General features: G+C 46.2%; 1 protein-coding gene across 1 annotated transcript; it reads left to right on the top strand.

Annotated features, from left to right (window-relative positions):
* The first annotated feature begins 14024 nt into the window (after positions 1-14024).
* LOC8051502 (organic cation transporter protein) lies at positions 14025-97448 on the top strand. The gene is made up of 9 exons (XM_029969382.2): positions 14025-14378; positions 65406-65509; positions 66921-67075; positions 69771-69939; positions 71578-71725; positions 72892-72977; positions 84622-84836; positions 96609-96793; positions 97305-97448. The coding sequence occupies exons 1-9, from the start codon at positions 14025-14027 to the stop codon at positions 97446-97448; spliced, it is 1560 nt and encodes a 519-aa protein (XP_029825242.2).
* Positions 97449-144179: the final 46731 nt, after the last annotated feature.

A 144179-nucleotide genomic window follows, 5' to 3' on the forward strand; every position in this document is an offset into this window, starting at 1 on the left:
TGTTCCTCTTTTGCAGAGATTATTTTCATCATTCTTGCCCAGCTCGCTTGCACCTTTGCATTCAATTGCATTATCATCATGACGTTGATTTTCTTGATAATTTCTGATGACTCATAAGGAACACATCAAAATCAAACCAGGAATGCAATATTCGTTTCCAAAAGGGATATGGAGCAATTGACCCTTAATAGTAAATAAATGAATAATCTTAAAGATAAATAAACGTGGCCGAACCAGTGAATATAAAACAGCTTTGTTCAATCATTTCGAAAGAACTAAATGCCACCAGTTTTTATTGGCAGTTGCCGGCAATGAGAGGGCTTCCCAATCGGATAAATAACTCATGCGGTTTTATATATATTTTTCATAAACTTTCGACGCGGGATCTAGCAACAAAAACAAATTAGCTAACAACAATTTGGTTAGTACATAGTCGTACACTCTAAATGTACTAATGAATGCCCTTATAAACTATTTGAAGAAGTGTGCTTGAGAAACACTTACTGATGTATATTATAAGTATACGTTGTTAGTATGATTTCAGTTTGGTTACAGTATGGCCTGATTGCAGTTCAAGTGCATCTTTTGTATTTACGAGTATACATTCGTGCCGCACCCTTTCTACTGCATGTACACAAAATACATGTTCAGTACGCCTTTCGTCAAAAAAAACAACAACAACTCACTGTCCCTGTCAAATATTAAATATATATTATATCCATATAAGGATACATATGGGAAAAGATCACATGTAAGGAGCTGCATCTACCCTTATACGTCTAATAATAGGGAAGGTACGTCATATTGTTAGGAAGGTGAAGACGACGATGGGGCAGTGGCGCGCACGACCATCTCGCGCCAGGCCCCACGTGCCGGCTCGGCCTCCATAAATCGTATATGTGTTCTATCATCGTGTACTGTCCTGTCCTTTCTGCTGCCGACAGCATCATTCTAACAGTATGGTAAAGGTACCGGGGTCATACTCATCTCCTTCATTGAACATCGGCGCCGCTATGATCCTCTGAACCCGCCTCGTTGAGGCAGTCATCCGCAGCAGCAGACCAAACACCAGCCCATGGCTCCGTCGCCCAGCCCCCGCCCAGACGCCATGACAAGCCGAATCAGACAAAGCCGCATCAGACAAAGCCGAGAGACGATCTCCCGCCCCACTCCCCAGCCCCCCGACGTTCCGACGCTTCTCAGTGACGTGAGACCCCCAGCCCGGACCGTGCCGTCGTGTGGCTGGTGCAGAGGTCTGTGACGCTGCGGAAGAGGCCGAAATTCAACGTTTCCATCTTCATCCTCACCCTCGCTGTCGGCAGCTGTCCTTTGGTATTCTGTGTGCGTGGCGTTGTAAGTGTGATTCATGTGTTCATTTATTCACCGGCCGGGTCGGCCGTTTTCGTCGGAGGGAGTACTGTTAGGAAGGTGAAGACGACGATGGGGCAGTGGCGCGCACTACCATCTCGCGCCAGGCCCCACGTGCCGGCTCGGCCTCCATAAATCGTATATGTGTTCTATCATCGTGTACTGTCCTGTTCTTTCTGCTGCCGACAGCATCATCCTAACAATATAACGGACTACATACAGCCAAATATAGCAATAATTGGCATCAAGCACGAATATATCTGTTGCCATACCTAACAAGAAATGGCGTCATCTTGCCATATAGGGCGCTATTTGCTCCTTTTTGTGCAATATACTGCCTTATACAAAGTGCTATTTTTAATTCAAAACATTTTTTTTTCTTTTTTAATGGCGCCTTTTGTGTTACGTGAATACCGTCTTCAGTATATGTTTATTGAGCTTGGTGGACATTCGACCAGCGAACATCCGTCCCAGCCTGGTGAGTAATTGTCTAAAACTCATTATTTACTATTTAATTTGTAAATATAGACAGAGTGTTCCAATTAGAAACTTGCTGACCGTCATTGTAAACTACTAAATCAGTAATTTTCAGAACGACTTTGAGCGCGTGAGAAGCGCAGAAGTGCGCTAAAGTTACCACTCGTTCAGCGGTACAAAGCTACCGGTGCGATAAGGTACCCGCGCGATTTTTACCCCTTTTACAGCCACAGGCTTGAACCTGCTGAGTGAGTGGTAACATCAGCGCACTCCTGCTCTTCTCATCCGCTCAGTTTTTCTGAAAATTTCTGATTTGGTTGTTTTAAATGACGCTCAGAAAATTTCTAACTGGAGCAATGTCTTTTTTCACTAAATAAAATTGTTTATCGAATTTAGTTAATTGCTCATTATATATGACGGTTTTTCGTCACTCGAACGTCCGCCGACCTCAAGAAACATCTGGTGAAGACGGCATTCACGTAACAATAAAAACGCCTTAAAAAACTTTGTTTCCAATAAAGAGTAACGGTTCGTATATTTTCTTTTATGAATATATATGGCCATATATGAAACATATCTGGCCCATATATTACATTTTTGTGCCCCTTGGAAGAGGCCGCCGTTGCTGACCGACTGGTGACGTCTCCAGCCCACAGCGCGGCGTCCCCTTGTACGCCCTCACAGACTTTGCCCACTTGGCGTTTCAAGCTGCAGCTTCCTCGTTTACCTTCAGCGTGTCGAACATGCGGTCCGTGACAATTTCTACTACGGCATCGCTCGTTTTGTCCAAGTCTTCCACACTGGTCGATGAAGCGATGAGAGTGTTCATTGTGAAGAGATGTTGGAATCTGTTAATTTTGACTGCGACCCGCTGGCGACCACCTCCAGCGACGGCGAGTCACCAACGAATTTTCCGCGGTCGCCGTCGTCGGCGACAGCCTTGCAGGCGTATGTAGAGTAGAAGGTCGAAGGGGCGGGGGCAAGCACGAGAATAGCGTTGGGGTTGCCGAGTTGCGTGAGCGGTTTTTAGTTGTAGCGCGGCGAGCGGAGATTGGGAAATCATGGGGTCGCCTAGAATGAGAGAGCGTTCATGATCACGTGGTTTATGGGGCACCATGGTGTGACTATATAACTTGGGCTCTGTTGCCCCCCCCCCCCCCCCTTCCTAATGCTAAAATTCCAAACTCCAAACATACGAACTTTTCGTCATGTTTCAAGGCTGTTCAGCCCTTCTCCCAGAGCGCAATCACTCGCGGGGAGATGACAAGAGAACTCCGATGACGACAGTCACATTGGCCACTGTACGATTGTCGTCACGGTTCAGACCAGCGTTCAAACATGACTCTCCGCAGGTCAACCAATTGCACCCTAATTCGTCAAGCCGTCTTAAACCCTTTAATATATAGCAGAATGTAAAACCCGCCCCCTCCGATCACGGCCTGACCAGTGGCATCAATGCCCGATAGTTTACGTCATCTCATCTTGCTGTTGCACCACTGTTACGCAAACACAAGGTCACTTCGGCTACAATTGCAGTCTTCGTTCACAACGCACAACGCTGTAATCGCGATATTGCTGCAATGTTGCTACACGCGTAAATAAAAAAAAAAAAAAAAAAAGCAGGTCGATGGTTTCTTGGCATTCGGCATCAGGAAACACACCGAACACAGTACAGGAGACATGCAGGCACCTGGCAGCAAACCCTGCCTGCCTTGGACGCAGTTTCCGCGACTTCCATAACGTGGTCAACGTCGTCACGTCGTTCCGAAATCCGGAGACGGCCATCTTAGCCCAGTCTACGTAGCGCTGCTGGCACTGCTCCGGAACTTCGCTGTTTTTAACGGCTTCGTTTGCTCAACTGACAAAGTTAGTGGCAAAAAACTTCAATGCAACCGAGATGTTCTGCCCGTTTTGACAAGAAGACAGATTTACAGGTGGCATTCGCTGCCGCTGAAGCTTAGTCAATTGAACAACGTTTATTAAACAACGTGGGCGACGTGCTGGAAAAAAAAAACCGAAAGAAGGTAAGGCGAAAGGGCCGACTTTTTCGCCCGTCTGCCTGAAGAACGAGGAAAAACGTGTCGGTTACATTGACGAGAGAGTTCAGAGCTCTCCTTTTTTAGCTTAGGTGATCTAAACGGACTCAACCCCCCCCCCCCCCCCCACCCAATCTCCCCCAATAAATATTTTTTTATATATATTTTTGTCAGGTGATTTATTATGGTGCCAGAAGCCTAGCCAATCAATATTTTGTTATATCGTCACGTATATTTTTAATAATGTAAAACAAAAACGCTACTGCTCGAGACTGATATTAAACCTCGACTGGGGAGGAAGAAATATAGAGTAGGAGAATGTTACCGGAAGTCACGTGGCTGGACAACTTCTTTTTTGTTTTTTCTACTAACGTATTTGCAGCATTCTAAAGCCACGAAAAATGGCTATGATATTTCTTTTCTGTTTTTAATATTGAGTGTGTGCCTTCAATGACCCACGACTTTGATTATATTTCGTGGTGGTGTCTAAACCATAGAAACGTCACGTGACCAGGGAGAAGAGAGTGAGCCCAACTCAAACTGGCCAGTTCTCGACCGGCGATTTTAGGGCGGAGAGAAAACGAATTTGGAGCCACAAATTGTTTTCTGGTAGTTGGGCTCTCATAATTCATGTCGAAATAAAGACCTTGGTGAGCATAAATAAACTGTCAGTGTCCCTTTGAGTGGCGACCTTGTTTGGTTCACTATTAGTTTATGCCTCTTCCGCCCCTGTTATCTCGTAGTGGACTTTTGCTTTATTACGTGTTTTTCGACCTGTTTTTCTTTTTCTTTATTGTTTGCCAGTGCTCACTGCCAATGCACTTTCATATACACCTTTTACATTCTCTTCGTCTACGCTGTTTTTTTTTACTAAGTTTAAACGTTGTAAGAAATGTGATTTGACGACTGAGCTTTGCAGAGTCAATTTTCGGGACCCGCAAAAGCAAACTCTTTGGCCCGAAGGCGTGGTCGCGCTGCCTCCAGGCCGCGCGCTTCACTGTTGAGACGTTTCATTTATCTAAGAATAAAATAAACCACCGTCTCGCTTGACTCCCTTTGCGTGTGTCAGAAATAAGAGCGAATCTTCGGTAAATGGCGCAGGTCACACACCGTCCTCTTTTTTCCTGGAAGTCCGATCACATATTTTCTGTTTACCAGGTCATCATCATGATCAGGCTCCTATAAATATTATCAGAACTTTAAAAAGAAATTGTATTTGGGAAATTTTAGCTTGATCTTTTAGTGTGCGAACTTTTCTGGGGTGGGAAGTAACTGTGCTCGGAAGTAGACCATTTTCAATCTTTAATATAAAAAAGCCGCACCTTTTCGCCACAGCACGTGAAGAAGTGTTCGCGATAGCTGTTGTTTCTTTTAGTAGACCAGACGTTTAGGCATGGACAATGTTTATTTACTTAGTCTCTCACAACACAGTCGTGTTGTCCCTGAATTATCTAAGAACTGCACATACAAGTCAAGGTACCTTCCTAATGCAAAAGACTCAACGGAGACCGGTATCGTTCAACTATTGATGTACCTATCGGTGAAATCGCGGCACGTTTTGCTCGCCCGATTCAGGCGCCGACCCCACGGCACCACCGAGGTCGCGGCAACGCCCGCCATCTCTTGGCTAAGAAAAAAACTACTCTAGTTAGATATGCTCACGTGATCTCCCGACGTTACGGGGTGTTCTGTATAGCACAGTTGTAAAGCATAGATCGCTCCCTAGAGTATGTCTGCGAACCTTGTGTCTCTAACCTGGAACACACAAAGAGAGGTTACATAAATCCAACACCAGCATAACGCCCATCTAATATCAAAACCAACCGGACCAGAAATGATTTCAAAGTCCTTCCTATCCAAATGCATCCGAACTAGAGTCGGCCATCGCAACACATCATAAATATGTCTAGATTGCAATATTTACGTCAGAGACATATGCTAGGGTCTAACCTTGACCTATTTCACGTCTTCTTTATAACCTACGAAAAACGCCATTTCTAAAATGGTGGTGCATTTTATTGGTTGACCTAATAAAGATATGACGATTGGGTCGTTTGTAGGCTCATCTCTGATAGCGCTCGAGGAAAGGCTGTTTTGGTGTAAGCTCTACGAGTGTCCTCCCCGGGTACAAACGTTGCATCATTTAGGGCTGCTGTTAAACCGGCTATTGCCCCCACGAGTCGAGTATCTTTTCCCCGCTTTACGGCTTAGCAAAAACTTTCTTGGAGGCCTCATCGCTCTGGTGCCAATATCTCCAGGTACGTGGATTTATTTCGGTAAGAAACTGTTTGATGTTCAGAGGTTTGTATAAGAATGTTTCATGAATACTGGGTGCACTGAAAGAAAGAAATTTTGCCGGTGTTGTTCGTTTTTACTGCAAACATAAACTAAGCAACACCGCACGCTCAGTTTGCACCCAAATGTAGCGCTACCGCTTCAGAGAAGATGGCGAGGTTTTAAGCATAAATAGACGTTATGTTATTTAAAGCTTATTAGCTGCTTTTTAAAACATGCAGCGGAAAAGTGGTCTCAGTTTCCGGTAGCTGACGCCATTTATCTCTATGTCTTCACGAGCTTAGTCGACCGCCTTTAAAAAAAAATCCTATACCGTTTATAACTTTTTAATCAAAGAACGACAAGCTCCTAAACTTTGCTATTCAGACTGCTAGAGCTATATTTGAGCCGACACAAACCTTCGGTGAACGTAGTTTATTTTTGTCATGAAAAAACTATAATGCTCTTTTCAATTTGGGAACTATACGTATTAGTTGTTTTTGCTCATAAAGCTAGACCTCAGATTTCTGTTACTCCCACGGCATCTGAACCAAATATTAATAAAAATAAACAACAGTGTTCTTTACTTAGTTTACATAGTATTTGTACATATTTGTAGAGGACAACATTTTGAATCGACGCATTTTCTACGAAAATTCGCTCGAACAACCGTCCCGCAGTGTTAGCCAACGGCCTTGAAAGGTCCTGGACACGAGATATGTTCTACTCTTAATAAGCGCCATCCGAATGAAACATTCTTTCATATTGGAGCAGATGTCTGCTTTCAAACTTTTTAATTGCAGGACAGAACGTCCGTCATTTTCTATCATCCTTGCCACAACCTCCGCGCGCTCTTTCTGTCGCGTTGCTAGCCCGTCTTCTTCTCCGCTACACTATCCTTCTCCTGTCCTTTAAAGCTTCAGTGAGGCTTAACTAAGTCCATCGTACAAAGATAGCCGGTAGCGGTGGACCACAAGGGTCCTCGATCGATTGTTGCGACGTATACGATAGACCACATCACTGAGACGTTTGATGACGGTGAAAGGCCCTTGCCAGGGGCGTTCTAGTTTCGGGGACAGCCATTTTTTTCGAATCGGGTTGTACAGCCACAATTAGTCACCTGGCGAGAACGGGCGTGTGGTGACATGCGTGTCGTATTGTGTCTTCGTGCGAGTCAGACCGCTTGCTAAACGCTGCTGAGCAAATGCGTGCATCCGTCCGAGGTTTGTTCTCAATTCACTTACGTAAGACACAGGGTCTGTGGCCGGTTCCGGTGCTCGTGAGATGGCTACCTGACAGGGCATGCGAAGGTCATGACCGAAGAGCATTGTGGCAGGCCTGTAGCCAGTAACCTCATGAACAGCCGTGCGGTATACGTGCAAAAATAAAGGTACAATGCTATCCCAATCATCTTGACGATCATTCACGAACATGGATAGATGTTGTAGAATGGTGAGATTTATCCTCTCCACTAAGCCGTTTGACTGCGGGTGGAAAGGCGTCGTTCTTGTCTTTGTGATGTTGAAAATTTCGCAAACTTCTTTGAACACTCGAGATTCGAAGTTCCTTCCTTGGTCGGAGTGGATGCTCAGGGGGATTCCATACCGGGTAATCAAGTTCTTCACCAGAGCGTCGGCGATATCGGAGGTGGTTTGGTTTGGGATAGGAATGACCTCCGGCTACTTGGTGAAATAGTCAACAATGACTAGAATGAACCTGTTACGAAACTTAGATCGAGGGAACGGCCCCAGTATATCGATGCCAACGCGTTCAAAAGGTGCCCCCCTCACATGTTCTTGGAGTGGTGCTCGTTGTTTTACGTGAAGCCCTTTACGCGAGGCACACATTTCACATTGACGGCACCATTCCTTCACGTCACTATGGCACTGTAGCCCGTAGAAGCATTGCCGAATCTTTTTTACCGTGCGGTTCACGCCGGAGTGCCCTCCGTCTGGGCTAGTGTGCAGCTGATGAAATACTTGGGAGCAAAATCTTCGTGGCAGCAGGCAGCACTAGTTACCAGATAACAGACTTACCTGCAGCCAGGGATGGGCAAAATACATGCAAATATGTATCGAAATATGAATACAAAATACTTTGTCAAAAATGTATTTAATTACAAATCTAATTACATTTCCAAAACAACATTTAATTACAAGATACAAATACAACCAAATGTATTTGGTCTCCTCCAAATACTTTTCCAAATACATTCCTCAAAATTTGCGTCAGCAACTTCAGGGCACCTGCGACGGGTTTCTGGGTATCTCATTTTAATTTTGCATCGCACACTCGGGAGTTAGTGTGCGAGGCTCTAGTAACGTAATAGAAATATAATCACAAAAAAAATGTAATCAGCTTGGACGTAATAGGTGAAAAAAGTACAGAGCTTCAAGCAGCTTTATTTGTCGATTACATTTTGGTATAGACCAACAAAGAACCGAGACGACCAAGACGCGCAGCACTTGCTAGAGAATTTTTTATTGTTGCAACTCGGACCAGTTACGAAAATATGGACGACCCGCGCATTTAAAATGTTCCAGGCAAAAATATGGATGGAAATTAGGCTGGAAAGCATCACAAGTTGTCACAGGCACTTGTTTAGCCAGTCTGCCTGTGAACGTCGATTTCGTCACTATTCTTGGCCTGGACTAGCACCGTAATCACAAAGTCACTAAACGCTTGTGCTTAATTGAGAGACACTGCATTTGGTAGAGAACGTAGTTTTCTTCCTGCTGTGGACAGTGCCTTTAAAATAAGACCGGAGGAGAAAAAGAAAAAAGCCCCATGGCCCAATAAAGGATGGAGACTGTATCTTACAACCACATGCATAAAAACAAGATGTATTTTCGCCCACAAAATTGGATTTAATTACAATTGTATTTGAAATACCCACGTTTTAGTATTTAAATACACGCGCCAAATACATTACCCAATTTGTAGTTAAATACAATTGCAAAATACACAAAGTATTTAAATACGTATTTCAAATACTTGTATTTGAAATACAGCCCATCCCTGCCTGCAGCGGACTCCCAGCGTCGATAAAGAACACTGTCCTACAGAAACAAGGACCCCCATTGCGCCAAGTAACTCTTGAGGGCCGGAGACAACCTTAGCACTTCACTAGTAGGGGGCTTGCTATTCTGTCTCTATCATCTGACGAATGGGCCGATGTCCGGGTCGTCAAGTTGAGCATCAGAAAGGCTTTCCGATGTCCACTGTTGAATGTCGCAGGGGAGGTTGTTCAGTACGTTGAGCGAGTCGAAGCTGCGTTTTGCAATTATCAAGCACTGCTTGCACTTTGCACTGCATGGACGATGGGAGAGACCATCGGCATTGGTGTGAAGTGAACCGGCACGATGCTGGATGTCGAAGTAGTATTGATGCAGGCGTTCCAGCCAGCGGGCGACCTGACCATCAGGGGTCTTGAAAGCCAGCATCCATGTCAATGACGCGTGGTCGGTACGAATAATAAACTTCCGACCCAGTAGATAATGGTGAAAATGAGGGATGGTATTATGATGGCCAGCAATTCGCGTCGGGTGGTACAGTAATTGCGTTTGGGCTTCGTAAAGACCTTGCTGTAATAGGCAATGACGCTTTCTTGTCCGTCCTGTTCTTGCGACAACACAGCACCAGCAGCTGAAGCGCTGGCGTCGGTGTCGAGTATCAAGCGTGCGGTGTCCTTTGGATACCCAAGTGTTGGCGGAGACGTCAGTGCAGTTTTGAGTGTCTCAAACGTAAGCTGACATTCAGAAGACCAAACGAACCTCGCCTTTCTTTCAGTCAGGGCACACAGAGGCTTGGCAATGTGAGTGAAACTGGGGATAGATCTTCGATAGTACGATGCACACCCTATGAAGCTTTGCACGTCTGCGGTTGATCTTGGGGCTGGCCATTCAGCTAGAGCAGAGAGCTTCCGAGGATCAGTAAAAACCCCATCGGCCTAAATGATGTGGCCGAGGTATTCTACTTGTCTCGTAAACAACGAACATTTTTCGGAGTGAACTTCAGGTTCGCGTTTTGCAGCCGTGAGAAATCCAAGTTGAGATTCGCCAGATGGTCTAAGAATGTCTTGCTAAAGACGATGATGTCGTCAAGGTATACAAGACAGATGGTACCTATGAGGTCGGTCAATACGGATGCCATAGGTCTCTGAAATGTAGCCGGAGCATTGCAGAGTCCAAATGGCATCAGTCTGAACTGATAGGAGCCGTTACCTGCGGTAAAAGCGGTCTTTTCGCGATCTTTTGGGTGCGCTGGGACCTGCCAATATCCGCTTTTGAAGACGAGTGTGGAGAACCACGTGCACCCGGCGGGAGCGTCCAAGATGTCGTCAGTTCGAGGAAGAGGAAAAGAGTCTTTCTTAGTGGCGTCGTTAAGTCGTCTATAGTCTACGCAAAATCGTGTTGAACCGTCCTTTTTTGCGACTAGTGTGATTGGTGAGGACCAGGGGGAACATGCTCATTCAGTCACGCCCTGTTGTAGCATTGTCTTCCCCATGTCACTAACGTGTGACCTCTGTGCAAGGGGAATACGTCGAGGGGATTGTCGAACGGGGGAAGCTTGTCCTGTCACAATTCGATGTGTTCCCGCCGATGTCAGCCCGTATTTGCGACTCCCATGCAGAAAGGTTTTCTGAACCTTTTAAGTAGCTGGAAAAACCTCTCAGCGTCCGCTTTATCCAGGTCAGCAGACGTGCCTTCACAGAGTGGTAATACGTGCGCGACTAACTTGATAGAGTAAGCGTGCAAATACAGATACGGGGACGTTCCAATTATTGGCAGTCCACTCTCGCAGAGAACCGTCACCGTGGCCGCACCTAAGGGAAACGAGTCGGTGTCCAGATGTAGTAATCCAGCGTAGAAATCTAGCACGCGCTCGTGTGCTTTGAAGAAATCGACACCAAGGATGCGCCCTTTCTCGACAGCCGCGACGACACCAGCCAAAGTAGCGTGAAGGCTTTACACGGTGAAAGGCACAATTTTGGAGCCGAGTACAGTCGCCATATTCCCTGTTGCGGTGTGCAGAGTGCAGCTTTCAGAGTTTTCTGGAACAACTCCGTTCGCTGTCGTCAAAACTTCCGGCCTAATTACAGAGGTTGTAGCTCCGGTATCAACAAGTGCGCGCACTGGCGGTGCCAATACACGAGTTGACGTGATTCTTCGCGGAGTTGTTGGGAGTCGACTGCCAGGCCCATAGTACACGCACTGTGCCCGCGTGTGACCCTGGCGATGGCAAATCCAGCAAACGGGAGCTGGAGGTGTTTGCGTCCTTATTGCCCGAGTTTGGCAATGCGTTGTGGGTCGTTGAAACGTAGACCGAGACGCCTGCAGAGCAGCTTCTACTTTTAATGCACAGGTGTGTGCTGCCCGCAGTGACTTGGGACATGCTAGGCGAACGGCATATCTTGCACCTCAACAGATGAGATGGCGTCGATGAATGCCATAGTTGCCACAGCCTCAACTGTGTCCTCGGGGCAAGCGGGGAACGCAAGGTGTGCAAGGCGCTCGATGTCATCGGCCACGTGAGAGATCGTGTCGGTTGCAGCCTGACGGCGGTTGCGAAGTTGCTCATGATAAAGGAAGCGGAGAGGGCCTTCCCCATATGGTTCGTTGAGTGCTGCGACCAAAGCCTCGTAGGAATGGCGGGTATCAGACGTTAAGTGATGCAGCACTGTCCTTGCATCCGCCCATCTTGGCGCATCCTTGACCACCCATCTAACAAGGCACTGCCTTGTTAGATGGGCGGCCAAGGCTTGCGCCTTTTGAGCCGTAAACCAATTGTTAGCATCACCGATGATGTCGAACTGTGATATGTAAGGTGCCCAAAGAGCTCTACCGTCGAATGTTGATGGTCTGAGTCGCAGACTTGAAGGTCCCGTAAGATTCCGGACCAGGGGGTAAGTCGTGTGGTGCTTCTCGGGTCCAAGGGAGCGGGACTCCAGGCGCTGCAGACGTTCGGTGAGGGAGGCGGTCAGTTCCTGGATGAATCATGCGATGCCTTGATGAAGGTGGTTCTCGCGTCGAGCGTAGGATGCTTCGGTTGCTCGAGGTGGTGTGTGATCAGAGTCATGAGTTGGGAAGCTGCCGGCTCTGAGGCGGCCAGACTTCCGGTGCCAGTACTTGCGGTGGGGTCCCCTTCGGGAGTGGGGCGAGCTGTCATTGTCCGGGGAAATAGTTGACCGGAATGAAGCTCCACTTCTGACACCAGTGAAGCAGATGTCTGCTTTCAAACTTCTTAATTGCAGGAAGGTGCGTCCGTTATCTTCCATCATCCTTGCCTCAACCGCCGCGCCCTCTTTCTGTCGCGTTGCTAGCTCGTCTTCTTCTTCTCCGCTACTGTATATTTCAAAACTATAAAGAGCTATTTTGCGTCTGCCTTAAGTTTTTTTTTATTTGAACGTTCTAGTTACCTTACAAAATATTAGTTTTCACTAAATGGTTTTGCACCAACACCGAAAGCATTCGACTGCATTAAACAGAATAGGTGGCTTATAAAAAGTACCCCGGAAAATTAGTGCATTCTTTAACCCCAATGTATTTCTCATCAACATTTATACTTTATACAAGACGCAGGGACATATCACATTGGTTGAAACCCCTGTCTTTTTTTTCGTTTCATTTGTGATGTCATCATTTAAGTAGAACGCCGTTATGATCGATTATTTTTACACTGTAGTTCAAATAATTTTCTGAATGTAACAATATTTAAAGTACTTTATTATATACTGAGGCAATGTCAACTAACATAACACGTTATTTTTTTACTTCTGCACCATTTTCAGCAACTTTATCAATACTCTGATTCCTTGAGGCTGTGCCTTTTTATTCGAGTATTTTTGTATCATAACATAGGGACTGCTAGAAACTAAAGTCTCGTTCTTGTTTCTTACTTTCTTATTTCTCAGTAGTTATTAGGCTAATTCCCTTGATAGCCTCAGCCTTTCCCTAATAATCGCATTCTAGGTGTGACGCATATTGACTTTCTAAAACCATCTTTTAGATTTTAGGTTGCTTTTGATGACTGTAATATCACTGTTTGCGCGTAATTACTAGGACGGCTACTCATTAGGATAATAAATAAATATAAATATTAAAATATTGAATTAATTCCGCAAGGCATGAATCATATGCCAACATGTCTAAATGCACCGTTATGCATACTTTTTGGGTTAAAGGTTTATTATATTTACCTTTAAACGTTAATTGTTACACTTCTCGTGTGACATTGTGAGATATAGAACCTTTATTCCTCAGTCATTGAAGACATAACCAGAATAGGCACAATTAAAAGGTAAAATATACAACTTGAAAACATCACTACCACTTGTTGCATAAGTAAAATAAAACTTGTCTCAACACGCGGTCTCAATATATTGTGCGCAGAACTTGTTCTTGAAGTACAAACACTTTACAAGCAGAACGGGCACCATACACAGAAAAAATGTATATATTCTTCAAAAACCACCACTGAGAGGGATATATTTCTTGCACATATCACCGCGCATGCCGCTCAGAAGTTCAATATATTATTTTAGCTTTACGAGGGTGTCGTGTGTATTATCTTGCGCCAGTGCACTCAATGCTATTGCTAAATAGTTTTTGTTTTGTTTTTTCAAAAAAGCTTATTAAATTATTTTGTGTTGCATGGTTTTTATAACGCTAAATAGATGTCAAAAATTAAGTATGTGAAAGTTTCAAGTTTCTTGCATCTGGGTAGCGTAATAAATATCTCCGGCATCAAATCACACCGAGGTATAAATGTCTTTCCGAATCCAATATTATTGACGGTATCTTGAAATCGAGTCAAAACTTTATTAATAAAATGTCGCAATGACATCTTACAGGCACCTGAACCCTCATCATGCTGGACATTGTGGACGTCATCGGGAAGTTCGGCACATACCACGCACTCATCGTGCTTCTCATCATGTTGCGAGCTGTGCCCACCGGGTGGACTAATATGATTACGCCGCTGATAGCTCCAAAGATGGACCACTGGTGCGCTCGTCCGCCGGAACTTTTGCTTGCAAACTTCAGCGACCACGAGTGGAAGACCCTGGCCGTGCCGTTGACTGAGGACGGCTCCTTCGCCAAGTGTGAGATGTATCTCGTGACGATTGGAAAAGCACTAATCGACGTGGACAGGAATGTTACAGTTGCGTGCCAAAGCTGGGAATACAATACGTCCGTGTACGAAAAAACTATCGTAAACCAGGTAAGATTTCTCTCAAAAGGGTTTTGTATTTTAATTTACACTTTCCAAAAAGGTACACCCTCCGTAGATTATCCGAGACCGTCACACACGTAATCGAAGCCCCATCTAAAGTAGCGCCTGTTCGCGTGGGACACAAGCACTGCCCGAGATGTTTAACTCACCTACAGTTGGTGACAGGTTAATAGTTCAGGGAAGCTCGCTCCACCTCTTTTTCACTTTAGAAGAGCTACCGCTGGGAAGGAGGTCACGTCCTATCCAGAGTTCGCTCTGCAAAAGTGGAAAGAGGTGGGAAGAGCTTCCTTGAACTCTTAATTGGTAACCGGCTCTACGCCCCTGCAAGTGTAATCCCCGCTTAACCCCGAACCGCGCCGAGGTGAGGCGGAGCTACTCTCCAGCCAGGATATTCGGTGCTCGTCGTACAATGATGCCAAGCGACTCTTGCTGAAGCATGCACCATACACCAATGAGAGCAAAAAAACAACAAAAAAACATTTCTAAAGCATGCAGGCGTTGTCTTCGACAGCGAAAGATAAAAGACAATCTAATAAATTGCCTAAAACAGCTACAAATAATTTTGTTTTAAATATCTAATATTTTAAAGCACTTATCAGAATGCGGCAAGGCGCCCCATGGCCACTGAATCAACGATGGCTGTTCTAGCTCTAGCTCTGGCTTCCACGACGTACTGGAACAGAGCCGTCGAGATTTATAAAGTCAGCTTCAACCCGGAGACATGCCCCCTCCTGCAATATTTGATGCTACTGTTTTCTGTGGACATCTCCTCATGCGTTCCGAAGGTCCGTCTCTAACGGTGGTCGTTGGTGATGCAGCAGACGTCGCCATATTGTCCTTAAGCATGCCGGACACGTTACGCGGCGCCAGCATCGCTCAAAACGGCAGCGCAGGAACTTTTCTTGCAAACGTGTATACACTGTTTTTTTCGCGGCGGCTGCAATGTATAATTCTGACGTAGCTGAGTCGGGCCAAAAGCGCAAATCCCTTTATTTTCCGATTGGAACGCGCTACAATTGAGGGGGTCGTGCAAATAGTTATAATTTTGTCTTTCCTATACTTGTTTGTATTTCTGATTTAACTATTTACTTTAATTTCTTTCGTCCAGCCCAACTGCGCAATAGTTTAACATGGTAGCATCACAAGAAAACGGTCTATCGTGTAATCCTAACCTGTTGAATGTCTAAACGATCGCAAATGACCGTAAAACGTGAAGAAAAAGAAGATATTGAAGCCCTCAACGAGCAGGTGAACAGAAATACCGTATACACAGCCATAAATGACCGCAAGAAGTATATGGTGGAGAAGGGACGCTTTGAAAGCACGTTTTGAAAAGGGCTGCCGTTTGCAATCTCCCCCGTATTACAAGGATGCCACGCTACGTAATTACGTTCCTGTTCTTTACTCGTCTAGGGTCCGATTACGGTCAAGGTGAAGGTGAGAGCGTTCTCGGCTACTGATTAGACGTGGCGCCACACTTTGCGTGTGACCAACCAAGGAAACATTTTGACCCGTTCGTAAATTCACAATCGGGCCAAATATTGATGAGGACGTCTCGCCAATATACCAATAGCGAAAGAGATCAAACGGACTCTGATGTGCTTGTTTCAGCAATCCTACATCCACCGGTTGATGTCAGCTCATGTACGGCAGCAGAAACTCTAGGCTTGTTATTTGCAAAGAAAGCGCGGTTTGTGTCTCAAACGTGAAATAGCAGACAATCACAATTTCAGCATGTATCCAACCTCGCTCTGCTGCAGCGTGTAATTTCTCTACTCTGTTTCACCTTATACTGTACCGCGGGAAAAGCTACAAGCGCGAGCTCCTTGCTCAGGGCACATCTCGGCGGCACAAGCTCTCGTGCGTTAAGAGTAGCTCCCAACGCTATGAGCTCGCGCTTCTAGCCTTGTCTGCGGTACAACATAAAGTGAAACGGAGTATAGCAGACATAGAGATCATACATACTAACTCTAGAGGAAAAGGTCCGCCTTTTTCCCATGCATTCTCGCTGTCGCAAGCGGCGGAGTATGCAGGCAGACCCTCGGGGTCCCACATGGTTACCAACTGCCTTCGATTTCACAAATATATCATCAGAGCAGTTTCATGAACTTTAACAATCCACGAACTTACCGGTGGAAAGATATTCGCGTTCCTTTCGAAGCTTTCTTTTTGCATAGCACGCAGATGTACGGCCTCCCGTCAACACTAAACTAAACCAGATAACCGGCTTCGGTTATCGGGTTTAGTTTCGTATTTCCGGGCGCGGGTGGCCACGCCCGGAAATACGAAACCGCGCAACTATCAGATTTTCGAGATTTCGACAGAAGGGAAGTTAATGCAGCGTAATGAGTATGCTGCTTTTTATACACCTTAGAATAGCACAGAATTTAGTTTGCAACGCTAAATTATCACTCTTTATATTGCTGAGAGTTTTCAGTCTTCGCGATTACCATTGCGACTGTCGTCTTTCAGCTGGCAACATTGGTTTCTTTCTCTCGTGTTCTGTCGCTCTCTTTCGCGATCTTTCACTCGGATCCCAGGATGTCGGCGCGCGGGATTTGCCACTCCTCCTCATCCACCTTTACCCCCCAGGGCCCGTTTGCTCGAAGCCGGTTAACTTTAACCGCGGTTAAAAGTTAACCGCCCTTTCCTACTAGGTACCTACAAGTACCTAGTCAAGTTTGACGAGGGCTGGATGAGCGATTACTCCGTGTTTTATTATGGGGTGGTAGCTGGTGTCACTTTCTGGCTGTAGCGAATATACGTGGCTCCCTGGGCCCGTTTGCTCGAAGCTGGTTAACTTTAACAGCGGTTAAAAGTTAACCGCCCTTCCCTACCAGGTACCTAGACGTACCTAGTCAAGTTTGACGAGGGCTGGATGAGCGATAGCTCCGCGTTTTATCATGGCGTGGTAGCTGGTGTCACCTACTGGCTGTAGCGAATATAAATGGATTTTGTAGAAAGGTTCCCGAAATCGGGGGACTCGCAGCATACATTTGAGCTCCTCAAGAAACAATTTTTATTGCTCGTGGTACAGGTAATCGGTAAGGCAAAATTAAATTAACCCTTGTTTGGAAAATTTCTAAATATTTGGCTGTCTGAAGTAAAGACAAGCCTCGTTTAAATTTCCTTCCAAGTTCGAAAGTGGACGACGAAGTTCAGTCCTAGAAGCGTTGAGAAACAAGTGAGTAGTGAAAGGCGGGCGTTACGCCGGCAGTATGGTTGGCCAGCATGTAAGAACTGTATATAACACCGTCATAAATTGAAAAACCTCTAATTCGGTTCCAGTGAAAATTGACCTATTATTAAATTACCCTAACATCGAGGAGAGCACTGGAAGTGTAATTCAACGATCCGCGCGCTGGCCTTCCACTCATAGAATATTCGAAGTAAATAATCATATTAAATATTTGACGAACGCGCGTGCACGGCAAAATTTGTTGTAGGCTTTTCGCTTTAGAATACTTACTACTGCAGAAGCCAGCACGCGCAGCGCGTGTAACTACACTCTACTCTGTTTCACCTCATGATGTACCGCAGGAAAAGCTAAAAGCGCGAGCGCCTTACTCTAGGGCACATCTCGGCGGCACAAGCTCGCTTGCGTTGAGAGCAGCTCCTAATGCTATGAGCTCGCGCTTCTAGCCTTCTCTGCAGTACAACATAAGGTGAAACGGAGTATCGTAGCATGCACCACGGTGCTTGGGAAATTTAGCAAAAGGACGCTGTCTGCTTTTGTGTGCTATCAGTACCCGACCGATTGAGTCAAGACAATCCACTTTTCAAAGTCGTTGCCATGCCGACAACTATTGCGTTCATTTAGGCTTAGGAATTGCCAGAATCGAAAGACTAACTGAAAAATGCGGCCAGGTGATTGCTCATGCTTCGCGTTTTAGTGAGGTAAGGCAAATCGAAAGCCTCCTGCACCATTCACTGTTGACAAACGCGCCCAATATTGCAGCTACAACGACGTATTAGTTCCAAAGCGAGCGGCGCTCACTCACCGGGTCCAGGGGCGGATCCAGACCTCCATTTTAGGGGGGGCGGTTCCTCGGTGTAAAACGGCGGGGAGGGGGGGGGGGGGCGTGTTTATATTTTTTGTGGAGTTATCGTTTTTTTTAAACTCTGAAAACATAATATAGATCTTGAGAGCTTTTGTATCGGTTTACCTGTCGGGGATGAACTCTTTGAACCTTTCGGGTGACCACGCTAGAGGTATCTAGAAAATTGTGGTGGCACTATCCTTTCTGAACACCATAACGCAAGGAATTTTGTAATAGGAAACGGTATTACTTCATTCGCGTGGCAGCGCGCTAGAAATAGAAAAAGAAGTGTAACTACTTGGGATGAATGTTTGGTGCTATGGCGGCTGTGACAATTGCAGACAGTGTAACTTGATGGCTCAGATATCCCCGGCGGGGCTACAAGTTTTGGGCTTTTTCTGCTTGAATATTTATATAATCTCGTTACACCCGCAGAGCATGTACGGAGAGCCAACCTTTGCCAACTATACAGAGAAAGCTCATGCAGCTAATGACAATGCGAAAAACGTTTTGATCTAAAACTCGGCTGTTCTTTGAGATTAAGCTTGGCATACTAGTGAGAACTTTATATTCAGTGCCAAAATGCAGAACGTGGTTTTAGAACATACTTTTTATTGTCGCGGAGCGAGTACGTTGCAAACAAGCGACAAAAATTGCCCGGCGGCTTCGACGCTGCTCGCGGCGTCAAAACATTGTTGACGCAGCGAGCGAAACGAACGCTGCCAGGCGTCGGTTGTTCGCCGTATATTTGGAATGTCCAGAGTGCAGCACATGCGGCATTGCCAACCCAAACTTGTGTTTTCACGTGTTCTGGATGCAACTCGAGAGAACGAAAGCGAATAATTGTTGAATATTTTTGAAAGCATGTTGCAGTTCGGAGACTATAACTTTTAAACTTAGACAAGACCTGAAACCAGCAGTGGATCCTTCCAAATTATATTCAATTGCACTTCGTCTAGATATTTTCTGTATGAAAGGAACACTTACTTGTTTCTGGGTAGTTAGCTCATTCGTCAGGGTCGATTGGACAGGTGCAGAGATATGATGGGGCAGAGCGGTTGTCCGGTCGGCGAATCTCAACTGGGCTAAAGGCCGATTACGACTGCAGCATGGATGTTTGGGAGTCGGTGTTCACTCGAACGGGCACAGGCACTCTCTATTTAATTTATGTATAGTCGCATCTTTGAAAGGGCTCGTTTGCGCCAAGTCCCTAGGTAGGGAATTCGAAGCCGCAGTTGGAAACCAGCAAGCCCCGCCTCTGTTCCGTTCGATACACACATATTCGCTCCTGCAAAGCCGCGCGAAAGCTCTGCCGTCAATCCACAGAAGCCGCGTTTAACTCGAAAAGTAAAGACGGCGCCAAGGAGAGACAAGGGGTAGCGGTCGCCTTTCCTGAAACATGTCCCGCCACCCTAAGGTGAAACGGCATTGTATACAATTAAATGCCTACGGCGTCGGCTTGAGGACCCCGTGTAAGCAGCCTCCAGCCTTTAGAGTGCTCGTACCGTTTATCTTTTTTTTATTAGCTTCCCGCCACGAGAAGTCGTACCGCAGGCAGTATGGAGCCCATTAGAGGAAACATCTCCCCCTTCTGGCGCTCGTGGGCTTCTTTCTGTATTCCGCGCTGCGGCGCTGATCCTCAGTGAGGGATGGAGGCGAGGACGAAAGCGGGCTTATGTTTAAGCCAAGGTCGTGGGGAAGTCCGGAACGTCTTCAGAAGCTCAGACACAGACTACACTGTACCCAGAGCATTTGCTTCCTCTCTCAGTTGAGTAGAAAAGCAATTGGTCACCTGGTTGTACAAGCTGCATCCCCCCCCCCCCCCCCCCCCTGGAACGTCTCCTCCTGGTACGTCCTCTCCGAACTTTCCTTGGCAATGAGCACACCGTGCCAATACGATACCTTCAGTGAGCCCGTGGGCGACAGCATCTCAAAGCAAGCCAAAAAAGACATGCCAAAAGACAAGCCCAGGATAGCTAGGTTCGACATTGTACATGTACCTTTTTTTAGTACACGGAAGTGACGTCATCACGTCTGATTAATTGGAAACAAAAGTGACGTAATTTCCCTAGAAAAATGTGGGCGGAGTCGGCTACCGGACGTGACAACAAAATGACCTTTCGTTTTGTACCGAGTACGTTTCAAAAGTTACTTGCTCGGAACTAGGTGTCATTGGCAGCATGTTTTCGGCGGCGAGGTGTCGCCGTCTCGTCAATTCGACTTTTTCTTTAAGGCCACGGTCCCACTGAATGTGGCAGTTTAGGTACTTTTTGGCAGGTCATTACTCATCTCCTTTTAAATACTGTTTTGTGGTATTGATGTCATTCGAAAGGCAATGCAATCCTCTTTCATTTGATATTATGTGTGTGTTGGTGTTTACTGTTCATGCGCGTTTGTAGCGTTGCGAATATGATGGCGCGGACCCTCACTTGCTCCGCTAGTTCATGTTTTATGAACGATCCATTAAAGATAACACGGTTCCTATATAGCAGTTTTGTTAAGATGATGTCGGAGCAGAATGTAACGATACACTTTTTTGGTATTTGCACAACTTTGTTTTTTTCATCCCTCCAAATATTGCCTTAAAATTGACATTTTTCAGCACGAATATTTTTTTAATGACCAGAGCTAGGACAATGCAATTAGCTACAGATGTAGTGCTTATAATTGGTAATATGCAAAAAAGAATTTAATGTTGTGTAAAATTTTTTTGTTTAGATATTTTATATCAAACGTAGCCCTTTTTTGTGCTTCGAGTCATGGTACTTCAAATGCCGCTGAGGAAATAATTAAACTATGATAAAATATTTTATCACATTTAGAGCTACAAAGGTTGCCCAAGAGGTGGACGATGGCTTTTTTTCATTTTCGAAGTCATAACGCTCCAGGAGCCCTTCAAACTTACCTGTTTTTGACGCATATCTTTTTTGGACATCAAACAGATTTATTGGCATCTAATAACATTTATCGTTTGGAATAGATATACAATGCGATGTATTAGATTCTCAGAATGATAATGCTTTGATTTTTTAATAGGTGTAGTGCTTAGCTAATTTTTAAAACAATTAAGAACTGTTTGGGCGTTTTGTTGCGCTACCTGGCGGATGGCAGACAAACTGCTGATTTCTAATGTTCAAAGAATTTCCGAGGGCGGCGTTGGCGTCTGTATCATCATCAATCTCCGTGTCTTTTTACCTTCACATTTAAAAAATATATTGGAAGATTTACTATCGATAAATGAATGGTTTAAGTACTGGGTCAGGTTAATAAATCTAAGACAAATAATTACACAAGCGTAGCGTGATATAGTGTGTTCATTATTCCATATGATTTAAATCAATAAAAAATAAAGACGAAGAGGAAAAGAATACACCCACTGATCTCTATGACAATTGCTGGATCGCGCTTCCCCGCTTGTTCGCTGCAGCGCAAGTGAAGCCACCGGACTTCACTCGCTTGGGATACGATTTGCCGTTTTTGCTAGCCTTTGCTGCGGTTTTCCAGCGTGCTGTGGACACGTTTTCTACTCGTTCGTCGTCATTCGCCGAAGAAGTGTTTTGAAGACTCTGTGTATTGTTGAGACTTGCCGTTGTGAACACGTGGAAAATTTTACGAAAGTGCAGTGTCGCAGGAAAAAGGCACAACGCGTCGAAAGGAAGGGCTGGCGGCGTGTTCAAAGCTTCCTTGGCACGCCGAAGTGCCGTGTCTCTGTGCCTTCGCACGCTTGGATACCGACCAAGAACCGACGCCGTGTGCATGTGTCTAGCGAGTGCAATGTGCGTGAAGCTGTTCGTGCCTCTGGATCAGCGTCTTTTCCCCTCGCGGTTTAGGAACGAGCTTAATCCAGCGTCCACTAGCGACGGAAGATGGGGGAAAGGTACGTCTTTTTTTCGTCCTTAGACGATTTACACAATACCGTGCACAACAGCACCTCATCACTGATCAGTGCTGGCTTATTATCAACCTACTTAATTGCACTTGACGTTTGAGCGCGGCTCGCCTAATTGTAATTGGTCAGCAGATTGCACACTACCATATCGGCCGCGCTTCAAAGATTTTCATTCTCGCCGTCTTGTACTTTTGCTTTCGAAAACCCCCCTGGCTTTACAACGTTGCCCTATTCGTGCTCCCACGGAATCTATTAGAGTAGATTTGGGACATGGCCATGGTTAATATATAGTACATAAGAACACGTACAGATCTCTCCCTTTTATTGATAGCAACTCACCGGAACAGCTGGACGATCCAGAACTCCGTGGCCGATATATATAAATGATCTAAAGGCTTCTACGCGCGACACACGTTCAGAACTTCGGCGCGGCGTCAATTCTTGACCGGTATCCAAGCGAGCGAAGGCACAAAGATGCATCACTCGGCGTGCCAAGGAAGCTTTGATCACGCCGCGACACCGGCGACACTTGTTTTCGACGAGTTGTACCTTTTGATACGGCTTCACGCACATTGCACTCGAAAAACACATCCACACGGCGTCGATTCTTGGTCGGTATCCAAGCGTGCGAAGGCACAGAGACACGGCACTTCGGCGTGCCAAGGAAGCTTTGAACACGCCGCCAGCCCTTCCTTTCGACGCGTTGTGCCTTTTTCCTGCGACACTGCACTTTCGTAAAATTTTCCACGTGTTCACGACGGCAAGTCTCAACAATACACAGAGTCTTCAAAAAACTTCTTCGGCGAATGACGACGAACGAGTAGAAAACGTGTCCACAGCACGCTGGAAAACCGCAGCAAAGGCTAGCAAAAACGGCAAATCGTATCCCAAGCGAGTGAAGTCCGGTGGCTTCACTTGCGGGAGCGGCAAGCGCGATCCAGCAATTGTCATTGAGATCAGTGAATACACCCGAGTTCACTTCATGCCTAGAGTCACTAAATGAGCTCTAAGGTGTCGGCACTCCGTTCCCCAAAATTGTTTTGGGCACCGCCATTTTGGGTCTTGTTTAGGGCAAACGCTACTGCCGATCGTCATGATCCAAAAGTAAGACCTCCTCAGCGTTAGATGCGGTGCAAGGAAGCTGATGCAATATGCAATGCTCTGTCGCGGGTTGTCTAAACATTTCTGAGGGACGGAAAAGCGTTTCCTGTGATTTTAGATAAAGCTTCAGATAACTGGCAACCATGATTTTAGGCCACACTATGGCCAAGTGTCGTTACTCTGAACCGTAGCTAATTTACTGGCACAAGCGGGGACAATGAGGAAGAGGCAGGTGTCAAAAGGTAGTGGCTTGTAGAATCCACGGGGCTTACGTCTTGGCCCCTCCAGGTATTACAAGCCTCTTGAACAAGAGCATGAATAGTGTCATTAAATAAGCTACGCTTCAGAGTAGCGACACTTGGCCATGTTGTGGCTTAAAATCATGGTTGCCAGTTATTTGAAGCTTTATCTGAAATCACAAGAAACGCTTTTCCGTCCTCCACTTTAAACAGTTTGCGACAAAGCAAAGCAACATTACGTGAGCTTCCTAACACCGAATATAATGCTGAGGATGTCGCACTTTTGAATCATGACGATCGGCAGTTGCGCCTACTCTGCTCAAGCACGAAAATGGCGGCGTTCACAACACTGTCGGGGAAGAGACTGCCTAGTGCCACTAAATAAGCTACGCTTCAGCTCATTTAGTGCAGCTCATTTAGTAGCTCTAAGACTGCCGATACTGTAAGCGCAGCTCATTTATTGGCTCTACTTCCCTCGAATCTCCTTTCCCCTGATTGAAACTGAAACTAAATATGAATAATACACTAATATTATACCTTATTTAGTTATAACCAACTACGCATAATGAGAGGAGGAAGCGGCCGGGTAGGAAAAACACGGGTTTTATGTGCAAGCGTTCTTACCGTCTCGAAAGAAAGAACGCGCGAGCTTGCGCTGGTTTAAAAAAAATACGATCCAAGAGAAAAGAGGCGGCATGCTGTGTTCTTTGTGATTGTGCGTCGATTTGCAAATTGTTGCGGGTATGTTTATACAGCCGGAAGTCAGTCTGCCTCAGTGGGCGTCTGGTGTCTCAGCCGTAGATGAACAATTTAGCCAGTGCGGTACAACCGCAAACCTGGGGTCTTTAACGTCCACCACACAGTAGTGATACACGACCGCACGCCGGTACGATGCTCTTCCCGATCAAAACGGGCAGGGGCGGGGTGGGTTCTGCAGTGCGAGCTTTCGTTCCACGTGCTCCGAGCTGGCGAGCGATATACTCCGTTTCACTTTATGTTGTACCTAAGAGAAGGCTAGAAGCGCGAGCTCATAGCGTTGGTAGCTGCTCTTAACATACGAGAGCTTGTGTCGCAGAGATGTGCCGTAGAGCAAGGAGCTCGCGCTTGTACCTTTTACTGCGGTACATCATAAAGTGAAACAGATATAGACCATGCACTCGGCCACCGTTCCCCCCCCCCCCCCCTTTGTGCGTCTAATTTATATACAGGTAGAAGTATTTGAAGATCGACGATGGGCGTCGAACGTCTCGAGGTAATGTAACGTAATAACATTACATAAACGATAAACATATTGAATACTGAACGACTCAATTTTTTATTTCTTGGATTGTAATAAAGCGGTAGACTATTGTACTTACTGTTGATGAAGAGCAATATGAGGTGACGAGGTAATGATTAAATGATGAGGCTCTATAAGGACGATGATATTAGTGGTTGTCGAACCACAACGTACATTGCTAGACTTGTTTCAAGTATCGTGTACCCAAAGACCTTTCTTCACCCGCAATAGAAATGATAGAATCAATGACGATGCTGCTTTACAACTGTATGTGGAACAGGAAAACTGCACTGTGTAAAAGTGTGGCTTATTCGTTAATATGAAAGACGGATTTCTAGCAGCACTCCCTGATTGACTGCTTGGAACAAATGGCTTCGTTGACGTAAAGTGTCCCCGTTCCAAAATATTCTTGAAGCCTGCTGAAACCGCAAAGGAGTATGAGGCGAAAAATAAGAAAAATGAGCCTGGTGTGAAAGGTCAAAATCACCACTATAGCTTCTACTACCAAATACAAGGGCAGTTACGCAATACACAAATAGAGTTTTGTGATTTCTTTATATTTACACTGAAGGGGATTGATATCCAACGTATTCAGAGGGATGACACCTTCTGGTCAATTAATAAAGAGCCTTTTCCACTGAGCCCGACTTCCGCTGAAATTCCTCAGGTAGACGAGTTGTCCGACCGAATAAACTGCCATTATTCCCGATGTGGGAATCTCTCGATCTTCGTTCGTAGGCCATAGTATCATGAGATCGAGGGGTGTGGCTTTTCGTCCACCGAACATTGCTTTGGAGGGTGTTTTTACCGTGTAAGATGAGACCGTCGCGTGTTGCTGGAACAAAAACCTGGCGATTCTTCACTGAAGTGTTTCTTCCGTAAGCTTCAAGAGGGCTTTCTTCGTTTCGCACACCATCTGTTCTGCTTGCCCGTTAGTTGGAGGATGGTATGGTACACTAAGGTAATGCCTGATGCCGGTTTTCTTTCTTTTTTTTTTCAAAAACTTGTTTATTTTATTTGAAGCAAGATTTCGAGCGTTATTAGAGAAAAGTATTTTCGGTAGGGTAAAAGTAGGAAAAACAGAGCGTAGAACGTCAATGACGCGTTTGGTCGTCGTGGCAGGCATCGTGTAAAGGTACGTTTATACTTCAACGTAACGTCGACGGGCGCAGCGTAGCGCAGCGTAGCGCAGCGTAGCGCAGCGTAGCGCAGCGTAGCGCAACGCACACTGATACTCATTGGTCGCATATATCAAGTTCTTGGTCGCCGGCCTATGAAAGGCTTGCGTTCTGCGCTACGCTGCGTTCACTGTTCTCAACGTCGGAGTATAAACAGCCCTTAAACTTCCAACCACTTAGAGTACGCATTGACAATGACTCCGCAGATGCGGATACGTTTCGCCACCCACTGACCGAATAATGGATCGTTTTCAATTACTATTTATGATGGCGCTGGACTCGAGGAAGACTTCGAGTCTTTCCACAAAGTTAGTCCAGGTGCCAGCACTTTTGTTAAAAGCTGTAAGTGTTCGAAAAGTCGACAACGTTGGTAGCCACGTGCTGTGCTTGATACTGGACGCTTACCATTCGCTGAGAAGAAACTTGCTTGTTCGTCTGCCACGAGTCATCCGATATCAGGTCATCACCGCTACTCCATCTCCCGACAAAACAGGTCTTCATTGTCCGCATGTCCATAGTTAGCAATCACGTGAACTGATAAATTCCCGAACGCTCATAACTTGCCGTCGCTAAACGCCGTTCATTCATAGCCCCTTTATTGCAAATAAACGTCTTCCTATTTATTCTGATGGTTTTCATCATATTCCTCCTAAGCTGTACTTACAACATTATGTGTGTCGGTACTTCCGAAAATATTGGAACGGCGTTTGTTTTCTGGGAACTATAATGTAACAACCTTTACAACATCTTACGGATCCCGTGAAACACAATATTTTGTGACGTCACTTTTCAGTCGTCATTATAATGGTGAGGTAAGTACTGTAAATCGCGAAGCAGTTTACTTAACTTCCGCTTCCACTGGTATTTTGAAAGGATTGAGTCTACTGAGCGTGCATTCCTGCAGAAGAAGTTTTCAATGATATAATATTGATACGTCAATCAACAAGTGATTCCTTCTTGGTAAGATTCATTGCGAAAACCCGTGACAACCGCCGAACCGCATTTATACCCAGCCTGACATTCTCGCATACATCCGTTTGATGGGCCACGCTACTTGAACCAGCTGAGCTCAGCTGGCAGCGGCGCGAGCAAGGCCACGAGGGGAACGTGATGGTGCTCGAGCCATCCCACCGTGAACCAATGTTTTGGCCACCCCGCGGGTGCGTGTCGCCATCTATTGGTTGAACTAACGCCTTGTTCAAGATGGCTGCCGTGGGACCGCAGCCTTAATAGAGCTTTTTTTTTCGCCGGAAAGGCTGTATTCTGAACACCGCGATGCATTCGACCACCCGGAGGAGACCTTTCGGAAGCAATACCGCCTGCCCAAGATCGTGGTGCGGTGGTTGTGCGACGAACTTCGCGAGGAACCGGAGGTGAGGAGAGTGCGTACCTCGTGGACGGTTATGACTGTGGAGCTTCAAGTGTTGGGTGCACTGCGCTTCTACGACACGGGGAGCTTCCAAGGCATGGTGGCGAGCGACGAACACGTAGCGCGGGACCAAAAAACAGTCAGCGTTGCGGTCCGCGCCGTGTCCGTCGCTATCGTGCGTCGTCTCGGGGTCCAGCGTGGCTGGATCCACTTCCCCGAAACGCCGAGCGAGAGGTTCGACGCGGAGAAGGGCTTCAGGCTGCTCGGCAGGATACCCGGCGTCATCGGTTGCGTGGACGGGACCATGGTCTCCATCGTCGGTTCGTCCAAGAACGACCCCACCGTCACGAAGGCGGCGTACTGGTGCCGCAAGTACTTCTACGCCCTCAACGTGATGGTGGTAAGTACACTCATGTTACGTAGTCAAAACGCGCCCCAAATCTGTAGAAAAAAAATACGTATTGCCGATACGGTTTAAGTATGCCGTTTTATGACTGCCTGCTGTGGGGTCTCACGACTGCGCGAGCGTGTGCTCTACGTAGCATGTGAACCGTGAGACGCTTCTCCCAAAAATAATACTTGTCTGTTAAAGCTTCCGTAAAATACAAAACAAAAAAAAAACATTATTTTTGTTTCAAGATAGTTAGTTGTACCTTGCATCCAGGAAGGTGTGTTGACATGCTTATGTCAGACAAAATAACTTAAAAGGTTCTGAAATTGCGACTGCTTTGTGAACCATAAGTACAATCTACTACTTGTGGATTCAGGTAATTACATGTCAATATCTCTCTCACTTTCAGGTGTGTGACGCCGACTGCCGGATAATGTGCACCGACCCACGGTATCCCGGGTCGGTGCACGACTCCTTCGTGTGGCAATTTTCCTGGCTTCGAAACCAACTCGAGCAAGGGCAGCTGCCACGCGACGGCCGGTTCCTGCTTGGTGAGCATACTAAATTCATTCCTTACGCACACGGTGGCTCCCACTGCATGAAAGCCACAGTACCACACGTACTGTGCTTGTTGTGAGGCACACGGACACAGTTGCTGGAACTCCTTGAAGTGAGACAACACCCAAAGTTTGGCCATTAATCTCTGTTTATGTCCACATAACTCTCACACTCTGCAGGCTGCGAAAGCCACACTACACCAATCTCACGACAGTGATAGACTGCGCAAGGCATGCAACCTCAGTGCGAGTCGCTGTCCGGTTCGGCCCACTCACTGTTACTGTCTGCCTGTACCCTCTTGCTGGTTGGTTTTTGCATGAAGTTGGAGCTCTTTCGCCGATCCCTGGGGGCTCGCCTGGTCGCTTTGACGGTCGTCAGTTTGTACGGAATGGGATCAATTCCTCCTTGGCCACTTGGGGCTCGCCAAATCTGTCCTCGGGTCGTCTCTGTCCCACACACTGGATTCTTTTCCCTGACCCTTCTTCTTCGGTCTGCCTATATAGCTCCTCCTATTAGACCCTCCGTGTCCCAACAGGACCTGACTCCTTTCCAATCTAACCACCCCCTCTCTTTTCCCCATCTCCAACTCCACCGAGGATTAGGAAAGAGGTTCGTCGAACTGGCGCCTTATCCCCTTGCTTGCCAAAGACAAGGCCAGCGTGTCCTGCTCTGCCCGTGCCTAAGGTCACGGCCACACTCCCAAAAGCAACAGAGCTTTTATTTTTCAGATGCAAGGGCCTAATAATGCACTAGCATACAACACAGCACCTTTAAGGAATCGTGCACACATCCCATACAACCCACCAGGAAAACACATAGTTACATGAAATAACAGGGAGTTTGCAGGCAAGCTGGTGCTAATTAATTATAATGTAAACTGATACTGTAGTGCAGAAATATTAACACACTTTGAAGTCACACTTAAGTTACATTATAATTGACATAGTTGCACACAGCTGTTTTTGCTGTTTTCTTGCCTTTCATTTTAAAAAGTAAAGAATGTAATATGTTCCATCCTCTACATGTGCCGGTGACAGCGGCTACCCCTTGGAGCCTTGGCTCATCATCCCTGTCCCCGGGAACCACGCGACCTCCACCGCTTGCGGCCGGTTTAATAAGACGCATTCCTCGATCAGGTCTGTTGTGGAGCGCTGCATCGGGCTGTTGAAAAACAGATTCCGGTGCCTGCAAAGGCACCGGGCTCTGTATTACCACCCTTCAACAGCCACCGCCATTACTTCGGCATGTGCAGTGCTCCACAACATCTGCCTTGCATCGAGCTAGCCAGAACCGGAGTCAGGCTCCGACCCTGAAGAGTCAGAGTTGGAGTCTGAGCCGAGCTCGGACGGTTCTGAGCCGAGCTCGGAGAGGTCAGCTTCGGCTCCCGAGAGGCTGGCTCCTGCCGGCCCTCCGGTCGGCCTTCCGGTCGGCCTCTCGGACAGGGGGAAGGCTCTGAGGCGGCGCCTTGTCGCCCGGTTCGGAACCCGCCGCAGACGTGCCCGTGCAGAGCGCCACACGTAAGGAGTCCGCCGCCACGACGGTAGTCCCGACCACCAGGGACACCGTCGGGAAGCCCCTCAGCGCCCTCGCCGCGGTGGTGCCCAGCATGGACGCCGCCAGCGACAGGGAACCTCTCCCCACCACGACTGAGGTCCTGACCACCAAGGACCCCGTCACATCCTTGCCCTCAGTGAAGTCCTCCCCGTGGAAGCCGTAAAGTGCACACTTTGCTGCCTGCTCCACAGTCATGGCCGTCCACAAGCTACATACTCTCTTCAGCTCCTACACCTTGTGAAGTTCGTCGCACAGCCAGTGCTGCCTCCGGATACGTGTCGAGTGCATCGCGGTGATATTGATACAGCCTGTTTTTATTTTTATGAGCAGAAGGCACGAGACGCAGTCGACAGTGACAGAAAAGGTTCGCAGGTTTAGTTGCCAGACCAACAGGTCATCTGGATTGCCCCTGCAAAGAACTGAGAATTAATTTAGATTACCTCTAGAAAGAAATGCTTGCTTTAGCAAAGGTTGCTTTCTTAGTTGCTGATTGAACCAGGGATATTGTTGTCGTGGACATTGTTTCATATTACAAATGCTTCAAAGCGTCCTGCCTTCTGCTCCATTTCATTATCTCTTTTATGGCACTTCATCAAAGTTAGGTGATTGTGTTATCCTAAGACAGTGCACAGGTAGTTTGTTTTGAAAATTGCTTTATTTCTTAAAGAAAAACCAACGCAGCCCTGGACTAAGCGCCCCGACCGGGACTCGTCAGTCTCATAACCTTTTCAAAAATAAAGTTGTACCACCACCACCACCACCTGTGACTTCATGAATAAAAGTGTGACAACATGGAATGTAATATTTCATTCATGGAAGTAAAACTGAGCATTGACTGGAACTTTATAAACAATTGGGCAATCTGAAGTATATATCACAGATATCTTGTTGAACACTCTGGTCTTATTTGAGCACAATAGTTATATCTCGAAAGGAAAAACAATATATATATTCTCTGACTAGCATACCGCCATATAAACACTGGACCACTCTGAAAGAATTATCACAGATGTTGTTCCAAACATTCTTATTTGAGCTTTGCAATAGCAAGTTCTCGAAAAATACAAAAATTATTTCTGACTAGAGATGCACCATATAAACACTGGGTCATTCTGAAGAAATATATCACATGTTTTAAGGATACTATGAAGCACATAGTCTCTAGATTGCATATTGTCAGACAAATGACAATGCTACATATAAAAAGCATAAAGACCAAGTTCAATGCTTAGGTAAGACAAAATGAATGTCGCTGCTATTGCAACCCATGACTAGACTGCAGGCCTCAAGTTCTCAATGAAAAATTTCTCGACACTTGACAGGAATGGAAGAACACTTCCTATAGTTAGCGACGGGTTAAGAATTAAACGGAGGCTCCTCCCACCTCTTCCCACTTCAGCAAAGCAAAGGCTGGAGAGGAGCCTGCTTCCTCTCTACTGTTCGCTCTGCTAAAGTGCAAAGAGGTGGGAGGAGCTTCCACCTCACTGTTAACCTGTTACCGAGTATAGCTGCCGCTGTTCGTCAAACACGAGACATGGCTTGCTTGGGCATAAATCCGTTGCTGCCCAGCCAATATTTTCTACTTCCTTCACGGGTCATAGCCAAGGAAAAAGGACTAACTGAGCTCTTGGCAATTGCTGTAATCTGACTATTGCGCCAATCTCAGGCTGCAAAATTAAATGGCCGGCTTGGCCATGTGGATTAAATAAAATAAATAAATAAATAAATAAATCTAATGTTCACTTTCAGGGGGGGCGAGGGTTGTGACTGTGGCCAGGGCTGCGGCCAGGGCTGCGGCCAGGGCTTCGGCCAGGGCTGCGGCCGGAGCAGCGGCCGGAGCAGCGGGGTGAGCCGGGGCTGCGGGGGGGGGGGGGGGGCCGGGGCTGCGGGAGGGGCCGGGGCTGCGGGAGGGGGCCGGGGCTGCGGAGGGGGCCGGGGCTGCAGGGGGGCCGGGGCTGCGGGAGGGGCCGGGGCTGCGGGAGGGGCCGGGGCTGCGGGAGGGGCCGGGGTCTGCGGGGGGGGGGCCGGGGCTGCAGGGGGCGCCGGGGCTGCGGGCTGCTCCAGCGCCCTGCTGGCCAGCAGGAGGAGCAGTTGGACCAGGGTGCTGTGGGTGTTTTCTTGTCCCGAGGCCGCCCTGTCAAGGTTTGCAGAGATCCGCTCCAGGACCTCCAGGAGCTGAAATGGCAAAGGAGTTTCATTAACATTGGGCAGCATATTTCCATACACCCAAAGTCTGCCAAGACCTTGCTCATGCCACAACTGTGTCATTCTGCACCATTGTGGACATGCACTGCTTTCTGTGGCCTCGTGGCAGCACCTTGGTCTTAACCTTGTTAGTTGTAAGTGCGTGTAAGGTTAAGTTTAAGCCTGTACCCGGCCTCGGAACTCCCTCTCCTCTGCAGCCTGGTCCACGTTTTGCTGCAGCAGCAGGGCTTGTTGCTCCACGGCCTGGATGGCAGCCGCGTCGTGCCGCTCCTGCCTCGACTGCCGGGGGGGGGGGGGGGGGGGGGGGGGCGCGAGGCACGGTGGGCCGCACCCACGGCCCCCAGCTTGTCGTTGTGTCTGCCAGGAAACCGAGTATGGGTGATGATGGTGCTCATACCTGCACCACTGATGATAGGTCCCAGATGCCCTAGCAAGAGAGCTTACCTCGTGAGGTGGAGGGCACCGGCTCGGCTGCCATCTGGCGCCTGCTGCTGCTTGGCCTCTCCTGGAAGGGGAATTTATAACAACTCGTGAGAACACACAGCCTTGTCTGTGCTTCCCATATGTTGACCAAACATTTTAACGAGCATGCATCCTACTCGGAGGAGAACATTTTGAGATTGCCACCTCAGAGGCACTCTCACTTTCTTTTTTTGACAACGTTTCCATTGATTACCGGGATATATGTCTAGTGCTAGCACATCATCTTCCCAAAAATTACAAGCAAGACACCATAGGGATTTATTGCAATAGACGAGGTGGCAAAAATGACGCATGTCCCTGTTTGGGTGTCAAACATTAGATTTTGCCACTACATGGACAGATGCAATGTCTTCCGCTAGAGCTCCTAATATTTGCAAAAGGTCAACGTGTTTCTTAAATGCACCCTCATTGATATTCCGCGGTGCAGCACATTGGTGACCGCTGCCCTGCACTCTTTGTTAACATGATGGTAATTGTTGAAGTACGTACCTGCTGGTCGCCCGGTTCACCGGGGACCCGCACCCCAGGGGCCCCGAGTGCCGAATCTGTGCCCACTAGCGTCAGGATCCTGGCCAGGGACTGCGCTAGTGGGCGCACGGTGGAGCTCCCGCCCCCGGTCCTTCTGTTGATAACGAAAACGACTGAATAAATTTCATTGCACTTTCAGCAGACTACAAAGATTACCTTGCGGTCTCGTTGAGCTGTGCAGCTCGCTTCCGCGCCTTCATCACGCGCCGGGACCAATGCTCCTTCCATTGCTTGTAGCTCTTGGTTGGAGGCCCCAGAGCGTTCAGGCGCAGAGCGAGCTGCTCCCAAAGCCGCCGCTTGTCGTCCCGCGTAAGGGCGGCGGAGAGGTCCGTGGCGTTGCGCGCGAGCGACGGGTGCTCACACATGAAGGACAGTTGCTCCTCCTTCTGAGCAGCCGTCACTCGCGCGCTCCTCGTTGGTCCCGCCGACCCCTCCGCTGCCCCCGGCACCCCCGTCTCCTCGTGGTCCGACCGGTCCGACATTTTGGTTTGAAGAAGCCGCGTGGCGCACATCCCGCATAATATTGAAACAACTTTCTCTCCAATTAATTCTTAAATGTATTGCAAAAGGATACAAAAAAGCGGTTTGTTTTAACAACGCCCAAAAGGTTTTGATTGTTTTTCAATACTTTTACCTGTACTAGAACAGATGCGACGGCCAGCGACGCACAGGATTGGTTGCCGTTCCTTCGCTAAACGCAGGAACTGCTCCCCGCGTGGTAGTAAATCCTACCCCGTATCCCGCGCGTAGGGACGCCTCAGGGAATGCGTAGCTACTTCCGCTCGTCGGTGGTTGGCTCCGGACGTCACTCAAACGGGTGACAGGTGTCAAGTTTGCGATGACGTAGCGGCGTCAAAGTGGGCAGAGCCGCCACGTGAGTGTTGCTAGGATACGCTCCTCCTTTCCATTACGTCACTTCCATGTACCTTTTCTCAAATGTCCAACCTAGCGATCCAGAACCACGAAGAAACCATCAAACGAAAAGTGATGAAAAGGCGGCCGCTAGAGAGGAAGGATAATCCGTACCCTTGAGGAAGGCTGCTTAGCGTCTGCGTTTGGGAGCTTTCATGGCACAAATTTTTCGCAGACAACCTCCAAAGAGAGAGAGGGAGAGAGAGAGAAAGGGGACTAGATATGTTGAAGGCATTTTCCCCCCGTGCTCGACGTGCTGGCCTTGTTTGGAAGTGTGCCTGCAGTCGAGGACCCTGATATTTGGTGCGCCTCCCCACTGTCTCTCCACTTCGAAACTCCTGGCGCCGTCCCTGTCGGGAAGAAGTACCGTGACCTCGACGGAGGTAAACCCCACTTCGGAAGCGCCCAGCAGGCGTGTCCGCCCACCGCTGTTTTATTCTTTTGTCCCTCGCGTCGATTGCTTACGTTTTTTCTTCGAGCTGACGAAGAACCCTGGGGGGGGGGGGGGGGGGTCGGGGTTGCCTGGCGAGGCAATTGGGGAAGGGGCGATCGCCCGCACCGCCCCCCCCCCCCCCCCCCCCTTGGATCCGCCACTGACCGGGGCACCGCCATGTTTCCCCGCCGTCCTTGCTCTGCCGGTCACATGACCTAAAATTCCCCCCCGTAGGGAAATCCGGTTAACCGCGGTTAGTTAACCAGCTTCGAGCAAACGGGCCCTGGAAAGGTTCCCGAAATGGGGGGACCCAAAAATGCGCGCAGCCTGGTTTACAAATAATCGGCAAGGTAAAACTAAATTAACCCTACTTCGGAAATTTTCTAAATATTTGGCTGTATGAAGTGAAGAAAAGCCACCTTGAAATTTCCTTCCGAGTTCGAAAGAGGACGACGAAGTTGAGTCCTATAGAAACGATGAGAAAGAAGTGAGCATGGTTGGCCAGCATGTAAGAACTGTATCTAACACCGTCATAAATTGAAAAACCTGTAATTCGGCTCCACTGAAAATCGACCTATTAGTATATTACCCGAACATCGAGAAGAACGCTGGAAGTGTAATTCTACGATCCGCGCTCGCTGGCCTTCCACTTATAAAAGATTTGAAGTAAATAATCATAATAAATCTTTGACGAACGCGAGAGCACGGCAAAATTTGTTTGAGGCTTTTTGCTTCAGAACAGTTATTACTGCAGACGCCAGCAGGTGCAGCGCGTGTAACTACACTCGTAGCATGCATCTCGGTGCTTTTGAAATTTAGCAAAAGGTGTATGGGAATGCTGTCTGCTTTTGTGTGCTATCAATACCCGGCCGATCGAGTCAAGGCAATTCACTTTCCGAAGACGTTGCCGTGCCGACAAGTATCGCGTTCATTTAGGCTTAGGAATGGACAGAGTCGAAAGTCTATCTAAAACATGCGGCGAAGTCATTACTCATGTTTTGCGTTTTAAGTGAGGTAAGGCAACGCGAAAACCTCCTGCATCATTCATTGCTGACTAACGCGCCCGCTACTGCAGCTACTACGACGTATTAGTTCCAAAGCGAGCGGCGCTCACTCACCGGGGCACCGCCATGTTTCCCCGCCGTCCTTACTCTGCCGGTAACGTGACCCAAAATTCCCCCTCAAAGGAAAATCCGGTTAACCGCGGTTAGTTACACAGCTTCGAGCAAACGGGCCCTGATAGCAGATGATGAATTTTTTTTCTTGTTTTATTTCCGTCTGCGAATAGCGCTTCGTAGCAGACTAACCGCGTTCGTCGCTTGCGTTAGCGGACAAACCGTTCAGGAAGGTTGTCTTCACTCGCTCCGCCAAAGGCGAATTGGATCTCGCTCTCGTCCTCGCGGAGGCCAAAGTTGAACCCCTCGGACGCAATGTGTGCTCGTATTGCCGGCGTGCAATTGCTTGTTTCTTCTAATCTCTTTTAGCGCAGAGTGTACGCTACTTGTGTACTCAAACGTCTAGTTTATCACACGCACCTGCTGCTCGGAACATGGTCGTTGGAGCACCTTCGAAAACACACGTTGCACATCGGTCCCTGAAAACTAAATTTGGCCTTACAGTGCTTTTCTGACATGTTTTTGAACATGCGTGAGCTGCACACGAATTAATGTTCGAGAATCACTATTAAAGCTGCATTTTTACCAATTTTAAGTTTTAGAACGTCATAGGCAAACTAAGTTAACCTTTGAAAGTATGCAGTTTATCCTGTCTTGGTCTTGCTATCGATATCGCATAGCAACCGCGAGTGTTTCTTATTTCTGATCGTCAAGGAAGCCTGGATTCCAGTGTTGCGGAATGGGCACCCCCGTTCCATTCCAATTCCATCCCGGGGAATTAGAGTTTTCGATAATTCAATTCCTTCCAACTCCTAGTAATGGGGACGCTGGGACCATTCCCACTCCTGGAATGGTTGAAACGTTCGGGATACGGTTCATTCGTCACGTGCACACTCGTCGCAGGACGATTGGTCACAGGACGATTCGTCACACAGGAACATTCGTCATAGGATGACTTGTCACGCGGCCAACCGGTCCCACAATGGGTCGTCCCCCCAAAAAATGTATTTCTCAATTTGGTTCGGGCAGACAAAGTGGCTCACCTCATATCTTAGTATGTGTTTGGCTTCTGAAAGGCGAAGAATTTGTAACAGACATGTTAGCTTCTGGTTCGGTCCCGAACATTGAATGTTGGTTCGGCCTGACAAAGTGGGTCACCTCTTATCTTGGCATGTCTCTCGCTTCTCAAGGTCGAAGAATTTGTAACCGACGTTTTAGCTTCTGGGTCCGTCCCAAACGGTGAATACGCAGGTCATATAAGAGCGACTATGTTTGAACTCTGACTATATTCAAAAGGATGGAGGTGATCGCAACAGAAAGAGGTGGAGCCATGATGCTGCACGACGGGTACTCATACACATTCAGCAGAAAGAATTCCGATACTTATTGGTTTTCTCAAAGAGGGGTATGCAAGGCAAAAGTAAAAACTGATTTGGCTGCCAGTCAGATTATTGCTCGTTCAAGCCAGCAACTGAGATCAACCTGCTGAAGATTCGTGATATAATGCAAGGACAAGCGGAGGAGTATTGTAAGATTAGTTTTCCTAACATTTGGTTTATGTGACAGTGGGAAGTCGTGAAACTCCTCATCAGCGAATGTGGGCAGTTGTTGAAATTTACAATTTACTATCGTTCCCTGCCCGATCGATGTGACCAGTTGCCCGCATGACGAGTCATCCTGTGACGAAAGTTCCTATGTGACGAATCATCCTGTGACCAATCGTCCTGTGACGAGTGCGCATGTGACGAATCGTCCTCATCCCAAACGTTCCATTCCATTCCTCTAATTCCTAAACGTAAAGATTGGCACTTGACAGCTACATTGTGTAGCCGGCATAAGCAGCATAAAGGTGACGTAATCAAACGCATAGACAATTGCAAAAAAAAAAAAAAGCTAAATGCCTCAAAAAAGCACTGATTTTACTAAGTGGATCGCTGGTGGCACAAAGTGTTTGTTCACATTTACTGCAAACATCGAGAAAGCCCCTTGATATGTAGATGTTTTTTTAAGACATCGGTCTTTCGACCGCGTGTCTCGCAACAAACAGCAAAACTTAAATCCACTCACTTTTTTTTGCAAACTTTTTTACATTTGATGTCTAGGACATACGCGGTCTGCGTGGTCGTTTGATAAGATCATTAAAATATCCAGTTCGTGCGTGGCGCAGAAATAAGCTATATCACTGTATTCTTCAAATATCTGCAGAGCAATACAGCTATACTTCGTTTCACCTTCGGTCCTAGCGCGGCCAATGTTATGAGCCAAAGGACCAATCAAACAGCGCAAAAAGTGCAACGTCACGGCGTGCTCTCTGCGCTCGATAGGACTAGCCGGTGGAGGAGCACGCACAGAGAGACGGCAATTACCGGCTAGTCCTATCAACGCTGTTTGATTGGCCCCTCGGCTCATAACATCGGCCGCGCTCGGACCTAAGCTGAAACGAAGTATAGTATGCTGCTGGAAACGATTCCATGCACAGCAGCAAGAGCACATCCTCTGACAAAGTGCAACCTCTACGGCGCAGCACGAGGGACTGTATAGACCATGTCACGAAACTGTCTCTCTGCAGGCCTAGTCAGTTCAGTGACGCTACAAGAGCGGTGACGACAATCCGCTTCACCTTGCGACGGTCCGCGAGACACAGCACGAGAGCCATGGTAACCAATCCAGTGCCTTCTGTGTGTCGCGTGACCCTGGGGCACAGCAACGCGCCGGGCGTGCTGGATTGCCTCGGGTGACTCGTAGCGTCCGCAGCGCTCCATCGCAAGGTGAAACACAGTATGCACAGTCTGAGGTCAAAGGAAATGAGCGGGAACCCGCTAGCTTGCTGGAACCCTAACCCACTTGAATGTAAAACATATAACACAAAAAACAAGCATCGGAACAAAGACCAAGTAAGAGGCGAATTTACACGTAAAAATGGTGTATAAAAAAACAAGCGTTGGAGCAAAGCGCAATAGGAGAAGAGAGAAGTGAATCTCGCTTTGTTTTAATGCCAAAACAAACCCACATTTCGCACTTCAAAGGAGTACGCGCGAATGAACGGGGAAGGCAGCAGGATTGGCCGCCTGCTAAACAACGCTCCTCGAACTATAAAAAAACAATAACTGATCATTTTCCGCGGCGCGCGAGTCAACGAGTTATCAGAGCTCTGCGAGCTATGAGTCGTACCCCACTCCCATATCTCAGTCTGTGCGCGCGTGTATCCTCCATGCCGTCGCAAAAAAAAAAAAAAAAAGAAGAAAAGCACCATGAGGAATTGCCTCGAGGTTTCTTTCTTTGCCGCTCCCTTTGTTTCTTTTGCTTGGTGTTTGGTTTCTTGTTTCGCTCGTTCTCGTGTAACGCCAGTGAAGCCCGTCGCCTGCTCGAAAGGCGGCACCGCCACCTCTCCCCCTCCATCCCCCCTCTGCTTTTTGGTTTGACGCTTGTTTTTTGTTTTGCATTTTTTGCGTAGAAGTCTGTTAGAGCTCCACGCGTGTTAGCAGTTTCCAGACCGCTCATTTTATTTCTGAGCAACTGACTCGCTGTCTGGCTCGATTTCGCTGACCATAAACACACACAAAAAAAAAAAAAGAAAACCTGAGCCCGTTCCATTCTTATTTCATTCCGGGCAAAAGCTGTCTAATTCCATTCCCATTCCATTCAAGTCAACGTTGCCGCCATTCCATTCCCATCCCAATCAGGGGTCGCGAAAATTGGGAATGATTCCGGAATCATTCCAACTCCGGACTGGCAACTCCGCAACACTGCTGGAATCTGTATACATTTCTAAAGATGTGGATATTCCACAGATTTACGAGTGCTTCATGCCAAGATATGATCGACAATCCCGCGCCTAGGGGCCTCGAGGAACGGGGTAATACAGAAAACTGGTGTGGTAGATGATTGATTGAGATGGGATATTTTTAGCAGAGTCCAAGGAAAGGGGAGGAGGGGGCGATAAATCTTTATACGCTAGATGGCACGAAGTACCACCTTATGCAAAGGGCACCGACAATACCATAAATTTCTTTATCCTTCCTGTGATACAAAACATACCCTTCCTGGGAGTATTCTTGTCGGCTTCAGAATGCCTCGCATAAAGAGCACCGATCATTTCTGAAGAGAACTGGTGAACCACTGAGGATCAGCATGTTCGTGGTATCCGTGAGACTCCAGAAAAATCAAACATTGGCTAGAAAGAAAGAAGCAAGATGTGCTCGTTCTGCTACGACAAAGCGCTAAATGAGCGAACGAGGTTCGTTTCGTTTTAGTCAGCGTAATATTGACCTCATATGAGAAACGTCAAAATTCAACCGCATTTTGACTTAGTCTCCAAGCGAAGCAAATACAGAGCCCCGTTTTTTCGATCAGTCCCTCCTTTAGATGCCAATGCCACCACTACAGCAACGCTGTCACCATAGCGATTTTTTTCTCTCCTTTAGTTCCGGCTTCAAAAAGCCATGAATTAATGTTAGAGTTTCCGGTAAATACTGCTCAAAATGGATGCTTGGAATTTACGGAGCAAGAGAAGAAGCACAGTGCCTCAAGTTAATAGACAAGCGTTTTCAAAACATCACTTTCTTACTCATTCTCCAACCTCCTTTACTAACGTAAAACTGGTTGAATTTTTCAGAACTTTGTGAAGGTGGTAAGGTATATAGTAACTCTGCATACTCTTTCCGTAATTTGTATGTAATATATATAATAACTCGAAAAACACATCCACACGGCGTCGATTCTTGGTCGGTATCCAAGCGTGCGAAGGCACAGAGACACGGCACTTCGGCGTGCCAAGGAAGCTTTGAACACGCCGCCAGCCCTTCCTTTCGACGCGTTGTGCCTTTTTCCTGCGACACTGCACTTTCGTAAAATTTTCCACGTGTTCACGACGGCAAGTCTCAACAATACACAGAGTCTTCAAAAAACTTCTTCGGCGAATGACGACGAACGAGTAGAAAACGTGTCCACAGCACGCTGGAAAACCGCAGCAAAGGCTAGCAAAAACGGCAAATCGTATCCCAAGCGAGTGAAGTCCGGTGGCTTCACTTGCGGGAGCGGCAAGCGCGATCCAGCAATTGTCATTGAGATCAGTGAATACACCCGAGTTCACTTCATGCCTAGAGTCACTAAATGAGCTCTAAGGTGTCGGCACTCCGTTCCCCAAAATAGTTTTGGGCGCCGCCATTTTGGGTCTTGTTTAGGGCAAACGCTACTGCCGATCGTCATGATCCAAAAGCACGACCTCCTCAGCGTTAGATGCGGTGCAAGGAAGCTGATGCAATATGCAATGCTCTGTCGCGGGTTGTCTAAACATTTCTGAGGGACGGAAAAGCGTTTCCTGTGATTTTAGATAAAGCTTCAGATAACTGGCAACCATGATTTTAGGCCACAATATGGCCAAGTGTCGTTACTCTGAACCGTAGCTAATTTACTGGCACAAGCGGGGACAATGAGGAAGAGGCAGGTGTCAAAAGGTAGTGGCTTGTAGAATCCACGGGGCTTACGTCTTGGCCCCTCCAGGTATTACAAGCCTCTTGAACAAGAGCATGAATAGTGTCATTAAATAAGCTACGCTTCAGAGTAGCGACACTTGGCCATGTTGTGGCTTAAAATCATGGTTGCCAGTTATTTGAAGCTTTATCTGAAATCACAAGAAACGCTTTTCCGTCCTCCACTTTAAACAGTTTGCGACAAAGCAAAGCAACATTACATGAGCTTCCTAACACCGAATATAATGCTGAGGATGTCGCACTTTTGAATCATGACGATCGGCAGTTGCGCCTACTCTGCTCAAGCACGAAAATGGCGGCGTTCACAACACTGTCGGGGAAGAGACTGCCTAGTGCCACTAAATAAGCTACGCTTCAGCTCATTTAGTGCAGCTCATTTAGTAGCTCTAAGACTGCCGATACTGTAAGCGCAGCTCATTTATTGGCTCTACTTCCCTCGAATCTCCTTTCCCCTGATTGAAACTGAAACTAAATATGAATAATACACTAATATTATACCTTATTTAGTTATAACCAACTACGCATAATGAGAGGAGGAAGCGGCCGGGTAGGAAAAACACGGGTTTTATGTGCAAGCGTTCTTACCGTCTCAAAAGAAAGAACGCGCGAGCTTGCGCTGGTTTAAAAAAAATACGATCCAAGAGAAAAGAGGCGGCATGCTGTGTTCTTTGTGATTGTGCGTCGATTTGCAAATTGTTGCGGGTATGTTTATACAGCCGGAAGTCAGTCTGCCTCAGTGGGCGTCTGGTGTCTCAGCCGTAGATGAACAATTTAGCCAGTGCGGTACAACCGCAAACCTGGGGTCTTTAACGTCCACCACACAGTAGTGATACACGACCGCACGCCGGTACGATGCTCTTCCCGATCAAAACGGGCAGGGGCGGGGTGGGTTCTGCAGTGCGAGCTTTCGTTCCACGTGCTCCGAGCTGGCGTGCGATATACTCCGTTTCACTTTATGTTGTACCTAAGAGAAGGCTAGAAGCGCGAGCTCATAGCGTTGGTAGCTGCTCTTAACATACGAGAGCTTGTGTCGCAGAGATGTGCCGTAGAGAAAGGAGCTCGCGCTTGTACCTTTTACTGCGGTACATCATAAAGTGAAACAGATATAGACCATGCACTCGGCCACCGTTCCCCCCCCCCCCCCCCCCCCCCCTTTGTGCGTCTAATTTATATACAGGTAGAAGTATTTGAAGATCGACGATGGGCGTCGAACGTCTCGAGGTAATGTAACGTAATAACATTACATAAACGATAAACATATTGAATACTGAACGACTCAATTTTTTATTTCTTGGATTGTAATAAAGCGGTAGACTATTGTACTTACTGTTGATGAAGAGCAATATGAGGTGACGAGGTAATGATTAAATGATGAGGCTCTATAAGGACGATGATATTAGTGGGTGTCGAACCACAACGTACATTGCTAGACTTGTTTCAAGTATCGTGTACCCAAAGACCTTTCTTCACCCGCAATAGAAATGATAGAATCAATGACGATGCTGCTTTACAACTGTATGTGGAACAGGAAAACTGCACTGTGTAAAAGTGTGGCTTATTCGGTAATATGAGAGACGGATTTCTAGCAGCACTCCCTGATTGACTGCTTGGAACAAATGGCTTCTTTGACGTAAAGTGTCCCCGTTCCAAAATATTCTTGAAGCCTGCTGAAACCGCAAAGGAGTATGAGGCGAAAAATAAGAAAAATGAGCCTGGTGTGAAAGGTCAAAATCACCACTATAGCTTCTACTACCAAATACAAGGGCAGTTACACAATACACAAATAGAGTTTTGTGATTTCTTTATATTTACACTGAAGGGGATTGATATCCAACGTATTCAGAGGGATGACACCTTCTGGTCAATTAATAAAGAGCCTTTTCCACTGAGCCCGACTTCCGCTGAAATTCCTCAGGTAGACGAGTTGTCCGACCGAATAAACTGCCATTATTCCCGATGTGGGAATCTCTCGATCTTCGTTCGTAGGCCATAGTATCATGAGATCGAGGGGTGTGGCTTTTCGTCCACCGAACATTGCTTTGGCGGGTGTTTTTACCGTGTAAGATGAGACCGTCGCGTGTTGCTGGAACAAAAACCTGGCGATTCTTCACTGAAGTGTTTCTTCCGTAAGCTTCAAGAGGGCTTTCTTCGTTTCGCACACCATCTGTTCTGCTTGCCCGTTAGTTGGAGTATGGTATGGTACACTAAGGTAATGCCTGATGCCGGTTTTCTTCCTTTTTTTTTATTCAAAAACTTGTTTATTTTATTTGAAGCAAGATTTCGAGCGTTATTAGAGAAAAGTATTTTCGGTAGGGTAAAAGTAGGAAAAACAGAGCGTAGAACGTCAATGACGCGTTTGGTCGTCGTGGCAGGCATCGTGTAAAGGTACGTTTATACTTCAACGTAACGTCGACGGGCGCAGCGTAGCGCAGCGTAGCGCAGCGTAGCGCAGCGTAGCGCAACGCACACTGATACTCATTGGTCGCAGATATCAAGTTCTTGGTCGCCGGCCTATGAAAGGCTTGCGTTCTGCGCTACGCTGCGTTCACTGCTCTCAACGTCGGAGTATAAACAGCCCTTAAACTTCCAACCACTTAGAGTACGCATTGACAATGACTCCGCAGATGCGGATACGTTTCGCCACCCACTGACCGAATAATGGATCGTTTTCAATTACTATTTATGATGGCGCTGGACTCGAGGAAGACTTCGAGTCTTTCCACAAAGTTAGTCCAGGTGCCAGCACTTTTGTTAAAAGCTGTAAGTGTTCGAAAAGTCGACAACGTTGGTAGCCACGTGCTGTGCTTGATACTGGACGCTTACCATTCGCTGAGAAGAAACTTGCTTGTTCGTCTGTCACGAGTCATCCGATATCAGGTCATCACCGCTACTCCATCTCCCGACAAAACAGGTCTTCATTGTCCGCATGTCCATAGTTAGCAATCACGTGAACTGATAAATTCCCGAACGCTCATAACTTGCCGTCGCTAAACGCCGTTCATTCATAGCCTCTTTATTGCAAATAAACGTCTTCCTATTTATTCTGATGGTTTTCATCATATTCCTCCTAAGCTGTACTTACAACATTATGTGTGTCGGTACTTCCGAAAATATTGGAACGGCGTTTGTTTTCTGGGAACTATAATGTAACAACCTTTACAACATCTTACGGATCCCGTGAAACACAATATTTTGTGACGTCACTTTTCAGTCGTCATTATAATGGTGAGGTAAGTACTGTAAATCGCGAAGCAGTTTACTTAACTTCCGCTTCCACTGGTATTTTGAAAGGATTGAGTCTACTGAGCGTGCATTCCTGCAGAAGAAGTTTTCAATGATATAATATTGATACGTCAATCAACAAGTGATTCCTTCTTGGTAAGATTCATTGCGAAAACCCGTGACAACCGCCGAACCGCATTTATACCCAGCCTGACATTCTCGCATACATCCGTTTGATGGGCCACGCTACTTGAACCAGCTGAGCTCAGCTGGCAGCGGCGCGAGCAAGGCCACGAGGGGAACGTGATGGTGCTCGAGCCATCCCACCGTGAACCAATGTTTTGGCCACCCCGCGGGTGCGTGTCGCCATCTATTGGTTGAACTAACGCCTTGTTCAAGATGGCTGCCGTGGGACCGCAGCCTTAATAGAGCTTTTTTTTTCGCCGGAAAGGCTGTATTCTGAACACCGCGATGCATTCGACCACCCGGAGGAGACCTTTCGGAAGCAATACCGCCTGCCCAAGATCGTGGTGCGGTGGTTGTGCGACGAACTTCGCGAGGAACCGGAGGTGAGGAGAGTGCGTACCTCGTGGACGGTTATGACTGTGGAGCTTCAAGTGTTGGGTGCACTGCGCTTCTACGACACGGGGAGCTTCCAAGGCATGGTGGCGAGCGACGAACACGTAGCGCGGGACCAAAAAACAGTCAGCGTTGCGGTCCGCGCCGTGTCCGTCGCTATCGTGCGTCGTCTCGGGGTCCAGCGTGGCTGGATCCACTTCCCCGAAACGCCGAGCGAGAGGTTCGACGCGGAGAAGGGCTTCAGGCTGCTCGGCAGGATACCCGGCGTCATCGGTTGCGTGGACGGGACCATGGTCTCCATCATCGGCCCGTCCAAGAACGACCCCACCGTCACGAAGGCGGCGTACTGGTGCCGCAAGTACTTCTACGCCCTCAACGTGATGGTGGTAAGTACACTCATGTTACGTAGTCAAAACGCGCCCCAAATCTGTAGAAAAAAAATACGTATTGCCGATACGGTTTAAGTATGCCGTTTTATGACTGCCTGCTGTGGGGTCTCACGACTGCGCGAGCGTGTGCTCTACGTAGCATGTGAACCGTGAGACGCTTCTCCCAAAAATAATACTTGTCTGTTAAAGCTTCCGTAAAATACAAAACAAAAAAAAAACATTATTTTTGTTTCAAGATAGTTAGTTGTACATTGCATCCAGGAAGGTGTGTTGACATGCTTATGTCAGACAAAATAACTTAAAAGGTTCTGAAATTGCGACTGCTTTGTGAACCATAAGTGCAATCTACTACTTGTGGATTCAGGTAATTACATGTCAATATCTCTCTCACTTTCAGGTGTGTGACGCCGACTGCCGGATAATGTGCACCGACCCACGGTATCCCGGGTCGGTGCACGACTCCTTCGTGTGGCAATTTTCCTGGCTTCGAAACCAACTCGAGCAAGGGCAGCTGCCACGCGACGGCCGGTTCCTGCTTGGTGAGCATACTAAATTCATTCCTTACGCACACGGTGGCTCCCACTGCATGAAAGCCACAGTACCACACGTACTGTGCTTGTTGTGAGGCACACAGACACAGTTGCTGGAACTCCTTGAAGTGAGACAACACCCAAAGTTTGGCCATTAATCTCTGTTTATGTCCACATAACTCTCACACTCTGCAGGCTGCGAAAGCCACACTACACCAATCTCACGACAGTGATAGACTGCGCAAGGCATGCAACCTCAGTGCGAGTCGCTGTCCGGTTCGGCCCACTCACTGTTACTGTCTGCCTGTACCCTCTTGCTGGTTGGTTTTTGCATGAAGTTGGAGCTCTTTCGCCGATCCCTGGGGGCTCGCCTGGTCGCTTTGACGGTCGTCAGTTTGTACGGAATGGGATCAATTCCTCCTTGGCCACTTGGGGCTCGCCAAATCTGTCCTCGGGTCGTCTCTGTCCCACACACTGGATTCTTTTCCCTGACCCTTCTTCTTCGGTCTGCCTATATAGCTCCTCCTATTAGACCCTCCGTGTCCCAACAGGACCTGACTCCTTTCCAATCTAACCACCCCCTCTCTTTTCCCCATCTCCAACTCCACCGAGGATTAGGAAAGAGGTTCGTCGAACTGGCGCCTTATCCCCTTGCTTGCCAAAGACAAGGCCAGCGTGTCCTGCTCTGCCCGTGCCTAAGGTCACTGCCACACTCCCAAAAGCAACAGAGCTTTTATTTTTCAGATGCAAGGGCCTAATAATGCACTAGCATACAACACAGCACCTTTAAGGAATCGTGCACACATCCAATACAACCCACCAGGAAAACACATAGTTACATGAAATAACAGGGAGTTTGCAGGCAAGCTGGTGCTAATTAATTATAATGTAAACTGATACTGTAGTGCAGAAATATTAACACACTTTGAAGTCACACTTAAGTTACATTATAATTGACATAGTTGCACACAGCTGTTTTTGCTGTTTTCTTGCCTTTCATTTTAAAAAGTAAAGAATGTAATATGTTCCATCCTCTACATGTGCCGGTGACAGCGGCTACCCCTTGGAGCCTTGGCTCATCATCCCTGTCCCCGGGAACCACGCGACCTCCACCGCTTGCGGCCGGTTTAATAAGACGCATTCCTCGATCAGGTCTGTTGTGGAGCGCTGCATCGGGCTGTTGAAAAACAGATTCCGGTGTCTGCAAAGGCACCGGGCTCTGTATTACCACCCTTCAACAGCCACCGCCATTACTTCGGCATGTGCAGTGCTCCACAACATCTGCCTTGCATCGAGCTAGCCAGAACCGGAGTCAGGCTCCGACCCTGAAGAGTCAGAGTTGGAGTCTGAGCCGAGCTCGGACGGTTCTGAGCCGAGCTCGGAGAGGTCAGCTTCGGCTCCCGAGAGGCTGGCTCCTGCCGGCCCTCCGGTCGGCCTTCCGGTCGGCCTCTCGGACAGGGGGAAGGCTCTGAGGCAGCGCCTTGTCGCCCGGTTCGGAACCCGCCGCAGACGTGCCCGTGCAGAGCGCCACACGTAAGGAGTCCGCCGCCACGACGGCAGTCCCGACCACCAGGGACACCGTCGGGAAGCCCCTCAGCGCCCTCGCCGCGGTGGTGCCCAGCATGGACGCCGCCAGCGACAGGGAACCTCTCCCCACCACGACTGAGGTCCTGACCACCAAGGACCCCGTCACATCCTTGCCCTCAGTGAAGTCCTCCCCGTGGAAGCCGTAAAGTGCACACTTTGCTGCCTGCTCCACAGTCATGGCCGTCCACAAGCTACATACTCTCTTCAGCTCCTACACCTTGTGAAGTTCGTCGCACAGCCAGTGCTGCCTCCGGATACGTGTCGAGTGCATCGCGGTGATATTGATACAGCCTTTTTTTATTTTTATGAGCAGAAGGCACGAGACGCAGTCGACAGTGACAGAAAAGGTTCGCAGGTTTAGTTGCCAGACCAACAGGTCATCTGGATTGCCCCTGCAAAGAACTGAGAATTAATTTAGATTACCTCTAGAAAGAAATGCTTGCTTTAGCAAAGGTTGCTTTCTTAGTTGCTGATTGAACCAGGGATATTGTTGTCGTGGACATTGTTTCATATTACAAATGCTTCAAAGCGTCCTGCTTTCTGCTCCATTTCATTATCTCTTTTATGGCACTTCATCAAAGTTAGGTGATTGTGTTATCCTAAGACAGTGCACAGGTAGTTTGTTTTGAAAATTGCTTTATTTCTTAAAGAAAAACCAACGCAGCCCTGGACTAAGCGCCCCGACCGGGACTCGTCAGTCTCATAACCTTTTCAAAAATAAAGTTGTACCACCACCACCACCACCTGTGACTTCATGAATAAAAGTGTGACAACATGGAATGTAATATTTCATTCATGGAAGTAAAACTGAGCATTGACTGGAACTTTGTAAACAATTGGGCAATCTGAAGTATATATCAGAGATATCTTGTTGAACACTCTGGTCTTATTTGAGCAGAATAGTTAAATCTCGAAAGGAAAAACAATATATATATTCTCTGACTAGCATACCGCCATATAAACACTGGACCACTCTGAAAGAATTATCACAGATGTTGTTCCAAACATTCTTATTTGAGCTTTGCAATAGCAAGTTCTCGAAAAATACAAAAATTATTTCTGACTAGAGATGCACCATATAAACACTGGGTCATTCTGAAGAAATATATCACATGTTTTAAGGATACTATGAAGCACATAGTCTCTAGATTGCATATTGTCAGACAAATGACAATGCTACATATAAAAAGCATAAAGACCAAGTTCAATGCTTAGGTAAGACAAAATGAATGTCGCTGCTATTGCAACCCATGACTAGACTGCAGGCCTCAAGTTCTCAATGAAAAATTTCTCGACACCTGACAGGAATGGAAGAACACTTCCTATAGTTAGCGACGGGTTAAGAATTAAACGGAGGCTCCTCCCACCTCTTCCCACTTCAGCAGAGCAAAGGCTGGAGAGGAGCCTGCTTCCTCTCTACTGTTCGCTCTGCTAAAGTGCAAAGAGGTGGGAGAAGCTTCCACCTCACTGTTAACCTGTTACCGAGTATAGCTGCCGCTGTTCGTCAAACACGAGACATGGCTTGCTTGGGCATAAATCCGTTGCAGCCCAGCCAATATTTTCTACTTCCTTCACGGGTCATAGCCAAGGAAAAAGGACTAACTGAGCTCTTGGCAATTGCTGTAATCTGACTATTGCGCCAATCTCAGGCTGCAAAATTAAATGGCCGGCTTGGCCATGTGGATTAAATAAAATAAATAAATAAATAAATAAATCTAATGTTCACTTTCAGGGGGGGCGAGGGTTGTGACTGTGGCCAGGGCTGCGGCCAGGGCTGCGGCCAGGGCTTCGGCCAAGGCTGCGGCCGGAGCAGCGGCCGGAGCAGCGGGGTGAGCCGGGGCTGCGGGGGGGGGGGGGGGGGCGGAGGGGGGCCGGGGCTGCGGGAGGGGCCGGGGCTGCGGGAGGGGGCCGGGGCTGCGGAGGGGGCCGGGGCTGCAGGGGGGGCCGGGGCTGCGGGAGGGGCCGGGGCTGCGGGAGGGGCCGGGGCTGCGGGAGGGGCCGGGGTCTGCGGGGGGGGCCGGGGCTGCAGGGGGCGCCGGGGCTGCGGGCTGCTCCAGCGCCCTGCTGGCCAGCAGGAGGAGCAGTTGGACCAGGGTGCTGTGGGTGTTTTCTTGTCCCGAGGCCGCCCTGTCAAGGTTTGCAGAGATCCGCTCCAGGACCTCCAGGAGCTGAAATGGCAAAGGAGTTTCATTAACATTGGGCAGCATATTTCCATACACCCAAAGTCTGCCAAGACCTTGCTCATGCCACAACTGTGTCATTCTGCACCATTGTGGACATGCACTGCTTTCTGTGGCCTCGTGGCAGCACCTTGGTCTTAACCTTGTTAGTTGTAAGTGCGTGTAAGGTTAAGTTTAAGCCTGTACCCGGCCTCGGAACTCCCTCTCCTCTGCAGCCTGGTCCACGTTTTGTTGCAGCAGCAGGGCTTGTTGCTCCACGGCCTGGATGGCAGCCGCGTCGTGCCGCTCCTGCCTCGACTGCCGGGGGGGGGGGGGGGGGGGGGGGGGCGCGAGGCACGGTGGGCCGCACCCACGGCCCCCAGCTTGTCGTTGTGTCTGCTAGGAAACCGAGTATGGGTGATGATGGTGCTCATACCTGCACCACTGATGATAGGTCCCAGATGCCCTAGCGAGAGAGCTTACCTCGTGAGGTGGAGGGCACCGGCTCGGCTGCCATCTGGCGCCTGCTGCTGCTTGGCCTCTCCTGGAAGGGGAATTTATAACAACTCGTGAGAACACACAGCCTTGTCTGTGCTTCCCATATGTTGACCAAACATTTTAACGAGCATTCATCCTACTCGGAGGAGAACATTTTGAGATTGCCACCTCAGAGGCACTCTCACTTTCTTTTTTTGACAACGTTTCCATTGATTACCGGGATATATGTCTAGTGCTAGCACATCATCTTCCCAAAAATTACAAGCAAGACACCATAGGGATTTATTGCAACAGCCAGGGACGAGGTGGCAAAAATGACGCATGTCCCTGTTTGGGTGTCAAACATTAGATTTCGCCACTACATGGACAGATGCAATGTCTTCCGCTAGAGCTCCTAATATTTGCAAAAGGTCAACGTGTTTCTTAAATGCACCCTCATTGATATTCCGCGGTGCAGCACATTGGTGACCGCTGCCCTGCACTCTTTGTTAACATGATGGTAATTGTTGAAGTACGTACCTGCTGGTCGCCCGGTTCACCGGGGACCCGCACCCCAGGGGCCCCGAGTGCCGAATCTGTGCCCACTAGCGTCAGGATCCTGGCCAGGGACTGCGCTAGTGGGCGCACGGTGGAGCTCCCGCCCCCGGTCCTTCTGTTGATAACGAAAACGACTGAATAAATTTCATTGCACTTTCAGCAGACTACAAAGATTACCTTGCGGTCTCGTTGAGCTGTGCAGCTCGCTTCCGCGCCTTCATCACGCCCCGGGACCAATGCTCCTTCCATTGCTTGTAGCTCTTGGTTGGAGGCCCCAGAGCGTTCAGGCGCAGAGCGAGCTGCTCCCAAAGCCGCCGCTTGTCGTCCCGCGTAAGGGCGGCGGAGAGGTCTTTGGCGTTGCGCGCGAGCGACGGGTGCTCACACATGAAGGAGAGTTGCTCCTCCTTCTGAGCAGCCGTCACTCGCGCGCTCCTTGTTGGTCCCGCCGACCCCTCCGCTGCCCCCGGCACCCCCGTCTCCTCGTGGTCCGACCGGTCCGACATTTTGGTTTGAAGAAGCCGCGTGGCGCACATCCCGCATAATATTGAAACAACTTTCTCTCCAATTAATTCTTAAATGTATTGCAAAAGGATACAAAAAAGCGGTTTGTTTTAACAACGCCCAAAGGTTTTGATTGTTTTTCAATACTTTTACCTGTACTAGAACAGATGCGACGGCCAGCGACGCACAGGATTGGTTGCCGTTCCTTCGCTGAACGCAGGAACTGCTCCCCGCGTGGTAGTAAATCCTACCCCGTATCCCGCGCGTAGGGACGCCTCAGGGAATGCGTAGCTACTTCCGCTCGTCGGTGGTTGGCTCCGGACGTCACTCAAACGGGTGACAGGTGTCAAGTTTGCGATGACGTAGCGGCGTCAAAGTGGGCAGAGCCGCCACGTGAGTGTTGCTAGGATACGCTCCTCCTTTCCATTACGTCACTTCCATGTACCTTTTCTCAAATGTCCAACCTAGCGATCCAGAACCACGAAGAAACCATCAAACGAAAAGTGATGAAAAGGCGGCCGCTAGAGAGGAAGGATAATCCGTACCCTTGAGGAAGGCTGCTTAGCGTCTGCGTTTGGGAGCTTTCATGGCACAAATTTTTCGCAGACAACCTCCAAAGAGAGAGAGGGAGAGAGAGAGAAAGGGGACTAGATATGTTGAAGGCATTTTCCCCCCGTGCTCGACGTGCTGGCCTTGTTTGGAAGTGTGCCTGCAGTCGAGGACCCTGATATTTGGTGCGCCTCCCCACTGTCTCTCCACTTCGAAACTCCTGGCGCCGTCCCTGTCGGGAAGAAGTACCGTGACCTCGACGGAGGTAAACCCCACTTCGGAAGCGCCCAGCAGGCGTGTCCGCCCACCGCTGTTTTATTCTTTTGTCCCTCGCGTCGATTGCTTACGTTTTTTCTTCGAGCTGACGAAGAACCCTGGGGGGGGGGGGGGGGGGGGGGTCGGGGTTGCCTGGCGAGGCAATTGGGGAAGGGGCGATCGCCCGCACCGCCCCCCCCCCCCCCCTTGGATCCGTTACTGACCGGGGCACCGCCATGTTACCCCGCCGTCCTTGCTCTGCCGGTCACATGACCTAAAATTCCCCCCCGTAGGGAAATCCGGTTAACCGCGGTTAGTTAACCAGCTTCGAGCAAACGGGCCCTGGAAAGGTTCCCGAAATGGGGGGACCCAAAAATGCGCGCAGCCTGGTTTACAAATAATCGGCAAGGTAAAACTAAATTAACCCTACTTCGGAAATTTTCTAAATATTTGGCTGTATGAAGTGAAGAAAAGCCACCTTGAAATTTCCTTCCGAGTTCGAAAGAGGACGACGAAGTTGAGTCCTATAGAAACGATGAGAAAGAAGTGAGCATGGTTGGCCAGCATGTAAGAACTGTATCTAACACCGTCATAAATTGAAAAACCTGTAATTCGGCTCCACTGAAAATCGACCTATTAGTATATTACCCGAACATCGAGAAGAACGCTGGAAGTGTAATTCTACGATCCGCGCTCGCTGGCCTTCCACTTATAAAAGATTTGAAGTAAATAATCATAATAAATCTTTGACGAACGCGAGAGCACGGCAAAATTTGTTTGAGGCTTTTTGCTTCAGAACAGTTATTACTGCAGACGCCAGCAGGTGCAGCGCGTGTAACTACACTCGTAGCATGCATCTCGGTGCTTTTGAAATTTAGCAAAAGGTGTATGGGAATGCTGTCTGCTTTTGTGTGCTATCAATACCCGGCCGATAGAGTCAAGGCAATTCACTTTCCGAAGACGTTGCCGTGCCGACAAGTATCGCGTTCATTTAGGCTTAGGAATGGACAGAGTCGAAAGTCTATCTAAAACATGCGGCGAAGTCATTACTCATGTTTTGCGTTTTAAGTGAGGTAAGGCAACGCGAAAACCTCCTGCACCATTCATTGCTGACTAACGCGCCCGCTACTGCAGCTACTACGACGTATTAGTTCCAAAGCGAGCGGCGCTCACTCACCGGGGCACCGCCATGTTTCCCCGCCGTCCTTACTCTGCCGGTAACGTGACCCAAAATTCCCCCTCAAAGGAAAATCCGGTTAACCGCGGTTAGTTACACAGCTTCGAGCAAACGGGCCCTGATAGCAGATGATGAATTTTTTTTCTTGTTTTATTTCCGTCTGCGAATAGCGCTTCGTAGCAGACTAACCGCGTTCGTCGCTTGCGTTAGCGTACAAACCGTTCAGGAAGGTTGTCTTCACTCGCTCCGCCAAAGGCGAATTCGATCTCGCTCTCGTCCTCGCGGAGGCCAAAGTTGAACCCCTCGGACGCAATGTGTGCTCGTATTGCCGGCGTACAATTGCTTGTTTCTTCTAATCTCTTTTAGCGCAGAGTGTACGCTACTAGTGTACTCAAACGTCTAGTTTATCACACGCACCTGCTGCTCGGAACATGGTCGTTGGAGCACCTTCGAAAACACACGTTGCACATCGGTCCCTGAAAACTAAATTTGGCCTTACAGTGCTTTTCTGACATGTTTTTGAACATGCATGAGCTGCACACGAATTAATGTTCGAGAATCACTATTAAAGCTGCATTTTTACCAATTTTAAGTTTTAGAACGTCATAGGCAAACTAAGTTAACCTTTGAAAGTATGCAGTTTATCCTGTCTTGGTCTTGCTATCGATATCGCATAGCAACCGCGAGTGTTTCTTATTTCTGATCGTCAAGGAAGCCTGGATTCCAGTGTTGCGGAATGGGCACCCCCGTTCCATTCCAATTCCATCCCGGGGAATTAGAGTTTTCGATAATTCAATTCCTTCCAACTCCTAGTAATGGGGACGCTGGGACCATTCCCACTCCTGGAATGGTTGAAACGTTCGGGATACGGTTCATTCGTCACGTGCACACTCGTCGCAGGACGATTGGTCACAGGACGATTCGTCACACAGGAACATTCGTCATAGGATGACTTGTCACGCGGCCAACCGGTCCCACAATGGTTCGTCCCCCCAAAAAATGTATTTCTCAATTTGGTTCGGGCAGACAAAGTGGCTCACCTCATATCTTAGTATGTGTTTGGCTTCTGAAAGGCGAAGAATTTGTAACAGACATGTTAGCTTCTGGTTCGGTCCCGAACATTGAATGTTGGTTCGGCCTGACAAAGTGGGTCACCTCTTATCTTGGCATGTCTCTCGCTTCTCAAGGTCGAAGAATTTGTAACCGACGTTTTAGCTTCTGGGTCCGTCCCAAACGGTGAATACGCAGGCCATATAAGAGCGACTATGTTTGAACTCTGACTACATTCAAAAGGATGGAGGTGATCGCAACAGAAAGAGGTGGAGCCATGATGCTGCACGACGGGTACTCATACACATTCAGCAGAAAGAATTCCGATACTTATTGGTTTTCTCAAAGAGGGGTATGCAAGGCAAAAGTAAAAACTGATTTGGCTGCCAGTCAGATTATTGCTCGTTCAAGCCAGCAACTGAGATCAACCTGCTGAAGATTCGTGATATAATGCAAGGACAAGCGGAGGAGTATTGTAAGATTAGTTTTCCTAACATTTGGTTTATGTGACAGTGGGAAGTCGTGAAACTCCTCATCAGCGAATGTGGGCAGTTGTTGAAATTTACAATTTACTATCGTTCCCTGCCCGATCGATGTGACCAGTTGCCCGCATGACGAGTCATCCTGTGACGAAAGTTCCTATGTGACGAATCATCCTGTGACCAATCGTCCTGTGACGAGTGCGCATGTGACGAATCGTCCTCATCCCAAACGTTCCATTCCATTCCTCTAATTCCTAAACGTAAAGATTGGCACTTGACAGCTACATTGTGTAGCCGGCATAAGCAGCATAAAGGTGACGTAATCAAACGCATAGACAATTCCAAAAAAAAAAAAAAGCTAAATGCCTCAAAAAAGCACTGATTTTACTAAGTGGATCGCTGGTGGCACAAAGTGTTTGTTCACATTTACTGCAAACATCGAGAAAGCCCCTTGATATGTAGATGTTTTTTTAAGACATCGGTCTTTCGACCGCGTGTCTCGCAACAAACAGCAAAACTTAAATCCACTCACTTTTTTTTGCAAACTTTTTTACATTTGATGTCTAGGACATACGCGGCCTGCGTGGTCGTTTGATAAGATCATTAAAATATCCAGTTCGTGCGTGGCGCAGAAATAAGCTATATCACTGTATTCTTCAAATATCTGCAGAGCAATACAGCTATACTTCGTTTCACCTTCGGTCCTAGCGCGGCCAATGTTATGAGCCAAATGACCAATCAAACAGCGCAAAAAGTGCAACGTCACGGCGTGCTCTCTGCGCTCGATAGGACTAGCCGGTGGAGGAGCACGCACAGAGAGACGGCAATTACCGGCTAGTCCTATCAACGCTGTTTGATTGGCCCCTCGGCTCATAACATCGGCCGCGCTCGGACCTAAGCTGAAACGAAGTATAGTATGCTGCTGGAAACGATTCCATGCACAGCAGCAAGAGCACATCCTCTGACAAAGTGCAACCTCTACGGCGCAGCACGAGGGACTGTATAGACCATGTCACGAAACTGTCTCTCTGCAGGCCTAGTCAGTTCAGTGACGCTACAAGAGCGGTGACGACAATCCGCTTCACCTTGCGACGGTCCGCGAGACACAGCACGAGAGCCATGGTAACCAATCCAGTGCCTTCTGTGTGTCGCGTGACCCTGGGGCACAGCAACGCGCCGGGCGTGCTGGATTGCCTCGGGTGACTCGTAGCGTCCGCAGCGCTCCATCGCAAGGTGAAACACAGTATGCACAGTCTGAGGTCAAAGGAAATGAGCGGGAACCCGCTAGCTTGCTGGAACCCTAACCCACTTGAATGTAAAACATATAACACAAAAAACAAGCATCGGAACAAAGACCAAGTAAGAGGCGAATTTACACGTAAAAATGCTGTATAAAAAAACAAGCGTTGGAGCAAAGCGCAATAGGAGAAGAGAGAAGTGAATCTCGCTTTGTTTTAATGCCAAAACAAACCCACATTTCGCACTTCAAAGGAGTACGCGCGAATGAACGGGGAAGGCAGCAGGATTGGCCGCCTGCTAAACAACGCTCCTCGAACTATAAAAAAACAATAACTGATCATTTTCCGCGGCGCGCGAGTCAACGAGTTATCAGAGCTCTGCGAGCTATGAGTCGTACCCCACTCCCATATCTCAGTCTGTGCGCGCGTGTATCCTCCATGCCGTCGCAAAAAAAAAAAAAAAAAGAAGAAAAGCACCATGAGGAATTGCCTCGAGGTTTCTTTCTTTGCCGCTCCCTTTGTTTCTTTTGCTTGGTGTTTGGTTTCTTGTTTCGCTCGTTCTCGTGTAACGCCAGTGAAGCCCGTCGCCTGCTCGAAAGGCGGCACCGCCACCTCTCCCCCTCCATCCCCCCTCTGCTTTTTGGTTTGACGCTTGTTTTTTGTTTTGCATTTTTTGCGTAGAAGTCTGTTAGAGCTCCACGCGTGTTAGCAGTTTCCAGACCGCTCATTTTATTTCTGAGCAACTGACTCGCTGTCTGGCTCGATTTCGCTGACCATAAACACACACAAAAAAAAAAAAAGAAAACCTGAGCCCGTTCCATTCTTATTTCATTCCGGGCAAAAGCTGTCTAATTCCATTCCCATTCCATTCAAGTCAACGTTGCCGCCATTCCATTCCCATCCCAATCAGGGGTCGCGAAAATTGGGAATGATTCCGGAATCATTCCAACTCCGGACTGGCAACTCCGCAACACTGCTGGAATCTGTATACATTTCTAAAGATGTGGATATTCCACAGATTTACGAGTGCTTCATGCCAAGATATGATCGACAATCCCGCGCCTAGGGGCCTCGAGGAACGGGGTAATACAGAAAACTGGTGTGGTAGATGATTGATTGAGATGGGATATTTTTAGCAGAGTCCAAGGAAAGGGGAGGAGGGGGCGATAAATCTTTATACGCTAGATGGCACGAAGTACCACCTTATGCAAAGGGCACCGACAATACCATAAATTTCTTTATCCTTCCTGTGATACAAAACATACCCTTCCTGGGAGTATTCTTGTCGGCTTCAGAATGCCTCGCATAAAGAGCACCGATCATTTCTGAAGAGAACTGGTGAACCACTGAGGATCAGCATGTTCGTGGTATCCGTGAGACTCCAGAAAAATCAAACATTGGCTAGAAAGAAAGAAGCAAGATGTGCTCGTTCTGCTACGACAAAGCGCTAAATGAGCGAACGAGGTTCGTTTCGTTTTAGTCAGCGTAATATTGACCTCATATGAGAAACGTCAAAATTCAACCGCATTTTGACTTAGTCTCCAAGCGAAGCAAATACAGAGCCCCGTTTTTTCGATCAGTCCCTCCTTTAGATGCCAATGCCACCACTACAGCAACGCTGTCACCATAGCGATTTTTTTCTCTCCTTTAGTTCCGGCTTCAAAAAGCCATGAATTAATGTTAGAGTTTCCGGTAAATACTGCTCAAAATGGATGCTTGGAATTTACGGAGCAAGAGAAGAAGCACAGTGCCTCAAGTTAATAGACAAGCGTTTTCAAAACATCACTTTCTTACTCATTCTCCAACCTCCTTTACTAACGTAAAACTGGTTGAATTTTTCAGAACTTTGTGAAGGTGGTAAGGTATATAGTAACTCTGCATACTCTTTCCGTAATTTGTATGTAATATTGTCACTGCTCCATCCGTTCTGGTTCTTCCGAATACGCTTACGGTACGATAGCGCCGTACTACCCGCGTATTGCGAAAAACATGTAGCCTTGAGAAACTTCTGGCGCACTTATTGGCCTATTTGATATTTAAATGTTCCGCTATTTCAGAAGAAGCAGACGACATGGGTTTCGGTGCTCGCTGCATACCTTACTTTGGCATCATGTCGCATTTGGCATCCTGTTTCCTCGTCGGATCGCAGCAAACCACGTATCTTTCAAATCAATGTCAGCGGGTGTTTCATGAATGGAAAGTCCTAGGGGCTTCTTTTTTTCTTGGAGTTGCATCATGGCTCACAAGAGGAATAATTTTAACAAATATTTGCAGCAAAGCGCGATCAAACGACGTCGAAAACCGAGCACCAAACGCTTAACTGATCGATGCTATCGAAGCAGACAACGTAGACACAACGCGTGCTAAGAGAACTTAGATTTTAGGGAGGTGACAACTCAAAGCATAGAGAGCGTTTGCAAGCACGCATGCATTGCATTGTCGCGTGGCAAGAAGGTATGCCGGCCGATAGACAAGAACTTCCCAATATTAACCAATATTGGTGCACATTTGTGCGGAAGCTAAATACGTCAAGAAGAAACCCATAGCCGAAGTAAAACACAGTGGTGTGTTGACTAGTAGCTGTGATGGTATCGAAGCTGTATTCACCCACTCTTAAAGTAGACAGTTTCGGCTGCAGAGGCACGGCAATGACTTAGAGATCGAAGATTACTTGACGCCGATGCCAAAGTTTAACTGAGGATATAAGGAAGTTGCTGAAAGTACCGATTAGCGTCGGAGAAATTTAGCGCGCAATCGGCGAACTGCCCGCGCGAAAGTCTCCGGGCCCGGATAGTCTAGCTGACAGTTGCTTTTTAAAAGAAAAATAAACACGTCATTGCCGGGCATCTGCACGCTGTGCTCGTTGAGGCTTACGACACACGAGTGTTACACCGTCATTCTTTAACACCCCTAATATGCTGATATACGGAAGGCTGACGATGAGAAACAGATAAAACACGTCAAAAGATGGACTAGGATGGACTTAAGGCAAAAGCTACGGACCACCAGGTCCAATCACGAGTCACTTAGAAATTACATGGTATTACGCTTCGATGCGCATAACGTTGCCCGCGTCTCAGATCACTGATCGGGATGGGCGGACAGTGGTCCGAATTGAATGGTACTAAGGGACTCATCAAGTTTTTATTGCAAAGAAAGCCCACGACATGAAAGCCCTTTGAACTGTCGAAGCTCTAAACATGATGCAGCGCTTTTTAATGCGGAGCACTATTCGTCCACCCCTAATCAGTGCTAAGCATGCCATAGTTCAGCGTGGAACGTGATTGGACCTGGCGGACCGTAGCTTTGGCCATTAGTCCATCGTAGGACGAGACGAAGTATAACAGCCCTTGAAACGTTGAATTGTAAATCAAGAATTAAATTTTTAAAACGGCGTTTACTGAGCGTTATTTCGTAAATAGTATGCCAATGGCAGATATGTGGTATGAGGGGTAGAACCATTTTGAAAAATGTGCATATCGCGAGAAGTATTCTGGAGCTGTATTACGAGGAAAAAGACGAAGTCGCCATGTTGCCGGTAGATTCAAAGAAAGCGTTTGTTCGCGTTCAACATAAGTACGCAGGATAGAGCAGGTAGATGGTAAGGATGAAACATGTATATTCTTAAAAGTTCACTCCTCGCAACATTTTCTTCACCCCGAAGTTTTGGTATATACTACAGGTCTTGGCGTGCTCCAGAGTTGATATCCAAAGACTGCATTACGTCTTTGCAGTGTCGGCTTGGCGGTCTGAATGGGAGAAAATGTGCCGCAACAATCTACGGGGGATTCAAGGAGAGGCCAGACTCTTTAAATCGACCGCAAAATTTGTTTCTTAACTTATCGCGCTACGACTTTGTGCAGCGTTGCCCACAGATGGTGCATTTGTTTTTGTAAAATTTGCAAAGAGCGACCTTGCCTGAGGAAAACGTAAAAAAAAAAATAAAGGCTTAGCTCCTATGGAAACGCAGCAACGCCACCGGTCTTCAAACAACACGGCGCCGTTTCGCACGGGAGACAAGAGATGGCGCAACGAAAGGCGCCAACGAACGAGCATCCGGCGCCGGGAGCCGGCGTCTTTAGCAGACGATCTTTTCGACTCAAAAGCGGCGCGTGTTCCGCAGGCGGGGACAGTCGCAGAAACAAAAACAGGCGCGGTAACAACAAGGAACTGCAGTTCCTTGTCTGCTAAAGACGCCGGCTCTTGGCGTCGTATACTCGTCCGTTGGCGGCAGTTGGCGTCACGACCGCTTGCGCCATCTCTTTTCTCCCGTGCGAAACGGCGCCGTCTTGTTTAAAGACCGGTGGCTTCGCTGCGTTTCCATTGGAGCTAAGCCTTTTTCTTTCTTTACTTTTTCCTCAGCTAAGTTCGCGCTTTGCAAATTTTACAAAAAAAAAAAATTCACCATTTGTTTGGCAATGCTGCACAAAGTCGTAGCGCAATAGGTTAAGAAATTGAATTTCGCGGTCGATTTAAAGAGCCTGGCCTCTCCTTGAATCACTCTGTATTTCGTCGCTTTAATAAAGGCAGGCTATCCTTGTCTCATCTGTTCGTGAAGCAAATCGTATCACGTTTTAATGCGAAAGCATTAACTGTCCATGGAGCGAACCGACGGCATTAGCTTTTTAAACCGCACCAAACGGCACCTTCACCTCTTCAAATGGAGCGAAGTCAGCCGTCTGTAACAAAGATCTGATGGATAGGCTCCCATTGGCTGGCGCGCGTCATAGTTTTAAGGAACGAGGCTCCCATTGACTCTCGCGAGGCGTAGTTCCATGGAACGCCACCAGAGAAGCTCTCTCCATGGCGGCGCAGCGAACGCAGCTGCCCGGCCGCCGGTAGCAGGTGCGAGTCTGGCCGCAGAGCCCGCAGGAGCAAACTGCGGAGAGGCTGCACGGCCGAGCTCAGCGCGGCGCGGCCACTTCACGAGAGCGCGTGCTCGGCCGTCGGCCGCTACCTCGGCAGTAGCGAAAAGTTACCGCCCACTCCAGTACGCCGCAGACGAGCTATGGGAGCAGAAGAACGACATTCATAGTTCGGCGTTCACAACTTATTAGAAGCGCTTAGGTGCTTTTTTTATTTCGCAGATATTAAAGGGTCGATGCAACGATTTTTGTATTTTGCGAAAATACCGCTTAGAACGAATCCCTGACGTTAATGACCTGTGAAATACCCGTTCGTTTTTTACTACACGCAATCGCAGTCGCAGAAAAAAATAAAGAAAAAACGACCAGAATTCACCCCCTCAACTCGAAGCCAGAACAAGCGGCCACGTGATCTGGAGCCGATTATATGCCGCCAGTGTTGATCATAGCCATGCGCTGGGGTTGGAAAGGCACAGGACACGCGCTGAGTTCCAGGCATTGTTATGGTTCGGCTGTTGTCGTCATTGCAGCGATTGGACACAGGACACTACCCGAATGCTTCTCCAGCTATAGATTATCACGAGCCCAAATCGAGTGCCCACGCAATGCTCGGGTCCAATCTATGAGCCGCATTCAAATATCGTCACTGGGCGGTACTGCCACCGCCCACCGTCATCAGGTTTTGCGAAGGAGAGATTGAATGAAAACACTCGGTTTTGTCTTCAAAATTACAGCGCAAAAACGCGTTTCTTGGTCAGTGGCTTTGCGTGCGAGTATTCTTGAGTCCCATTAGTGCCACTAAGCTCGTGTAAAGTGAAAAACATTCCAATTGAATATTGTTGCACCGCCCCTTTAAATGACTTTTGAGCGCAGCTCTTAGGTGCCCGTTTCCGGCTTGAGCGGTGTCGCCGTCGGCGTAACCACGCGGTGCATTATGGGACACGTGACGTCACCGGTGACGTCACTGATGACGTCATTAGCGACGATGACGATGGCGTCCCGTGACGTCACTGACGACGTGACACGTGAAGTCACTCATGATGTCATCACGATGACAATGACGATGACGTCATCCCGATGACGTCCTCATCATTGTCATTTTCACGTGACCCCGGTGACGTCACATGACCCCCGTGAGGTCACGTGACCCTCGTGAGGTCAAGTGACCCTCGTGAGGCGACGGCGACGCCGCTCGGAGGGAGGAGTAGCAGACAGGATGAGGAGGTTGAGGAGGAGGAACAAAGGGTATACCCTCCCTTTACCCTTCCCCCCTCCTCCTCAAGAGCTGCACTCTGATTCGGTGTTACAGGGAGTTGTAAACGGCTTTCATTTTTTTTAAACTTTAATTCAAACCAGACTGCAAGTGAAATATTACTTTGCAGTTTCCTCGTCTCGAGTTATAGGAAGCAAAGTTGACTTGGTAGTGTTCTGAGCGAAGTGAGTTCTGCTTTTCATTTTTCGTCAGTTAGTTTTTCACTCGAATACCTGTCGGTGATCATTTAAAGGCCTTTGACGCTGTGCATTATTTAAATTGTTTTTCAGGTGCCAGTCTATCACTCTCTGTACCGTGCAGGCCCAGGGCAGGACGTTTCCGACAGAGTTAAAATATCGCTCTTCTGCCGTCAATCCGCCAATAGAAAACCTTTTTTTTTTAAATTAAATCACACAGTAATATCCTTCCTGTGGCAACTTGGCTCCAGCAACGACATATTTTTGTAACGTGAAGTGTTAACTGCTGTGCAAGCTACCGGAAACTGAAAAACACCTCTTTATCTACTGCCCAAACCCCTTCCGAAATTAGGACGACGTCCAATAAACTATAAACAAAACTTTTTCTCTCAACCCGGATGGCCTCAGGTTTCTCCCAGGAGAAATAGACGTTAACATTCGTTTGAATATTATTACTCTCCAGTGCCTGCATGCGATATGACGTAGCGGAATGCCAGTTTAACACGCCGATGTTGACGCGCGTCCAGTAAGGGTTATTCTGTTGAGTCTATCCGTCATCATAAAGTCCATAAGCCTCGGTTGAATGTTCTCCCGAGTGAATGCCCGTTCTTTATGTTGTCTTAATAGCGAAATACCTTTAGCCTTGCTTCCAGTCATTAGATATGTCGAGTGTATCTCTTTGGCATTGTGATTGCGTTTGTTGTAAACTTCTTACCATGGCAATAAAAATATAAGTTCACGTTGGCGCAATGGTTGAGCGTCGAGCTCAAGATCCTAAACTCCTGAGTTCGATTCCCCTTGGGCGACTTTCAAAGTTTTGTTCTTTGTTCATAATTTATCTGCTTACCTCTCTCCCGTGGATGCGTTTCATATTACATAGCAGACTGTTTCCTAGGGGAGCCGAAAGGGGATGCTGTACTATTCAATAAACAATCTATTCTCTATAATATACCCCGAAAAACACGTACGTTGCGGGAGAAGATATATGTGTCATTTTCCTGTTAGCATCCGTGTTAGAAATTAGTAACATTTAAATCCCGTGTGGTTGTACGTTCTTAACAGATATGTTTTTGTGATGGGCTTCATGAGGAAAGCGTAACTCTCGAATGACGGAAAAAGTGTTGAACGCGGGCTAAGCCAGCATAAAACTTGTGTAGCCCTTAGCAGGAACTGCATATATCCATCCAAAGCACATAGATGGCACACTGAGTCATAATAATTTATACATAACAAAAACCAGGAAACATTGATCACAACCAGAAAGATTCACCAAGTGGTTATGCGGAAAACGAACTTAAAACCATGCGATCCGTCGTCCAACGCCTTTGCACGGCGCTACAAAGAGTTATTTTTTTCTTCTTTGTTGTCGACACGACAGGTAGATAAAGAAGTGCAAGCAGTTGAACTCAGTATAAGTGGCCGGTAACTGTTGCCTCCGGTAGTACGCGATTCGTCTTGAAGTCTGATACTTTGTTAAACATACTTAGTAGGTTGTGCGACAATCGGCGGCGAGTCATACTTATTTCAGCATACTGAGTCCGTAGACGACCGTCTGCGGCAGGTCAAACCTAGTACAACATACACGGTCGGGAGGCGACTGTTGCCTCGAGTAGCTGGTCTCCGAATAACGACGCGTATATAGCGCAAAGGGTTGGATAAGCCTCCCCTTGCGGTTACATCAGTTACCCAAATAGGCTTGTTTATTTATTACATATACGATAAAGGCCCAAGTTCACTACAGACGGAAGAGCATGTACAGAAGCGGGTAGTAAAATTGTAACAAACTTTATTAATAATTTAACAAAAAAAATTGCGGTGGCTTAGCTCGGCTATGCCAGGATATACGTAGCGTGAGCTTATGCGCCCGAAATGACAGGCGCTATCAAACAGCTCCGGTGCAGCGTCAGACTTGGCTACCGCGCAACGGAGGCGCACAGCTGGGCATGCGGTGGCACCATTGCGTCTGCCGCCGCTATGACGTCACTCCTCCCGAATGCGCAGACCGGCGAGGCGCGCGCGGCAGAGCCGTATATGTAGAGAGTTTGACCATTCGTTGGGAAGTATAGGAGACAAATGAGGAGGCGCCGTTGGCCAAAAGCGGGCTGGGCGTGTTCCAGGGCTCTTCAGAAATTCGAATGTGACCAACCAGAAGCCGGAAATAATGCCCTGGCGGTAGTCGCGAGAAGCAAACCTGATAAGTACATCGGAGTAACTCTCAGTGACTGCAAATATGGTACACGTGATGTTTCAATCACGCTCATCCAAAATGATGGTGGAAGAGTGCGACTAGCGGAACGATCGACATAATCCTCACGCCAAGCGACGAGGGCCGGGAATCTGCCGTCCGAGCGGTCACACTCTGTCCGAGCAAAACAGAGTTGAGGGACGCATTCGTTTCTTACATCTTTCTGGATGATCATGATCAAAACATCACGTGCACCCTATTTTCAACCACGAAGAGTTACTACACCTTACTCTTACGCGCTTATTAAAACCATAAACGAACATATACCCTTGATCAGAACTGTTTCTCGCTACCACCGCTTGGGGATTCTTTTCGGCTTCTGGTTGGTCGAGAGAGCGTGCGAAGCCCTGTTTCCGAGCCTGGTGCACGCCCTGGCTCTGCTCGCACCTCCCATTGACCAAACTCTCTCTATACAGGGCTCTGGCGCGCGGCGGCGGCGGCTCCAGCGCGCCAGCTGGGCGCCCTGTGACGTCCCTGCTCCTCGCGCCTGCGCAGCACAGCTCTTTGGGAGCCACGCGAAACTGCTCAACCTCAGCCAGTGTTGCTCACGCTACAAAATACAAACCTACGGATCGTAGGTTATTGCAAAAATGGTTAGAAATAGGATTCCTTGACGGGTTAGGATCAGTTTATCACTGAAATTGTGTCGGTGGTTCAATTCTGCTTGCTGTGCGGGGTACCTCGCAACCCAAGAGCACGAAAAATGCTAGACCCTACACGCATCCACAAAATGGCCCTACACGCATCCACAAAAGACGAACAACCATTAGAACTTATCATAAAAGAATGCTTGTTGCGCATTCCACACGTGTATAAATTTAAATTTGTCTCGGTTATTCTGATGAAGTACTCCCATGGTTTACCAGAATAATCAATACAGGTTTAATTTGGCTAAGGTGTTAACTGTTTGCCTTTCTTTCTATTGCACCACCCACAGTGGGACCTTGTATGCAGCAGGAGCTGGTACCGCTCCGCAGCGCAAAGCGTCGTCATGGCCGGCGCTCTCGTTGGAGTGCTCCTGTTCGGAGAGATGTCCGATAGGCGAGTAATTCAGCCATGACGCATAGAACCATTAACCCTGGTTGTCATCACTTACTAAGGCTGTCATTCTTAAAGGGAGGCTCAACTTCCAAAGATTTTTCATAACAAAAAAACTGATAGCAAATATTTCGAAAACTTCAAACCGAGTCTCCAGGTTCGTTATAGCTTCCCTAAATACTTTGCTGGGGAGAATACATCCTTTTTTCCATCTGCATTACAGTGCCCCCGTACAGTGTCAAATCCTCCCCTAGCAGTATGAGCAGTGCTTGTCGATGATAGCGCTTGCGCGCAGAGCTTTCCAAGTTTACGTCTTTTTGCGCGCCACCGAGGGCGAGGGCTGCCGCCAGTGCACTGAGAAGCCAAATTTGCCAAGACAGCAAGGACAGCGGTGTCCGTCGTCCTGGCGGCGCTCCACGGGATACATCGCCGCAATCACCCCATCCAGTTCAAAGAAGAAAACTCTGAGGCTGCTGCGGACTCAGTCGTGCAAAGAACGCAGAGCCTGTCCACGCACAGGTCACTAAGCTTTCTTGGAGCGAGAAGCGCTTTTATAGTAAAGCACCTGGTACAGCCATTCGACTCTGAGTGCTCCTTCCTCGTTTGGGGAAAAAAAAAAAAAAGATAAGCAATGTAGAGAGTTTTTGTTTTTTCTAAGCTCTACAGATTTGTTTAAAAAAAGGCTTGCAAGGTACACTAACACGGTTCGTGCAGGTGAGTTACACGGCCAGTGGGACATAGTATTCGGGGCTAAAGATAAAGATCAGTCAGTTAATTAATTAAATTAGTTCGTTAACTTTTTAGTTCGTAAAAATAGACATATTGTTCCAATTGGAAACTTACTGACCGTCATCGCAAACCATTATATCAGCTCCTTTTAGCACGACTTGAAGCTCGGGGCAAACTCGGGCGCACCAAAGGTCAGCAGCCGCAGAGCTCGCAGTGGCGGAACGCGATGATAATCTAATCATCGACGTTCCGCCACTGCTAGCTTTGCACTTGCTGCACGAGTGGGAACTTTAGTGCGCTCCCGAGTTTCCCGCGAGCTTCAAGTCGTTCTAAAAAGAATTGATTCAGTGGTTTTCGATGGCTCTCCGTAAGTTTCCGCTTGAAAACATATATCTATTTTCACTAATTAAAATGTTTATTCGCACAGTTTAAATAATTAGTCAGCTTATCGCAAAGATTAGCCACCCACATAATGTCCCCCTGGCCGCTTAACTCACCTGTACACACCGCATAAAAGTAAACTTTATGGCTTTTTTTTTAACAAATCTGTAAACCTTAAAAAAACACAAAAAATCTGTATTTGTTTTAGGCCTACTGGAGGCCCTCCCAAAAAAAAAGATTTGTTTCGGGCTTCAAAAAATTGCCAACGTTGATTGCAAGAGCGTATCTTCCTCCTTTTGTGTAGGGTGGGGAGGAGGCCAACCTTCTTCGCCTGTGTCCTTCTTGTCCTGACGTTCGGTTCGCTGTCATCAGTGGCACCGGGCATCGGCTGGTTCAACGCAGGTCGCTTCATGCTGTCCATGGGCATCGCTGGGTGCCAAGCCACGACTGTGTCACTTTGTTCGTATGCGAAACGTTCATCTCACTCTATACTAATTAATAGCTTAGTTATAACAGAGTGTATTTGATATTTGATATTATTTATTGCCCTTGACAGGTAGAAATGCACAGGCGTGCTGGTGTTGGGGGGAAGGCTGACGTTCATGCACTATTTTGCCCCCCCCCCCCCAACACCGACCACGAAAGTATTATTAGCACGCTTCTTACTTGGCGGTTCGTTATTCGCCGTTCTTATCAACTGATGCAGCCATCTCATCGGTTACGGGTGATAAGTAGATGGTCGGCGCTCTCCACGCTCTCTGTTCTTTAAAGTGTAAGCGACTAAAGGTTAATTCAAGAAGGGCATGAAAATGTAAATGCCCCTCTAATGGTGTTCCTCGGCATGCAAACGAATTACCGGTGAAATCGCCTCTTAAAGACAGAGTTGCTAGAAACCTAGATAATATGAAACGTATTGACGTTAACACCGCTATAATTTGACATTTATCTTATTTATTTTTCCTTTACGATCACTTTACTGGTTTCTAATAACTTTACCATGCAGTGCCGTGTGATCATGTGCAGCAGTGCTGCCGAAAAGAGTAATACTTTAAGTGAACATTTGTTTAGAAAACAATATTATATTGAACTAAAGAAAAAAAAGATCACACACACATTAAAAAAGAATTCCGCTAAAAAGAAGACAGAAGAGACATATATGACAGACCAGGAATTACACATTTTGTTTTTCTCCTTCCTAGCTTAGATGAACGTTTAAAACTTTTATTGCTAACACACAATTAAATGTTCTCTTATCGGGGGAAGGTCATGGTTGGTTTTACGTCAATAACACACAATGGTGGTGAGAACACAACATATACCGGTGGCCAGCCTCACCGCCGTGGTTTAAAATCTGTCGGCACCTTCAAAATACAGCCCTTTACCGGAGTTCACTGGTATATTGCGGGAGCCAAAGGGATCGTAGGCCCTTTGAAAGAACTGCATAAATCGGGTTCTTAACGCACTCAGCGAAGCATTCGTGTACAAAGCGGCAAAAGGTGGTGCCTTTTAGAGTACAGCTCTTAGGCGCCCGTTTACGGCTTGAGCGGCGTCGCCGTCGCCGTCGGCGTAAGCGCGCGATGACGATGACGATGAGGATGACGTTCTCGTCACTAATGACGCAACACGTGACGTCAGTGGTGACGTCACTGGGAACGTCATCAGTAACGATGACGATGACGATGAGGTTGACGTCCTCGTCACTGATGACGTAACACATGACGTCAGTGGTGACGTCACTGGTGACGATATCAGTAACGATGACAATGACGATGACGATGCCGCTAAAATCTCTGCTAAATTTAACGGGAAAAGCTTCTAGCGGAAAAAAATTTTCCCGCTAATTTCCCCGCTAAACCTAGCGGAAAACATTTCCGCGCTAAGTTTAGCGGAAATAATAGGGAGTTTTCGTAGATCGTTTTCGCCGTCCCGCAAGGCCCTCCGCAAGCGCTACGATAGCGGGAACTCCACAGTCAAGGCTATCGGCGCGCAGGCGCAGTAGCAACTTCTTCGTTGCGGAACGCTTAGCGGAGGGGGCAGCGCGGTCTACGAAAACTCCCTAATATCCTCGCTTAATATAGCGGAACAAGTTTCCCCGCGAAATCTAGTGTAAAACTTTCCCCGCTAAAGTTAGAGGAAAAAACTGCGCCGCTAAAATGCCGACAAATTTACACGCGATGCTTTCACCAAAGATGTGCATTTTCTGAGACTTGCGTTAAGCACACGTCGATACACATCCATGTGAGTAGTGGGGGACTTTCCACCTATTCCCCTCAGTGCCCTTCCCTCCTCCTCAAGAGCTGCGCTCTAATTCGGTGTTACAGGGGATTGTTAACGTCTTTCATTTTTAGGTTAAAGAAATGAAAAATTGGCATCTAAGAGTGAATAGTAAAAAACTAAGATGGTATATTTGCTTCGCCCGTTATTTTTGTAATAACGAAGAGCGTTTGATTAGAGCAAACACCGACAGACGGCGCCAGCTGTTTTCAGATAACCGGAATAATTCAACAAGGAATCTTTCTAGGGGGATCTGTTTTCGTTCAGTGTGTTTCATAAGTAAAAATAAGCAGTTGTGTCCTACGTCAAAAAAGGTTCGCGCCATAATTGACTAAAAACCATAGCTGGCTATCGGTATGCCCTCGCTCTTAGCTCTGTCCTCCTTTAGGATGTAGTGCCAAGAAAACACCGCGTATTAGCAGAGGGCCGCAGTATATTGAAAATCCACGTCTTTTTATTCTAGTTCTTACTCCTGTGAACTTATTTATTATAGTTGGAGCGCACAACCTGCGTTATCTTTCGCGTTCTCTAAGCACAGTCTCAGCTTGATCTGCTAAGAAACTAAGTTATGCGTTCTATTCCAAAAAAATAGTCTGACTCACGCAGTAGTTACGGGTGCACCATAAACGTTAAGTACATACGGTTAGAGGTAGTACTGCATTGGGGTATGATTGTTTCTCATCAGCTTGAACCTATACGTGCAGATACATCTCAAATGCATATTAGCCTTTCGGTGTGTAAATAATCAAAATGTCACGGCTGCTTCATACAAACAAATTTACGGTTGGTTTACTAATATTTATTTTTGTTTTAAGCCAAATTTTGTGCTCAAAAGAAGGTTCTCCAGAACGTGCAAATGTTTCTTGTATTTTATGTTTAGTGATGGAGATTGTACCTCCGAAGCATCGCATGATGTTGAACCTGGGATTTGGCATCGGATACACGGGTTCTTTGCTGCTCCTGCCACTCGTAGCCTACCACCTCAATAACTGGTCCAGCCTGCAACTAATAGCAGGTCTATCGGCCATCATGATGATTCCATTCTGGTTGTAAGTATTGTATGACATCCAGAATACTAATGGCGGCTTTACAAACTCTGACCAGCAGCCTAAATAATAGCCCATTTAAAATTTTAGTATAAGCAACAGCTTTCTTTTTTAACGAAGATAAACTTGAACTTATATGGGTTAAAATTAAAATAATAATATTTATTAACCACATTGGTAAACTAGTGCCGGTTGATTGCTACGGCTTTGCAGCGGCCGGTTATTTCCATGGCATGTGTATAGTAACTGTATTTCAGCTGCGCTTTGATAGCTCGTCTCCGGTAGCGCGGTTAAGCGCTTCCGACAATCGGGCAGTATCGTACAACGTTTTGCTGGTTTCCCTGCCGGTAGCTCTTGCTCACATCTATTTCGTCTCGATTAGTCGCTCTTACATCGTGTTGAAATCTGTGTTTCAGTGCAAAAATGATCGCACACTGCCTTTCGCTTTGGCCTATAATCCCTTTCCATTCAATGCGCTGGTTATTTTAAGGAACATCAACGACCTATACTTCTGAGAATAAACGAGCGCAGTACACCACCTAAATCCCATTCGGAGTGCGCAGGTAGGGCCCCTCCACGTGAAGCTGCAAATATTAGCCGGCTACTACTTGAAGCAGTACCCCACAAATCTGCTCAGCCACCTCATTATTGTGTCGTCATTGCCGCAAATTTCAAATTGAAGATATGGTTTTCGTGCCACTGGCGCCTCGTGTCAATCTTGTTCGTGCAGTATCAGCTACAACTCACGATGATCGACGCTGTCCGTTTTGATAGCATGCAATGGTGCCGCTCGGAATCCCCGTTTCTACCGATAGAAATAACCATTCTGCAGGCCGTTCGCAGCGGGTTGGGGATCATGATCAAGTGGCTGTGGTCAGAGCGATATGGTGTCCTTAATAGTTTTTTTAAACAATAAAATATAACTTGGAAGGGTATTTTGTGTTGTTTTCTTTGTGGTTAGTTTATATAATTTGTGTACGTTGCGAAACAGTTAGTCAATTCCAAAACCATTGCCCGAGTCAAAAGACCCACAGCTTTTCAGCAAAACGTTGTTATAAGCTGTAAAACGGTCATCTAAAATCAACCAGCAGCACAAATGTTTAATCGAGGTGTTCAAGAATGCGAAATAGTTTAATAATCAAAAATACACCTATATTTTTATTTAATTTCGGGCAATATGAAAACCAAATTATGCAATCTTGATTCAGTGAATTTATTTCACCCTGCGATCTTCTCTCTTGTCTGTTTTGATTTCCTTGTTATTTTTATTAGGAGGGCTGTGGGTTTCCTTTGCACTGTGCTTGTACTAGGTAAATATATAAATGTATTGTATAATTGTTTTAAATTTTTTAATAGGATATTTTGTAGCCTGATGTGCAAACCCCATGTGATGGCCTCGTCAGGAGACACATTGGTCACCTTTAGCCGCACCTCGTGGACTTTTGTACTCTTTGTTTATTTCTAAATAAACCGTCAATGATTGATTGAGGTTAGGAGGCCTGACACCAATATACGGCACATTATAAAGTACGAAAGGACCTCAACGAATATGTATCACAAATTGTTGCCCACAAAATACTAGGAAGCGTATTTATTACAACACATACTAGACGTTTCGATTCCCTTTCCTTTCCCGGTAAGCATTCTTCAGGAATCTCCCCGTTGGCTGTTGACTAAAGGGCGCCTTGAAGACGCCGAGGCTACGATGGTGAAAGTCTTAAAGATAAACCGAAGACCAATTCCAGATATGGACCAAGTGATGAATGACCTCAGTCTACAAAGCAAATTGGTGAGACCTAAATATTGTTTTCTCCTGCTCTTTACGAATAGAAATCAAGGTAGATTTTGAGATTTGTAGGTCCTCACCATTTTCATCAAGCAAAACAGAGCCTGGGAGTGCGTGAGTGGGTACGTTTAAAATTTTGTGAGACATGTTAAGCCTATCTAGACAAAAGATCCTGAAATAAGATGGGAGGACGGCGGCTCGGATTTTCAACAACGACCTTACTTGTTGTTGATGTTTTTTTTTTTAATAGTAACCTCATGTCTTTTTCTTTCTAATGCGGCCCCTAATATTCTTTACGCAACAAAAGATATTAAGGTTATTGGAAGTAGAGAAAGAGCAGATGATCTGCCTGCTTTCAGCAACCATAACACTAGATATGTGATTACACACTAATAACTTAATGATAACTGTTGATGCCTGATTCTTGCTGAACACCTTTTAATTGCGTACACATTTCCGCTATCACTCTAAATGGCATTTCATTCATGACACAAATACCTTGTCATTCTCATTATGTTACAAGGACACACACAGTCAAATTGCCAACGAACGTTTCCCGTTTGCCTTAGCAAAAATCAGACATACCAACTAATTCAAGCACGCATTGTGTATAACGTCAATAAAGCTATATTCATTAATATGGGATTGTTGTCACTGTTGCCAAAGGATATCGTGTTCCGAAGAAGTTGATTTTGTTATTTTGATATGTGTAACCCAATTGTGACACAATATTTCTTAAACCATCGTCGAAAACTGATTGAATAACTTTGCTTTACGAGAAGTAAATTAAAGCTTAATGTCTTTAAACGCGTATACACATATTTTTGCTGGCGCTAAATTCGCTTCAACTTTTTCTGCTTTCCGCACACCCATTTTTTAAACACAGAGCCACTGACTGGCACATACAATGGCGGTTACTAAGAAATGACAACACAACATTTTGATTGTACACAATAAAATGATTTTTTTTAAATAATTAAGGATAGTGTTTGTGGGATTCGAATATTGCCAGATATAAATCACGAAGGTTTGTTCTTCCGAAATGGCACAAATAACATGTTTCAAATTATTCCAGAATAAATACGGCTATAAGTCTTTTCCATCGTGTTACGTAATATTTACTTCCAAGTGCTCATCATCATATCTTGTTCCTCTCGATTTCTGTGCAGGAGTCCCGAAAAACGAAGATCAGGTTCTTTGACTTCTTTAGAACTCCTAAGATGAGAAGGAACACATGCGTGCTTTTTGTCCTGTGGTAAGTATTTCGAAGTTCGAACCTACATGTCCTGTCTACGCCACAACTGTACAAAGTAGACAGCCTCAAGTAAGAGTGCGTTCAACCGCTCGCCCAGGGCTACGTGTTTATGGGCGCCTTTAAACTGAAAAATGTTATTTCGGGTGTATGGGGTTACGGGTGGTTTTTCAACGTAAGCCCAGTTATAAACATACCATGAGATGCTTAAATCTTCTATGCGAAGAATAAAAAATATTTTAAATACCATTTTTGTTCTGGTAGTATAAGTATTTTTTTAGAAGCGAAAAAGGGTATAATCCGCCACCTCTAACGCCGCCATTTTATTGCAAACGCTCTCCATGGTCTGAGTTGAACGCAGTATTACTTGAGGCTCTCTAGTTCAAAAGAGCGCGACAAACAACCAACAGTGAAATTATTTATCAAGACTGACGTTTTAACAGTTTTTGTGTTGTTTCCAATTTACAGAATTCAATAGTTTTGCTTCAAAATAAGTTGGTGATAATATGAGAGTGACAAAGCTTCACTGAGAAGAAAAAGGTGCCATCCCTTCTCGTTTCCGTGGAACTGCGCAGTTAAGGAGAATATTTTTTTTTTCTTTTGTGAGACATTGTGGAATAAATGCAGAGGAAATATCCGAGGTAAAAGGCGCACAGGGTATAAGCCGGTGAGCTGTTTGCAAACGATTCGGTGTTTACCCACAACAGGTGTGTGAACTGCGAGTGCACAAAAACCAGGTCTGCGCGAGTTAAGCGCGGGTGCATGCACGTGCTTCACGAGCCGATAGCAGCGCCAGCGCATCGGCGTGGCGTCAGATCCATGTATTGCTGTATAAGTACCGACATTCCTTAAAGGGGCACTCAAGTTGTTTTTGGGGAAGCTACCTTTTGGTGCGATGGCGTTAAGGAAGTGTCAATGAATGAGTATCTTCAGTTTTAGAAGGCAGAAGAATTGCGCAGAAACACAATACATGCGGACTCTTTCCTGTTCCTGCGCTAACCAATGAAATTATCGTAAGTTTGAAAATTTTGGCGGCCTTTGTAAAGTTTCGCTAAAGAAACAATTTTCAAATTATTTAGATATGTTGTGCATGATAATTTCACAAGACGTAAAATAGTTCTAGTTTAGAATACGCAATAGTGCAATTATCGTTTCACAAACAAGGGACTACGTTTTCTCCTTGCCTTCCTTTGCGGGGGGTGAATTTCCCGTTCCCTCGGGATGTGCGGAAGCGCACGTATCATGAACTCGCGCCTCGTTGCATGCCGGTCGTGCCGGGCTCCTTCTATCTGAAAACATGGCGTCGGTGGTGATCGTCGACGTGACGGCGTGGTGAAAGCTCATCGTTCCGCGTAAAAGCGCTGTCCTTGACTGTGAATTTTCGTCGTGTATCGCTGTAATAACCCAGCACGTACTAGAATGGAAGATCCACCTACTCGTGTGGCGATGTCGTGGTGGCAGTCTCAAGACAGCAGAAACGCCCGTGCCGTCGTGTTTGTTTACTTCGACTACAGTGGTGCTTTCTAAGCATTTGTGTCCTCGAACATCGCCCGGATTTCTGATTTGGCGCATTTCATACGTGTGCTCAAGTTCAAGGTATTACTGACGCGTACCGTATAAAGGATGCGAATTTTCACGCGTTTTCATCACCGGAGAAAAGTGATTAGTGTTGGGAATCCTGAACGCTCGCAACGTCTAACTGATCACGCAATCATAATTCTACGTTGCTATATCGCTGCAAAGACTACATCGTCTTTTATAATCGTAGAAAAGGCGTGTGGCGATATTTGTACTATTGGCAAGGGCGTGAATTAGGGTCGTGATCAACGAAGACGGCGTACTGAATCTTTTTCTCTTTTTTTTTCATCCACTGTACCCTGCAAGCCTATCACGAAAAAAAAAAATAAAGCTTTAGGGTATAGAAAACTGTCTGTCTATATTCTGTTATGGCATTGAGTATTAGTGCGCCCCCTTTTTAGAGGCGCCGCTGAAACAGCTGACGGCGGCGTAGAAGCGGTCGCCGTGCTGCCGACTCGCTGCGCTTGTTGCAGTGGTTGCAGGTGTGTGTACGCGCGGCGCAGAGCGGTCGTTCCGGTCGCTCCGGTTGCAACGGACGCAGTCGTAGGTAACGCGCTCGTTGCACATGTCTGACCCAGCCTGCCGTCCTCCCGAGGCAAAAGTCAACGTGGCGACATCGTTTGACATCACGTACCAGAGGTTATGCTGCGATGCCAAACGTTTGTTTGGCTATGGCTTGCCCCAACCGCAAATCGAAGAACGCCCGAAAAGGTCTGCGTTTCATCGTCCTCGGAACCCGAACACGACTGCGAAGCGCTGCTATCGTCCACATCGCACGTCGGAGTGGCGTCATAGGAAATCATCCCCAGGTCGGCTGTCTACCGAAGAATATCAACCTCTAACAGCGTCAGGTCCTCGAGCGTAGAGAACTCCGCCATGATCGAAGCTCGAATGACAAAGAGGTTCGGCCGGTGCGGCTACCTCGGTATCACTGGGCGACGGAACGTCGTCCAACGCCATTGGCCCGAGATCGTTTTGATATGCGAGCGGTGACCAGTGTGAGTGGTTTCGTTTTCGAATTGATCCCGAGGTTCGGCGGCCTTCAATTACTCTTTTTATTAAACAAATAATCACCGTATGACTATATTTTTTGGTTTTTAGGGATACTTAGGGCGTCTAGACTCAGCTGTCATCATCAAAACACGAACTGAGAAACCACTTGAGTGCCCCTTTAAAGCGCCGACTGTCCGACGGACTGACGGTGCTGGTTCTAGGAAGCAAATGGCGGCCGACAGCAGCTGAATGAACAGTGAGATCTCTTCGTTCAAAATGCCCTTCATGATTCATGTCGGTGGGCTATGCTCGTCAAGTAAGATTCGATAGACTTTATCGGGAACTTATGATAACGCCTCCTGAAGCGGCCTCTCTCGGGGTGGGGTTGCCTCTTGCTGTTGTTAACCCAAAGGGAGCGTAAGTTCGTGTACTTCTTTTGCAGGGGCTGTGGTGACATCAGAAGACCGAGCTCTGATTGACTCTGAGAGAAAAATAGCTGGTGGACCTCGAGGCAGGTTGCTTTGAGGCCTAGCTACGATTCTTTCAATCGAAGCCAATCAGAGCTCGGCGTCGTTCTGACGTCACAGCACCTCCTCTGCAAGAAGCAGACGACTTGTTCCTTGCATTCCTTTTCGGCTAAATACGTCCACTAAACTGGGCTTGCAGTGTGGTACGTATTGATATGCGCAACTGCATCAAAGCACCCAGGCGATCAAACCAATACGCCTTTAGATTGTTGAGGAAGGAACCAAGGCTCGTCCGGTTCACTCGTGGCCGTTTTGTTTTCTCATGTCCCTCTCGTCTCTTTTTTTTTCTTCCTTTTAGTTGAGTTCATAATCAACAACAACTTTCCATTGTGGCTATATCCTCGGAGCTGTGCAGAATTCTTTGGAACGACGCACTCTTAGAATGAATAGGCAGCACAATATATTACTGGTCAGGGGCAATACGGCAAAAACAAAAAAAAAAAAAAAATTGCAGTGAAAAATGGCCGAAACATTTTGAGACAATTCAACACAATGTAAAAATAAAACGTTATGGCTAACTGTAAAAGAGGTGAGTCTGGTATTGGAAAGAAACTACGTTAAACTGAATTATTTCTATCCTTCCCTCGGTACGTTCGCTTCAAGAAAGTAAATACTTTTAATGAGACGATGCATTTATTCGCCATTTGCAAGGCGAAGTGTGCAGGCACTTGGTATTCCGTCTCTCAGTGAGAGTGTCGCTGTAACAAATCCGAACTTTCATGTAAGTGGTGGCGAATCGTTTTCAACGACGGCAATATATCCTGCTCTGATACCGGCTAATGACCGTGACTGGCTCTTATGTGCGAAGTCAAGAAGCAGTGAGTATTCGTTTTTTCATTGTATCTAGAATTCAATTCTTAATAAATGGCGATACCGATTAGGACGCCTTAATTCAGCAGCAGTCAATGTTTGCGACAAGATTACCGCACCAAGAGGACGACTTAGGACTCGCTTGGCCACAACAAAAGTCATGGTGTTAAGGACGCGAGTTCCCCAGTATCGTTACTAGGGATGTCGCGAACCACCCTAGGTTCGAATTTGAAAGGTTTCGATATTTTCGAACCGAACTGAGGTTAGAATTCGAAATATTTCGATATTTTCCACCGTACCGATGTTCGACTTCGAAAAGGTCGAAAGTTTCGCACACCGCGGAGTTTCGAATTCGAAAAGTTCGAAGCTTTCATGGTTTCTAAAAGTTCGGTTTCGGTCATTTGGAATATTTTTTCTTTTACTTGAGGTTTGACAAAATCGAAGATATCCAACTTTCCTAACTTGAAATTCGAGAAATTCGAAAATTTTGAGCTTCTTGTGATCTAAAGTTAAAAGAATTCAAAGATTTCGGATTTATTTGACTCTGAAGTTCGAAAAATTAAAGATTTCAATTTTCCTTAGATCTAAAATTCGAAAAATCTAACATTTTGAATTTTTTATAGACATAAAGTTCGAAAAGGTCGAAGGTTCCGATTCTTTTTTAAAGCTTAATTAACTAAAAAAAAAAAAAAAAAAACTTCGAAGGCTGCGAGTTCTTTTCCTAGTTCAAGTGTGCAAAGTTCGAAGTCCGGTTTTCATGTTCCTCCACAGTTTCAGTTTCAAATAATGTTTTCACGCCTCACTAGTTTTCACGAACTGCGGTTAAAGGGGGGGGGGGGGGTGCAACGATTTTAAAATTGAACGACTTTGCATCTTGCCATTTTTACATTGTTTATCGTGACCCGGAGGATCGAGAAAACATCTCCTTCGTTAAAAATGTCGCTGTTTCGCTGCATAATCGCAAAGCGAAAGTCGAGCTTGTTCTCCCACCTGCAGCCGCGAGCGGCAGCCGAATGAACTACGGCGAGAAGATTACGTGACCTCGCTCGGCTTTAAGCTGCAGCATAACGCCCGCTAATGTCAGCGCAGAGAGGGAGAGGACACGTCTTTCGAGAGAGCACACGGGTGACGGGAACCTACACGGCACCCCAAATTACGTCACTAGGAGTGCGACCAATTGTGACCCTGAAGACTGGGAGTGAGTTTAGGGGTGCCAGAAATGCCAATATTCGTCCTTTCTTTTTTCAACACAACAATTACGACACGCAGGCGAAATCGATTTTCTGTCCTTTACTTCAGAAGTGTCAGAGGGCAACTTCCACAAATTTTTGACCGAAGTCCGGAAATTGTTGCGACCCTCCTTTAAGAAAATTCGGGTGTGATATTTAGACTGCGTTAAGTTGGTCAGGCAATTAAATGAGACGACGAGTGTCCCGGATGTGCTAGAATATTTGCCAGTGCAGAGTGACGTGTGACAATAGATCAGTAATTGTGACCGCCAGCTCGGGGGAGTTTTTAACGTGCATCACGTAGTAGTGATCACACGAACGCACTGTTTTACGATACTTATCCAGCTAAAAACGGCCAGGGGCGGGCAGGTGGTTGAGACCCAGAAAAACCTTGAAGCGATCTGGCAAACTGCCTCCCTACCCCCTTGCACGCTGGTAGTCCTCCGATCGAACGCCGCCCGAGTGACGCTGGCATATAGTAAGTTCAGTTTGTAATTGTTCTGGAGGTTTATTTTTCGGGACGGAAGAAACGCCAAGCAAAAAGCACAAAGCCGACACAACCGAGGTCGAGGAGCGTTCTACGATAGCAGTGACGTCGGAAGAGAAAAAACGAGGGGGGGGGGGGGGGGGGGGGGGGACTCCAGTGTCCCCTTTCCCCCCCTCCTCCAGATATTTCGGACTGTTAAAGAAAACAATACGGAGAAAGAGGGCGTGGTCGAGCTTATTTTAATCTAAACATATTTATGCTGTCGCTCTTCACTGCATAAAATATCGCGTAGATGGTCATTGTTGGAAACTCGTTGTCAGAAGGCACTACTTGTCACATGCTTAGTTGTTCGGAAGCTCAACGCTATGTTTTTTCGACCTAAATAGGAGCGCCATTTGTAAAAAAAAAATAAAATAAAACAGGAGAATAAATGCGGAAATGAAAAGCTGCAGAGAAAAAAAAAAAAAAGCTGTCAATAACCCGCCGGAAGAGTTGCGTTCTTGCATATTCAGAGGCTCAGAACTTCGAAACAAGTTACTCCTATGAAAATGCATACAGGCTAAACGAAACATGTCCCAGTAATGTGAAGCGAGAAAAAAAAAATTGAAATGGCGTTTTTTTAATGACGTGCTGAAGTTGAACAATATTAGAAATCTTCCGCCATGAGTTAGTTTATTCCTCAACGTGAAGACACGATAAATACATTATTTCGTATTCTGCAGATGGCAATGATATGTACTGTCTGTGGTGTTGATTTATATGCGATTCCTCAAACGATTTAGACGAAACAAATTACCAAGTTTAGGGAAGAATTGTCCGTAGACACGTGTTTGGACATTTGTTCGAAACTCATCTCGAATAACAATAATCATATCTTACGACGACACTGACCTAGGGTATGCAGAGATCATTCTTAAAAAGTTTAACATCTTTACCATAAATAAATACCTTCGGCTATAGCGCGCTTCAAATATGGCACAAACGGCAAGTGTCAAAACCCCGTCGTCCTTCCTCGCTACTTCGGGTATTTATTTCTTTAAAACTGAGCATGCCAAAACATTGAAATAAACGGTATTGTCTTTCGCAAGGAATGCATGACCGCATGTAAAAATTTGAGAAAAAAAAATACGAATGAGCCTCACTGCTTGAATCCAAATGAATCCGCTCGCCGGTCTTTCCAAGTTCGACGAACTTCGAACTCTAACCCTAACAGTTCGATGTTCGCCGAACTTTTCACTTTCCAGGATCCAAAAGTTCAAAAAATTTCCAAATAAACTAGATAGAAAAGTTAGAAAGTTAGAAAATTATCCAATTTCTTAACGTAGGAACTTCGAAAGTTCGAAAAGCTTCAAACTTTTTAGTGGAAGAATTTCGAAAATTTGAAAATCATCAAATTTTTTAGTCTATCAAGTTCGAAAGTTCGACAAGCATTGATATTTGCAGCGCAATAAGTTGAAAAGTTCGAAAAGAATCGAACTTTCCAGCGTAATAAGTACGAAGGTTCGAAAAACATTGCATTTCTGAACGTGCGAAGTTCGAGTTTTCGAAAAGCGTCGAACTTGTTAGTTCAACAAATTCGAAAATTCGACTCCCGTCGAATTTCTTTTATACAGAAGGTTTGAAAGTTCGAAATATTTTGAATCTTTCGAACCGATTGATTCGGTCATCTAACCCTCGGTTCGTAAAACGTTGGCGGCATCCCTAATCGTTACTGACATGGGTAAGTGGACGGCAGTTCTTGGCGGCTTCTATGTCATAGGGTATGGTGGTAAGTTCTTAGAACGTTAGGCTGCTGCCTCCAAGGGCTCCCGTCGGTGCGTTTTTGACGGTTAGAATTATCCGTTCCCACCACCCGGCCCACTTCCCGCAAAGGCCCATGAGAGCCAGACCACGAAGCCCCCCACGGCAAGTCGCGGAAAACGATAATCAGGGCCGGCTTCTCGCGACGAGACGGCAGACACCAGGCGGCCGCTCGGCCAACAGCGACGACGTGGAGGCAGTCGTTCCGGGGCGCCTAACATCGCCAATGACGTCGGGAGGCGTCCTATTCGGTCTTCGGCACCGCGGCGCTACTCGCCGGTGCGCGTCGAGCGAAGGACGACGCCGCAGGTCCCCAGTGAAGGTCCTCCTGGCCTTCAACTTCACAGCCAATCTGTTCAAAAACATCACGTCTGATGAAGGTGCGCTGGCTGTTTTTGTATATTAAGAGTCTTACAAGAACGTTCCTGGGCGTCCTTGATGCCCGCGCTCTAGCTGTTCGTAACAGGATGGCAGAAGAGCACCAATGGCTGGCTGGGACGCTAACAGCTGTGGCGTTTTTATGTGGCACTCGAGGCTGCGGAATGTTTGAAGAGGATGATAGGTGGTGTGAAAGTCCACAAATAACTGTCAAGTGATGACCCCCACCCCATAAACGCGACAAGCTTCTACATGAACGGCAAACGCGAGCGATGCGATTTGGCTTACCGCATTTAAAGCAATAACAGGAACGTGCGAGCTTAGTTTGTTTATCTTGGGGTGAAAGTTGGGCCTGACAGTTTTGCACCACGTGCTCGAAGGTGCCTCAAGATGGCCACGCAGTTGATCAGTTGCGGGCGGATTCAGTCGTTAGTGCGATAGCTTAAGGGTTATTGGTCAGGTTATATTCTTGGGGTCTTATTGGAGATAAACCACGTCGAAAAGTGTGAGTTGAGTGATCCATTTGGCCATCTTCTCGGATTTCCACTTGCATCCGCAAATAAGCAATGATACTATTGACATGTTTTTTTTTGGGCCATGGTCCTGTGTGCTCGTTGAAGATGGCGGTGCGGCATTTTTCAGCCTTTGGCGGTAAAGAATAGCGAGTTCACAGGGAAGGTCGCGCATAAGAATCCGGTGGAGCCCGACGTCATAACTGCTAGGTGGAAATTCTAAGCCTTCAAGAGACGTGCTGGGGAAACATATTGCATTGGGAATTTGCCAAAGTTGAGCTACTTTGCTGGAAGTGCTCGTTGCAGTCAAATTCAAAGGTTGATCAATGTGATCGTCGATTAGTATATCGCGTTTTCTAAACCGGTCTAGTGCCTGCACTTCAAGGTGTTAGTTTTGTTCTAAGAGTCGATTTTCTTTAACTGCTCATCTTGAGTTTCCTCTTAGATACGTCATTAAATGCCTAAATTTTTAAATGACAGAGAGATTATAATTCGCATGAACCGTGACATCGAAATGGTCTTAAAACCCTCTCCGATCCTTGAGATTTTCGCAAAGGTCGGAACCTTGAATTTCGGAAGTGTCACTGTCCGATGGCTCCTTAGGGCAAAACTGGAAGGGTGTTGTTGGAGGTCGCTCTCGTGGGGGGGAGGCCGCCTTGCCGGCACGGTGTTAGGTGTGATGTCTATCACGCGCAAGTTGACGTCCGTGAGTGGGGACATGTTTATTTTGGAGTCAAGTGCATATGAAACCCGCGTGAACTCTGGGCTGAATTTAAAAGTGGTATTCATCGCCTCGCTCAAGCTCGCCTTCTAAGTCATCATCTGTGGTCAGAGCCAGGATGCCATTATCAATCTCAGCCATTCTGGTTTGCCTTTGGATCTGGTAATCGATTTGGGTCCGTAAATCAAGCCCTGACGAGCCCGGGATCTAGAGCAGAATGTCGATCAGTGTGACTGTGTTGCTCATGTCTGTGCGCACAACGCCATGGGTCTTGCACTTGCGGTTTATGTCATCTCGACGGGTTTCGGCATCAGGTTGTGTTGAGGAAGGAACCCCGGCGCCTCCGTTCAGTGGTGGCGGTTTTATTTCCTCGTGCTTCTCTCGTCACTTTTTTCTTTCTGTAGCTGATCTCATAATCATCGATCTTACTAGTTACCTAAATATATGAGTATTCAGTTGTAATTAACGATAATATATCCCAAACGCATCAATATTAGTATATTTCTTCTTAACTTCAAGTATTCTTGAAGAAAAGGCCGCTTTCAATTTTCTCCAGCAAAGGACGCATGACTTCCCATTTGCACAATTTAATATGCGCAATGAAAGCGTCGCTGTCACTATACATACATTCGTAAGCAAAAGAAAAACAGCATAAAGTGCACGATAAATAAAAGAAAGTATTAATGTAATTCGTAATTGGGATTATCTACGATTCCTTTGATACTAATACTAGAGGCGCGCATCTGAGAGCAAGAAGTTACTCAGTAGGCCGTACAAATATAATTTAGGTTTCAAAGCAATAATATGAAGCACGTGTGGTTTTAAGGTTCTTTTTCAATACTCTCCTTTCTTTCCAAATCTATTTATTTATTCAACAAACCATTGCTTATTCATTATATAGTAACTTACCTACGAAATCAGACACTGATGATTTGCAGGTTAGCTTGTTAAGACAGCATGTGTATGGTGTAGCAATGTTAAACTTGTTTCGTAATTTACTTGCTAATATATTAGACGTATTGTGAGCTTTGGTTGTGACTGAGTAGTTGAACAAACAAAAACTCTACAAACCTCAGTAACGTCTGAAGTTGGGCTAGTTGGTTGGTCAGTTTGAAGTCTGTTTGTGTAGTCTTTCCAATTACATTTTGTCTTTTGCGCTGTTTTTCCACTTCTCCAGATACCGCTACGTCTATTTAATGCATGGCCAGTTAGCACAATTCATTGGGCTAAATTGCTATTTTTTGTATTGTTTTTTGTTTGGGGTATTGGTGTTTTGAAAAGCCCGAAGAATAAAATGTAGTCATACTTGATCATATTTTAACTGAGTCTGTGTATATTGGCAATAATTCGCTAAAAATGCGCCACAGTTAGGCTTTAGTGCTTGGAATGTGGCTGTAATCAGGGATTTTGAGCCTAGGTTGCTTAACAGCTTCAGATTTAGGCTCAATTCTGTTTTTTTGGTCCTGATATCGCCACCTTGAATCAAAATTGCCATACAAGTGCCACATTAAGGATTCGCTGCTGGTTTTTCAGTTCAAATCTGGTACATTTCGTTCCAGTCTGGCGCTTGTGTAATTATGTGGCGAGCCACAAAGAAAGCAATAGAAACGCCAAAAAATACACTCTGGCACTAACGCCTTGGAAGAAAATCGTATTAGGCCCTTATGGTTGCCGAACATTTGCCAAGCTAGGCGTTTCTTTGCGTGCTACATCGGTGTCTAGTTTCTGAACGCAGTAAAAAAAAGCGTAGTTTTCAGATATAATTGAAGTGTATAAAATATGTTAAATGCGGCTGCATTACAAAATAACGAACCTACTTTGTATTAGATCCTTTCGGATTTTTTTAATATCATGCTAATGCAGGTTAAGGGGACCTGTGCATAAGACACACATAAACCATCCCAGACGTACTTTTTCATATTTAGCGGAAGAACCGTGCTAAGATGTTGAAGTAAACTCCGCAGTTTTGAGTTACAATCTTTACTGCCAGTGAGGCTCAGATAGGAAGTTTGATGTTGAGGGGGTTTATTCTGCTAGAATTCAGACGGGCAAACATATATATGGCAGTACCTTTTGAACAACGCTCGTGAGAAGCAAATTTGTTATTGCAGGAGGGCGGCTAAGTCGGGATCTTTAAAGTGCATAACATTCATTCATTCATTCATTCAATTTATTTGTTCCTGCATTTTGAAATACTGTCGCTAAAGGCATCGACCAAAAGCCGACAGTTGTCGGCTTGAGGAGGTCCACGCCCCCTACTTCATTGGCAGACAATTGAGAATATGTAAAAAAACGCAACAATAGAAGCATTTAGGAAAATTATTATAGTCTATGAAAAAAAAGTAAGCTATATATCTAAATTTACATGTCGAGAAATCTTCACAGAAATATTAAGTTTTATTAATGAGATGTTAAATGTTTAATGATAATGTTATCTTCTGATAATTGGTTTAGTTAAAAGGAAGGTGTTTCATCATTTGAGTTCATATGTGACAGTTATTACGTGACGGCGCACTTGTACTATGCCATTTCGTTCCACATTACTTGTGGAAAGAGCGCTTCACTGAAGCGAACCTGTCGACTTGCTCCGTATTTCGTTTTTGCGTGCGCAGGTTTCTGGGAGGCGTGATCTACTACTACGCGGCGCTGAACGTCACAAATATTCCCGGCAACCCATACATCAACTACACCGTCTCATCCGCGGCAGAGCTGCCAGCGGCGCTTCTGGGAATGTACGTCGTCAGGTGCTGGAGCCGGCGACGCTCAATGGCAGTTCAACTCCTCCTGGCCGGCTTAGCCTTTGTGCCGGCGCCCTTTTTACCAAAAGGTAACACTTTTATGGCATGTCTTTTGCATTGGAGTGGTGGTAACTTCGAGAGGTATGTTTTCATTTATCCTCAAATGAAGCCATAAGTTTACACAGTTCAAATGACAAGGAATTAACGGATACGAAGAAGTTATAGTGATATTATAATATTACTGCGTGATTGGATGAAACAGCGCGGATGAACAGTCAAACTCACATGCACACAAGAAAGAAACAAACTCGCAGCGCTGACTTACAACTCAGTCCTATATATCTTCTTCCTCAAATCTTCAACTTCTTCACCTTTGCCGTTAATGAGAACAATTTAAATTTTTACTCACCACAGACCAAATAGCCAATAAACATTAATAAATAACTAATAATTAAATAAATAAAAGACAACAAAAGAAATATTAAAACAATAAATTAAAAATAAATATAAAAAATTAATAAAAATTAAGCGAAAAATTTCTCTTCACTATTGGTGCTTCGATGAAATCTTTAGATATTTCAATTCTTTCTTTGATGAAGCTAAGGATGATACTCTAACACATTGTTTGTCCAACCTGGCTATTTTTTCAGCTTCGATGATCTCTCGTGTCAGCTGGTTACGACTTCTGGCAATGACAGTGCAGTTACTCAGGTCCGCTGAACACCCGCAATCCCGGCAATGGTTCCTAGATTTTCTGAAATTACTCTGTTTATGTTACAATCATGCTCTCATAACCTGTCATTGAGACACCTCCCGGTCTGCCCGACATAATGTTTTCCACATGAGAGGGAAACCGCATAAACCACCCCTCCAGAGCATGGAACAAAACGGGAGTGGTGCTTTTTGGTACAACCCAAGGTTCTATCGGAGGATGAATTACCAACTTGCCGAAGCATCCACATTGCTGCGTGAATATTTGGAAACGTTAATAAGATGTTTCCAAATACAGACGTTTCCAAATATATGAAGACACACAATTAATTAAAACTAGAAACAATTTTTTGTAAGACAAAATGTGTGGATGTGCTGAATTTTATTCTAAAGGTGTTGCTTGCGAATGTGAGAAAAAACATGCAGTTCAAGGAAACATAAAGCATTGAGAACCTTTAGCTGAAACATCGAAGCATAGGAGACGTAGTTCCTGGTACTTACTCGTACCAAGCTTCAACCAGGAATAGCTAATTTAACGAGTGAGGTTTACCAAGCGGCTCAGTGAGTATCGGATTCCAAACCGCGCGCGATCGGCAGCCCGACACCTTTGCTCGCCGCCACTTGGAGAAACCGAGTTAAAACAGCTCAGTTCGACTTATGGGAGCCCGTGGTATCCTCTGTGACCATAGGCGCGCAAACCTGACTTCTTCTTGCTTAGGTCCCCATATGATCGCGCCAAAAAGAACCAATGGACGGCGTAAAGGGCGTAGAGCGCTATGACTCCGCAATGCAGCCAACAAATGACGTAGCGGCCACGACAAACCTGATCCCTTCGATTACTTCGGTTACCAAAATGGGCTTCTTGCAATACAAGAAGCCTTAAAGGCGCTACAAGAATTCCTGTAAGGAGCAAGGTCCATTGAAGCTTCCCAGTGACGAATTCTGTTCGCACACTCGTCTTGACTAAACTTAAACGAGTCTTAATAATTATGATAAACTCAGGAAGCACATAGTGTGTCGTGCGTGCAACCCATTCTGAACAACCCAAATCTCTGTGTAGCCAATCATAACATATAAAAACGCTCATATAATGCACGCACATTGCATTAATGTTCCTGATCTTCTCTTTTGCTAAAACCAAAAAAATTAGAATTTGACCTCACGCTTACGCTTTGTTTTTAAATTGCCTCATTAGTCACTTGAAACACAATATGTTGATTGTCATTTCCGGAGAAAAAGAAGGGGTTGTGAATTCTAGTGCACCCATTGTGTTCCACAAAACAAGTGCAGGAAGTTTGTTTCGTCACTGAAACCTAAACAAGCGATTTGGCGACTGAGCAATCATTATGGATAGAGATAAGCAACGGCAAGGAAATGGCGACATTGCCGCTGAACTTTATCCGCCGAAGAGCTATGCGGAGCTGCCAACTCAGGGACCCTGGGTTCAATTCTTGTATCTGTTTATGTTTCCAAGCATGAACATCGCTCGCGTACTGCACTTGATTCACGACCGGGGGATGAACGTTGAAGACTCCTGATTACAATCTGTACCGCAATGACCGAATTTTCTATTTACAGGGAATGCCCGAGACGGCAATGTAAGAGACCTACTTGGATTTACTTATTGCTCCATACGACATATATGAGTGACTGCTTATGTTAATACCTGTCTATATTGTGGCAGCACGCCAAGACAAACTGAGGCAACGCACACCTCTATTTTTGTTGCTTTGACGTTCATAACACCCTTCTAGAAGCGTTCAAGGCTTCACTTATTCCCCTGTTGCGGCCTAAATTATTTTCAAGTCGTGTCAATCAAGCTTCCAGTCCTGTTTTGCGCTAAGATATGGTATAAACAATAATAGCTTCTGGCTACAAGAGCCTTGCACGTTGCGGCGGGATCTCACGGCTAATCGATTCCTCTTGTTCTTTATTTTACGGATACTTGTTTAGCGCTACCGAAGGAAAGAAAACTGTGATTTACATATATTTGCAGTAGAACCTATTTGCAGATGTCAGGATGGTCGGAATAGTACATTGTAAATAGTCACTTAAAAAGATACTTCGTGCCGCGCGAGAGCACTGGAGGCTCACCCGCTGCTCGCCGCCTTCTTCGTGTAATACACGCAGCCCTACCTAGGAGGATATATTGCAGGCGCCATGCCCTAGCTCTGAAACTTGCTGTGTTTCTTCGAGTACTCGCGCAAAGATGCTTCTTTTAAAAGCCTCTCGCTAGCTCAAGAGTATTTTACATATGTGCACACAAACCTTGATATTAACGTGAAACGTGTTTTGGCTACGTGTTGTGCATTTCATGAAGCCCAGATAAAAGCGTGGCCGCGAGGCTCGACACTGGTTGGTTGACGGGGAGGTCATGTGGCCAGAGGGGTAAGCGAGGAGGAGTGAGGTTGGCTAGGAGGTGCTCAACTCCCTGTGCGCACTGAAGGAGAAGAGGTCGAGGGTATGAAAGGTTGAATAAGATCGCCAGGTTTACCAACCCAATTAGCGGTAGTATCGCTTCATTCTAGAAACAGCTATTCAGTGTACACATGGTACGCGTTAAACTATACTATGAAAAGTGCCGTGAGGGTAGCCGTGAGAGTAGCGTCTAAGAACTCAGTGTCGCTAAACGTTTCTGGTGCTAAAAGTTTTCACCTATGTGACACAGTTGCCTAGCAATTCCCAAAAACGTATCACTAAAAATAACCCCAAGTTTTGTAGACACTCCAAAACCATAAAATACTTGTTCTCATTGATTGCTTTCGAAAACATTTTCTGGCAACAATTTGTTCTCAGTAAATCCAAGAGAATCAATCGTGTGCTTTTGTTTTAGGGACTTTGCCTCTAGCAACCGTTGTAGTTATGGCCACAGAATGGTTGTACACTTCCTTGCATTTGTACGGACATTTTAACATCTAAATATGGTAAGGCCTCTCCGGGCTCTTTAAAAAAAATTATAAATAGCATGCCACGTTCCAGCTTGTCTTCTGTCGTACGTACACTTCTACTCCATTTACAGGCCCAGCTCAATGATGCATTCGTTATTTACCTGTGCTGAGTTACATTTCTCCTAAACCTCCGTGGTTGCAGTATTTTATTGGTTATCGGTGAAGACGTCTCTGTGTTCTGACGACAAAGAAGTTGACGGTGTGGTACCTTCTGAGGTGGCAGCAGGACTGGCAGGTTTATATTGCTTTTGTGGAAAAAGAAAACACTCCTTCAGGCGGCGTACGTCCCGTCCTGTCTAAGAGAGAGTGAGAAACGCTTATTTTTTGCTCCCTTGTCGAGAGCTCCGCTAAGGTAGCCTACCACCTTTGCCGAGCAGGTTTTGAACGTTGAGAAAACGAAGGGGAAAGAGCGTGGTCTCAAGCACCCTTGGAAGATCATACCCCTGTCAGAAGGGCACCTGAAAGGATCTTTACGCCAAAAGAACTTTAGAGTAAATGTCATTTAGGCAGTGCCACACGGCAACTCAAATGGCATTTGACGTAAAGGTCCTTTTCGTGAACCTGAGTTTTCTCAAATCCTTTACCGCTGCTAAAGGCGTACTCTCGTCAGCAGCGATCTACACTAGAGACGCGGATTGAAATTAAAGATTGTACTGATATCTAAAATCAATGCTTTTGCATTTTTATTATTTAAAAAGAGCTTGTTTCACGTATATTCTGCACAAATCTCGCTCTGCTAATAGTTTTTTGTACTCACGACCCCAGCTATCTAGTAGGCCTAGTCGTCGCCTGCTCGCGTCATCTTCTTCGGCACTTCGGTTCTCCTCCTCTTGATTTTCCTTACAATCATATTTATCTAGCTTTTATTTCTCTACTTTATATTTTATCATCCTTTAATAGTGTAATACTATCCGTGCTGAAATATATTTAATGTTTTTTTGTACATATATCTGTATCTCACTCCCGCGTCGTGCGATATGTCGAACGACGGAGGAGCGTCCACGAGTAGGAAGGGGTCGCCGCGCTTCCAGAGGAGCGTTGAAGCGACCTGGGCGCTGATACGACTTTGGAAGGATCGGCTGGAGGACCTCCGATGCGTGCGATGAAACTCAAGCGCGAGCACGACGCAAAACCGAACAGGGCAAAAGAGCAGCAGAAGTACGGAAAGGAGCGGGAGCTCCGAACAACGTTAGGACTAGAACTGAGAGAGCGGGGGGACAGTCAGGGTTGCCACTAGTTGTCAAAAAACTACTTTTCTTGGGCTTAAGATGGACTTTGTTGTAATCACTTGACTGCACTCGTCATTTTGTCTTTCCTAATAGTTCGTTTGCTTATGAAAGACTTAAAAATATATTTATATCGCCAAAATAATATTTGTCTGGCGTGAACGTGATTTGTGCGTTTGAACGAGTTACGAGACTTCAATAGCTGTAAACATCGTCTAAATGACATTTACTTGCGCTGTCGCGCACCCCAGGACGTATTGGTCATTTGAAAATCCTAATGGCCTTTGGCGTAAAGGTCCTTTTAGGTGCCCGCCTGACGGAGGTATTAGTCTACTCTGTCCATTTCCGAGGGCGTTTTGGGAAGGGAGATTGTAGGGGCTGGCATGGAAGGCCTGAAATCACTAATTATAGGGTTCCTCCCACTCAGTTAAACAACATCACTTTAATTTACCTGATGTTCTACCCGGTTAAATCTTCAGTTCCAAATCTCAGCCTGACACCAAAGGTGAGTACTCAGTTTGCAGGGCTATGCCCGTACTATTTATAATTTGGGCACCTCGAACTCTGACAATGACTGCGAGGCTGGCCCGGTTGTATCGCAGGCGCAAAGAGGGTTGACCAGCTGTCAGCGGCCAGCTCTGTCAAATGGTAGATACTAAGTCAGTAAATGGAAAATTTTCCGAACGGTTGCGTTGCCCTCAAAGTGCCAATATGACCTCTCGGTGAAGCATTTGAATGTTGTAGGCGTGTTGAATGAGTTAAGTGAGTTTTCAGCAGTGAATATAGAACCATATTGTGTCCACTTTCCGCTAAACTCAGAGGAGAAACTGAAGGTGAACACGTCACATAAGATCAATTTACCACTATGGCGGGGAAACTACAACGCTGTATACATTACGTTATATAAGATTGCGGAACTTCATACATGCCGTCTGTTTTAGCTCACAAAATGACCATGCATGTCACAAAACAAAACACTTAATTGTTCTTATGCCTTGGTTCAAACTACAAGCCAGAGCGAAATTTTCTAGATTTAGTCTCATGTACTGCGTTGTTTTTACTCACCGCTTGTCTGGAGTCATCGTGGCGTCATTTTTAAAGGAGCCATGCAACATAGTTTCTACTTTCGAAAAAGTCTAATTAGAATAGCGCCATAACATTAATAGTTGAATAAAGTTGCCTTGTTTTTTCGTCCTTGGTAGTGGCAGTCGCCAACCGAATTCGAGAAGTAGGAGCATCGTTCATCCACTCAAATCGGAGCCAGAATAAGCTGTCACACAGCACGGTGCCTATCCTATGCCGCCAACGCTAATCATAGCCACGCGCTGGGGTTGGCAAAGTAGCAAATGCGTGCTGAGCACCAGGCATTGTTAGAGTTCGGATATTCTCATCACTTGCAGTGGTTGAACACAAGCCACTGCCCGAGTGTCCGCCGAGGCATTGCTCGTTACGAGCCGAAGTCGAATGTTCACGCAGTTCTCGTGTTCACTCCATAAGCCGCGCTCGACCATCGTCAGGCGGGCGGTTTTGATCCCACAATTACGTCATCAAGCTTTGCAAAGGCAAGACTGAAAGAAATAATCCTCTTTTATTCTCGCTACTGCACCGCGACAAAGTAGCCTCTGTAGCAGTGGCAGTCTGTTCGAGTATACTTGGGCCAGACTTGGACCAGTACACCTCTGCAAAGTCATGAACATTCTAACACGATATCGTCACATGACCCCTTGAAGGAGCGGATGATCGACAGCTCACGCTTCCGCGGCTGGACTTTCCCGTTGCCTTGCCACGCACACGTGTCCCTTGCCCTAGCCCCGCACTCCCTCCTCCCACGGCCGCGCATCGGCACCAAAATGCTCCGAGTGGACGAATCTCCACATCTTCTACCCTTTCTAGAGTGTTCGTGTTTCGGATTATTAACATCCAGTCTTTATTACTTAATTCGGTTGTAGCAAACTCTGAATCGAAATATCACGATCTTATATAACACGATTCCAGCACAGTGCGAAGACATAAACCACACTGAGCTGGGGCACAACTTGCACTAAGAAAACATTGAATTTTTTATCCCCCTAATTGCCGTAAATACTTATTAGTAGACATAAAACATCGCTAGCAACATTAAACTATCCGAGCTGAAAAGAGGGTTCTATAACGGTCCTTGAATCCTGGGACTATTGTCGTTTATTTTGTGCAGCTCACATGCAACTTTATACGTATTACGTCTTTTTCAAAATAAATAGCGCGAAGGTGAAGAACAAACTGACGGTACAAGCGCTAACTCACAACTGTCGTTTTAATAATCACACAGAAGACGAGAAAGAGGTAGCGTTTCTCTCTCGTCTTTCTTTTCGGTATGAAAAATTCCCAAAATGAAACATGAAACACAACATGAAAAAGGTGGCTGCCAGGTATGACATCCCTGTCGTCTTTTCCGCACCAGACAAGCTAAAGAAGCTTTGTCCTGTGATGAATTCCCCACAAGACCGCCGCAAAGAATGCGGCCAGAAGCACAAGCAAACATATATACCTTGCCAAAGCCAGGTTATATATGAAATACCTTTCACCTGTGGCAGAGTATATGTTGGTCAATCTGGCCGGTGTGTGAACACCAGGTTACGTGAACACGCTGCGTCACTAAAATCAACACCATCAGGGCATCTTGCAGTGCACGTAAGAGACTGTCACTGCAAGCCGAAACTTACAGAGACAAGGATCTATCGAAGGTACCGTCAGAAGACATCAAGGGAAATATATGAGGCAATGGCCATAAAAGAAAAGGAGAACTCGTGTGTCAGTGCACCATCAGTGGCATTAACTGAAAAAGAACTTAACTACCTTAACTTTCCTACTTAAGGTGGTTTCTTTGGTTCGCTGTGGACAACTTCTTCCTTTCTTTCTGCTAATTTTCAGTTTTTTATAACGTAACGCCCTCTTTCGTTATTCTTATTTCTCAGTTCCCTCAACGTAACTTCCTCTTCCATCAAGACGATTTCATTTTGGGAATTTTTCATACCGAAAAGAAAGACGAGAGAGAAACGCTACCTCTTTCTCGTCTTCTGTGTGATTATTAAAACGACAGTTGTGAGTTAGCGCTTGTACCGTCAGTTTGTTCTTGACCTTCGCGCTATTTATTTTGAAAATGCATATCCAACTAGCCCACCTTAATATTTTAGTACGTATTACGTCATAGCCTTAAAACGTGGGCTGTTCACCATTGTTGGCGTTAGGCGGGTGGCAGCTGATAAAAACCGTTTGCTACACTGACGTCTAACTCCTAGTGTGCTCAGTCGGTAGAGCTTTTCATTCGAAATGGAGAGGTCCCCGGTTCGATATCAGCACCAGTCAAATTTTTCTCAGAGCGCACCAGTTACCTACCTGTGTTTGGTGATTTGTGTTTTTCTTTTGTCCCTACTATTTCCCTTTTCCAGGGAGTATTATCGTTTATTCTGTCCAGCTTACTTGCATGTTTGTGTTTTTGTTGTATCCCAAAACGTCTAACATTTAGAGAAAAAAGTAAACAAATGCCTGTTTGTTTCCTTACCTGTATCTCTCTATCTCTCTATCGAACCAAGCATCAAACTAAGCCCCGCTTAACTTTTAAAAGTCTTCCAGCTTCAGGCATGAATAGCTCCGGTGAAAAGAAAGAGCGTGAAAACAGCAGGCAGGCTTTTGACTTAAAATAAATTAAACACTATTTATAAAAAAAAGTGCGTTGTAATCTGTCTACCATGCCGAAATGTTGGACAGATGCGCTGCTAATAGGACAACAGGAAAGAGGCAAAAGAACGGGACAGTTTTAGTTCAAAACCTTCAGTTTGACGCTGTACGTGACATCTCAATATCATCCTGCTACCTCTTGGCGTTATCGAGACTCCTGAGCGTTCGTGACCTGATCGGCGTTCCTCTTGAGTGTGCTCCCATGGCGTGCAGCGTGACGGCATCGCTCTTTCTGATGTCAAAATATTGCCACACGCGTCGTTGAGCGAGCGAGTACTTGGCCGATTGGTTACCGTGCTTGGGTGTTGCGCGGAGGATCTGGGTTCGATCCCAGGGAGCGAAATATTATTTTATTTATTCTTTCTACTTGGCGTTCTCGCAAATTTGAGAACTTTCTTGTCTAAACGAGTTGCGAATGTACTAGGCGGCGAACGTTCTAGGCTGAATGTTCCAGAAACCCATGCAGCTACAAAAGTTGCTCGGCGTGGAAGCGGGAGTCAGTCCCGCCCCAGCGTTCGATCCCGCTGTTTCGCCGCTATCGACGCCTGCGACGCTAGCCTTTTCGATTTTGTTTTGGGAACAAGTTCTCCTTATTAAACGTTTAGTTTCCTTCGGTTTTCATCGCCTCATCAATTGCCATTTGTGACAATTTCTTCAAGCAAGACCGTAGCACAAGCTCATGTGCTGTCTATAGGCAACCTGCAATGCTGTTTGGTTTGGCGCCATCTAGCGACTGAAGCAAGAAATATTGGGTACCCCTGGGAGTGGCGGCTGCATTGTTCAAACCTGAGCTTTTACTCTGGTGGCGCCGCTTAGCCTAGTGTCTGAAGCAAGAAATACTGGGTACCCCAGGAAGCCGTGATCGCGTAACGTGCCAGTAGAGCGGAAGCTACGACCCTGGCGGGCCAATCGGAACGTGACTGCGTATCACCGGAGCGCGCCTCAACTCCGAAGAAGTATCAGGCTTTTCGCTGCGTCATGCTCCAATATGTGTACGTTGCGCTCGTATACGTCGCGCATTTCGAAGCCATCGGCACGCAATGTGGGGCTTATCGTATACCCTTTGCCAGGTTACAACGATACAGGGTATAACTTTGCGCTCTCACCCTGCTCGCGCCGCCTGGCCGTTGCCGGCTGGCTATAGTACTTGGTGTGCACTTAGGTGCTCGTTTTACTTCGATATATAGCAAGATCATTGACGAACACCCTCGTCCGGTTTAATCCACTCATAACAACCACATTCTCCACAGTGAAGCTAAACTTTAAAATTCTTATAGCTAACGACATTGGTAAACCAATTAAAGACATAGAGCTACTAGATTGTAAAACGCTTCCTTGACTTCCACTATTTGCTGGGCAAAGCGTCACCGTGAGGCATTTATCAAGGATGCAGGCGACATGGACAATATGTCAATTTTCAAAGTTTGCAATCGTGAACATTTTTTGTCAAGTCAAATTAGGCTTTTTACGACCACATCCGACAGCATAATTGGAACCGCTGCAGCCGGCCTTTGCCGACGCCGCTGAAGATCTTGACCAAATCAAGAGAAAGAAGCGGTGGTGTTGACTCTCACAATCCGAGTGTCTCCGAGGTCTGCACGTTCGAGCATCGCAAGACAAGATCCGAGCAGAAAACAATCTAGGATTTCAACATGGCCACAAAATCCAGCTCGACATCAAAGTCTTCGTCCAAGCCAACTAGCGACAAGCGGCGAGCCCCACAGTGCGACGCCATATATGGCATTGTCACTCACTGCTCGTCTGAAGGAGCTGGTATCATCGCGGTAGCATTTATTATGCTACCGCGATGACACCAGCTCCTTCAGACGAGCAGAAAGATCTCCAGACTGGCCTGCCCGGTGACCTTGCCACGCCCTCAAGTACCCTGCGCTAGCCCCAGGTTGACTCCTCGCTCGCCCGCGGCATCATCCCCATAGTTTTCCGAATATCCAAATCAACGCAGAACAGACTGTTTGTCATTTGCCCCTTATGTTCCCCCTCTCCAAGGATTATTATCGTCGTTTTTGACTAGCTCGCTTGGACCTTTGAATCAATTGATTAATTTTCAAAGAGATTGTGAACGTCATTTTAATATAATGTGTCACAGAACTCAAGATATTTATTTTAGCCTTATTATGTTGTGTTCGATACATGCTTGAAATAGTTCCGTTGATCATCTTCGTGACTTAGCATTGAGAGCAAGATTCGCGAATTCAAAGCAGTAGTGAAGCTTCTGGGCGAGGCCACCAATTACAAGAATGTAGCTGCTTTCGCGTTACCTAATTGATAATTTTAAAAAGGTCCTACAATCAAACCAGTGATTCAGAGTCCTAGAGAAGATAAATGTTTTTGGGCTGCGCTAAGGAAGCTTCGGTAAAAAAAAAGCGGTGATATCTACAACTCACATTAAAGATAAACGTAGATCATCGTCAGGAAACCAAGTGTGACACTGACGAAATGAGGAATTGAAATGCACAGCTCAGGTAAACGAACAAGTACAACACAATTCACTTCAAGCATACATATCCACGCAGGAATAAATCTCATAGGCGCTTCATGCCTCCGAAGCATGGCAGCCGCAGTTAAGAATCATTTTTGTCTGCAGACTCCTGAGGATATTGCCTAATATGTATGGCGGCAATACCAGTGGTGAAACATCGAACTCGCTTTACAATAAGTATGTTTACATGTGCAATTCGTATGTCTGTCGACTATATAATTATTATTAAATGGCGGGACTAGTGCAATAGATGCTTAATTGTGTGTCGGGTGAATACATGGCTGTTGCTCCTAGCGGCCTCACACACTCACAGGTAATAACTTGAGTTAACTTTACTATTTCAGAAGGATTGGTCAACTCAGGTGTCCTGGGGCTATAGTGCCGGCATTTTGTTTTGAAGCGGTTTTGCAAATAGCTATTTGTAACTAAATCACACAGATAATAAATAAGGCTGTGGATGCGACATGTGAAATGCAAAAAAAAAGCAGCCCCTATATTTAAGTCTTAAACAAGAACTGAAGGTACAACACACGATTACAATCAGCAGCCGACAAGCATCTAAAATTTGTCCGATGACAAAATAAAAAATCGTGGCGAGCCTGTTATTTGTTGTAAATGATGATGAAAGTATAGCCTCATACGGGGCGTGGTCCTCTTCAGAGGCAAGGGGGGACTCTCCTCCGGGACAGGTTTCTACATCTGAGTGTTTCTAGAAACGTTGGTTGAAGCCTTGTGAGTAACGGTCAACCTCCATCGCAGACGGCTCCCCCTGGCCCAGAGTGGCATGCAACATGCTGATGCGGTTCTTCTTCCTGGTCGGAGGGTTCATCAAGTGGATCATGGTCCTGGAGATTTTTCCGACATCCGCGCGCAGCTTTGGCTTCGCTTGCTGTCTCACCTGTTCCCGCTTTGGTGCCATGGTTGCGCCTTTTCTCGTGGATTTAGTAAGTTTCAATTACTCCGCTGAATGACGAAGTACGTTTTGAAAACATGTAGTTGACATTGTTCTAATCTGCAATTCATGTGCAGCAAACGTAATTTGGCGTATATAGAGCGTGATTTCGCCATTTAGCAATGCGAAATCTCACTGCATACTTAGCACACAAATATTGTCGAGATACTTTTTAGCAATTTCTTTTTCACCATTACGTTTGTCTTTTTTTACGGGACGCAACGCCCCTGAGAAAGGCAATATCCAAGCCTCACTCAAGGCACACTACTTACAACAGCAAAAGTGAACTGTCTTGGTAAAGGATTTGGCGCCAATATTCACATTCGAAAAGTAAATAGAAGAAAGCATCCATTCACGACGAGCGCATGCTTGTGTGAGCACATTCATTGTACTACATGTATCAGTTCTTCAACTGGTGAATGGTCCTATTTAATGCATACTTGTATTTCACAAGGCTGAATTCATGAACTCCTTCCAATCTACCTAATCGCTCCTTTTTTTAGGGCGATGCTACCAGCGCCATTATTCCTGCCGTGCTGGTTGTGTTGATGAACTTACTGACCGCGGGGCTCGCCCTAGTCCTTCCCGAAACCCTCAACAAGCCTCTGCCAGACAACTTCCAGGAGGCGGAGAATATTGACAGGTGACATTTACTGCCTTATGTAGCATTATTTAGCATCTCAGGTGGCACATGAACGGGGAATCAGGTGGGCAATGTTGGCTGTGTCAGCCCGTGCAATACCCCCGTGGGTATTGCACGGGCTGACCGGCATGTCCGTGAGACGTGACAATTCAAGCTGGACATGAAATACCCAATTCGAGCTGATCATTACGTACCCAATTTGAACTGGCCATGAAATACCTCCCTGGGGACAACCCTAACTTCGGAAGTAATCAGTTATCAGTAACGAATAACTTGTAATCCGTTACTTTTTAAGTAATTTCGTATTTGTAACTGTACTTTCTTCTGGTAGAAATTTGTAATGTAATTTCGTTACTAAATATTGGTAAAAGAGTAGTTTAATTACTCGTTACTATTTAAAAATATAAACACAATACAGAAACTGGACCAATATGAGCAAGCCACTCACCATCCTAAGGATAGCAAGTTCAAGAAAAGGAAAAAAGCATCGTGAAGATAAAAATAACCGAAAAGGAAACTCGATGTGTTTGTACGATCGGTCGCTAGAAACGATAGACAAATGTGCAAGGCATGTATAAATATGCGAAAAAGAAAGATCAAGAAGACAACGCCAAGTTGGCTTTGCCTCTTGCCATCGCCTTCCATTGTGTGTTTCTCCTTCTCCTGCATAAGAAAAATTAAAAGTAGTGTAGCGGGACATTTTTTTTTTTAAATATCATGATTATTTCTATTGCGTTCTTGATAAGTGTCGGGAAAAAGTAAGGTAAAAGTAGTTTGCATCGGTCACTGATATCTATTATAGGGGCTGGATGGCCCATAGTCCTCTCCGAGCACGGCGCAAGTGAAGTCACCGGAAGTTTGATGCTTGTCCCGGAAGTCGGGCGTCTGCTGGGCTTCCTAGTGCATTCAGTCGATGTTTTGGTCCGAACTCTCCGGTGTCTTTCAGTGAGTTGTAATAATCATGCTCTGAATTAAATCCCGAAATTGAGGCATTTGAACTTGGGAGGTATGAACACTTGATCAACTAGAACCTCAAAATGTTTACATTGTATGGTTTCCTATGATACTTCTCGGGTCTGCATGTGCTCTTGCTGCGCAACAAGCAGGCTCTCTTGAGGTGATAACCGAATATCCGGCGCCCTCGGCGCTTTTCGAACGAGCACTCGGAAGGGTTACAAAGCCTGCCAAGCGCTCACTTTCGGGACAAGCCTCTTACTTCCGGTGGCTTCATGCCTGTTTGCTGAATACGCCGGCGCCATCCAGCACCCCTATAAAAGAGATCAGTGGTAACGGTAATTCATTGCATTTGAGGCTCGTTAATTTCTAATTGTATTTCATTACCTTTTTGAAGTAACGGGCACAAGTCTGGTCCAACTTCGGTTATGCGTGGTTAAAGTTAGTGCATGTGTGGGAAAAGCGAGATCATGCACATCAGCTGCCGACGCAGTAACCCCCTGGGTCTCCCTTTGGCTGTGCGTGGGCATGCACGATTGGGGTGCTCTCGCAATTACCCCATGCATCTTACCTCGGCTATACGGGGGCAAAGTTATCCCAGAGGTGGGCTCAACAGGGGCACCGTGTGGGTATGCCTAACATGGGCAGTCCGTGAAATACCGCCCCCGGGTTCAATTCCGGCTATACGGGTGAAGAGTTACCGCAGAGGTAGGCTCTGCCTGAGCCATCCGCAAAATGGCCCTTTCCGATGATATTAAATTTTTTTTTTTCGCGTTTGGGAAATCTAACATAGACGGTCAGTTCAATTTGATACCAACTCACCGATGATCGTAATTTATGGTGCAAGAAAAAAGTTCGGGTTTGCAGAACTTTATTACTAATCAGCACGTATGTAGAAAAGGCAATTTTACGTGGGGTGGCTTTTTGTTTACTAAGAGTATTTAGTTTGAGGTTTAGTTGCAGACATGCTTGTTTGAGTGTCGCTACCTGTTCTAAGATTCGGTGTCTGTAGCCGGCTCAAGCTGGCTATGTAAATAAAAAATGAAAAACGTTTACAAATCTCTGTAGCTTGAAATTAGAGCGCAGCTCTTCAGAAGGAGGCGGGGAGGGTATGCGCCCCCCCCCCTCCTTTGTACACTCTCCTGCTCCTCCTTATTTCCTCCTCCTCGTTTCCCCTACTTTCGCCTTCTCCTCCCCTCCTCCTCATTCCCCTCCTTCTCTGTACCTTCCCCTCCTCCCACTTTCAACGCGAAATGTAGCTCAAAAATTGACGCTACGTGACCTCAACACTAATTCAGTTTCCGCCCTAAGTTTAGCGAGAAAAATGACGTCACATAATTTGTGTCATGTCACCTATGATCAAATTCAGTTTCTCCGCTATATTTAGCAGAAAAAGTGACGCCACGTGACCCCAACACCACTTTGATTTCACTGCTGAATTTCGCGGGGAAACTGAATTGGTGATGAGGTCCTGTGACGTAAGTTTTACCGCTAAATTTAACGGGGAAACTGAATGCGCAGTGTTGCAGTATGGGACGTCACAGACCTGCACACCAGTTCAGTTTCTTCGCTAAATATAGAGGGAAATTAGAGAGTTTTCCTAGACCGCGTTTCCCCCTCTGCTAAGTCCTCCGCTACGAAGAAGCTGCTGCAGCAAATGCGCGCCGATAGCCTTTACTGTAGAGTTCCGGGTATCATAGCGGGCTGCGGAGGGCGTTGCGGAGCGGTAAAAACAATACAAAAACTCCGTATTGAGTTGGCCGATAGGTCTGTGCGTCCCATATTGCAACACGCGCGATTACGCCGACGCCGACGCCGTTAGGCGCGGAAACAGGTGCCTAAGAGGTGCACTCTAAAACTTTTTAAAGTACAACTCTTAGGCGGCTGTTTTCGGCTTTCGCGGCGTCGGCGTTACCGCGCTAAATTTAGCGAGAAAATTGACGTCACGTGACCTAAACACCAGTTCAATTCCCCGCTAAATTTAGGGGAAAATTCAGTCTCTCCGACAGATTTAGCGGGGGAATCCAGTTTCTCCGCTATATTTAGCGGGGAAATTTGGTTTTTCCACTAGATTTAGCGGGAAATTGACGTGACGTGACCTCAACGCCAATTCAGTTCCCAGCTACATTTATTTGGGAATTGAATTGGTGTTGAGGTCACATAACGTCTATTTTCCCGTTTGGTTTCACCCGATCGGTCGACAAGGGATAGAATGTTGTTACTGCTGCACTTCACAGTATTTCAGACGCCTACGCTTCCCATTAGATAAATATTTAAAATATCTGTTGTAGCATGGAACATTCGAAGTATGAAAAACTGTTCTAAGGAAAATATATTTGTTAATCAAACTCGCAATAGTAGATTTTAATATATTTCCCGATTCTTCAACATTTTTGTATGCTATCAAACATTTACCAAGAAAGGAAGATAGGAAAAGGTCAATAGCTACAAAATCTTCTTTGTTATAGTGAAAAGAGAGTGAGTGTGCAGGCAACCTGGTGATAGCTAATCACGTCATATATTACCTCAGACTGGGGTGGATGAAATTGGAAACTTTTTAGTGGAAATAACGTCCCTTTCTGCGTCTGTTCCTTCTACTAAAAAGTTTCCAATTTCGTCCATCACAGTCTCAGGTGTTATATGACATGGTTTGTTATAGTCCCTTATTTGTTTCACGTTCCTATGTACTCGTGAATTGGGAATGAAAATTGTGGACTGCAGCACTTTGTGATCACTCCAACCTGGTATGTGAGTCACTGGTGACGTATATATCTGGAGAGGATGTAAGTATCAGGTCAAGCAGTAAATGTGGTGTAGCCGTTATACGCGTTGACTGGCTAACACGTTGTCCCATCAGCTTGGCTATATAAGTGTATCTTCCTTTTTTTTTCTGCAGAAACAAAGCACTGAAAGTGAACAAGCAAGAAATGAAGCAGAAGTTAAAAGAGGTTCCAACATAGAGCACCGAAGAAAAAAAGAACTTTTTAATGCGTTGAGTGCGTGATTTATCTACCATGCTGGCCAGACTAACATGCAACTACGTTGTACTGCGCTGACTGATTTCGAGCTTACGAATATTTACTTTTTCAAGAGGAGGGACGTTTATGACATTGACTGATAAATTGGGATAAATGTCAACCTTGTGGAGCCATTGTATTTTTCTGAGGGCGCGCGGAGAGGTAAGCGTACGATTTCCAACAAAGATTTTACGGTAAAAGACAGGTTTTGAGATCTACGTAGATAAAGATTTTTCTTAAAAGAACGAGTTGGAGGTGACTTATTATATTTATGTCCGGTGAAGTTGAATGTCACCAGCATTTGAGCCGAAGTGTCGAACGTGTGGATCGACACAAGAGAAACCAAAAAAATAACCGTTGAATGCGACGTCATACCCAGAGGTTTCAACTGCATTGCGCTTGCCGCTTGTGAGGTAACGTGTTCAGCGGTTTTGACTGCGTGGGTAAGGCTGGCGGAAGGCGCGTAGCTGTCGAGAAAAAAAAAAAACTAATAAAAGATCGCCTGTTTTGCTCGTTATCCGATTCAAGTAATGTGCTGTTGCATGATGCTTTGCCTTTTCTCAAGTTATCAGGAAGGTTGAAACGTTGAGACTGGTCACCGGCATCGAAACGCGTTCCCGGTGACCAGCATCTTGCCGCAGGCAATCTTATCATTGATCGACAATGAAAAACCAAGGACGCGCTCAGTCCCTAATTGAATTGTTTAATGTCAACGGAACAAAGAATGAGCGCTTGATAAATATATGTATATTAATATTGAGTGAAATTTAATAAGTTTGTGTCCTAATATGGGAATATACTCCCGATATTTACAACACCGATACTTATTAATCACATTCTTACACATATTACTCAACACATACATGGTTAAAGTCAGCAAGCAACGTGAGGAAAGTGTAGAAGAATACAGGATACAGGATAAACCTGAGCTCACAGCTCAATATTGCAACCAGAAGAAAAGAAGACGATGACATATAACCAACAGGCACATGCCCATAGCACGGTGGCAAGTATCAGCGTATCTACAAAAAACACCTGTCAGATCTGAGAAGAAGGACCCTTCTTTGGGTCGAAATTCAGAGGAGGAGAAAGTTGTGGAAGCTTTAAAGGCAGATCAGTATGGCAGCTATAGTTTCTTTAGTAGTGATATTGAGGGCCGTTTTTATTCACACCCCCGTTACATTTTACTTGACTCTAAAATTATGAAATGAGGACAACGATGAACTCTACTTTCAAACCGCGAGCGGTGTTTCTGCCGAGCGCTTTCTAGAACTACTTCGACGTTGTTTTAATTATACGTTCATAAAATGGCATAACGAAGTTTTTTTTTTTTTTTTTTTTTTGAAAACTCTGGAGTATGCAAGGGTCGTCACCAGCACCTGTCCTCAGTGATATTTTTCTAGCCAGAGATGATTGTGCCATTGAAAATACCCGTGGACCTCATGTGAAAAAAGTGTTTCGATATAATAATAATAGCTTTATTTACCATATAACTTTGGTGGGAGCTGAGGATAAAAGCTGTCTCAGAAGCTTGACTGGTACTCAGCCCCCTCACATGTACACAGCGGTTACAAAAGTGTACCCAAAAAATTATATAAAGCAAAAAACAATCAAAGCAAAGAGCAAACAAGCAACATCTACTAGGGAACCAGTGTAATCACATAATTGCTTGAATATAAAATATCTCCTAATATCACACATGCTACAGGATTCCATGTAAAAATTAGACCGGATTATTTTTTTTTTCATCATCTGTTTTTCATTCATCTGTAAACCATAGCCTCTACTACCTAGAAATCAGAATGGCGAGCGGGCATTTTACTTCTGCTTGACAATAGCGTGGAAAAAGTCGAGTCCCAAGTATTATGCACATTTTTATACGTGTCGCTTTGGTCTTAGTCTCACCTATGAAGAGCCCAACGAAGGTGTATTAGAATTTCTGGAACTATCGCTCTTACTTCACACTAACCATTTATGCTTGTCCTTCTCCCCACGTTCAAAAACGGATATATTACATTACTCTTCAGCGGACTCAAAAAATGTTAAGTGGTATAGCTCTTTCATGTCTAGCATCAGCGCTAAAATTCATGTTTACAAAACATTGATGCCAGCTCCAACGCTCAGATGAGGTTGCGCGATCCTTAGTTAAAAATGTACACGCAGAAGAAGGAAATAAGCGCAATGATGAATAAAAGCGGGTGGTAGTGGTTACATACTTGCACAACGTATCGCACAACTTAAAACAAGTCGCTCAAAAATATCAAGTTCCAGTTTTTTGTTGTTTTGCTGTTTTTTAGCACATAAAAAATGGCGTACATTTATTTCCAGCTGAAGCTAAAGTTGGACAAAGTATCTCGAATGAAATGTAAAAAGGAACATGCTATACAGTTTGTGCCTTGTGCCTTGCGCGTGGTATACAGCATTCCCTAGAACGTACGTGAGACAGACAGGAAGATGTATTATTGATAGCCTACGTGAACATAACCTGTCTATTAGGTCGATTGTGGAAGGTCCCTTGACTCTACAATGTCAAGCTTGTACATGCATCCAAATATGGCGAGCAGGACTGTCATCGGTCGATATAGGAAAACATTATCCAGAGAAATTTATGTCGCGTATATTATACAAGGTCTGGGTAAGCACTGCGTGCCATCCTTCCGTTAGATCATCTAAAAATGAAGTTTTGTGTTTAAACTTTTCGATGCGCAAAAGCCATTGCCTCGCGCGCTAGTGTTCTCACGCCATGAGCACGTGCCTGTTGGTTGTGTGTCATCTTCTCCGTTATTTTCTTCTGGATACAATACTGAGCTTTTAGTTCAGCGTTTCTTCCCTCTCCTGTATTCTTCTACAGTTTCCTCACGTTGCTCGCTGACTTTAACCATGTATAATACTTACCAACTAGCCCAACTCACCACCCTTCTACACTCAACACGTACCTGTAGTTTCCTGCGCAATTAAGGTTCTCGAATATATCGAAGAAAAAAAACGCAATTTTGTTATTTGCTACATACATATATTTATTCAAACGTAATTTTTACTAATCTCACTAAAACTTACCACCCTATTAGATATGTTGAGAACATAGAAAATAAATATACCGAGAAAACCACAAATACGTTCAAAAAATTAAAGCTCTGGCTATTTAGAAAAAATTCCACTGAAGAATAAGCACAAACGGACATACGTTCCCACAGCCAGGACAAATTCAAGGAACAGCAATGCATTCGAACTATGTATATCTAGGTTGGCTATACCCAGGCTGAATGCATTCATAATTTCAAACTCCGGCCATACCAACTCGTCACGGCATTGGACAAGAAAGTACTTGATTCGTAGCACTAATGCACCAAACGCCGACGCATTGGTGACAACCAGTGAAGCCTCGACGGAGTTTTCGTTGAAGACTGTTTCAAATAGAAACACTATCATCAAGAAACGCCGCTTGCAACCAGACCATATGTACTCTTCTCGTATTCCGCTTATTCATATCTTATTTTACCATATCCTTTATGGTCGTAACCGGCCTAACCATATTCAAGGTGACCATAATGAGGACTGGTTGGCTTTTCGTGTGCGGGTGCACCATACGCTGCTGGGGCCTTGGCAAAGGCAGATGATATCACGACGGGGTTGACGCTGAAGACGTCATCAGCCAGGAGGAGAAGACCCCCCCCCCCCCGTCTAATATCCACAAAATTCTCGTGCAACTTGTCTATATGCTGTCCCCCCAAATCCTCTTTGTCCAAATCTGACTTTTTATTTAGATCCTGCCTAATCTTATTCAGTCTAACCTTATCTAAGGTGACCATAGGCAGGACTAGTCGACTGTGCATATGCTAAAACACCATATGCTGCCGGTGACGTAGAAGCACTTGGTGACACCCAAGACAGTGTTTAGAATCGACGAAGGCACCTCGGACGGGCCGTTAACACCAGACGGACTTGGCTCGTAGATAAGCTTTGACATAAGCACTTCCCGTGGTGGGCGGCCTCGAGAAACTTTCGTACTTGACGGCGCGAGGTACCGAACGTGCGTTTTGAGCGGAGAATTCGAATTCGTGATTCGGTTTGGGAGGACCCAGTGGTTCCGTTTGAAACTTTTAGCATCTGTGTAGTCTTTCTCGACCGTGTGTTGGAGGCCCGGTGGAAGGGCAACGTTAGACTGCGTCGGGAGAAATGAATGACGAGGTAGCCTCAGTCGACGCTATCCACACCAAGATTGAATGTCTGCTTGCGAGTTCTAGGTCACTTGGCTTACATTTGAATCAGTCGAACCTGTGGCCGTGATATATACGCACTTAGCGGAGTATCACGCTGAAATATCAGCAATAACCCCATGGTGAGAATCTGAACCGATTGCTTGTAACCTTACGGACGTTGTGAAGCGCTTGTCTAACGACGCGTCGAGGATTCACCGGTTCACTAAAACGGAATGAAGAAACTATAGTTTGCCCATCCCTTCTATCCCTGATATCGTTTTCCCTGAAATCGACTGCAGTCTAAAAAGGGGAGTGGTATTTACTCGCTGAAACGAGGAACTTGCGTGTCTCCTATGTTCCTTTAGAGAGGGAGGAAAGTTGCTCCTACAAAATGGAGAGGAACTTTGTTCCCATAAGAAGGAAGGAAAGTTGTCACCTTGTGTAATTAATATAGCTTCCAGCAGCTGGCGCTCAAAATGGACAGAAATGCCACAGAAGCGTCTATTTTGTTTTCAATATTCCTCGACCTTCCAGCGCTATATGGTAGATACACATAGACCACTGAACACGCAGACTACACGAAACACAAGCAGAACAACACCCAAAAAATGGCAACAACGCAGCGGCACCGGACTCCTCCCTTCTTTATGCATAAGTTAGCACGCTTTCTATATATGGCAGTCTTATTTTTTAATCCGACTTGGCCGGTGACTGCCATGATGTGTAGCATAAACACGGAGAGGCGGAGCAAATATTAATCTAGTTTTTAACTGTCTCCTTGAATAGCCCCCAACACTTCGTTAAACACCTTGAGGAAAGTAAATGGAGATCATCGGGCTTAAGAACAAAAATATAATAATTATACTTTACTGATTATTTAATTAATAATTTTTACAATGCAGTGCTGACACGCAGCACAATAATGCTGAATATTGTAATGAAGCTATTGCTTGATTGCAATGTTCCCCACACATGTAAGCTTTTACAGTTTTGGCGGGGTGATCATTATTTTTAATTGTTTCACAAGTATTTCAAAAGATATTTTAAAGAAACAATATTACTTGAATAAACAAGGTTCGTTGCAAAATCAGAGAACATATCTTGGATCATGCTTTTTTGCCAGTATTACAGAAATTTAATATCGTTCTAATTTTCTACATGGAGCGTTTTTTTTCTATAAATGTAGGTGCTGGGAGTGATAACGACACACGAACCATGACTTTCGTATCGCAATAGGTAACTAAAATTATACTGTTTTTGGTTATATAATGCAACATCATGAAAACATCACGTTGCACAAGTCAGAAAGATAAAAAGCCCGCGTTGAAAGTATTAGTAGATCGTTTAGTCACTCCCACAACTTCACGCAATCCGCTATGACCTCTGCTATATGTACCGTAACGAAGCTGCGTTTTCATGTATTAGTAAAACGTTTGCAACCCGGTGCAGAATATAACGTTATGAGAGCTAACGTAACACCACTAGCGACTCTTTGGACACTAAAGCCTGTGGTAGGGTTGCCTTGCTGCATGCCCATCCGGGAGGAACAGCACGAAGCCGGGGTTTCCGAAACGAGAAACTACATTTATTAAAGTAACGGGAATGAATTGTTAGTATCAACGTAAAACATTGCTGGAGCGTTCGAACTGCACGCCTCCGTGGCCACGGTCCGTCTTTGTCTTCTCTGTGGGCGTGTGCCCTCTTTTATAGGCTTCTGTGCCTGTCCTATACGTGCACTATTGCGCGCCTCGGCCGTTGTCCAGTTTGGGCATTCGGCAGCGGCGTCTGGCCGTAGTGGGAGACTTGCTCCCACACTTCCCCACCACCCCCTTTAAGCGTCTGGCACGTCGATGCCAGCGTTGTCGTGGTCGTCCTTGGGAGGGGTAGTCGTCGAGGGTGTGGACGGCGGCGCTGTATCGGCGTTAGGGCGCGCTCCAGGTCGCGCTTGTCCTTTGGTGGCCGTTTCCGGAATCGCCGGCAGTTGCAGTTTTCGGTGCCTTCTTGCCCACTGGCCGCAGTTCCGTGAGGCGGGCCTCGCTGGTTGCTGCCCTTGGGGATTAAAGATTAAAACAGCGCAAGGACACAGACAAGAACAAGAAGGTAGACAAACAAGGCGCCTTGTTTTTCTACCTTCTTGTTCTTGTCCGTGTCCTTGCGCTGTTTTAATCTTTAATCATGAAATACCAACTAGCCCAAACTTCTACTTTAAAGCCCTTGGGGACTGGTACCGCCACGTGTCCTGGGACCCTGGCGTCCAGATGCCCGGGATTGGTAGTGGCGTCGCCCATGATCCATCTTTGTGAATCAGAACGAGCAATTGCCATGGGTTACTCTCATGTGTAACCCCTGGCTCTATGATGCATAAAAAAAAGGGTAAAGGATCTGGGGTGGGCACAATCGCGCAATATTCCCCCTCTCCCCCCTCAGAAAGGCGATCAGACTCGTGGGATGATATACGATCGAGGTACAACGCTCGAAACCCGAAAAAAAGAAAAAAAAAAAGAATAATCTTGTCCACCGCTTTACAACTTCTCTCAGCCGTCACCGACGTCGCAGGTTGTACCACCTGTATGGCGGCGAGGGGGGGTCCGGGAACGGGCCGTCGTCGGCATCGGTCTGATCCTGCGAAAAACCATCTTCCGGGATGTGGAATTGTTTAAGGTCGGTGACATCAGTTGGTCCTGTGGACACACCACTGAAATGGTGAATTAGTGTGTATGTAAGCGGCGAAAGCTTTTTGCCTACACGAAATGGACCATCCCACCTGTTGGCCAGTGAGGCCGTGAAGCCTTTCGCCGCGTCACTCAGGGGGTGAGTGCGCCTGAGCACCAAGTCTCCCACCTCGAACTGCAGGTCTCGGCGTCCCTGGTTGTACTGGTCGGATTGCTGCAGTCTGGCAACGTCAAGGTTCTCCCGGGCTTCCTTGAGGTTGATGGTGAAACGCTTTCGCAGGTCGTCTGCGAACTTTGTGTAGTTGCGGTCCTGTGCCCTGGGCTCTGTCGAACGGAGAGTGTTAGTGAGAGGGAAAGCAAGCTCTCTGCCAAAATTGAGCTGGGCAGGGGTGAGCCCGGTTGACCGGTTAACCGTGGTGCGAGTGGCGAAGGCCATTTCTGGGAGCTTCGCATCCCAGTCTTTGTGGTTCTCCGTATGCGCAACAAGCATCATCTTAAGGTTTCGATTCACCCTTTCGGTTATATTTGCCTGGGGATGATACGGCGAAGTCCGTTTATGTTCAATTCCCAGAACCGCGCATGCCTCGACGAACACTTTGCTCGTAAAGTACGACGCATTATCCGAAATTAGGCTTGCCGGGAAACAAAAACGCGCGAAAACTTGAAGCAGGCAGTCCCATATTTTCTGCGAATCCAACTTTCGTAAAGGGAACAGCTCCACCGATTTGGTGAACTGGTCTGTTACGACGACATGTACTGGTTTCCGCGTGGGCTACGTGGAAATGGACTCATGACGTCACAGCAAGAGATCTGCCAAGGGCTCTGGCTTGCGATCGGTTGCATGAGACCTGAAGGTTGACCACCACATGGCTTCGCTTTCTGGCATGACGGGCAACTACGCGCATACCTCAGTACATCTTGCCGCATGCCGGGCCACGTCGCAATTTGGGACAACTTATCGTAAGTCTTGCTCCCACTGCTGTGTCCGGATAGGGCAGAGCTGTGCATGTATCGGATGAAACGCTTACGTAGCTTGCGGGGTATCGCGGTCCGGAATGCTGAATTATCCGGATCGTCGTCGGCCTGGGGGATGTAGCGCAGCAGGAGGCCGTCGTCGCTCATCAAGTAGGAGTCGAACTCCGTGTCATTTGGGCGGTCGACTGGACCGGACGCTGCCAGCCAGGCAGTCACTTGTTGGCACAACCCACCGTCGTGCTGGACCTTGAGAAGATCCTCTCTTGAGACCAATGTACCCCACCGTGAGTCAGGTGGTCCCTGTGTTGTATTAACGACTGCGACCAGCCCTGGGGATTCCTGCATGTGGTTCTCAGGAAGGGGGGCGCGGGAAAGTGCATCAGCAATTTGGTTTGTAGCACCCGGCCTGTATACTATAGTGTAATCGTATTGTTGCAGCGTAAGTGCCCAACGAGCGAGGCGACCAGCGGGGTTTTGAGGTCTTTTTCAGCCATGACAACGTTAAATGATCACATTGAATTCGGAATGTTGCGCCATCCAAATACATGTCAAATCGCTTTAACGCATACACTATGGTTAAGCATTCCCTTTCTGCAACACTGTAGTTACGCTGTGCGGAATTGAGGGTCTGACTTGCGAAAGCAACCGGGCGAAGTATACCACCATGTTCCTGCAGTAAAACAGCTCCGACGCCACAATCGCTTGCATCTGTCTGCAAAACGAATGGTTGGTTTAGGTCGGGAAGATGCAGACACGCGTCCTCTGTCACTGCCTTTGATAACGCTGCGAATGCGCTTTGTTGTTGTTCGCTCCAACACCATTTGACGGCTTTTCGAAGGAGGGGATTAAGCGGCTGAGAAATCTCGGAGCAGTAAGGAATGAAATCCCTATAGGATGCAATCATTCCGAGATATCGCTGTAAACTTTTCACGTCATGGGGGCGCGGGTACTCAGTTAGTGCGCGCAGTTTTTCTTCGTTGAGACGGAGCGTGCCGCTATCGACAACAAATCCGAGGAGGTTAATTTTGGGCTCGGCCAGTTGAACTTTCCTCGGATTGATTGTTAGGCCCGCGTTCCGCATCCGCTCAAGCACGATAGTCAAGTGTTCAAGATGTTCCTCGAATGTACGCGAGAAAACAACAACGTCATCCATGTATGCCATCGCGAATTCGTACTTTGCGTTTCCGAGCACAACGTCCATCAGACGTTGAAAGCTCGCTGGCGAGTTGGACAAGCCAAAAGGCAAGCGGGTGAACTCGTACAGCCCTCTGTGGCAAATGAAAGCGGTTTTCTGCACATCTAACGGATGCACCTGGATCTGAAGGAATCCGTGGCTGCAATCCAATCTGGTGAACACCGTCGCGTTGCCGAGCGCGTACATTATAGAGGAAATGCTGGGAAAAGGGTAGCTATCCCGTACAGACACTTCGTTCAGCCGTCTGTAATCTACACAGAGTCTGGCAGTTCTATCTTTTTTTAGAGCGAGAACGACAGGAAATGCCCAAGGGCTCTTTGACTCACGTACTGTGCCGGTGTCCAGCATTTCCTGAAGGGCCACGTCCAGGAGTTCTCTTTTGTGCACGCTGATGGGACGTGGATTGCACCTCCGAGGCGGTGCGTTACCGGTTTCAATCCGATGCAGCAGGATGTCTGTCTTTCCTGGTCACTCCGTGAACATCGGAGAGAACGGCCGCAGGACGTCCTCCAGCTGTCTCTTCTGGAGGTCAGTGCCCGGACACTTCTGAAGGGTATCCGAGATTTCGGATGGTAGGGCAGCTGCAGGCGTTGTGAAGTGGGCTGGGAGGGTTGGGCCAGCCATGCAGTTCTCTCGTCTGGTGTACGGAGTCAGGTCCGCCTGGTTTCCCAGACGATAGCCGCCACCAGGGAAGTCGAGCGTCATGCCTACGCCTGCGATAAAATCTCTACCCAAGATCACGGGTACGGCGAGTACCGGGAGATACAGAAAGCGCTGACGCCGTTTCTTCTCATTGAATGAAATTTTAAGCCTCATGGCTCCGTCCGCCGATATTGTTGACCCGGAGGCTAACTGCAGACGTGTGTCTGCCGAACGAAGGGTTATTTTTTTTTATTTTTGCACAGTTCATAGGCAGCGTCCCCTATAAGCGAGATAGCAGCCCCGGTATCCAAAAGCGCGTCAAAAGGAAAACCGAGCAAAGTGATCGTCATGCGTGGCTCGATCATTTCGCAGTTAGGCTGAATTCGACATACCGATGGAACAAGTGACGCTGCGTGCGTGATCCCGGCTGTGATAGCGGCCATCGGCGGCTCTGCAGTGGGGCTCATTGCCGCCGGCCGTAATAGTTTCCCGATTGGGATGCCACGTGACCTTCCGGATTTTCACGGCCCATAGGCACGCGAGAGTTGACCGGATTTCCACAATCCCTCCGCTCACTTCCAGCCCTTCCGTCATTTGTTTCGTTCTGCCTCGGGTTTGTATTTGGGCACTCCCTTTGGAAGTGGCCGCGCTGTCCACACTTTTGGCATTGTTCCGAATACCTCTTTGAGTCGCCGGCACTAGGGCGCTCTTCGGACGTCCTCCAGTGGCCCCGCATTGAACCAAAACTGGAGCGCCTTCGGCTGCTTTGATTGGGCACTCTGTGCCAGTCCCGTGGACGTCTTAGCGCCGGGATTGCCTCGGGGCCCTGCCAGGCACATGCGGGTTCGAGAGAGTTTGCGGCCAAAGGCGGTGGGAGACAGCTCTTCTGAGCGAGGAAGATCTCCTCTGTGCTGCGGGCATGCCGGGCTAGCTGTTCAATGGTCTCAAAGGTGCGGCCGTGTAGGTACACGTGGTACTTTGGGTGACATTGTCTGAGGATCCGAACTATAACCTCCGACTCGAAGGCATTAGGTTGTGCCCTTCGTGTGAGTTCCTGCAATGCGCGAACATACTGAACCAGGCTTTAGTTCAGATGTTCCGTTCGGGACTCGAGTTCTTTCAAAATTTGTAACTCGTAACCAGGTGGCAGGAACTCTGCTCGGAATTGCCGCTCGAACTCCGCTAGGCTGGTGAACGCAGGTTGCAGCCTTAACCAGCACGCAGCGCTAGACTTTAGAGCGAGTGGGAGTATTCTGCTTATCACGAGGGATTCCGAGGCGCCTGAGGCGGCTTAGTAGACGTCGAGCTCAGCCAGAAAGTCGGCGACTGACTTGACGTCGTTGTAGCCAGTGTACACCGGCACCGTCAGCTGGGGACGCAGCTCCGGCTCACGTGACTGCTGCACGGCGAGACGCTGTGTGACCGCATCACACATGGCTGCCACCTTCAGTAGCTATTCGGCCTGCGCATCCGCCGTGCCTGCTCCGGGATCCACGCTTGCTCCAGGCTTTTCGCCATCCTTCGTCTTGGACCGTAGTGTGGGAGACATGGCGGGAAAAAACAGAAACGCCAAGCAGACAAGAAAACGTGTGCGGCAACAGGCGGTATACTCCACTCGAGAAAAATAAACACGCCCCTGCGTGACTAAGCAATGTTTTGAGGCTCCAATTCAGCGAGCACTCGCGCTGTCGCGAATACCAGCACTACTTAGAAAAGAAACACCGTGGTTGAAAAAAACTTACCGAGAGAAGAAACCCGGCCCCGTCTCGTTCCGGCAGAAGGGCAGCGAAAGCACGTTGGGCGGCATCTGGTAGGGTTGCCTTGCTGCATGCCCATCCGGGAGGAACAACACGAAGCCGGGGTTTCCATAACGAGAAACTACATTTATTAAAGTAACAGGAATAAATTGTTAGTATGAACGTAAAACATTGCCGGAGCGTTCGAACTGCACGCCTCCGTGGCCACGGTCCGTCTTCGTCTTCTCTGTGGGCGTGTGCCCTCTTTTATAGGCTTCTGTGCCTGTCCTATACGTGCGCTATTGCGCGCCTCGGCCGTTCTCCCGTTTGGGCTTTCGGCAGCGGCCTCTGGCCGTGGTGGGAGACTCTTGCTCCCACAAGCTAACATTAAATAAAGGTTTCTACAGCAGTTGTTAAAATCGTCCATTCAATATAAAAAAATAGTTTGCAATCTCTCTTTTCTTTTTTTTTTTCTTGCGAGTGCGCTATTTGATATGTAACAAGATATGTGCAAACTACAAAAAAAAAAAAAAAAAAACAGCGTTGAAGCCTTGGCTGCTGTGAATCCACCGTCCCTTCAAGACCGGCGATCCGCTCTCCCTTCTTCCCCCCCCCCCCCAATCACACACACACACACGCACACACTTCTCCCCGCAACTTGAATGGAATAAAATTACGGTAAGTGTGTAGGCCACCTAGTGGAAGTTTACCATGATGATTTTAACCCTAGACTGGTAGAGAAGAAGGAAATGGCTTTCCAGTGAAAAAGAAAGCAACAGGAACGGACATCGTCTCTAATAGCTCAATTAGAGACGCTATCTGTCCCTGTTGCTTTCTCTTCCACTGTGAAAATATTTTCCGTCTTCTGCCCCAGTCTCCTATTAATATCATCTTGGTTGAATGGAACGTGTGTACGACCTTTTCGTTCAAGTGAACTCTTCCCGAATGAATAGTTTACCTCGTTTTTGACATCCGTCGCCTCGCACCTTCACCAAATTGTCGTTTCAGTGTCATTTCTTGTGCAGGGCTGGGGCATTTGAAAAACATTCGTGTTACCCGCAAGCCGGACGTGGTTTCGATGTTGACGGACTACGACGTGTGTCTGACGCAGTCGTTCGTCGCAAGGCAGTGCTCGTTCTTGTCGACTCGATATGCTATTATGTTTGACATAGAAGAGAATTAAACGCCGCACGGATTATATTTCGTTGTATGGTACGTACCCTTTAATTCATGAATATACGTTCCTCACGGAGGCGGGTCGACTCGAATAGAGCAGCGATCATGGCAGCTACACTCTAAGAAAAAGTGAGCACCCCCCCTTCGTCATCGTGCATTTTGACGGCTGTAACTACCCCACAGGCTTACTTAACTACCCCCTGGGCTCGAGCCATTGAGAGTTAGCACCATGTTGGCAGGTGACAAGCATGGGGTAGTCACGTTTTATAAACTCTTGAATTGAACATTCAAGTGCATGCAGTCGTTCAATAGTAAAAGTCACTTCAAAAATCTCAAAAAGTACTTGAAACTTGTTTTCTTTGTGCGTTGGTTATCATTTATTCAAATTTGAACCGGTCAAAACAAGCGTGTGGCTCAGTTCGCCTAAACTGGCAGAAAACAAACAAGTACAGGCAACCTTGGTAGGCAGCTGCTAATACCCGAGGCAGATAAAAAGTATCGCGGTTGTCCTTTTTGGTTCCGTCGCGGGTACAGCAGTAAACAGCTGGCAGCTGGCGTCGTGCTCGAGGAATTTAACCAAATCTCTAGAAAAGCACAGGAAGCTACGCACAGCCGTGAGTTGACTTGAATGTTCGCCGGACGAGATACTCTCGTCGTCTTTTATTGTGCGGTTCAAGAAAGAGCGTGCTCTCAATTAAGGTGTGATTTGTCAGTTCTGCGTGCAGATCAGTTGCAGATGGCCTCCTCGGTTCCGCCGAACTTGCGCGCCTGTCGTACCCAATTTTTTTGCTTTCAAGTGCAGTGAAGTATGAAGCATTGAACACCACGACTGAGGCCGGACAGGACGAACGTACACAGATATCTGGGATCATGTCCGTGTATTTCACTATTTCTCTGTCTCGAGTTACATGATTCGCCTTCTCTGGTTCATTTGGCACATTTCATCGAGCAAACTCGATAAAAAAATGCTTCAAACAAGGCCGGTTCAGACACTAGCGTTTGGCAGCGTTGCGTCGAGAACCGAAAGCCACTCACCGGCACGTCTGTGCTTCGTATCAAGCGTGGAATCCAATTCAAGGAATCATCTTGGCACGCGATATAAGCAGCAGGGATGTTCTGATTTCTTGCTGCCGCAACGCAGTCAGACGCCCGCAGTCAAACGCTACTGTCTCAACCAGGATTTAGATAATTTAGCATACGTATTTCGCGTTCGTTGCAGGTGAAGGCACGGGCCCGAAAGCAGCAATTCTGCACTGTCCTCTTGGCGCGAGCGCGAGCGCATAGAACGCATATTTAGCGAAAAGAAGAAAACTGAAATAACGCTTCGGGGAGGACCGGCGGACGGGCTTCGCTAGAATCACCTGCGCGTGCTCAGTGTACTCAGCGTGTACCCAACCGCCGCTAATGTCAGTCTAAATATGTAAAAAGAGAAAAGAAAATGCATCAGTGTGTTCAAAAAGTTGTGATTGCAAAAATTGGTTTCGATAATTAATACAATTAATTAAACAGGCTTCTGTATACTTGAAGTGTAGGCTAGCGAGAAAACGAAACTGATCAAAATTTGACGTATAGCAACTATTCAAATTTATTTATAACCTGCAGTTCACTTTTGCAATGGCCCTACATTAGAGATACGAGTGCTTTCCTAAGGGCAGTAGGGGAAAAGAATATCTACGGCTAAATGTTGCACAGTCTTTTCGTGTTTATGCAAAATATGACAGTGGTCACCATCCTAATCGGTCACAGAAAATACAGCAGTATATAAGCATGTGGTGTCGACTAGAGGTGTATATAGGAATGTCGAGTGTCAATACTTGATGTTGTATCTTGTGCTGTTTCTGAGTGGGTTGATGTATAAAATGCTGTGATGTCTGTATGTCGCGTATGAGTGAAGTGTGACGTGGGATATGTACAGTCGGGGACAAAAGTCTCCAGGACACGCGAGCTGCGGCTGAAATAAAGCCCCTTGATAAAAGCGTTTTTTACAAGTACCGCCAACCATTGTTGCGGAAGCGCTCGAGACACGTGCCATGAGCGGGTGCTCCGCCGCCATTCGCTTCCAAGGCCCGCTCATTTCAGTGCTGCGCCGCCATTTGCTTCCAAGGGCCGCTCGAGACATGGGCCTCGTGCACTCGCGCATTTGACGCTACTTGCAAGACAAGCGCAAACACATCGAGGGGCTTTAGGCTGAAACGCATTGCTCTGCCATCTTCCGGCGGGTCGCCTGGTTTCGAGATCACACAAAAGCGCATGCGCGTCCTACTCTGTCTGCAAACATGTGTGTTTTCCCGCTCTTCTGCGGCACAGCGCCTAACTCGGAATCGGGCGCGTGGTACCGCCTCGGAGATAGCGCTGGCGGCTGACGAGCGTCTGCTACACATTCCGAAACTCGAAATACCGCCTGGGGCATTGCGCCGCATTTCGCCGTGTCAGCGCACCTTGCTTTATAACCAGTTGATTTTATCGCTTAGTTGAGCTGCCGTGACCTCTTTCTTTATAGGTGCCATGTCAGTAAGCGGTATCTCCAAGGCGGTACCCCGCGCCCGATTCCGACTTAGGCGCCGCGCCGCAGAAGAGCGGGAAAGCGCACATGTTGGCATGCACAGTAGGAGGCGCATGCGCTTTTCCGTGATCTCGAAACCAGGCGACTCGCCGGCAGATGGCAGAACAATGCGTTTCAGTCTCAGCTCGCGTGTCCTGGAGACTTTTGTCCCTGACTGTACATGCGGCATGTCTGGCGAGGCGCTCAGAGCAAGAATTGCTGGTTTCTTTTTTTCTTTAGTTTGAGCGCTGTCCGTTAGGTGGCGCGTGTCGTCCCCCAATTCAAGGAGTCGCGCGTTTATGTGTCTACTTATTTGAGTGAAAAACATGGAGGCGCATGCGCAGTAGTGGGTCGCTCCCTAGCGTTTAGCGCACCTGGAGAACCATAGCGATCTACTAAAAATCTCTTTTGTCGGAATGCACTTGAAAACTGTGCATAGTGCAACAGTCATGAACACAATTATTAGTAATTCGACCTCAATTCAACGTACAATTCTAGGAGTTTTAAGTATGCAAAAAGCCACCAAGAACTCAATTTTTCGTTCTTGCCATCACCGTCATTAGGCATGTTCGCAGCGGCAGCGGCGGTGCGACCGCCGAGGCCGCTGCGGACAAGGAGGAGGAAGTTTTCGTTGCTTTTTCAATCCGCTTTCAGACGACGCTGCATATGGATCGGTGAAATGGAAGAACGGTAACATTTACTCCCTTTCCGCTAGCAACAAGGACGAATATTGTTTTCCCCTCCCATTTCTCCTCGCTTGTTTTAGACTGTATATAGTGACTTTTAAGCGGAAGCACAGCAAGTTAGTTTAGTTCGTGCTCGAGTTCGGGAGCTAACGCTCCATAATCGAGCCCTCTCGAGGGACTCCGTTGGTCAATGTTCCCCTAATCGGAACTTAATTCATCAGAACCAGTCAATTTCCGAGCTTTTAATGTAACACCCGCCACCTCCTTCCCACAACCATATTGGGGAAGCATTCTTTGCAGTTTTGTGGCGCTTGTGTATTTAATTTTATTCGCAACTAAAGTGTTAAAATATTTATACAAAAAACACCCATTCCCAACAGAGTTAGTCGACAGCGGCTAAGCAAAGCAACCTAATATCCGACGCAAGAACCCCCCAGCTTTCCACACCAAAGTTAGTCACCACTTTTCAACCTGGAAATCCGGACGGCGCAATGCGACGCAAGACGCCGTACTGCGGGGTTGGCGTTCAAGATGGCGTTATATATAGTTAATATCCAGGGGAGAACGGCGGGGAAGAGATTCAGTTGGTCCGCGTCCAGCTGGATCTTCCTACCGTAAACAACGGTTTGGCGTTTCGTGTACCTCGACGTGTCAGGCGGAACCAAATTACGGATGAAAGATTAAGCGCGCGCTACAGGCGGTACGTTCGAAAGACACGTTATGCCGTTCTCACTTTGTCAGTGGCTCTAAAAGTAAGAGTCCTGTCTTGTACTCAATAGATCCGCCTAAACCACTCTATATGCGGTCTCCCCTTATCTGGTTTGCCCATATCCGCCTTTTTCATATCCTTTATGGTCATACCTTGTTTGATCGTAACCGTGGTGGCTATGGCCAAGACTTATGTTGGTGTAAGCGGGCCCACCATGGCATGTTGAGGCCTTAAGGCCAGCCGGTGCTTCCACGACAGAATTGGCGTCGAAGATTCAGTGAGCGCTAGCACTTGCTTGCGCACCGGGTGCATTGGTTTGGACCGTGGCCCTGAAGCCGTTGGCGTCGACGACGCAGTTGACGCGACGGTATAATCAGTTGCCGTTCGTGTAGTACGAAATAGCATAAAGTATTCTGCTGGGGGGAGGGGGGGAGGGGGGGAGGCACGTGGGACTCACGTCGGTTTGCCAGTCGGGCCGAATTGGGGCCTACTTGGGCAGCCCACCTGAGCTGCCTTCGAGGTACCCACAAGAAACCTCCTTGGGCAGCCCACATCATGGGACCCACAGTGGGTCAACTCCCAGGCACGTAGCCCGGGGGGAAGCGGAATGGGGCCCGCCCCCCCCCCCCTTCCCCGAAATCTTCCATTTTGCGTGGATCCTCTTCTTCCCCCTCCCCCTCACACAGCATTTTGTCATGGCTGGGCACCCCAACGAAACAAAATCCTGGCTACGTGCCTGCCTGGGGCCCACGTGTAAGAAGGCCTAAGTGTGCAGTCCACATCGGTCTACGTCGCCGGATGCACAGAGGGCAGCCCAAAAGGTGCTTCCCTCATGGCACCCTCAGTAAGCCCTTCGTGGGCAACACACACAACACATATGAGTCCCCCGGGGATCGTTATTTCGTCCCAGGCCATTTCATCAGTCTCTTACGACGACCCTTTTCCAAAGCACTAGCATCGGTACCCTGGTACATGCTCTTACTTTGAACTGGTTTGGGCGGTTGGACTAACCAAACTTCGCAACATCACCACGAGATGGCGCCACAGCCACACTGGCTGCGTAAACTGGCTAGGAAACACCTTCTGCAAGGTCTGACAGATCGCGGGCGGAATGCTGGTGCGCCCTTTGGATGCCGTCGGAAACTCCTGCCGCCGGCTTTGGAGACCAGTGGATGCGCACGGGCTGCGGTTCCGTTCCTCGACCTGCAGTGCCGTGCACAGACACTAACGAAGCCACGTCAACCGACGGCCCCACTGGGATGAGGACGATTCGTCATATGCGCACTCTTCACAGGACGAGTAGTCACAGGACGATTCGTCACTTAGGAGCACTCGTCACAGGATGACTCGTCATGCGGGCAACTGGTCACATCGATCGGGCAGGGGACGATAGTAAATTGTAAATTTCAACAACTGCCCACATTCCCTGATGAGGAGTTTCACGACTTCCCACTGTGACATAAACCAATGGTTAGAAAAACTAATCTTACAATATTTATCCGCTTTTCCTTTCATCATATTACGACTTTTCAGCAGGTTGATCTAAGTTGCTGGCTTGAACGAGCAATAGTCCGATTGGCAGCCAATTCAGTTTTTACCTTGACTTGCATACACCTCTTCGAGAAAACCAATAAGTGTCAGAATTCCTTCTGCTGCATGTGTACGAGTACTCCTCGTGCAGCTGCATGGCTCCACCTCTCTTTGTTGCGATCACCTCCATCCTTTTTAATGTAGACTGAGTTCCAAAATAGTCGCTTTCATATGGCCTCCCCATTCACCCTTCGGGACGAAACCAGAAGCTAAAACGTATGTTACAAATTCTTCGACCTTGAGAAGCGAAAGACATGCTAAGATAAGAGGTGACCCACTTTGTCAGGGCGAACCAACATTCAATGTTCGGGACCAAACCAGAACCTAAAACGTTTGTTACAAATTCTTCGCCTTTCAGAAGCCAAAGACATACTAAGATATGAGGTGAGCCACCTTGTCCGCCTTAACCAAATTGAACAATATAATTTTTGGGGGACGAACTATTGTAGGACCGGTTGGCCGCGTGACCAGTCGTCCTATGACGAATTTTCCTGTGTGACCAATCGTCCTGTGACCAATCGTCCTGTGACGAGTGCGGATGTGACGAATGGACCGTATCCCGGCCCCACTATATATTTGATCTTCTTTCACCAGGTACATAAAAATATAACGGCGGCATATAGGGCGTACTTCACGTTGCACAGGTCGTTTATGTGCATGATCTATCCGCCGCAGGATGAAAAGCATTTTCGCGGTAAATAAATACACGCAACAAAATGGCTATGTCGTCTTACGTGCATCGCAAGCACATCCTTCATGCACACGCTAAATGAACTAATGTTGTACCAGGAAGAAGAGGTGTTTTGAATGTACAGCACGCGGAAAAGTGCTGAGGGGCTGCATTCACCATGCTTTAGTGTATATAACCTCTGCGCAAAATGCTAACGTATTTCTTCGAGAATCAGCGTTGCGGCAGGAGCGATCTCGGCCCACATTTTTAAAGTGGACACATTCCGTATGAATAGCTTGAACTATGACCTAGATGTTCCGGTTAGAAGTGGGTCTTATCCCTTCGTCGTCCGCTTGCCATTTTTGAAGTGCTGTGGGGTGGTGGTGGACGCTCCTGTCGCACTGACACACTCGTCGATTCTAACTGCTGCTTTCTTTGACGTGCAGTTCAAATAAGCACGGTATAGATTACCCTCACATCATGTCGTACGTACGCATTATTTTTTTGTATGCGTATCTTGTTTGTTTGTACCACTGTAACCTTTCTTCCGAGGTGACGGTGGCACAAACGTCGAAATGAATTGAGCTTGAACATGTCTCGGTAACACGCTAGCTACGAGTTAACAGACCAACACTTCGTTTGCCGACCGTCGCATCAGTATCGAAACGTTAACGTTACCGCAGAAGGTAATTCAATCGTGATTCCACGCGTGTCTGATTTATAAACACTCGATTAGCTTTCACGGACCACAGCAGCGTCAAAGTCGCGCGAGCAAACTGCGACAAGACCGCCGGCCGATGTTGATGCCAAGTTCAAAATCTGCTTGGCAGTCCTCGCGATTGATTTCTGTCTGCTTTGTCTGTTTCCGACAGGCTGGAAAAAAGAAAATGCGCTCCGAGATGACGCTTTCCCAGAATCTACCTGTTTGGTCACTTGACAAGCCTTGTAACCACGACAACGAACGACTTGGTCGTGGTTAATACGATAACACAAAGCTGGATCAGCCGAATCACTTGCTCTTGGTTTGTAGGCCGCGACGCAACTGTAGTTGCGCTGCTTGGGTTTAATTTTGACGGTAAGTACAACGTAAAATTAGGTCAAGTAAAACTCTCAAATGTTGTAGAAATTAGAAAATCAGGCATGAACTGTTAGCAATATACCTCAACCTACACGCTACCAACGAAGCGCAGAAGCGGTCGCGTGATCCTGAATACTGCGTCATGACAAGGCGCTGTCAGCTGGCGCCACTCCATCTTCTCGGCGCTAACACGAGGTAAGTGTGCCGAGCATAAAAATCTAATACATGCCAATTGTTCATTGCGCCGCGCTGTGGCATTACGCGCGGGGTTTTCGGTCGCCTTTTGCAGGCGAGTTGGAAAAAGACTGCGGTGCCGTAGGTCTTATAAATCACCCTCATTGAGCAGAAACTTCGCATTTTGCTCAAGGGTCTAATTAACAGTTATGGACAAGATACTTAAGCTTCAAAATTCAAATTGTAGATAATATAAAAAAAAAACTAACTATATATTCTTGCCCAGGCGTTGGCGCACACGCTAAAACATAGAAGCAGTGTTTTCATTCATATTTGTTTTCTTTTCATTAAGTTTGTTTATTTTAGAATTTTATGACGAAGCAACTCCAGCACTTTTTGAGCTCGATTGGCTAACGCGGTGGGTTTTCAGCACCATCTTGGTGAAAGGCATTTGGTACCGTTGTTCAATTTCAATACCCCTGCAAGGTACGCACATTGGCGCCATTCTGAGGATGGAATTAGCCTTCGCAACTGCGAGCAGTGCACGGCAGTTTCTTGGAGAGAAAACTAAAACTGGCATGCACAATAGTAGAGTTGAGCACTTTGAAAACAACGACTTCTTCCGAGGACAACACATTGGTCAATCGTATCTTGAACGGACAGAAGAAGCAACATTTGCTTCCAATTCTGGCAGTGTTCAGTTCCCACGACTTATTTGGGCAAATACACTGCTTTAAATTTTGCACCAATGTCTTCTCTGTCCTTCGTTTAGCAGATGACGCAGTTTCTTTGCGATTAGAGCCGCTTTTAAACGAACAGTACGGCGATAAAGTAGCCGCACGCTGCGTTGTAGCGACAGGCCTCAAGTTTAAGGCAGACGATTTCTTATCCAATTGTTTTTCTTTCTTTGGCGGGAAGCCTCGTTAAAAGGTATGCAGAGGCGTCTAAGAGCATGAAGGGACAGCATCCGTAGTAATGCACGGGCAATATCTTGCGATTGAATAACCTCTCCGATGCTAACGTAAATAAAATGCGTTACGAGGAATTCTTTTCTTTAAGTAGAGTTTACAAATTATGTATTAAAGCTGACGTCTTTTTCTTCCGGTCAAAGCCAGATAACCTTTAAAGAAAAAAAAAGATGTTAAGATCTTTAGTAAAAAGAACTGATGACAATGACACTTTAAAACCTTGCCTCACGGATTTATAGCCTCTTGCAGTGAGGCGCGAAGCAGCTGGTGCCCTTGTTGATATTCATTCTAAATGAGAGAGTACCGCGAAATGCAGCCGGCAAAGTACTGTTAAATACTGAGCGAGAGAGAACACAGGCTTAGCCCGATGCAATAGCAGCTTTACGGAAAAGAAGGCTAGGAAACAAATGGGGTTTCCACTCGAGGGAGGCTCGTCGTAGAGGCGTGTCCTACATGGCCTCGCAGAGTACGAGACGCTCTTGTGCTCCGCGCGCTCGCGCACAACACTTCCGTGCACAAAGCATACCGAGGAGGCGCTTCACTTTAGGCAACGCCTAGCAGAAATGAAGCGGGACCCTGACCACAGCGCCACGTTTCTCGCCCTGAAAGGGCGGCACGAGGAAACTACCCAAGAGCGTAGGCTGCTTGCTGCACCTACCCCAGAGGTTACTAAAACACTCATTTGGTAAAGTCACCTTTGAAATACGAACTGCTCGCGTCCGCTGAGATCAAACTGGAAGTTATTACAACGCCGTCCTTTAGCGGCTTGTCTAAACATGAAAATTGCTTTTCATAGCCACTGCGAGGTGGCACTGCGAGATGGCGCCACCCAGAGCGCGCCTCCCAGCGGCGTCCGCGACGTACCATCGCGAGCAGACGACAAGTGATCCATGCAGACAACGCGCACCGTATTTTCACTTGTGCGCCCGCGGTCCCGATTAACTAAAAGCAGTAAGAGGAGCCAAGGGAACCCTTATTTTCTTTTAATGCTGTGACAGACTTTTCACTGTTCGAGTGAAGTGCGGCGACGGTACCCAGCTTTTGCCAAACGCGACCGCTCACCAGTTTGTAGCTCCTACTCGCCGAGGTGGCTCCGGTGGCGGAGTTGCGGGAGACGAGTCTTCCGCGGCAGTCGAAGCGGACCGAGGCAGAGACGCGTCGCGGCGCTTGCGTGGAGTGTGCTCGTACAGCGCGACGCCCAGCTCGGCACTCAAAATCCGATAAGCCCGGTAAATTCATCGATGATGGCAACCCGATCCCAAAGCTACGATGGTTGCAGCTAGGCCTAATGGCCGACGAGCCGACGGGGCCGACGCTTTGCTCCAATCGCCCGGGCCGGCACTTTGCTCCAATTGGCCAACCGCTTTGCTCCAATCGCTAAACTGTTTCATATTACGTCATGAAGCGCAATGTTTGGCTTATTTAAAGTTGCTTTCTGCAATGTTTAGTTTTCTAATAACTCACAAAATATTGCGAATTTCTGTAATATTTTTTTTGCTCGGTGTTCCTGCTTTCATTGAGCTCCGTTTCAGCGCGAACTTCAAACCGGTCAAAAAATTGTTGGTGGGCCCCTTAACACGGGTATAGGTCCGAATGACACCTAAATGGCCGGAGAATGGTGAGTCGTGCAGCTCGGCGAGCACAGTCGTTCGAAGGTGTTTCGGAACTACAAGAAGAAGAGGAGCACCGTCTGGCCGATAATTTTGGCGATAAAGGATGCTGTTTTCAATTCTGTAGGGAGTGGAAGGTGGGCGACTCGTTCCAGCCGTGAGGTCATTGATGATGTTATGGAGAGAACGATCACGGTGTTGTTCCTCTGTGATGTTAAGAATGGCTGATATTTGGAAGAGCGGGTCGTTATCAATATATATATATATATATATTAATATTCATTAACAAGCGTGCCGCGTCGTGTATGGCTGTCCCTGTCTCTTTATAAAGTTATATATTGAATGAAAAACGAAACATTAATCAGCTAATGAGATATATGTTAACTAGCTTTTTAATATATGTTTATTTCTGCCTGACTTACATTACAGTCTCATTAGGGAAATGTTGACGCGGCCAATTTGGTTGCAATATCTGTTATAATTTTTGACCGTGCGCAAGAACTTGAGCAAGCTCATCCGATCTCTTATTATTCTGCCTCTATGCATCCATATCAATAAGACAAGACATTTCTTCAACTGACTGACAAATATGGCTCTGTAGGCTGCAGTTGCAAAACCACTCTATCAATTTAATCCGGCAGAATTCGGAAGAATAAAAATACAATAAAGAGACTATATATCCGAAAAAGGACACTATCCAATCTACGGCCTGATCATTCTGATATATTGTAAGGGAATCCTAAAACGATCCACATCGATTTAGCAAGTTGAGATGTTTATCACCGTGGCATTTCAGGAGTTGGTTTTACCTTGGGATACTTCATGAAGAAGCTTTTTAAGCGAACATACTTATATGCCCAAAACATCAACGGCACACGATTACGCATACGGATAAGTCAGTTCAACAGTCAGGTTCAAATAAGCATGCCCACTCCCACTTCACACCTCCACTTGCCTAATTTATATCCGCCACTTGTTAGGATTAAATGGTTATCGAGGAACCACGAGGTAATAATTTGCCAGTTCATTTACAGGTTGTTTTACGAAAGGTGGACAATTTTGATATTACAAAAACTACGCGTCGCAATAAAAAAAGATTGCTTGTGTCGTTTTGGTCCTGGGCCAGTGGCCTATTTTGGAAAATTATTAAAGCAGGGGATATATAGAATGTTAATTATTTTTGCGTAATTGATTGTTTTAATACTGTGTTTAAGGACATGATTTCAATTAAAAAAAATTTCAGCATCATCGAAAAACACTAAATCAACAAATTGCAGAACGATAGAAGTCACGCGAAGCATTTCACGGCTTTCTGAAAAACTGCACGACTTCGACGGGTTCTTATGTTTCGGTTAGCAGTCGGAGCACATCTCGGCCCCGACGGCACCGCGCCCCACGAAAAAATAGTGCAACCAACCTCTGCTGCGCTGTCCTCGCGCAACGCAGCAGAGGCTGGTTGCACTGTTTCTCCACAGGGCGCGGTGCCGTCGGGGCCGAGATATGCTCCGATTGCAAACCGGAACTTAAAAGAAACCCTTCGAATATGTGCAGTTTTCAAAAAGTCGTACAATGCTGCGCGTGCCTTCTAGCGTTTTGCAATTTGTTGATTTATTGTTTTTCGATGATGCTGAGCAACTTTCTAACTTAAACAATATGCCCTTAACCACAATATTAAAGAAGGAAATTACGCAAAAACACTTAACAATCTAATTATCCCGGGCTTTAATAATTTTTCGATATAGGCCCCTGGCCTAGAACCAAAACAACTCAAGCCTTTTTTTTTTTCTTTTTTTTTCGAGGCGTAGTTTTTGCAACTTCGAATTTGTTCACCTTTTGTGAAACACCCTGTATATGTGTTACGAAAGTAGGTACCTCAAGCATTATCGCATCATCTCAGCGCTGCCAAAAAAACGCATGATAACTCGATAAAAAAAACGCTGAGCATCTAATGAAGTCTCAAGCGGACTTAACTCCACAAGCAACTCTCTGCGTTCTTTAGACTGTAAGAACTAGTCTCGCGATGTAGGCTGTCGATTAAATTGAAAGTGATTATTTTGTAATTCCATTTCCTCCACAAAACAAGTTATTCGCAGTAAATTTAACGCGGTTCTGCTACCATAGTGCGGGCGCTTCGCTCATCGGTTTCGTTCGCTTTCTACTTTCACCAACCTTGGACACCACGCCTCAATATCAATACTAAACTTGAGTAGTGGTCCAAATCCATCAGCCACGTCCACGCCCAATATTAGAAAAAAAAAGCTGCGTGAGATTTTGTTTAAGCAGGACGTTGCACATGTAATAACAAGAAAGTAAAAGGGACCGCTGAAACGTATCTTTGATGAAAATGTGAGCTTACTACATGCGAATACCAATTTTCCCTGCCAGTATGACGAAATTTACGGATGTTTATGTCACCCTATAGTGATATTCGTTTCAACATAGCGACACGTTAAGCCGAGTGTGGCTGAGTTTACTCATGCTGATGGACAGCAGAAACCAGCGGCCAATCAAACATTGACATTTAAAAAAAAAAATTGATGTGGACATGATTATTTTTTTTTGTTTTTTTTAGAAAAAAAATGTTTGTCGTTAGGCTCGTCAGGTTTTCTTTTCCCTAGCGACACAACAAGATAAATAGTGAACTGGCGTCTCAAAAACGCCATCGCGGCGACACTGATAGGAGGATATACCTCACAATCACCTGCAGTGCGGCCAAAGGCACGGAAGCGAGCGCTTGGTTTTTAGAAGTGCCTTTAATGCGCAAGTTATTGCACAAACAGATGCATTCTGCTGAGATACGCTAGTTTATTTGTTTATTTATTATATCTATTTCACGCGGCACAGCCGTTTGAGATAAGCGCACGCGGCTGTGCCGTTGTCGGGAGGTTATCATTTGAGCCCGTTCTCGTTTCGCCCTTCTCACTTGGCCCTTCTGAAAACAACCATTCTCAAAAAGATCTTCTCTCTTGGACCTGGCGCATTTGGTCCTTTCCCGTTTCGTCCTTCGCATTTCAACCCTCCTCATTTGAGTCCGTTCTCGTTTCGCCCTTTTCACCATGCCCTTTTCAAAACAGCCCTTCTCAAAAATATCTCGCTTTGACCCGTCGCGCTTGACTCGTTCTATACGAAAATCGTGTTTTTTTTTTGGGGGGGGGGGGGGTGGGGCGGGGGTTATATTAATAAGTACATTGATATATTTTGTGCGTGCGTGTGTGTGTGTGCCACGCTACAGGCATACTCTCTCTGCCAAGGATTTTAGCAGTGCGTCGAGATCGTCGTGAAAAGCTACTAGCTGACAATAAAACAGACCAACTATTTATCGCAGCCAATTCATATTCCGAAATGTCACGTTTTTTGGGGTCTCTCGACCTGGGACAATGCCACCACTTCTATATTGCAGTGTTTCTCAAATGGGGGTCGCCAAGGCATCTGTAGGGGTCCGCGAAGCCATGTCTTATCAGTCAAGCACGACAATATTAGTTGTCTTTCTTCACGTCGTTAAGAAACGTTCCAATTTTTGGGTGAGTACTCTCGTGCGTGTGTCAATGAGATAAGTCTACTTCACACTAGCAATTAGTTATATTCATTTATTAAATCATTGTCATGATAGCCTATACCTTTCTATTCCCCTCACCCCGAGCGGGGTCCTCCATCATATCCGCCTTCCTACAAGGGGTTCGCGAAACATCAATGGTTGAGAACCACTGCTAATATGTATGCTATTTCTGTTCAAACAAAGTTTCCAAAATAAATGTTCATCGCTTTTTTTTTTCGTTTGCTTAGAGGAAGGGAAGGACGCGTCATTGTACGATTCTCAGTGCGCACCTCTACACATAACATATACCTAATGGTATGTTGGGGGCCCAAGCAAGGTAAGGCTCATCAACAAAGCCGCGAAGGCATAACAACGTTAGAAGCATGCCGAAGTAATGCCATTCGGTCGTAGGGCGAACGGGCAAAATGAGAATGGGTCCAGTTGCGAAAAACACGATTCGGATCTTATGAGAAGGTTCAACCGAGAAGGACCAAATGAGAATAGGACGAAATGTGCAAGATTCAAACGCGAATGGGACGTTTTGAGATACACCCGCCGTTGTCTGGTCTGTAGATATTTGTTAGATAAAGCACAGTGCCAACATGGCGCTCGCGTTTGGGACCACTAGTGAAGACGTAAAAGAACGAAATTTGCACTCCTTGGGGTTTCGTTAGCATTGAGTAGGCCGCCATAGTCACGTTTTCAAAGGTGTCGACAGCTCCACCTTTTAAGGGCGTAACTGAGGGAGTTCGAAATGTAGAAAACATATTGCCAAAACTTCCTTCTAGATTCAATTCATTTTTTGGATCGTGTTCCAAAGGATTTGAAGTGTGTCAAAATACAAGGTTTTCAAAATGACTTTGTCAGTTGTCAGCGCACCAAGCGGGCAATGCTTAAGTGTAGATATGTTGAAATAGGAAATTACCTTACCGGAAAAAGAAATCGCGCAAACTTATAAGTACGTTCCTATTTCCTCAAAATAAATACATGTATCCAAGTACTTTCCCTAGGCGTCGCCATTTCGCTGCTGGTGTATCTAGGTGGCCTGAATCTCGAGCGTTGCTAAGGCACCCCCGCGGTTGCCAGACTGACTTGTGATGCCTGGCTGTTTCAAACGTGTGTGGGATAACAAAGTTTTTGGACAATCTACTTTCAAACTATTGACACCTCCATCTATGACCGCGGCACTATGGGGGGCCAAGCGTTGCGTCACTTTTGTCTGCGCCGTGGTATTTGTCTATGGCATATACGAGGGTTACCGTACGGATAGGCTCCAAACGCAACTATATGACGTAGAAACCGCCGCAACTCAGCAGGATCATCTCGTAAATTGGGTCAGCGATGAAAAATAAAAAATAATGAGAACATTGTTGCGAAGAGTGAGCTCACGTAGCGATTTCAAACAGACACAAGTTCTGAGTAGAGTACCACTTATCTGCGAAGAAACGGAGAGTTCGACATAATTCCGCTTCAGTGGAGACGGCCTAGATATGCGCCAAGGTCGCAAACGCCTATCCCTACAATCGCTCAGCTTAAGAGATATGCGCCGACGTTCTCTCTTATCTTTTATGATGGCAATTAAAAAGAAGCTTGGTATTTTCTGAATGTTTGATTATTTACCGGATTTGTTACCTTTATCTCTAAGAGTCTGGAAGCCCTATAATGACAGACGACGAGAAGGACCCTGACAAACTCAGGTAAGATTTTTGTAGCCTGGAAAACCATCGTCTATTGGAATTAATCACGTCTACGTTTCATCAAGTCCGTTGTATCCATCGAAGAGTTTTCGATAGCTACAATGCTTGGTTCGGGAACAAAATACTTGACATTCCTAACTTTCAGGGGCACCGTCCACTTGCGCCATCTATTTCTATACGCCGGTACCTTGCAAACATTTCAACGGGAAACTTCGCTTTCTTGCCATAAAATAAAAATGAGGGCACAGTTATACAAGCGCCTTGAGACATGGGTCCTTCATTGGCGTTGACATCGCCTTGACAAAAATAAAAAAGAAAAGTGGAAGGTGGTTTTAAATGTGATTAAAATTCTGCTGTTCGTATGCGTAATCTCGCAAGACTTTCCGATATTAAATTATCCTAATCAGACCCCTGAAAAAAGTAGGCGTTGATTAAGGAAGTCGGAACCATGAGCAATTCCTTTAGCAAGGTAGATTCACGGTAGTACCTTAGAGAAGAGTTCCACAGTGCGTTTTTCGCGACATACCTCCACGAGCAGCACCGAGCGACCCTACTTATCGTCAAAAGCAAGGTTTATGATTTTCACGCTGTCGAAGGTGTGGCGCAGCGGGCAATATTTAAAAAATAAAAGAGGTGTGGCTCAGCGGTTATTGCGCCGGGCTTGTATTCAGCCTTTTCGCATTCGATCCCATTCAAGTTCTTACTGGCTTGAGAGCATCCCGGCGCTCTTGTGGACCATCAAGGCGTTGACAAATCATTGTTTATTGTTTTTTCTCTTCATGTTTTTTTTTTTAATATATTCTGCGAAGCAGCTCCCTCTTTTGATATTCAAATAGTGTTTCCGCGTCAGTGCTGAATAATAATATTATTTTCTACACATTTGGTTTGCATTTTTTTATTCTCGAGTCTAGCAAATTATCAGGAAGTTACTTGTGAACAGACAGTGAGCGTGCAGGCGAGCTGGTGATAACTAATCATGTCATATAACACCTGAGACTGCGGTGGAAAAAATTGGAAACTTTTTAGTAGAAGGAGCAGACACAGAAAGGGACGTCTTAAACTCAGCTAACTAGTTTATTTCTCGACCATCCTATATATAATCACGAAGCCCTTCCCAACCTCACTCTACGCAGAAATATCTATTGTTGACAACAGTTCCAAATGGAGAGAACATATATGACACACAACGAGATCAAGCGGACGCACTGACAAAAGAGGTCCTTATCTGTAGGACACCTCGGGACATGGAAGTGGCCTTGATAAAATTGTCGACGACAGCACACATATAACGAGGGCACTGCAGGGCATCGCAGTGACCTTGAAACAAAAGTGCCGAACTATCCTAAACAGTAGCAAAACAACCACACGTGCCCTCACAAAAAAAAAAAGAAAAAAAAAGAGGGAGATTTTTTTTGGGGGAAACCCATCTTGGTAACCTCTAAACCGCGGCGACGGAACCTAACTGCATATTGTCCCCCTAATCCCCCTTTTTACTTTTCCCTTCCTTCATCTCTCGAATCGATGTGTTCGTTCATAGTCTCAGAAAGATTTTTTGGAGTAGTTTCCAAGTTGCATTGATGCTTGGCTTATGCAGTTTCCCACAGATTTTATTCTTATCGTTTCGTAACGGTCCTATTGATATCATCTCGCTCTTTATGTAGAACTTCCGCTTCTGACCAGTGCGCAGTACAAGTGTTGCGTTCCTCGATGTGCTTTGCAATTTGCGAGTTCGGCGCTTTCGTGTTTACTTTTCTTCTGTGTTCTAATAACCTATAGTTGAGGCATTTGGAGGTTTGTCCCACATACTTGAACCCGCACGCTAACCGAATTTCATATATCACACTTTCTTTGCACGGAACCGAAGCTTCCCGATGGGCCTTCTGACAGCATTCGTGGTTTGGCAGAAAGGGCATCAATCTGCTCAGTTTGAAATCTGAGAACACTACGTCTACTCCGAACATTTTGGCGCAAGCCTTTAGGTGTCAGAAGGCCTATCGGGAACCTTCGGCTCCGTGCAAAGAAAGTGTCGTATATGGATTTCGTTAACATGCGGGTTCAAGGACGTGGGACAAACCGATCGAAATGCCTCAACGATAGGTTATTAGAGCACAAAAGAAATGTAAACACGAAAGCGCCGAACTCGCAAATTGCAAAGCACATCGAGGAATGCAACAATACATGCCTTCCACCTACGTCACATGATGATGTCGAACACCGGTATCTACCATGCTGGTGGTTGACTCGACGGCCTTTCGCAGCGAGAGCAATGGTAAACTGCGCCACGCTCGACTGTAGCAATTACCCCGCATCCCGACAACCGTCCGATCGTTTCGTCTGGCTGCCCCGCGAAACGAGCAGTCGTCGTGTTAGAGAAAGTAGGAGCGGCAGAAAAGTGATGCGGCCACGGATCATAGAGTTTGCGGCACGCATTTAATATCGGCGAGCGACGGCACTTTTCTACCGTGGTTTCTGTTCGCGCACGCCTTTGCATCGGATTTTGCTCGTTCGTGGTGTATTCGGCCTTTGGCCTTCGTTACATAAAGCTGTTTCCACGCTTCGAGCGCACCTTCGGGGCTCCCGGCCGTATCCGGGCGAGTGTCGCGCCGCGAGCCCGGCCAGACAGATCGGTCGGCGGCGGCCCCCACGTGCAAGCTCGCCGATACGCCGCCGCCGGGTCATCGGTTGGTGCCGCCCGGGCTACGGTAACCTTTGCAAGGAGCGAAAGTATGCAGGCGACCCGGCTAGGAAGCATCATAATATGAACCCTGAGACAATGAGAGTTGTCCGCTATTTGAATTATCCTTGCCTCAGGGTTTAGATTATGCCGATAATCTTGCGTTGTTTACCAGTATCTCGCAAAATCATAACCATTTTCTGCACGCGACACCTATAGGCGCTCGTCAAATTAGAAAACGCACAATTAAGCTTTTCTCTTTCCTTTTTTTTTCTGGAGGGTTTGACACGACATTTTTTATTGTCAAAACTTCGTCGGCGGCATTTTGAAACTTTTTGCTCGCAGCGTAATCGCACCAGTGCCGAACAATTCCGCACGTGCAGGATAAACGTCGTCATTGTAAGCTCAGCACGTTTTTCCAAGTTCACGTGTAACACAACTATAGGTACCTAACTTTGTTGAAAATATGGTGCATGTTAGCGCACGCTCGGGCCTTTAGCGGCATCCTACTCCTTGGTAAGCGCATCCGAGCGGTGTGAAGTCAACCACCAGTATGGTGCGGGGCACCGTCGTTCCCTAGCGTGATGTCACTTGCAAGGCATGTATTGTACTGCGCACTGGTCAGAAACGGAAGTTCTACATAAAGAGCGAGATGATATCGAGAGGGCCGTTAAAGAAACGATACAAATAAAATCAGTGGGAAACTGCATAAGCCAAGCATCAATGCAACTTGGAAACAACTCCAAAAAGTTTCTGAGACGATGAACGAACACATCGATTCGCGAGAAAAATGAATGGAAAGAAAAAGGGGGATTAGGGGGACAATATGAAGTTAGGGTTCGTCGCCGAGGTTTAGAGGTCACCAAGCTGTTTCCCCAAAAGTAATTCTTCTTTCGCCTTTTTTTTTTTTTTTTTAGGGGAGTATTGTGTGGTTTTTGTGATGCTGTTTAGGATACCTTCGCACTTATCTTTCAAGGTCACTGCGATGCCCTGCAGTGCCCTCGTTATATGTGTGCTGTCGTCGACAACTTCATAAAGGTCACTGCCATGTCCCGATGTGTCCTACAGATAAGGGCCTCTTTTGTCTGCGCGTGCGCATGATCTATTTGTGTGTCATGTATGCTCTCACCATTTGGAACTGTTTTCCACAAAGGAGATTTCCGGGTAGAGTGTAGTTGGAAAGGGCTTCGTGATTATATATAGGATGGTCGAGAAATAAACTAGTTAGCTGAGTTTAAGACGTCCCTCTCTGTGTCTGTTCCTTTTACTAAAAAGTTTCCCATTTCTCCTACCATAGTCTCAGGTGTTATATGACAAGTTCCTTGTCGCAATTTCGATAGGGTGTCTTAGAGGTTTTGATTTTGCGTTTTAGATTTTAAAAATCGGTGAGTAAACATCGGGCGCTATTCTTCTACCTCACTATCTGGCAGAAATCGGGTTTTCAAGGAGTCATTGTAGAATTTGAGTTAGAATTAGTAATATAAAATAAAATTCACCATTAGCCGTCAGTTTCAGTTCGTGATTCTTTTTATTTACATTAGGAAAATTAAACAGTGTACAGTTACTACGCAGAAATATAGCGTCCGAGTTCACGTGATGTTTCTTATTTCACTTTTTTGTGTTTTACTTATACATGCTGTCTATATTGATGTTTAAAGGCCCGCCTCGGGAACCATTTTAAGCATTTCAACCAAGTGTAATCCCTATTCTTCATTTCGCCCACAAAGGCCTGAGGTCAAGGTGGCAAAAAAGCAAACATAATATTTGAGAAAAACGTTTGAGACCCTTTTAGTAGCCCTGGCCCTCTTATACCCTACAACCTTGGCAATGTGACATTTATTAGCTAGAGTATCGCGCAACATCGTCATGCCAACAGATCACTCGGTCAGTACCTAGCTCCCATAGACTTGGTTCATGGGACCATTTAAACTCGTTTGACAGCGAATTTATGTCGGCGGCAGTGGCGTCCCATGGTCAGCGGCACCCGCAGTTGCAGCCCGCCGCGACCTCCGCCCCCCCCCCCCCCCCCCCTTCCCCCAACTCCCGCACTCTAAAAGAAAGGGTGTAATCTTACACCCTTTGTTCTATATAATGCACCCCAAAACTTCAGTTCGACGTACAGAACACTGATGTCGATCTGACGGTACTAACTTTCACGAGGGTCTTGGTAGCCGTGTGGTACAATTTATTAAAATAGTTGATGTACGGGTTACTGACTACAAAAAAAAAAAAAAAAAAAAATAATAATCGTGGTTTTCTTGGCCATACTGCAAAAACCTCAGTGTTTTTTTTTTGTTTTTTTCTGCACTTTATGAAACGTTTAATATCCTACCGTTATCAAGCCCCTCGTAATATTTGGCGCCGTCTGTTCGACTATACTGCGCTCTACGTCGAACTGAAGTTTGGGGGTGCATTATATGGGACAAAATGGTGTAGGCTGACACCCTTTTTTTTAAAGTGCCCTGATGGCCGTCTCAGACACCTCCCCCGCCCTCCACCCCCCTCCATGTAAGTACCAGCCGCACCCGGGGCGGTGCGTCCTCATCGCCCCCCCCCCCCCCCCCTTTAGTGTCGCCACTGGCCGGCGGTCACATAAAAAAGGACATATTTGGGATCTTCAAACCAGCGACATTGGGTGCAGATGTAAAAGTGATCCTAGCATGGTTTCTAATTTCCATACTTTCAGCTGATATTTACCTCCAAGGAAAGTGAGTTTTCGGGTGAAATCATGTTTAACCCGGTTTTAATGAAATTCACTCTGGGTGCAAAAATCGTAAATATCGGTTTTACCCGAAAATGAAGCACCCTAGGTATGATTGCTGGTGTTTCCATTGCCATTATGCTGTCATAGCATTTAAGAGCTATCTCGGGGTGCAGCTATTTAAAAAAAAAAGAAGGAACAGGAGCTATAATATTTATCTTCTAGTCCCCGTTGTCAAAGTTGAGAACATACAACCATGCGCGATTAGATACGTGCAAGCCATATATCTATATATTGCTTGCAGAGGATGTCTGGTTACAGAAGCCTGCTGGTAAGTCAGTGCGAGGTGCGGTGTCACGCGTCAACGAGCGTCTCGTCATTTATTAAAATTCACTAGATGCTACACTGGCACGTGCCGAGGCCAGATTTCAACATAAAATGTAGTATTTGCATTATAGTTTCCTATTGACTCATACATCTAAACGCAGGTAATAAATATTTCTTACTAAAAGGGTACAAGTAATCTCCATTGTGCGTTTCTTTTATTAATATTTAAGGTCGTGCTATATGTTGCAAACTCAACAGATGCACCACGAAGCAGATCTTTTCTACAACTTGAAGCTTTCAAAAATATTCTCAATGATGCGCTCACCTTATAGAGGTGGGTTTCTCCTTGCATTGAGCGCACCGTGTTTGATATTTCTGGAAGACGCAAATTGGTCCGTCCGGTTTGAACAATTTCTTTGCTCGATCTTTCTACATGAACGCTTGCAGTTATTTCTTAAACAAATATTTTTTTTTTTTTATACGCAAGCCTTTTTTCTTATTTACACAACTTGGAGTGCTGTTTCTTGAGGGACGCAGAAGATCCTTGGTGCTACAATCCTTTTCTTATGAAGGATATATACTATTTGGTGATCTTTGGTCTATACCGCATACGTCGCCATGATCATAAATATAGCTTCAACCCGGTTATGCCTAATTGCATTCTCAACAAGTCCAATTAGCTTTTACGTCTTTGGTTTTCCTCGTTATTGAACCTCAGACGGTTGAGCACAGCTAATCGCACCTCGTGCAGACAGCCTGAAGACATATAGCATGCCTTCTGGGCGTGACCAACGTACGAGAATCACAGAAGAGCACTAATTGATACCTTCGGCAAGGATGAAATCACCGCCAACACAACGCAGAGACTCATGTTCCCGAGAAGTGCATGAACGAATCGGTCAGCAGCACTCTAACTGGTGCTAGACCTGATGGATGCGGCGCGACTATCTTCTAGACTTTGTAAAAATGAACGCCGTTTCCAACTCCTTGTAACGCCGAATTAGAACGCAGCTCTTGAGGAGGAGGAAGGAAGGGTACTGAGCGGAGGTTCTACCCTGCTCCCTCCTCCTCACCTCCTCATCCTGCCGGCTACTCCTCCCTCCGAGCGGCATCGGCGCCGCCGTCGGCGTTAACCGTGAGGTCACGTGACCCTCGTGACGTCGCGTGACTCTCGTGACTTCATGGGGGTCACGTGACCTCACGGGGGTCACTTGACTTCACGGGGGTCACGTGACCTCACGGGGGTCAAATGACTTCACGGCGGTCACGTGACCTCACGGTTACGCCGACGGCGACGCTGCTCAAGCCAGAAACGGGCACCTAAGAGCTGCGCTCTAAAACAAAATGAAAACCTAATCAGTGCATATCGAAACATGGAGAACATCGGCCCTAATTACTCTATGCATCACGCCAGAAAAGCTATAAACAGTCTTTACTCTCGTTGCTTTTTTTTTCTCCTCTTGCATCTATATTTGCTCCTCCCTCTCCTCTCCCATCAAGACGGTAGAGTTCATCTCGCTTCAGCTAGACTAACATTTCATCCTACACCTTCAATTTCTTTCTATTTCATTAAACTTATGTTTTATTGCAAGATAAACAACAGCCTGCACGCAAGCACATAAAAGAGTTAGTTTTAGGAAACGATTTCGTCTTCTTATGCGGCTAAACAGAAGTCTTGTTGAACATAACAGAACGCACTATAATGCCGATGACGTCTTTGCCAGAAATAGTTTTCAGGGCGACTACCGAAATCAGGCGTTCCTGTGGCCAGGCAAGCAGGAAACACGATCCCAGAAATCTATTTTTTCTTAAATCTTTGGTGAATTTAAAGTTAAGCTCATCGACCTCGCTGGGTTGGCTATAAAGGACGACAACTGCAGGACGAAGGGTGACTCATAGCAAAAAATTCATGCCAGTGCCGTTTTCATCGCTACGTTCATTGCATGTTCCCCTTCCCCATGTACAAAGTACCAAGCCGGGACTCACCTCCCAGGTTAACCTTCTCGTCATTGCTTTCCGTTTTCTTTATCCATAGTCGCCCTGCAGTTCTCGACGAAGGTACCACGCTTCCGCTTGACTCAATAGATAAGCATTGCAAACTGAACGGTACAAGCTTAAGTTGTATATATTATTCATGAACTAGCTTCTCCTTACCGATTCTCAGCACTTAGCAGGTAGTAATCACTTGTATGGCATATCAGTGGCACGCACGCTGCGAATGTAGGGCTTGTTGAAAAAGCTGTAGTCGATACTAGTTTGTATTTTGATATCGCCAAGTTGTTGCAAAAGAAAGAAGCGTCCTCCACATACGGTGCTTGGAGGGACAGTAGGCATGTACGTAAAGCTTGAGTTTTTTCAGGTCTACGTGTTTTATGACAATGCTATGAGGAACTCACAGACGACACTAATTTGAAGTGAACGACTTGATTCTTTTTCCAATGAACTTGTTATTTCGGTACCAGTATTGGGCAATTAAGCTCATTCAAAAATTACCTGCAGGGTAAATAAACAGCGAAGCAGTCACAAACCCTCATCTGGCCGAAATTGGCCAGTCAAATATTGTTTATATTTAATATTGATATTTTGAAGTTGCCAGCTAGAGTCCCTTGCAATACATAAGAAATTAATTATTGAAAATATTATTTCCGCAATATCCTAACTTTTTTTGTATTTTAATATATTACCTTAAATAAATTAATGCAAAATAATTATAATTACTTCTTTGTTACGTACAACAGCATATTTGCCTTTGTTAAAAAAGAAATATTCGGAATGTTTTTTTTAATATCATATTTATACAGAAATAAAGAATTAATTTCATTTATTTCTTCCTCACAAGCGACCTATGAGGGCATACGTACATTGCAATATTTCAAAAGTACGAAGCCACTTCGAACACTTCGAAAAATATAGCGAAATAATTTATTTTTGCACATATGAAAGACGTTCCAGGGTGTCGAACCGGTGATTATTTCGGTTCGGTTCGGGTTCGGGTTCGGTTTAGTAGCATTGTATTTTGTTCCGGTTCGGTTCCGGTTTAGGGTAGCGCCCATATTATCACTCCGCTTACCGGTTTTAGTAAGTGCGAACCGGTTTGAACCGGTTCCTAACTCCACCTTCGAATATTGACCGAGCACTTCCTGCAGCCTTTTCTGAGCACGAGATACTTGCAATAGACCAATCCGAAAAGTACTCATTCTTCACGCAGAACTGAAAACACAGCACAGTGACGTGCGCAAAAGACATAATTATTGTGGCAATGCTATTACTTGCAATATACTGTTCTTAAATGAACTATATATAAGCGATTGGCTTTCCTTTTTTATTGTGTCTTTTGCACAGACAGTACAGTATTTGAATCTCTGACAGAAGAGGGCGTAATTTCGGGATGAGTCTATAGACCTTTCCAAAGAAAAGCTTGTGGTCGGTGCCATCGTTAGTGTTCGTGCGTATAGCAGGCACGTAGCCAGGATTTTGTTTCGGGGGGGGGGGGGGGGGGGGGGGGGGGGCTCGCCCATGACAAAATGTTGTATGAGGGGGAGGGGGGAGAGGAGGTCCCAGCAAAATGGAAGATTTGGAGGGGAGGCCCGTGCTACGTGCCTGGCGTATAGCGTGCGCTTCGCTCGCTTCCTCAAGTGACAAACACGCACATGCTGGGCTGTGAAGATCGCATGCTGGCCGAGCGGCTCACCGGCCAGCTTGGCCAGTCTCAACTGGCGTCCAAAAGCATTCGCTTAATTTAGCCAATGGCTCACATACTGACACACGTGTTGTCGACATTGCCTTACGGGGAAGCCGCCCACCGTGTTCTAGATAAATAGTTCTACGCACTAGCTTCCCAACGAACACAAACATGTGCGGAAAGTGTTAGTCTCCAAAAATAGCAAAACATTAAAACGCACCAAAGATGGCAACGTCTCTGAGGTGTCTCGTCTCAACTGGGCACCCCTTCCCAGACCCTCTCCATAGGGTGTCGGTGGCTTCTTCGCACGCCAAACAGATAACTCTCGATAGTCAACAGGTTGGTATGTGAAACGAGAATTTAAAACCATCGAAGACCGGTCAAATTCGTGACACCCGTCCGCGAGCTGCCAGTCACAAAACGGTTTGAATGACACAGCAAGTTGGGCAGCAGTCGCCGGGAGTCTGCTGCTTGCGAATGGCCGAAGTAATTTGACGCGAAGGTTACGAGGCCGCCCGTCTGGAGACGACATAAACCATGTTAAAAAAACATTTCGCGTCGTATCTAAACGAATGTTAGGAGTTATTCAGACCAAGCATCTTTGTTTTGGCACGGGTTAAAACATTTCGCTCGTATAATGAAATGTGACTACATCTTGAGAGTGATTCGGATTCCGGTGGAAATACGCTCTTCTAAAGATCTCGTTGCAATGCTTTGTCTACTCACTTTGACTTTTTATCGCAAACAACGCTCTATGCAAATGACCCGGTCTGAGGGACTCGGAACCAGTTACATAGCCTGAAATATAAACATTAAGTGCGTGATAATATTATATAGCAGTACTCACATTTGAAAGTGTAAGTTACCGAACAAAATTGCGGTAATGCCACTACAACGACCGACGTTTCTCGAATGCTCAGTTGAAGACGATAAGAGAGGACTTCAAAGAAAAATGAGAAAGCAGTTGAACAGGCGGAATGCTGGCCTGTCTAGTCTGACAAACCTGCAAAAAGGAAATAAAAAAAAAAACATTTTCCTCCCCCCCCCCCCCCTCCCCGCAGCCTCCTTCCAAGGTGCGGCGAATCATCGCCGAGTAACATTGCATCCGAGGACCCATGTTTTATTTTCTTTTTTTGTTAGGTAACATTCCGAACACGTTGAAGAAAAGATTGTTTTTTCATTGCCATGGACCACAGGCGGCCCTACAAACTATACTGCTAATGCAGCGCGGTACTTGTCCCACCTTCCTTCAGCGTGTCGCTGCACTCAAGCGGAAGGTCACGTGGTGCGCTCTCGGTGCTCAATTGGCTAAATCAATCAATCAATCAATCTTTATTTTTGGCCTTTTAGCCAACGGTGCCCCATACAAACAGCTGCCAAAGGCAGCTTGACGGGGTCTGGGGCCCGTTTGGAGATTGGCAGCAGGACTAACTTTCCAAAATAAATAAATAAAACACGCTAAAATATTTTTATACAAAATACCAAAATCAAAATACCAATATTTACTAAAAATACTAAGGTCCCACAGAAGCGCACAAACCAGAAAAATATACGCACAGCTTCTCTTCATAATACCTACAAAATATAACACTTTCTAAAAGAGAAATGCGGTTAGCAAGAAGCAATATACCAACAACAAAAAAAGCGTACGCAGCCATTTTTCACATTACACAGAAAAAACCTTTTTAACAAGAATAGATATACCACACAATAAAATTATTTCACATTTATTTAAACACAATGTCCGACAGGACTATAAGAAGTACATCAATAATAATTTCCTTCCCATGTTATATATATCAATATTGTTGGTAAGTAAATGGTTAAGTAATGAAGGTAGACGATAAGTGATTGACTGATAAGTATAATTAGTACGAGCTCGAGGTATGATCCAACTTTCCGAGAGGCGCGTGTTGATGCGACGAGGATGTTCGGAGAGGTTCGCCATTTCACATAAAAACAAAATATGGTCAGAGGTTGAAAAGCGGAAACTATGCAGCAGTCTATAGTCGTACATCTTTTCAATGGTAATTACTTTATATTGGGAAAATAGGGGCTCTGTATGAGCCATGTAGTGTTCATTGGCAATGTAACGGAGCATTTTCTTTTGAAGTAACGTAAGCTTTACAATATTTATTTGAGTAGTCTTCCCCCAAATAAGATGACAGTAATTGATGTAGGACTGAAACAGTGAATAGTAAATTTGTAGTTTAACATTAACTGGAAAAACAGAGCGACAGTGTGACATGATTCCAACCACTTGGGACAGCTTCTTGACCAGATAATCGACATGGTCATTCCACAAAAGATGCTCAGAAAAAATTATTCCGAGCGTTTTATGACTTTTTACTAACTCAATTGGTGTAGAACCAATTGTAATGTTGTTGTTAATAGCTACAGCTTTGTTCTTCGGTAGAAAAACAATAGCCTTTGTTTTCTGGATGTTGATCTTAAGGCCATTGCTGTTGGACCATATAAAAAACCGGCTAAGGACATTATTTGCGTCGGCTATTAATTTTTCAACATTCGTTTCAGCAAGAAATAGGCTCGTGTCGTCAGCATATATTATATATTTTATTTGTTTATTGATGTTGACGATGTCATTAATATATATATCAAATAACATAGGCCCAAGAATACTGCCCTAGGGGACACCACATTGCACTTTAAGAAAAGGTGATGTATGACCGTCGATTACAACACATTGGGCACGTTGCTCAAGATAAGAGTAAAAAAGAGATAGGGGCACGCCACGGACACCGTAGCAGTATAGTTTATCTAATATACTTTTGTGGTTGATGAAATCGAATGCCTTACTAAAATCTATGAATATGCCCAGGGTAAATAATCACTTTTCTATATTTTTCAAAATAATTTCCTTTTGTTGAAGTAATGCAGATTCTGTAGACTTTCCTTCACGGAAACCAAATTGACAATCCGTTAACACAGAATGCTTACTAAAGAACAAGTTTAGGCGTTTTAAAATAATCGTTTCAAGTCCTTTGGAAAATACTGGAAGTATAGAGATAGGTCTGTACTTCGTTAGGGGATTTCTGTCTCCTCCTTTAAATATAACTGATACTTTAGCTAATTTCATTTTACGGGGAAATGTTCCTGATGACAAGGCAAGGGTAAAAATGTGCACCAAGCAAGGTGCGATGTTATTAAGAACAAATTTCACATGCCTAACTTGTAAGTCATCCGTATCGCAGCTTCTAATGTTGCTGAGACCCCCAAACGCGTTATATACTTCGTGTTCATCAGTCGGCGTTAGAAAAAGTGTCTCGTGTACTGTGTGTTCAATAAAGTTTGAAGCATTGACATTATGTGGTGGTAGATTTAAATTTACAATAGCTGTGTTAAATTGTTCTGCTAACAACGTTCCCGATATATTTTTGCCATTGATTGAAAGTTCGCCTACGTCATTACGCTGTCCACTGCGGCGTAAAACTTCATTTATAGTTTTCCAAACTATTTCTGGGCGTTTTTTAGAATTTTCTTAAAGAGCTGCTTATAATACTGTTGCTTAGCCTATCGTAAATCAGATGTCAGGCGGTTCCGAAATTGCTTAAAAATTATCAGTTTATCGGGATTTCTCGTCGATAAAAAGGACCTGTACAAGCGATCCCTCTTTGTTAGCTTTCTGAGGTGCAGAGGTGTGATCCAGAGCTTCCGAATATCTTTAGCAACCGTTTTTGTTTCCCAGGGAAAATTCGAGCTATAAATTTAGCTGAAGACGTCAATAAATGCATTGTACGCCTCATCTACGCATGTTTTAGAATAAACTGGGTCCCAGTCAGTGTGGGAGATCTCTGTCCTAAGCTTTTCCAAATTACGCTCGAATATGTTCTGAAAGACATATGTAACTTTATTTGAGCTTTTTACGAAAGTGCTATAGGAGCAGGATATCAATATGGGAATGTGGTCACTAATGTCACTAGCGATTGTACCAGCGTCATGAACATTTTCACAAACATTTGTAATTAAACGATTGAGGGCGCTTGAGGAGGAAATATTTATTCTAGTGGGAGACTGGATAATATTCATGAAACCATTTGAGCTTATAATGTTATTCAATTGTGACGAAAGAGTCGAGTGTTGCAAAGTATTTACATTGAAATCCCCTCCTGTACTTCGTCTCACCCTACGATGGAGTAAAGGCAAAAGCTACGGACCGCCAGATCCAATCACGAGTCACTTAGAAATTGCGCATTGCGCTTTGATGCACGTATCAGTGCCCGCGTCTCGGATCACTAATGGAAATGGGCGGACAGTGGTTCGAATCGAAATAGCACTCAGTGATTTAACAATTTTGCATTGCAAAAAAGAGGCTGTTTGCAGTGTCGATGCTATAGAAATGATGCAGCGTTTTTTTGGGGGGTTCGGAGCATTATCGGTTCATTCCTAATCAATGCTAGGCATGTCATAGTGCAGCGTGGAACGTGATTGGACCTGGCGGTCCGTGGCTTTGGCCTTTAGTCCATCGTAGGGTGAGTCGAAGTATAGAAGAAGGTTTAACTTATTTACCGATATAAAGTCGAGATATCTATCCAAAAACAAACCAAACCTTTCAAAACACGCTGACGGCGGCCTATATACAACCGAGAAAATTAGATTATTATTTCTCAATGTTAATATTTCAAAGTCTTCAGTCATTTCAGTGTACGTTTCCAGAATTTCACACCGGATGTCTTGCCGAACGTAAATAGAAACACCTCCCCCGCGTTCCTCTTTCAGATTTAAATAAAAATTGTTATACCCTTTTAAAACATACATATTATCGCCATCATGATATCATGTTTCAGTGAAGAAACAAACGTCGAATTGGGATGGAAATTGAGGAATTAAGGTGTCTAATTCATCCATTTTATTTTTGAGAGAGCGCACATTGAGATGAAAGGCTGCGGCTGCTAGACTGCTCCTAGTTTCTAAACATTCTATTACATCTGATAGCAAAATAAAGTCATGATACCGCCTAGCCATGTAGTGTGATAGTAGCTTATATCAGTTCCTAGAAAAGTTTGGCAAGGTCATCTTCAGTCACAATTTGAATGCTCGGGGCACTGTCAGTCTTTTTGGCGAAGATCTGAAACCACACAAATTTCCAGTGAAATTCGTGCTTTTCGCCGATAGCTTGCCCAAGCAAACGCTTGAGCGCTGGGCATAAATGCTCATTTGCAAAGACTGGTACAGCCGGTAACAAGCCGAGATCAACGGATGTGATACGTCTTTTTTTGCCTTCATAAGTACAACATCGAGTTTACGGCGGGTTACAAACTAGGTGACGATGTTACTTTCAACCGTAATACGTGTTGGCACACGATGACACACTTCAACATCGGCGGGCGTTATCGGCTCACCGATAAGGTCACCAATTTGGGCCAAAACGGCTTCAAGGTCTTCATTGTCACGCTTTGCCAGGCCTTTAACTTCTAAGTTTGCATTTCGCGTATATTGCTCACAGTGAAGTAGCCTAGCCTGGAACTGCTTCATGTCTTTTTGCATAGCTTCGTTTGTTTGGCGAAG

Source organism: Ixodes scapularis, unplaced genomic scaffold (genome assembly GCF_016920785.2).
Source record: "Ixodes scapularis isolate PalLabHiFi unplaced genomic scaffold, ASM1692078v2 PGA_scaffold3__209_contigs__length_174095766, whole genome shotgun sequence".
In the NCBI taxonomy this organism is placed as follows: Eukaryota; Metazoa; Arthropoda; class Arachnida; order Ixodida; family Ixodidae; genus Ixodes; species Ixodes scapularis.

What these genes read in the sequence shown, in the direction of transcription:
- LOC8051502 (XM_029969382.2), top strand. Translation starts at nt 14,025, where the DNA reads ATGCTGGACATTGTGGACGTCATCGGGAAGTTCGGCACATACCACGCA. An exon ending in TTCGGAGAGATGTCCGATAG is followed by an intron (nt 65,510 to 66,920) that starts GCGAGTAATTCA and finishes CCTTTTGTGTAG; the next exon opens with GGTGGGGAGGAGGCCAACCT. An exon ending in ATGATGATTCCATTCTGGTT is followed by an intron (nt 69,940 to 71,577) that starts GTAAGTATTGTA and finishes TTTCCCGGTAAG; the next exon opens with CATTCTTCAGGAATCTCCCC.